The sequence below is a fragment of the Cyrtonyx montezumae genome, unplaced genomic scaffold, assembly GCF_038088225.1.
Source record: "Cyrtonyx montezumae isolate F1298 unplaced genomic scaffold, pur_monq_1.0 scaffold_23, whole genome shotgun sequence".
NCBI lineage: Eukaryota > Metazoa > Chordata > Aves > Galliformes > Odontophoridae > Cyrtonyx > Cyrtonyx montezumae.
This window is the reverse complement of record NW_027071970.1, coordinates 4,660,497-4,787,481: the sequence shown is the minus strand read 5'-3', so window position 1 is coordinate 4,787,481 and position 126,985 is coordinate 4,660,497. Positions and strand designations below refer to the sequence as shown.

The 126,985-nt window shown below is 41.8% G+C and overlaps 3 protein-coding genes across 4 annotated transcripts; all 3 read left to right on the top strand.

Moving 5' to 3' along the window:
- The first annotated feature begins 9,477 nt into the window (after positions 1 to 9,477).
- LOC136050215 (glutathione S-transferase theta-1) lies at positions 9,478 to 19,108 on the top strand. 2 transcript variants are annotated; one of them, XM_065738938.1, is made up of 6 exons: positions 9,478 to 9,660; positions 9,730 to 9,798; positions 14,014 to 14,101; positions 14,962 to 15,112; positions 17,241 to 17,417; positions 17,830 to 19,108. In XM_065738938.1, the coding sequence occupies exons 1-6, from the start codon at positions 9,549 to 9,551 to the stop codon at positions 18,028 to 18,030; spliced, it is 798 nt and encodes a 265-aa protein (XP_065595010.1). In that variant the 5' UTR covers positions 9,478 to 9,548; the 3' UTR covers positions 18,031 to 19,108. The 2 variants fall into 2 exon arrangements, with proteins under 2 accessions (XP_065595010.1, XP_065595011.1); XM_065738939.1 differs by lacking the exon at positions 9,730 to 9,798 and having other exon boundaries at positions 9,482 to 9,660.
- A 2,078-nt stretch (positions 19,109 to 21,186) lies between these two features.
- DDT (D-dopachrome tautomerase) lies at positions 21,187 to 22,584 on the top strand. The gene is made up of 3 exons (XM_065738937.1): positions 21,187 to 21,479; positions 21,554 to 21,729; positions 22,208 to 22,584. Exons 1-3 carry the CDS (start codon positions 21,372 to 21,374, stop codon positions 22,278 to 22,280), a joined length of 357 nt encoding a protein of 118 aa, XP_065595009.1. The 5' UTR covers positions 21,187 to 21,371; the 3' UTR covers positions 22,281 to 22,584.
- A 4,420-nt stretch (positions 22,585 to 27,004) lies between these two features.
- CABIN1 (calcineurin binding protein 1) lies at positions 27,005 to 117,132 on the top strand. The gene is made up of 36 exons (XM_065738956.1): positions 27,005 to 27,028; positions 27,462 to 27,554; positions 27,705 to 27,818; positions 28,003 to 28,137; positions 28,393 to 28,573; positions 29,090 to 29,219; positions 29,545 to 29,694; positions 30,141 to 30,433; positions 30,721 to 30,889; positions 31,255 to 31,391; positions 31,774 to 31,991; positions 32,662 to 32,740; positions 32,988 to 33,175; positions 33,642 to 33,791; positions 34,517 to 34,705; positions 35,531 to 35,767; positions 36,545 to 36,698; positions 36,927 to 37,042; positions 40,402 to 40,563; positions 41,571 to 41,777; positions 42,132 to 42,277; positions 43,378 to 43,639; positions 45,131 to 45,391; positions 45,835 to 45,986; positions 46,490 to 46,668; positions 54,471 to 54,653; positions 56,465 to 56,790; positions 61,569 to 61,682; positions 87,230 to 87,393; positions 89,012 to 89,108; positions 90,295 to 90,930; positions 91,392 to 91,466; positions 102,010 to 102,304; positions 112,808 to 112,972; positions 114,891 to 115,117; positions 115,752 to 117,132. The coding sequence occupies exons 1-36, from the start codon at positions 27,014 to 27,016 to the stop codon at positions 115,893 to 115,895; spliced, it is 6,543 nt and encodes a 2,180-aa protein (XP_065595028.1). The 5' UTR covers positions 27,005 to 27,013; the 3' UTR covers positions 115,896 to 117,132.
- The last annotated feature ends 9,853 nt before the right edge of the window (positions 117,133 to 126,985 follow it).

Here is a 126,985-nt window from a genome sequence, read left to right as displayed (position 1 = left end):
ACAGTGCAGGTCCATCTTATGTGTCATCAGTCCTGGTTAGACCATCACCAGATGCTGCATATGGTCTTATAACAACTCTGGAACACTGCAGCATTGTTTGGTTCCTTCTGGCGACTCATAGACTTATGGAGAGTAATATAAGTGTTTTAGAGGTACCAAGAGGGGAAGATCCGCTCTCCAGGGTAAGATACAGGCCATATTCCTGTCTTGGGTTAACACTTCAGCTTGTACAGGGGCATGCCCTGGCCGCCTGTACCAAACCCTTTGACCCGATGTCTGTGGCTGTACGACTATATCAGGCACCAAAGGGGGTGTCCTGATCTGCCACAGAGACATGATAGGGGTCCCCTTAGCAATGAAGACTGGAGTGTTAACCATTATTTCAGTAGGCCATGTACCCATTACCGGAGGGGCTACCGAACCCCCCACCTCCAATAATCTCCCCCAAGGTGCAAGTAGGCTGCACCATCGTGGTCCTACCTGCACCTTCTAGGGCCATTTTATTTTATTGGTACCTGGTTTTAGGTCCTCAGGGGCAGGGAGCAGAAGATTGTTCTCACAGCCAATCTGAGGTCTCACTTCATTATTGGTGCCCATAATTTGGATCCTAAGTGGGGAGGCCCATGTTGTCTGTAACATTTTCAAGGCACTGGGTCTGCCATCTCTAGGTCTTTCATTCAGGTCCCGCAGGGTCTCGTGGAGTCTCTTTGTCCACCCCTGCAGGGACTGAAAGTCTGTCTTCAGGGCAGCCTTGAGAATACCATTGTAATGTTCAATAAGGCCTGCCCCCGTTGGATTATATGGCAGGTGGAATCGCCACTCAATATTATTTTCTTCTGCCCAGCGTTGTATCACTGCACCCATGAAATGACTTCCTTGGTCGCTCTCAATGACTTGCGGTGTCCTGTAGGCAGCCATCAGCCTTGTGAGTGCCTTTATAGTGTATGCCTGGTTGGCTTTTGGTACTGGATAGGCCTGCATTAGCCCACTCGCGGTGTTGACACAGGTTAGGGCATATCTTGACCCTCAGACCAAGGAAGGGGCCCAATATAATCAACCTGCCACCTCTGTAGAGGGTTGTGTCCTCTAGCAAGATGGGCTGTGGTTTCAGGCAACGACCTCGGTCTTATCTTAGAGCAGGCGTCACAGTCTCGGCATGCTTGAGTGATGTCCGATAGTTGTACGGGCAGTCCCCACGCTTTAGCAGCTGCCCACATGGTCTTCTGCCCAGCATGCCGCAGCTTTTGATGTAGCCAGTAAGCGATATTCTCAGATGGCGAGTTCTCAACCCATCTAACTCGGGCCAGTGTGTCGGCTTCATCATTTCCTGGTGACTGTAGGGGTTGATGACCAGAAACATGGTAGACACGTACAGTTCTGTGTTTGACTGCATTCCATATGTCTAACCACATATCTTTGCCCCAGATCGGTCGGGAGTGGATAGTACAATTCTTGGGTGGCCCACTGTGCAATCTAAAGAGTGACCCCCGATACACAGCCCAACTATCTGTGCAAATATTCAGGATACCATCACCAGGTTCTTTGGTTATAACCATCCACACCGCCCGCAGCTCTGCCCACTGGCTGCTTTGACCATCCCCCTCTTCGAACCAGATTGTGTCTGTGGCAGGATGGTACGCTACTGCTCTCCACTTACTTGGGTTGCCCTTGCTGGACCCATCCGTGTACCAGGCATCTTCAGGAATAGGATATTTTCCTTCCTGGACGGGACTCTTCTGTGGTGGAGCAACCGAAGTTTGTTTCGGTGCATCACTATGATACGTTACTGGGCCAAGAATCTTCTGAAGCTCTTCTTTCAACGGTGAGGAAGACAGACTACTCCTCTGGCTGAGATAGGCGACCCTTCGTGCCACCGTCTGCGCCTGGGCCACCCCCGTCTTAGGAAGGTGGGTCAGATCTCTTACCCACCCCTGGATTGGCAATGTAGTCTTGACTATAACTTCAGCCGTTTGGGTTATTGGCTCTACCGCTCGTAATGCAGAATAGGCAGCCAATAACTGTTTTTCAATCATACTATATCTTTCCTCTGCTCCATGCCACACCTGAGACCAAAATCCAATGGGGGTCCGAACAGAACTGACGTTGCCACAGGTCCCAGCCAAAGCCATCTTGAGTTACGTGAACATCTAGCTCAGCTGGGAGGGTAGGATCAAATATACCCAGTGCCTGGGCTTGTTTAACCGCCTGTTTCGCCTGTTGGAAAGCATCCTGTTCTGTTCTCCCCCAGTCCCATAATTGGCCCTTTTTGGTAAGTCTATATAAAGGTCTCAGCAGCTGCACCAAATGAGGTATAAAGGAACGCCAATATCCCAATATACCCAGGAATTCCTGCAGCTGCTTTGGTGTTGTAGGGACTGGAAATGCCTGAACTTTATCTATGACGGCATCAGGTAACACTTTGGTCTTTCCTGACCAGACTACCCCTAGAAATTTTACATACAGTCCTGGACCTTGCACTTTTTGAGGATTGATAGCCCATCCTCTTTCACTTAGGTAGGCAGTTAATGAATCTGCTGCCTCCTCTACTGCTTCCAGTGAGTCGGATGTTAACAGGAGGTCATCAATATAGTGGTATAGGTTCACATTGTTTGGTTTTCTCCAATCAACCAGGTCACGTGCCACCAAATTATGACAGTATGTTGGTGAGTGCACGTACCCCTGTGGCAAGACCTGAAAGGTCCACTGCCTGCCTCCCCACGTAAATGCAAATTGATCTTGTGATTCTTTAGCAATAGGTATGCTAAAAAACGCATTTGCTAAATCCAGGACACAATGGTAGGTTTTAATTTCCCTACTAAGAGTGCCCATTAAGGAGGCAATATTGGGTACGGCCGCATGGATGGGCGGCGTGACCTTATTCAGTTCCCTATAATCCACCATCATTCTCCATGTTCCATCCGACTTCCGTACTGGCCATATGGGGGAATTATATGGGCTGTGTGCAGGCCTTATAATACCTACATTCTCTAATTCCTGCACTGTCTTTGATATTTATTCTTGTCCCCCCGGGAGTCTGTACTGTCTTACATTCCAGCGTGGTTTCGGCAAACAAATGGGCTCATGTTTCGCATGGCCCCTCAATATTGTCCATATTGCCCGGATACTAATGTACCTCTGCCGTAGTCTGAACTCTCCCACAGTTGTCTGGAGAGCCAGACCCCATAGAATGTCTATGCCCAGGATATATTCTGGAATTGGGGCAATCAACACCTTACACTCCCGGGGCGGGAGACGCCCAACCCCCAATTTCAACCACGTCTGGGTGACTGGAATAGTCTGTCCCCCAAACCCACCAATCATCACTCTATTACCCTTAAGTTTTGTTGGGTCTCCATATATAATTGATGTTTCTGCGCCGGTATCCACTAGAGCCATCACCTTCTGCACATTTGTCCTAGACCAGAATATTGTTAGTCCTACATAGGGCCTCCGGTCACATCTGGAGGCCCTATGGGGACCAGAGTTTTCCGTTAATCCATGAACTTTGCCAGATCCAAATCTTTTGCCACAGGTGGCTCAGGCACTGTAGCCCATGACACCTGCAGATGTTGTTTCCTTCTGTTTGGTATTATAAAGTCAGCCAGATACAAGAAACACCGACAACAACCTGGAATAATTCGTACTCCCAGTTTTCTGGGAGCACTCTGAAATTTTTGATCATTCCTAAGCTATTTCCACAGCTGTAACAAAACATGGTTGGGTTGCCCATCAATTTTGGTAGACGCAACCCCAGCCCGTATGAGGTCATTGAACATAGTCTTCTGGGATACCCGTATGGGGCCTGATTGGGGTATCCGTGGAGCAGGCTTTTTAGTTTTAATAGAGAAGGCCTCAGCATCTTCCACTACACGAACATTGCGCCTGGTTCTTACGCGCTCCGTCTCCCCTAAGTCTGCCACCAACTGGGCTGCCTGCTGTATGATGGCCTCTGATGCCACCAACAGATTTAGTATGGAAACTAACATCCCGTATAGGTGGGAGGGGGCCTGCTGCAGTATCAGATCTCTCATGCCCGCTGTAAATTTCTCTGTATCGGGGCTTTCAAAAGCATCTGCGTACACAGCCTCCCTCATACCTAGTTCTCTGATGCATGTCTAGAGGACCACAAACCAGTATTGAGAGGAATATCGGCTTTGTTGGGCCATGTTAAGCGGCATGCAGCCATCAGCCAACCTATAATAGAATGGTTTTCATCATTGTAGTGGACGGCTGCATATAACCTTTGTCTCAAGGCCGGGTTTATTGTTATGGACGCTAATTTTGACATTTCTGTCCCATTCACTAAAACACTTTCAGCTCCTGCATCCCATAACCTTAGGAGCCATGATGGGATGCTTTCCCTTGGTTTTTGATGGAACCGTTGTACTAGGTCCATCAACTCATCAGCTGTATATGGACGAGCGGACACATGGAGGCAGGTTTCAGCAGGGGGCCATCGGTCAGGAGGCACCCCTGCTGGTCTATCCTGTACCTTTTTTGTTTTTTGAGTTATAATAGGTCGAATCTCAAATGGGTCCATCATAGGTGGAGTTTCAAGATCTGCCTTAGAGATCTTTTTTCCTGTCATATCTGAGTCATCCTCCTCTGATTTTTGGGTGTCTTCTACCAATATACTCCGTATTTGTCTTGGGGGGACATTTAGGCCAGGCTTTTTGGTTGTTAATGTACCCAGCTGTTGCTCAAGTTTCTCAATACGCTCTCTTAATAACTGATTTTCAGTCTCCACATTAATGTTTGCAGTATCTAATTTAAGTATGGCCATTACTAAAGGCCAAGCTACTGCAGAGGCGGCTAACCGCCACCCCTTGGAAATGAGTATGTCCTTATCTAATCCAAGAAAGTAGTCAGTCAAATAAGATGGGGAGGGAGAGGCAGTCCCTGGAACCTGCATGGGTCCTCATTTCTCAATAATGGATGCCAACCCATAGTAGAGTGACCCCATGAACCCTGGAATTAGACCAGGGATTGTCTGTTCTAGGGGGGTAATGTTCTTCCCCCTGGCCCATTTAAGCATACTCCAAATAAAGGACATGCTGAGTAAGTATGGATTATTATTACTAGAGCTGCCTGGCTCACCAAATGTGGGGTAAATAACTCCCAAGGATGGTACTCCACAAAGAGATAGTATAAGTGATAGCATATTTTAAGTAGTTTATATAAACAGTATACAAATAATACAAAAGAGAAGATGGCTCACCTTTAGGATGACAAGGCTCACAGGGGACTCCACGTGAGAGGGATCTCCAAGAAGAGATCCTTCTCTGGTGGTGGTCAGCCCTTAAATGGGGTTTGGGAGAGGTGCAGCCAGGCTCCACCCCTTCCACTCACACAGGTATATCACCTTCACCTGTGCCCCCATGGCTGACTCGGTGCTCACCTCAGGTGATCAATCAGTGGTTCAGGCTGTGATTCAGCAGTTCCCATACAAATGGGGGCGCACACACTGCATCCCCTTATATTCCTCTTGCCTTCCTGTCCTCTCCCTGTTTCTACCCACCAGGTAAGACCTATGATTAGTCCCAGTTTGCAGAACTGTTTTTTCCTCCTTGTTTTAGTTGGAAGTCTGTCTGTGCTGTGGTCTGTGTTGGTGGTTACAGTGCCTGCTGCGATGGCTGTGGTACAATGGGTGAGGTGTCTACCACATGAGCATTAGTTAAGTGGCAGTGGTGCTCAGAAAAGAACAGCTGCTCAGACCAGGCTCACGTACCTTTTCAGCTGGACCTGTAGTTTTGGGGAGGAAGCCATCTGCCTATTCTGTATTTGAGTTCCCTGAGTAAACCTGCCCTCTAGTTCAAAAGGGCAGTATGAACCAGAGCTTGCAATGCACGTCCCTCAGGAATGAGCTAAGCCAGCCAGATCAATCCTCTTTCTGGTCTTCCAGCTTGCAGGCTATCCTGAATGTCAGTAGTGAAAGAAGCAGGTTTGCCCCAAAATTCTTGAAGCTTCTGTGCTGATACCAGCAGAGAAGAACTTGTTTTCTCTAATTTGTATTGGCTTATTTGTTGAGGACAGCCTGTCACACTCTGTCCAGGAAACTCAGTAACTTGCCCTGAGTGTCTGCGTTGCTGCCACCTGACCTGTAACGGCGCTCAGTGCTGTTCTGCTGTAGCAGCTTGCCTGCAGTGCTAGGCCTGAAGAAAATAGACTGTTTATGCCATGCTGCCAACCACTTCCTCTCTTCTGCAACCTGCAGCTTACCACATCCAGCTGGCCGGGCTCCACTCTGAATAAAATAGGTCCCTCCTTGCTGCTACTTTTAGCACTGTTGGCGTAACTATAGACTCCTCCAACTTCTCCCTTATTTGTAGACAACAAACTTTATATTACGAGCATAATAAATTCCTCAGCTTCTATTCAAGTAGAAACAGAGCAGGGACAATCAAAACCAAGAGCCAAATCAGACAGACCTCAAATGGAGCTTGTTAGCAGAGCCTTTCTTGGTATGCTTTTCCCTGCAGAATCTCAAGATAAAACAGTGTATGTAAAAGCATTGTGCGAGCCAAAGCAAATGCAGGATCAGCACTTGGTGCTGTTGAAGCTCATCCCCCAGCCTTAGCACACCAACCCAGCCTGTAAGGCCACCCTACCACCAGGCAGATCAATTCCCAGTTTGGCATTACCTGCAAACTTACTGTGGGTTCACTGAATCCGCTCATCTGGGTCATCAATCAAAACACTAAAACAGGACAGGCCCCAGTACTGAGCCCAGGGAATACCACTCATGGCTGCTCACCAGCTGGATTTAACTCCATTCACCATCCCTCCAGCTGGCAGCCTGGGGCTAGGACAGGTATGCTCTTCGCTGGGTAAAGGGAGGCTGACAGCTTCTCCAGGATAACAGCCCCTTTCATGATCCCATGCTGTCTGGGCCTGATTCCCAAGTTGTCCCACGCATACCATGTGATCTCACTCAAGACAATCTCTTCCATATCCTCCCCTGGCACAGAGGGGATGTTGACAGGTCTGTCGTTCCCTGGACCCTCCTTATGACTCTTCTTGTAGATGGGAGGCCCATTGGCAAGTCTCCAGTTCTCCGGGACCTCTCCAGTTGATCAGGAACACCGAAGGATGGTGGAAAGCTGCTTGGCAATCACCTCCGCCAGCTCCCTCAGCATCCTTGGGTGGACCCCACCCAGCCCCATGGACTCCCGACAGTCCAGATGGAATGAAAACGTCTCTAAACACTTCCATCTGAATCATGAGGGGTTTATTCTGCTCCCCATCCCAGACTTCCAATCAGGAGGAAGAGTACACTGAGGATAATTGGTCTGACTTTTAAAGACAGATGTAAAAGAGGCACTGAGAACCTCAGTCTTTTCCTTATCCTCAGTGGGTCATGTTCCCTGCCATATCCAGTAAAGGATGGAGATTCTCCATGGCCCTTCTTTTACTGTTAGCATATTTGTAAAAAAGTTGTTATTCTCTATTACTACAGCCTCGCCTTGCTGTTGGTTTTTATCATGGAGATAAAGCATCTCGTCCTTGTACTTTGCCTCCTGCTGTCCCTCCACTTCCCCCACCTGGTTAATTTGTGTCATTTGATCTTAGCTGGTTCCAGGTCCCAGGCTGAGAGCCCCGAGAGCAGCCCTCTCTGTCTGCCAAACCCAACAGGTTGTGCAAGAGTTTTGCCTGTCTCAGTGCAATGTTCATTGTCTGCTCCCCTTTGAGCTGAATATGGAGAGAGGCTACACGTCCTGTGACAGCTTAACGTGCCATTCTGATTCACTTTCCTCAATCCTTGCCAGGAGCTATTTGGAAATAAGTGAGAGCCTGTGATTTCTAGAGTAAAATCATGCTGGGATACACAGCATCAGAGGAATCTACAAAAAACAGATGCGCATCCCAAGACATTTTCAAAATTGTTAAGAAATACAATGCAAAATCTACTGCTTTTATTGACAGCCTGCAAGTACAGGGGGGAAAAACTTCCTTTGAGGTGATGGAACTAAATGAAAATAATGTGCTATAAACCCAGTGAAGAATAATGCAATAAAATGCCATGTAACATGATTAGATTAAAAGTCTCTCTTTGATTGTGTGGGCAATGCAGTGCAGTCAGCAACAGCAGAAAGACACATGAACAGAATGTTTCCAGGAGGCATGGGAAAAGCCCTTGGGAGCACAGAGGCTCCTCTGAAGCATGAGTTAAAAAAGGGGGGAAACTGATCCTACATTGCTCCTCTTGCTACCCACCACTGGGATCAGTGAGCACTTCTCAGTTGTATTTAAGATGAGGGGTTTGCAATCATTTTAAACGCACAACTCTTTCACCTGTGCAGAGCCACATTCATTTTTCCTTTCCTACTCCTGTAGCATTTGATATTTTCTCACTCTGAAGGAGCTTGGCAGAACTCAAGCACCTGCCACCAGCCTTCATCTTGTGTTTCTGCTGCATGCAGACACCCCATAGGGTAACGTATCCTGAATGAGAACCAAAGCATATAGAGAGCCCTTCTCAAAGTAGTCAGGCCAAGAAACAAAAAAATAATCTTACAGTGTGGTCCTAAGTCTGAAGAATTCCTCTGAAAAATCCATGTGTGGTACTGTGGACTCAGTGTCAGGACACAGCTTATTCAAAAGGCACTCAGAGATGTTCCCATTCATAAGGAATTGTCAGAGCAGCAGTTCTGGAAAACGCTACGAAATAAAGTACCCGAGAGTATTCCAGTTTTTGATTTACTCGAGCAGAGAGCTCACTGCTCCGCGCAAGTGAAACAACACCGTCCCCCAGCTCCCTCTATTCGAGGTCCTAAAGGTTTGAGTGGGACAAAAGGACTGCGTGGGACAAAAGGACTGCGTGGGACAAAAGGACTGCGTGGGACAAAAGGACTGCGTGGGACAAAAGGACTGCGTGGGACAAAAGGACTGCGTGGGACACGTGAGCACAGCGCTGATAAGGAGGTGTCAGAGCGCTGAGCTGGGTCTGACCGCGGGTGACTTTGCTGTGCTCGGTTCGGCCACTGTGTCAGTGTCACAGACTGTACCGCACCCACAGCACATCGCCGTCCCCGAGTCGCTCAGCTGCGAAGCGCGGCGGGGCAGGGCTCGAGGTCAGCCTGACCTTAATCCTGCATGAGAAACAAGGAGAAAGCAGTGTCACCGGTGTGCGCGGTGGCCGAGCGGCCAGCTGCGGGGCCGAGACCCGGTGGGGGAGGGAGGACCCGGTGGGGAAGGGCCCTCCCCGGAGCTGAGCCGCCGTCACTGCCCCGCACCGCTCCTTTCCCAAAGCGGGCCAGGCGCGCGGTGCCAGCAGCATTTCCTTTCCCGGCCTCGGCGCAACCCGTGATGTCCCGGCACGGGAGCACCTCCTCCCCGTGCTCCGGGACGGCTCCGCGGCGGGGGCCCCTCCGGCAAATCGCAGCCTGCGGCTCTCGGGAGCCGCTCCCCGCGGTCAGGGCTCGGCGCCCCGGGGCTGCCCGCCGCGTCCCCGCCCGGGGGAGGGCACGGCCGGCACAGCTCAGCCCCCGCCCGTCCGCTCGGGGCGGCTCCGTCCGCAGAGCGTCCCCGCGGAGCCGGGCGGCGGCAGCATGGGGCTGGAGCTGTACCTGGACCTGCTCTCGCAGCCCTGCCGCTCCATCTACATCTTCGCCCGGAGCAACAACATCCCCTTCGAGTTCAAGCACGTGGAGCTCTTCAAAGGTGAGGAGGAGTGCGGGCCGGGCGGGGCCGGGGGTCGGAGCCCCGCGCTCAGCGTTCCTCTCTCGGCAGACTCGGTGCTGGGGAAGAAGCCGGCGGCGGCGGCGGCGGAGGTGGGCGGCGCGGAGCGGCCCCGCACAGGTGAGCGCCCGGGGAGGTGTGAGGGTCGCGGTCCGTGCTGTGCCTGGGACCCCGGGAGGAGGAGCCGGGCGGTGGGACCGGGTGCTTGGCCGCCGTGGGATGGAGGAGCGCTGCCCTGCCTCTCCGCACTGCTCCGTCCAGGGGCTCTGCAGATCGGCCGGTGGTGGAATCGTGGTGAGCCGACCCCGCGGTGTGTTCCGGATGGATGGATGGAGGTGAAAGGGTCCGCTCTCTGTAAGGGGAGGGAGGCAGCGTCGGTGCGTAGGGACACTCAGTATCAACGGGAGGAAGCACGTGAAATCATAGGGTGGTTTGGAGTCGGAAAGGACCCCCGAAGGACATCTGTTCCCACTGCCCGCAGTGCACAGGGACACGCGCAGCTCCAGCAGTGCTCACAGCCCTGACCGTGGGTGTCTGCAGGAACGGGACAGACAGCAGCACCTCTCTGTGCACCCTGTGCCAGTGCCTCACCACGTCCGTGCAACATCTCCCTCATATCCAATCTAAAGCTCCCTTTTTTCAGTTTGAAACAGTTTCCCCTTGTCCTATCACAATGGACCCTGCTAAAGAATCTGTCCCTTCTTTCTTACAGCCCCTTTAGATACTGGAAGGCTGCTTTCTTCTCACCCCAGAGCCTTCTCCTCTCCAGGCTGCACAGCCCCTCGGACGGTTCTCTTAGGGAGGTGTTCCATCCGTCATTTTTGTGTCCCCCTTTGGATGTGCTCTCATAGGTTCATGTTTCTCCTGTACCCCTCACCTGGATGCAGTACTCCAGGCGAGGTCTCACCAGCCCAGAGCCGAGGAAAAGGATTACCTCCCTCGACCTACTGACCATGCATCTTCTGATGCAGCCATCTGGAAACTGGCAAAATGCAGGAGCTAGTGGAGGTGGGAGATCGCATACTTACAGGGGTGTGCAGGGATGCAGAGCTCGGAGGAGACTTTTCTGGGGTTGTACTCGTGTAGTACAGCGTCCCATCCTGCCTGGGCAGCCATAGGACAGGTGGCAAGGCCACACACTGAACCTGCTGCCAGCCTGCAAGCTCTGCTTGGGCTGTGGAGGGGGAAGGACGAGCTCGTCAGGTGCTGTGTGGCTTTAAGCACGCACCCTGCAGCCCTCCTGAGCACAGTGTTTGGGCCACGGAGCTCTGGTTCCCAGAGCTGCCTCATAGCCATGCTGCGGCTATTTTTGTGGATCCCCAAGGAATGTTCCTCCAGCCATTTCTAGCAAATTAGTCACAGTGACAGTGACTGCTCTGGGAACGGTGTACTTAGAAACATTCAGCTGTTCAGACTTGTCCAGCTGTATAAGAAGACTACTGAACGTTTGCATATTGTATTTTCCAAGTAAATAGTTGGTTATTTTTGTAGCCTAAGGTAAAGCACAGTACTTGGAAATCCTTGGCTGAAGAGATTATTAGGCAGGGATGTGATTGGCAAACAAAACATCTTTTTTTCGTATTTCTTTTGTGGAATTTTATCTGCTTCTCTTGACACCATCAGTAAATGTTCCCTACGTCTTTCCTTTTGACAGTGTACATTCTAACTGAAGTTATTCCTCTACAAAGCTCAACAAATGCACAGTGTGTATATATACACACACATACATATACTTATCTATCTTTATATATGCATATATACCCCTGTTTGTATACTAATTACTGTTACTAATTACACCAGATGTTAAACAGAACTGTAAGTCAAAGGAATGTCACAGGATCAGTATAGATAGGCCACATGAACAAAAAGATGAGTTCTGCTTGCTGGGAAAGGCACAGTATTAAAGTCTGCTGAACTAATACAAATACTGGTCTCTGTATTAATAAACCACGGGTCCCACTGGAACAGCCTGGAATCACTGCTGATACCAAAGCTTGTATCAGTTTGTAGCTCAGGGCTTTTTTGCCTGTATGAACCAAAGGAAATGAGATGCTATCTCTGGGCTGCAGGTGCAGTCTCTGTAACAAATGCTGACCTGCTCCCAGAAGAAACATATGTTAATATTCCTGTTAGAACTGCTACACCATGAAAACAGGCTGAAATCTGATTCAGGCTGCCCTGACCCACTGCTTACTTCTCATATCACTGTTTCTCAATTGCTTGCTACCCTGGATAATAAACAAACAGTAGATTGTAACAGCCAGCCAGCTAGGTCCAGGAACTGACTGCTCGTTATTTGTAAAAGCCACTGACTTGTGATTTGATACTGCATTTTTTCTAAAGACCCCCTGATCTCTACAAACCTTGCCCAAGCTGGTGTGCTGACCACCAGCCGTTGGAGCCCCTCTAAATGCACAGGCTCAGGCACCTTCCAGAGCAGCTCCTGGGATAACAAGAGGTGTACACAGTTTTCCACGAAGACTTTTTGTAATATAAATCATAGACAAAAAGTCCCTTGTACTTTGCCAACTGGCTAGGAGTGTTTTTGAATGTTCAGGTTTCTCAGTGGGTCTGTTACCTCACCCTGCCAAGCTCTAATTCTTAAGAAACTCTTTATTCTGGTCTTTTGTACGCTGCTGCCTGCTTCTGCTCTGCTCATGGAACTTCAGCTTGAGGGCATCGTCACTGCAGGAGGCTAGAGACATTGCCCACATGAGAATTGGTTTGAATCCCTTCAGACAGCAGATGGATGTGAACCTCGTTCTCCAGTGAAGCTACCTGTGTTAAGCTCTTCCCTTAGAAGTGAGGTAGGGGCTAGTCAGCTAGCAGTGACAAAAGGGCAGTAATGTTTGCTCTCTTTGGTCTGTCTCACGTGAAGTCAGTGCTGGGAAGGCAGTCAGAGGCTTTGCTGTGTTCTGTAACTTGCAATGCAGGAATCTTTCATTCTCCCCCATCTCCCACAGCCAGCTGTAAATAAACTTAGTAGTTCAAAGACTTTCTACTGCTTGGATTCTCCATTAATGCACATGCTGCCACCACCTTCTGGATGGCAGCAAATAGTTCTTGGGGATATAGAACGTTGTTAGTTAACACCACTTTGATTTTCTTTCTTTTTTTCTTTCTGGGTAAAGGGGTTTTTGTATGAAAACTCCTGCTGGTCATACTGGTTTGATTTGAACAGGATTTGCGCCCTGGCACGTCTCGTTATAGAAAGCATTTAAGACAAACAAAGTAAACAAAGCCCTCCAATCTTTTCTTTTTGTTCCTGGCCTTTTATACAATCCCACGGCATTTAACTGCTGACTTACAAGTTCAGTGCCTTCTGTGAGAAATTGAAATCTTGATTAGATAGCAGCTATTAATACCTTCAAACACCAAGTGACTGGAGTTTGAGCTCTTCTGTGGGATGGCTTCTTCCTCTTCTGCTTTCCTGACAGAGGAGGTTGAAATGCTGGCTTATTGCTGGGAGAAATGCAGAATAGAGGTGTTACAGCTTCTGTGACCCTGCTGAATGTCCATGGTGGCAGAATGAGTTACTTTGCAAGTTCACTGTTATATTGCTGGTAGTCGTGTTTTTCTCATCTCAGCAAGAGCTCCACTGCATGTCTACGGAGGGATCAGCTCTGCTGACAATGTTTGCTTTCTTTGGGAATGATTGATTTCCTCTGCTCTTTGGAGACAAACAAGGGAAAGATTCTGCTCCATGAGTCCTATAAGCCACCCGGGTTGTCTTTGATTAATTAGCCACTGCAGTGATCTCCGAGCACAAAGCTTTTAAATTGCCTTTCATTGTGATGCCATTCCAGCTTGAGTCAGCCATGTTAACAAACTGGAGGAAAATGACTTTCTTTGGTGTTGTATGTTGGAAAAGGAACGGGAGAAGCATCCGTTTGCCCTCATTGGGGTGCTCTGCATGCAAACTCAGCATTTCCAGACCACACTTTGTGCTTATCTTCATCCTAAGTCTTTTTTTCCCCGTATTTCTAAAGTCATGGGACACGGTTTTCAGGTCAAGTTATTGTTTTCAGTACCAATATCTTCACTGTGTTTTCTAAATGCCTCATTGGAAATGATTTTTCAGAAAGTGTTGCAAGTAGTGCTGATACCAAAATCAAACAACTGAATTCCTGTGTAGAAATGAACTGCTCCATGCTGTGTGACGAGCCTGAGCAGGCTGCAGGCTATAGATGGCTTTTACACTGACTCTTCAACTTCAATTTCACAGTATGATATAGGAAAAAAAAACCCAACAGCTGAGTTAACAGATTTTTGAGTTTGTTATGATTCATTGGCTGATACTGTTCTAACTTCTGTCTTGTCTATTTGTGTTCTTAGGGCCATCAAATAGTGAAGAGGATGGCAAAATCAGCCTCTTGAAGAAAGTACCAGCACTGAAGGACGGAGACTTCACCCTAGCAGAATGGTAAGAACTCAATCCTCACAGTTCCTTGGATACCAGTAATATGAATAGTGTTTAGGAGGTGTCATTCCCTCTGAATGACTCAGAACCGTTATGAATAGGAAAGATTAATGATCTCCTTTGACATTTCAGCTCCTTTGTTCCTGAGAATTTAGGTATCAGTATGCACATTTATGATAAGCAGTTAAAGGAGTGTGTAATTTCAGGTGGACGTGACCCATACGTGGAGATAAACAAGTTGAAGTTGTTAAAAAGATGCTCCTTTGACAGGAACTTCTGTAATTATGGATGTTCAGCTGCCCACTAGGTCTATACATCTGTTTACGGAGAAGCAAGCATTTTCTGCCTAAGCTGATGTTGCAAGAGCTTGCTTACTCCACTATCTGCCTTATTTCTCAATCTGAAGAGGTTAACATTGTCAACTCATATATATGTCCTGACTTCATGAAAATATTATTGTGGTGATATTTTTGTATTTCTAATGTTTTGCCCTCCAAAGAGCACTGCACAGACTGAGAAGGTTTCCACAGTTTCATACCTGGTAACCTTATATACCTTGTCTGTCTTGGTTATATGTAATACTATAACCTCATTTACTCTATTTCCATTTTCTGTTTGAATTATCTTTCACCATGTAAACAAATCAGCTGGCTTAACTGATCTTTGTCTGAATGCACTTACCTCAAATTAGGGTTATAAACATATCTGGGAATTGTTTAAAGTGTATAAAACACTTCAAAAATTACAGAACTACTTTTATTTGTTTGACTTAATTGTAAAGGCCATTGTAAAACTCTGGTCTGAGGTAAAAGCATTCTGCAGCACTCCAGGACCACTTTTTTGTCTCGTTTATGTCTGAGCAGCACTGCCATTCTGCTGTATTTGAGTCGAAAGTACAACACTCCTGACCACTGGTACCCATCAGACATTAAAAAGCGGGCCCAGGTAGATGAATACCTCTCATGGCATCACGCTAACATCCGGGCTAATGCTCCTAAGACCATGTGGATCAAGGTAAGGAGACTGGATATTAAGGTGAGAGCAAAATGATGCACCCCTGGCTGAATACTGAACACACTTAGTACAGAAAGAGTTTGTCACAATGAAATAACAAATCTAAGGCATTCCTAGCTGAGAGGAGCTGCCAGAGAGCTATTTGCTCAACATCAGGGTCTGGCAGAAGCAACTTTGGCAATTTTGTGGTGTTTTTTGTTTTGTTTTGTTTTCTTGTTTGTTTGTTTCCTTAAAGTAGGTCTGATACAGAAGGCCTCAAAGCCCCACTGACTTTTATTGCCTGGATCTGTGAACAAATATGTAACAGACTGGGTATTGCCTCCAAGAGCCACCCCCTCCCTGCGCAGCTGTGCAGAGTGTGCACACAGACATTTTGCTTCTTTGGCAAGTGTGCACTTTGTTGCTGGAAACTGAAAGGTTTGTGTTCACACATCAGGTCGCTGTAGTCCCACCAGGGTGGAAATCCAAACGAGATTTCTGCTTCCAGAATGCTTACATACTCCTTTGAAATGAGCTCAGGAATAGGTACAATAGAGATATAGGGAGAATGGCAGTATCTTTTTATTCAATGTGGTCAATTTACATTTAGGTAAAATTAATGGGATCACCCTGAGGCAGAAGATCATTTAGTATCAAATGATTCTGCTGGACAACTCGTCAAGAAAGCTAATACAACTATCCTTAGAGAAGCCCAGCTGCAAATATAGCCCTGCAAGCAGGATTGTAACAGAGAATTTAAGAGGAAATAAGGGTTGCCAGTAAGAAGATAGGAACTTCACTCTTCCAGTGTAAAGTCCACCCTTGTTTATGCCTAACAAAATGTATCAGGGCTTATTTAGATTTTCTGTTTTATTAACATTTGATATTTTGGCAAGAGAGTCTAGAGGAGCAGCACAAATATGAGTCAGATTCCAACAAACATGAGTTTCTTCAAATCTCTGCAGGCTGTTATTGCAGTGCTCCAAGAGAAGGAGATCCATCTTGTTGCTGCTGCTAGTTAGATAACTCAAATATAGGGAAGTCATCAGAAAAAGCTGAAAATTTGGAAACTTAGAAAGCCACTGTGTAACAGAAGGCATGTTTGCTAGTTTTGTGAGAAGACAAACTGCCCCGAGACACAGAAAAGGAGATACCATTTCATAATGGCTATACCCGGAGATCCCATCATTCATAATTGGAAACATTTAGGAAAACTGGCCATGAATTTTCTGATGACACAGACTCTAAATGTACTTGGCAAAAAAAAAGGCTTGGATTAGGCAATCACAACATGAATTTGTTGAGTATACTAGCAGTAAATTGAAAGTCTATCTACTCCCACTGGTGGAAAATTCTATCTTTCTTTTTCCTAAAAATAAATTGTATTTTTTAGCTGTCATAGATAGAGGTAGCATAGTTACGACATACTGGTGGCTCTGATGGCATATACACCTCTGTGAATGGTGACAAATCTCACTGAAAGTCTACTACATCCTGTGCCAGCAAGTCTTTGGAGACAAAGACTGTGCTTATGATTACTCTGTCTGGAAACATTTCTAATGGTATAATCAATGATTCTTGGAAGGCTTCAGAGTGATGTAAAAATGGCACTTATCCACTCTGCCCTCCTGGCAGCTGCTTCTCTGCCAGCTAGACACTCCTTACCACAACCACCACCATGACCTGCTCCCATCACCCAGCAGGATTGCAGGTGCCCACCTCCAGCAGCCAGTTACACCACAGCATGGATGTGTGTTGAACCAGGGAACCGAGTGGCAGTGACTACAACAGAGATCTGTCTTCCCAGGAGCTGTTGCCCACTTTAATTTTGCAGCCCACTGAGACAGCATAGGAAGACATAATGCCAGGCACAAATCCCTGCTGAATCCTTGGTTTCTTTCTGTGCCTTTCTACTTGTTAGCTGGAGGTTACTTTTACTGTGGATCAGCCCCTTTAGACTTCTCACGTGCACTTTGTCCATGAGCTCTTTGAAACTGCAGCAGCCTACGAAGCTGTAACATCATCCTCTCTTTCAGCTTTGCTGCAGGATCGCTGGCAGTCAACAGTACCTCATGAGGTACGACTTAATGAGTACCACTGGATCTATGAGAAGACAGCTGACCATGCTCGATGCCCATTCTCTCCTCAGGTGCTGATTCCCCTCTTCACAGGGCAACCACTGCCATCAGAGAAGCTCCAGGAGGTTATGGAGGGGCTGTCCACTTCCCTGAAGCAATTTGAGGAGAGGTTCCTGCAGGACAAGGCTTTTATCATCGGGAGCGAGATTTCCTTGGCAGATCTTGTGGCCATTGTGGAGCTGATGCAAGTGAGTTCTGGACTATGGTAATGAAGGCTCAGCACAAGGAAAAACACGCTGCTGGGCAGGGAGGGATGCAGCATGTGGTAACACTTCGTTAGGAGTAAGGGCATATCTCAGCACAACTAAGACAATGGATAGAAGGCAGCAGTGGGTTCAGAAAATTGGTGGTTGTTTTTTTTTTAAAGAACAAACTGGCTGCAACAGGTCTCTTTTGGTTTTCTTCCCTAACAGAACGTTTTCCTGTTTCATCCTGATTTTATTTTTGACCTCTAGAGATAGAGATAATGTATAAAACTTTATGGGCTCCTCCCCTGTCTTTCTCCTACCTGTACCTGCACTTACATTCTTGATGCCCATTGTCTGGCAAAGAGAGGGTTGCTCAGTGCCTCACTGTTTGTTGCTCTCTGGTTTTCTGCAGCCTGTTGGAGTTGGTTGTGACATCTTTGAAGACAGACCCAGGCTGATGGAGTGGCGCAGGCGGGTGGAGGAAGCTGTGGGGAAAGAGCTTTTCTTCCAAGCCCACGAGATGATCCTGAATGTCAAAGAACTGAGCAACATTCAGATTGATCCACAGCTGAAAGAGCACCTGGCACCTGTGTTGATGAAGATGTTGAAATGAATTAACCGATGTTATTACTTTTCCTGCCCTTATTTTTTTTTAACTTCTGTGGTCTGCAGCTCTACACCTAACTGGAAAAAACACTGTACCTCTTATGTACTATTGCGAGATGTCCTCCCCAGCTTCACTAAGCCTTCCCTGCATCTTTGGGGGAGTGGAGCTGGGGAAGTTTTAAGACCTGAAACATTAAATTTGTATGAAAGGCTGAGGCCCTATGGGTCCCTTCACACATGCATCTGGGTTATATTTTAGTGTCACTCAGAAATGTTAGAGACATGAATAGTATTTCCTGAAAAATTTGAGCCAGCCTGCAAACTGGAACATGAGAGAACGGCCTAGGATGGGGATCATTGTTTTCATGTGTTTTGTAACATTTGTAGCTCCTTCCTAAGTGGCAAGCACAGCAAGGGTACCTGATCCTCACCTTCCCAGCATGCCTCTAGGCATAAATGAGTATGGAACAAAGCTACAGGTAGTCAAAAAAGTGAAAAAAAGAGACTTCTTATTTTCTTTCATGATTTTTAATCTAATTTTCTCATTGCTGGAGTGCACTGCTTGGCCACCCATCTACATTCCATACTTCTGTTTGCCTTTAAGGTCCTGTGAGAAGTTCTGTCACATTCGTCTACAACTGTGAATCACTGTAATTCTTTAACCACTGCTCCCCTCTTTTCAAAGCTGGGTTTCTTAGCCACTTGGTCTGTGAGTACATGTGTGGAGGGGCAGTTCTTGGGAGGTCTGTGTAGTAAAGACCGAGCAACTTCAGAAAGCTGAGGGTGGCCACAGCCTTCAAATAACTGCCTACTTGAATCCTCTGTTGATATTTTTTAAGGAATACTCTGAACAAATGCATTCACGGTGACTTCTGTAAAGAGATATGTCTGCAGTCAAATTGCTTTTTTTCTGTGGTAATAATGCAATTCACATTCCTCCTAGAAAATGGAGAGGAGGAATAAATCTAGACATGCTCTTCGGAGATTGTTTGGGATGGAAGTTCACCAAGCTGAAGTAATAAGGGAGATTTTGTGGCATTGAGCAACACACGCATCACAATAAAAGGGCAGAGAGTGGTTTTGGAGCTTCAAGGCTCTTTTTCTTGGTTATTTCTGATTTCTGAGTCGTAGCTCAAGTGGGAAACCCTCTGCAGCACAATTTAGAAGCAAAATAGGCATTTCTAGTTTTTTCATCTGAAAACAGCAAATAGCAAAGGATGCAAAAACTGTTGGAATATGTACATCTCATACTTCCATTCACATCTAGCTGTTGCCTTTGAAATCCTTGCCCAGAAAATAATTTGGAAATTATGTCTCTCAGGAACTGCACAGCTTCTTCTCTTTCAGTCCTGACATGTCTTGGCTACTCACAGTTCTGCTGTTAAGTACCATACAACTTGATACGTTTTAGTGTTTTTTCTTTAAAATTTTACTTCTAGGTATACGGATGTATGCAGAGCCTGGGGAGATCTATAAATTCCCCATGTGGAAAGAAAATTTTATTATATATTTGAGCTTTCAGTAATAGTAAATTTCATTTTTTGTTCTCTGTAAGGAACTGAAGGACCTGACTGAAGGCTCCTTCTTTTTATGAACTGAAATCATTAGAAGTAGGCACCTGCTTGTTGCCATCTTTCCTTTCTTCTCTTATCCCCACACATTTTTTGCTGAAGTTTCATTCAGGGATGTTGTCTACACTTGAGATAAATTTTAAATGGGAAGTGGTTGACCATTTGAGAACTTTGAGAGTGGAACTGCTAAGTGGCTGATGACACATACACATGCCTGCAAATGGGAAAAAAAAATACCAGGATCTTCCAAAGGCTCAGCAAAATGGAGACTGCAGTGACATCTCTGTGCTCAGACCCCTCCAAGCATTTTAGTTGCCAGCTCCAAGACAGAAACAATAAAACAAATGCCTTCAGTTCAATAAAAACTCTGGATTCTGGGTTGTGCTGTGAGGCCACGGAGAATTTGCCATTTGGGGTCAACCCTTGGGAGCAAAGGATAAAACCTACCATTAAAATGTTTGTGACAGACCCTCATCCTGTCCTAATGGCTGAGTTTTGATACTTAAATCTCCTTTTGCTCCATTTCTCTTGGGAGGCCTTCTGACATGTTGGTCTCCTGTCATGTATTTTTAGGTGGTGGGATTTTATTTTGGCTTTGGAATTTATGGGGAGAGATTTTGAATATATTAAAAAGGAATGAGAAATAGAAAAACGGATCCCAAAGGGCACCTTATGCTGGTCAGTGGGTCCCTGCAGTCAGGCACTGGATTTGTGGCCAAGGTTGGAAGTGTGGCTGAATACCCTAAGTGCCTTTGTTTCGGTAACAACTCAGTTCTCACTGCTTGCTGATGGAAAGATCTCGGTTCAGTCTCCTGCACTTCTCAGTGGGCAAGTCCCAAAATCTTCCTTGCCATGCAGCAATGCGAGGTTTCCCCACCCCTTACAGAAAACACATTACAGAAAAGTAAATATTGTGCAGAAAAACACCACATGGGCAGTGTAGCACTGTGTGTATTCACGCAACTCAAGATCATCTATTTATAAGATTAAATCTTTGCGTGATTTTGCCTTGGAATCTAACAGCTTTCCTGGGTTATTTCTGCTGTTTTCCTGGGTTTGGAGGCAGCTTCTGCACTGCACAGCAAACAGCCATCCGCTGCCAGATCTGTCTCACTTCACAATCACTCCCCTAGAAATCTGCAGCCTGACGCTGGCTGGCTTACATGTGCCGTTCCTCCTGCCAGTATTGTCCTCACTGGCAGCAGCAAAGGCCAAACAATTCCCCCAGCATAGCCAGCAGCTCCATCCGTTTTCATTAAGTCTGTCGGGAAAACAAAAAAAAAAACAAACTGTGGAAAACAAAAAAAAAAATCACATTATCTAGGGCCAGTCTTCACAACAGTGCTGTACCTTAAGCAAGGTGACTTAATTCATCTACCTGCCTTTCGCTGTAAATCAGCACACCCTGCACTCAGCTTCCGAGAAACCTGATCCACAGAGGAGACCGCAGCTGCGAGCCAGTGCCTGGTGGCACTCCTGCCAGCTTCGGCACCCAAATGTAACTGCAGAAGCTGGGTCCGGAATCATTCATACGGGACAAAACAACAAGCCTCCTTGCTTGCCTTTTAATTTGTTGTGGCGCCAGCTGTTCTATAGCATCGTCTCCCTTTCCTCGGTAGACCCTTCCCGCCCCAAATGCAGCTGATGGAACAGAAGGGGCCGGTGCCCGCCCGCTGCCCGCACTGACCCCGAGCAGCGGGAGGAGAGGAGGGCCGGAGCGGGGCCGGGCGGAGCGGAGCGGGAGGAGGCGCCGGGCAGCGGCGGGCAGGAGGCGGCCATGCCGTTCGTGGAGCTGGAGACCAGCCTGCCGGCCGAGCGGCTGCCGCCGGGGCTGCCCCTGAAGCTGTGCGAAGCCACCGCCACCATCCTGGGCAAACCCGCCGAGGTGAGCGCCGGGTGGGGGGCGGCGGAGCGGGGACGGTGGGAACGCCGTGACGGTGACCGCGCGTGTACCGGCAGCGGGTGAACGTGACGGTGCGCAGCGGGATGCCCATGGTGCTGGCGGGCTCGGCCGAGCCCTGCGCCCAGCTGCAAGTCTCCTCCATCGGCGTGGTGGGCTCGGCGCAGCAGAACCAGGGCCACAGCGCCCGCTTCTTCGACTTCCTGACGGCGGAGCTGGGCCTCGACCCCAAGCGGTGAGTGCGGGCCGGCCCGGCCCGGCTGCGGGCGGCCGCTGAGGGGCGGTGTGGGTCCCGCGTGGCTCCAGCCGGGCTGCCCGCGTGGGGTGATGCCGGAGGCGGAGTACGGGGCGGCTCTGGTTTAAGTCCGGCTGAAAACGTGGCTGGGCCGCTGAGCGAGCAGCGTGGGGACGGCTGCTCTCTGAACGGGAGTGACGCCAGTTGGGATAATCGCTGCAAACGCAGTGCAGACGGGTAAGCCGTGTCCCCTCTGCCCCTCGTCCCGACTCCACTATTAAGAGCGTGCCCTGCCCTGGGCTGCTGTCAGGATGAGTACCCAGCAAGGTGACTGCTTCTGTTTATTTAACGCCACGGTGTGAGCCTGCCAGAGCTTAGGGAAGATTTTCTGATTTGCTGCAAACTGGGAAGGGATTGTAATTAATTGCAAAATAATATTTTTTCTGTCCACCACATTTCTGCTCTTATACCCACTAAGGATTGTCATTCGCTTTTACCCGCTGGAGCCCTGGCAGATTGGCAAGAACGGGACAGTCATGACCTTCCTGTGATCCCTCGAGCGGCCGTTTGGAACAAAGCAGTGATGAAGACAGCCTGGAGATGACCTGCCCCATCTACCGTGCTTCCTCTTAGATCAGCTCTAATAGTTTCACACCTTCACCTCTGTGATTCTCTTCTGCTTTTGGGCCCTGTGCATATAAAGAGTGGAGCAGTCAGCTGTACAGTTATCATCAAAGTAAATCAAAGTCCTCAGTCCTTCCTTGTAGCCCAAAAGCTCTGCAGCTGCCTAAGCTGTTAGCAGTCTGGAGATGGCCATACTTAACAGGCTGAGACAAAGCTCTCTTCCTGAAGTCCAGGACAAGTCCAGCCACAGGAAAACGTGAAGGTTCTGCCTCTGCTGCCTTTAATCCCTGTTGTTTAACCTGGTATTCAAAATTGACAGACATCTTACTGTGTCCTATGGCTGGGGTTTTCAGTTCACTGCCCTCTGCAGACGGGCTGTTGTTGTCCACGAGTGACAGCACACAGGCAGCGTTCTGCCTATTGCACTCAGAACCTTATAACTTCTGTTGCACTTCACTCTGAAGTGTTTTGGATTTTAGGACGTGTATGCTCCATCACTTTATAACTGGAATGTACATGGTATTAAAACAGAAGCACAGTAACGTTATCTCAGTCTTCCATGAAAATGGGAACGTGTGCTGGCTTCCCCTCCACTTTGTGACTTTGTCAGATGCCAGTCACAGGAGCACAGAGGACCTAATTGCATGCCCGTGAGAAGTAGAGGTCCATGAAACACAAGGCTGAAGAGTCTCCATTCCTTGATTATTATTATTAGATTTTTGTTTGTGTCTTGAGCTCCTAAGCTTAAAATACCCCTTCTAATTATCACTTGAAGTTAGTTATTCCTTATGCACCTTAAAACCTTCTGTGTTTGCAAAATCCCCCCACAAGGAGCCATGCTATCTGATTAATAAAATGTATCAAAACCTCTTTGGATGAGTGTCAGTTTATTGGGTTGTAACGCGGCTTTTTTATCTGCCAGTGCCTGGAGACAGAGACAATGGCTGTGCAGGTCTCTGCCTTTTCTCAGATGTCCAACTGGGTGCTTTTGAAACCAGCTAATAAACAGGTGAACTGAGCATGAGATACACATGTAACTCAAGTGTACTTTGTCGCAGGGAAGAAGGTGGTTTTGCCAGGGAGATACCTACTTAAGTGAAAACTCAGACATGCAGAAAATAATGTAGCTTTAATCCTGCTGTGCAAACTGCTTTGTTTTCCTCAGTACCATGGTCCTCCCTACCATGAAGGAGCAGCAGTCTTTATTACCACTCCAGACACCCTGACCTGTGCCCCAGCTCTGATTCAGTGTTGGCCTCTGCTGGGCTGATTTCAGATGAGTGCAATATTTTAGGGCTTCAGGATACCTTGAAGGGTGCTTGTGGTTTCCTTAAACCACCCTAGAGAATCCATGCAGAACCTGACAGAAGCAGGAAACATTTTCTCACTTCTTTGTTGCTTATGTTTGGTGGTTGGAGTCAAACAGATGTACCCCCCTGAACCTAGCTCCCCAGAATAACGATACCAAGTCCCCTCTGCCTGGATTCTGCGTGCAGATGGTTCTGCTCTGATGGGATGAGGTCTGCTCCCTGTTGGTTTGAGGACACTGTGTGGTACTCAAAGGCAACGACCTGAAGGTGAGGCCTGTGTAACCACTGCCTAGCTCTGAAGTGCATATTTACACAAGGCTGAGGACTGTTGAAACCCCGAGCAAGCTAAAGGGCACTGCTGCCAGAAACCTATTACAAAACCACGATCCCTTTGGGAATTACTCCGCAGGCACAATGCTGTGGTGTAGCGGCACACACGGATGGCAGCCCTGTTGTTAGTTCCGAGCGGCCATTTTCTACCACACAGTTCACACATTCAAAACTAGGAGAATGACAGTGTTAGGATCTGCCTGGAATACCAGCAGCCTGCTTGCATTTTGGACTAATTTCCAAGCTCCTGCACCAGCTCTACTACTGCCCTACACACCGCGCACCTCACGACACTGCAGCGCTATCCCGCCCTGAAGCACCTCAGCCCCGCCCCGCCCCGCCCCGCTTTCCTATTGGTTGTCTGAGGAGAACCTGTCCAGCCAATCAGCGGCCGCCTTATTGCCGACGGGCTCCGGGGCCCTGGGGGAGGTTGCCGTGGAGACCGCCGGTGAGGCCGCGTCTCCGGGGAACTGCTTTTCGCCTGAGGGAGCCCGCTTCTCCGGGAGCTCCGTGCTGTGCCCCGCTGTGCCGGCAGCCTGGGGGCGGCTCCGCCAGGTGAGTGTTCTGTCCGCTGAAGCCTCGCGGAGGGGCCGCCGTTTGGCCCTGCCCAGTCCGCCGTGAGGGCGGTGTGAGCCTGGCGCGGCGCGGCCTCTCCCTCCCGCCCTTCTTCGAGGCGGCTGTCAGAAGCAGACGTGGGCTCCCACCCTGCCCCGGCCGCCTCCCGGCAACCTGGAAAGCAGCGAGGGGGTGTCCCCGCTCCTTTCTGCGGAAAGTTACCGCGTTTCTATAAAAAAAAAACAAAACTGTTTCTGTTGAGATACGATGAAAATGACATTTAAAACAATAGCAGCAGCAAGCACCGAGCCCCAAGTGTTTCTTAAAAAAAAAAAAAGAAAACTGAATGTTTGCAGCGTGTGATTCCGAGTATTACAGCAGGGAATAATAAAAAAGCTTCGGGAGCCCGAGCCACTCCCTTTGTTTCTGGTTTTGAAGCACAGAATCACACAATAGCCCCGGAGCTGCCATCTCACACTTTACCTATGTTGTCACCTACTAAGTGAGAAGGGAGATAAGATTTTAAAGTCAAGAGGTTTTAATACGTGTTTTTACCTTTTGATGATATGCTCAGATGTAATAAATACATCTAACTGATATTGCTGTTTTGTGTTGATGTTTTGTACAGTTACAAGCTCAATTCTGAGATGCTACTTAAATTGATCAATCCATATCTGTTCCATGGTTTGTGACCAAGTAAAGAGTCGAACTAAACATTCCCCTGCCTTTTCTATGCTTGCAATCTGGTTGGCACTGCAGTCATGGAAATGGACTGTTGCTAACAGTCTCTCTCCTGTTGGCTTCCTGTACAGCCTTGAAGGAGACCATGTGGATTCAGCAAAAGCCTTGAGCACATTTATGGAGATAGACATATTTGTAAGTGAACATTAAAAACACTTATTTTAAATACCTAATTGAGTCAGGGTCATATAGTTTTGCTTATTTAGATGTCATAAGTGCCTGCACTTTCTGCCAAAACCTCTAACACTTGGTATTTTAGAAAAGAGATGTCATGATATTTCTGTGCATCTGTTGTATCATATGCAGGTCAAGGACTCCCTATCTTGAAAGAGCTCTGATTTTTTTAATAGTGTTCAATGAGTGACTTGAAGAGAAATATGCTTAATTGCTGTGCAGTTATCAGTCTAATTTAGCTAGAAGTAAATAGAGCTTGGGCAGAGTATCACTGCTGAACAGATGAAGTTAGTGTAAAAGTGCTGATTTCTCTACAAGCAGAATTAATAATGGTGATGTATGAATTCATTCATTTTATAGTTCAAAACTCCCACTGTGTCCTACTGTGGTTAATTTTGGGATTATTCTTTTATTAACATGTTCTCCAAAATTGAGGGCTGTTTTTAGCCTGCAATGCATGTGTCATCTTTCCTTTTTCCATTAACGGGAGGGTTTTATCACGTAACACTGAGGTCATGCTGAACTCTTGTATTCTTGATTTTACTAATGTGTTGCAAGCAGTTAATAGAAAATAAATTTGGATTTGTGTTGAAAAAGGACTTACAGGTTACAAATGTAAATATTGCATTTTAAGCTTTTTTATCAGTGGTAGAAAGACTGAAAATATTTGCAACTCTGCTGCAGAATGGAGAAATACTAATGAGCAGAAGTTCAATTTCTTCTGTTTGCCTCTGTCTGCTAGGCCCAAGTACATATGGAGTAGCTGTAACTTGCCTTCCTTCAGAGGTGGCAGATGATCTGTAGGTGATCCATGTGCTCAGAAGACACAACTGTCTTGTTGTGAACACTGTTTCTGTTCTATCAGGTAGCAGTAATAAAAACATTTCAAATAGGAGGAATTTCCAGGAGCAGGTGGTATTTTTGAGTAATGACCAACCAATGTGGTCTGCTGTGAAGTCTGTCTGGTTTGGATGGCTTTTTCCTTTCATATTCCAGAAAGCATGGCACTCACTGATACTCACAGACTTGAGAGAGCACTCTGGATTGTTTTATAGATAAAAGCAGTAAAACCTGGATATATTTTTTAAAAGTAATGGGATATAAACCACTTTTATCCTCATGTAATATAATGTGTTCAGGAAGTGTATTGTTTTTAGCATTTGTCATTACAAGGAATCACATTTTAATATTATTGGAGTAATGTAAAGTGTGTTCATTGAATATTGTACCTTACAGCCATAGCTGCACTGCCTATACTTTCAAGGTCCCCTCACCCCCAGGACCACTGTTTTGAAATCTGTCCTGAAGAAATACAAGTGCTTAACTTAGTGTCGTATGCTTTGTCTGTAGTTACAATGTTCTTCTGTGGTAGGGCAATTTGTCTCTTGGCAGTAATGGTGATGTAAGGCAACTTATTGGTATTTGATTAAAGTATATATTTTTTATTTCTGAATGCTTTCCTTATGGTCAGAGTAAACATTCTAATCCTGTTTGCTTTCCAGACTTGTTTGCATTTAGCCCTCCCTCCTAACCCTGGAGAACGACTGTGAATGTTTATGAACATGGTAAGGACTTACAGTGTTTGAGATGTTTTGGTAGAATAAAACTGAAAATTTCCCCTCTTGCTAGGACTGAGAATAAATTGGCATCATCAGAATGTTGCTCCAGTATGAGCAGCTATTGGTAGATTTACAATTTTGAAAAAAACTCAGTTTATTCTATGTGCACATTCTAGAGAAAGTTGCTTGCAAGGTGCTTTTATTCTGACTGTTGTATTAGCTGACCTTGGGGGGAAAATTTCTTTTGCTATATAATTATTAGCAGTTAATGATGCCTGAAGTCACTGCAGCTCTTCTAAGATTAAGTAGAGACTTCACAATATCGGAATATGCAGTACACATTTGCCAAGTAAAGTTAAAAAAAATAGTCTCCAGTTTGCAAGATAAACTGAAGTGTGTAATCGTAACAACTCTTTTAGCATCTTAACTGTCATTCTAGATTCGAATTGCTGCACTGAACGCAAGCTCCACAATTGAGGATGACTACGAAGGTACCTTCAAAAGTCATAAGACACAGACAAAGGAAGCACAGGTAGATAAACCCAGAATATTCTTAATAGAATTATATTCTTAATAGATTGATGGGAATTTTGTCCTTTCTTGTTACAGAGATTGGTCATGCATAATTTTGTTTTAAAGAAAGTTGTGTTACTGTCTTAACTTTTGAATCTTTAAATTACAGGAAGCAGAAGCTTTTGCTTTGTACCACAAAGCTTTGGACCTTCAGAAGCATGACCGATTTGAAGAGTCTGCCAAAGCTTATCATGAGCTGCTCGAGATTCGTCTTCTGCGAGAGGTCAGTGATCCTTAGAGAATGAAACTCTAGAAACTGTTTTTATTATATTACTTTTAATACTATTACTTTGTGTCTTATTGGCTAATTTTTAATGTCAGTGTTATCAGTTGTCAAGTTGTTTGCTGCTTTTTTCTAACTTGCCTAATTACTAATGCTCATATTGTGCTTATTTTACTATTTCTAGGCAGTTCTTTCTGGTGATGAGAAGGAAGGGCTGAAACATCCAGGCTTGATGTTGAAATATTCCACCTATAAAAATCTAGCACAACTAGCAGCACAACGGGATGACCTAGAGACAGCCATGGAGTTTTATTTGGAGGTACAGCACAGCTGAAAGAAAATCCTGGAGCCTCAATGTTTGCAGCCATTTGTCAAAATACAGATGTACACTTCTCAGGATACCTCATTTGTATGTGTGTCTGAGTGCTGTGTACTTTCTGATATTTTATGGCCACCATTCAGTCCCTAAGTCAGTCATGTCCCTGTTAAAAACTGAAGCAGCAGCAGTAGTCTCTGTAAACAAGCAGATCTGTGTGTCTGAAATGTGAATAATGTGGTCTGTTATGCTTTCTAGGCTGTAATGCTGGACTCTACTGATGTCAACCTGTGGTACAAAATTGGTCGTGTGGCAATAAAACTCATCCGCCTCCCTTTGGCTCGTCATGCTTTGGAAGAAGGTCTCAGGTGTAACCCTGATCACTGGCCTTGCTTAGATAACCTTATCACTATCTTGTACACACTCAGTGACTACCCAAGTAAGTACAGTAGATACAGATATTTAGAGAAAAAAAGAAATGTGTAATTTTGTATTATAAAAAAAATACATGAAATGTAGTAGATAAGGGTGTGGTGGGGATTTTTACTTCATGATGAATTTATGATGATTTCTACCTGTTATAGTTACCCTAAAATACGCCCAGTATGGTGTTTATCAAGAATTATGAACTGATCTGCATTTTGACGTTGGATCTCTGCTTCTGATGTTAAAATATTTAGACATTTTACATTTGAGTAATGTCCAGTGAATTAACTGATTCAAATGGTGTTTAGGAGGAAAGCTGTGAGGTGGCAGAAATGTTACGTCTGGTCCCTTAGGTTTGCCCTACTGTAATGATCCTGATTCTGTTTATGTTATTGCCCATATGAGCAAAAGCCTCTTGGGATTCAATGCGTGTTGCTGCAGTGGAATCTGAAATCAAGACATCTCACCATTTATTATTTTCATATTATTAAAGTAGCAGTTGACCATTCAATTTTTGTTTCTCTGTCAGCGTGTTTGTACTTTATCTGCAAAGCCTTGGAGAAAGATTGTCTGTACAGCAAAGGATTGGTTCTGAAGGAGAAGATCTTTGAGGAGCAGCCTCTCCTTCGGAAAGATTCCTTAAGGATGTTTCTCAAATGGTGAATGTCATCTTACAGTATACACTGTATTTGGAGTGTCAACTGTTTTCTAATCATGGACTTCTGATCTATCACCATTCAAGAAGGAAAACAGCACCTTCTGTTTTCCTTTCTCACTATTTGGAAAACAGAGTAGGACAATCGCCATTTATCTTTTAATTTTTAATAGAGCAGTGATTTCTGATGGTGAAACACTTCTATATGCATGCTGTAAAGTTTGCAAATGCTTGCTTTAACACTACATGTTAAGACTTCCTAACACTACACGTCAAGACTTCCTAAAAAAGCAAACAAACCCTTGTCTTTGTTCCTTAATGCTTTCTAGTGACATGTCTATCCACAATGTAAATGTGAGTACAGCTGAAACAGGAAGAATCATAGATGAAGCACTGGAGCTACGTAAGAAAAGACAGGCTTTGCTGGTGCAGGAGAGGGAGCCGGACCTCCGGCTGATCCAGCCAATTCCCTTTTTCACGTACGTCGTGTTTTCTGTTTGTAACAGGTTTATCTGAAGCTACTTATGCTGGCAGCTATATTGCACAAGTTGTTAAATAAATGTTAAATAATGATACCATCGTATTTTGGAGTCTGTAGGTTGTTTGTATGTTCAATGATTTTATTATAAACCTGACAGTTTTCAGTCTTCGATTTAACATTTCAGAAGGATGTTAAAAAAAATCTTAAAAGATTTGGTAGCCATTCCAGCTGTATTACTGGATTTTTCATTTTAGACTAGTTTTTATCTGAACTTCAAAGTAAGTTTAGGTTTTTTAATGTTTTTACTGCTGGTATAATAGAAACTTTTAAACATAATGCAGTTGTTTATTCACAGCAAGATATAAGGATAATTTAAAGTTGTTAAGTACATCTTTAGTAAGGCATAAAGGGTTGATTTTTATACTGTTGCATTTTCATGTGTAGATGGAAGTGTTTAGGAGAAGCTTTACTTGCCATGTATCACCACCTCACAACGTGTGATCCTCCTCGGCCCAGCCTGGGAAAGAGAATCGATCTCTCAGAGTACCGAGACCCAGTTCAGCATTTGGTTCTTTCTCCGACCTCCACTCCTGTCAGTGTTATTCAGCCAACTCCTGTCAGCACTACTGCGGTGGTGACAGTGCCAGAACCTGTGTTAGCTTATACTCCAGTGACACCCAATTTCCCAAGCCACAGTCAGAATTCATTGGAACCAGGAGCTACTGTAGGTGAGCAAGGTATCTCAGTTTAAGATTTAATATGTTTTTCCAACTTATTTGAGTACTAAGAGCACTATGGGACACACTGGTAAATGTTGTCTTTAAGCTCCTTATTGGTGGCTTCAGAACCTGTTTGGCATATGTATAACATGGCAGAAAAAGTGAAGTTGAGTTTCAGTCACGAATCATCATTTTATTTATCTTTTAAAATATTGTTTTCCTAAAAAGACTCCCCACTTCTTGTTTGATAATTTAACATGTCAGTGTATTTTTTCTTTTTTTCTTTTTTTTAATTCTGTTTTTAGGTGACATAACTGCAGGTGATAAGTCCAAGAAAGGGGTGAAGCGAAGGAGAATCACAGAAGATAGTGGTGAAACAGCAAAAAGGAGATCTGCCAGGGTCCGGAACACGAAGTGTAAAAAAGAAGAGAAGGTTGACTTCCAAGAGCTCTTGGTGAAATTCCTTCCTTCCAGGTATGAGACCTTAAAACCACAAGACCCATTTTATTTTTTGAAGGACGTGTCTCCTTCAATCTTATAAATATGATTTGTTATCATTTATTCCTTTTATTAATGAAAACTACAGAGAGCTAATATAAAAATGAGAAAGGTTCTGGTAATGTGAAATAATTAGAAGACAGTGGAAACATCAAATTGTGCTGGGTCAACAAACAAGGCAGTCCTGGTTTTGACAGTGTTTGAGAACTCTGAATCTGTGGCTGTGTTTCAGTTACTATATTTTCACTGATAGAATATGTACAATGTGCCATGTTTAGATTTGACTTAATAGTGAAGGAAAGTATGAAGATTTTGTTGGTTTGGTCCCCCTTTCCACACAGATTAAGGAAATTAGATCCAGAGGAGGAGGAGGACCCTTTCAATAACTATGAGGTGCGGTCGGAGATCAAAGAAGAGAATTTCCAACATGTTGGACCACATAGAATGTCATTTGATTCTACAACATTCATGGAATCTGGTAAAGATTTCATTATAACTTCTCTTTCCCTGTTGGCTATTCTGTCTTGTATGCTTTTCTGTATTTTCCTGTCTTCTATATAGAAGATACAAATGAATATGTTGTTTTAATTCACATAGTAAATTTATACTTCTTATCTCAGTTGGTGATTTTTGAAGTCTTGGGGACTGGTTAATGACTGTAAGCAATAGCAGTGTATCATGGAGCTGCCCACTTAAACATGTTAGAATCCAATAACTTAATTCTGCCTCTGCAGCACACGAGGACTACTGTAGCCCTTCTATAAGCTTAGTGCATGAAACACTGTCAAAACTAGCTCAGTTCAAGTCACAGCTTACCTTGATCTTAGTTATGCATAGCTTTGTTTTTATCTGCCTTCTAGAGAAGCAGGATGTTCATGAATTCTTGCTGGATAACCTGAACAATGGTGGTATCTTGGAGCTGATGATGAGATATCTGAAGGTCATCAGCCAGAAGTTCTTGGTGAAGTGGCCTCCCGGCTTGTCTGAGGTTGTCCTTAGTATCTATACTAACTGGAGAAAGCACAGTACTAGTCTTCCCAACCCATTACTGAGGGACTCAAGTAATCAGCATATCAAGGTAATGCATTTTTTATATCAGTGGTGTTTCTGCTTAGTTGAAAATGGGAAAAAAAATTCAGAATGCTTTGCTCCATTGATTTAGTTAAAGAAAAGCATGCAAAAATGCAGTATTGTTGTGTCTCAGATGTTACAATTTTTATAAATCTAGTATGTGCTATTGTATTTCTGTGTATTTTCATATATATGCACTTTTTTAAAAAAGATGACTTATGAGTGCATAACTTCTTGTTATGTAAAATGAAATGAGTCAGTACTTCATAGTTAGACCATTAAAATCACTGTCCTCATGCTTGTCTTTTCCCTATAATCCCTGAATTTATTTTAAACCTGAGCTGCAAATTATTCTAAGTGTAATGAATCTGGGGCTGTTGAGACTCCAAAGGGCTACTCTGGTACTGTGCACTATTGGACCTTTAAAAACTTTCCTAAGCTCATGGATTTTACAGACAGATTTGTAGCTCTTCTTCCTATGAACATTACCAGAAAATAGTATATTCTTCACTGCACAAAACTACTTGGCAGATATCCATGGTGCTTTCTAGTGTACTCCTGAACTTTATCCATCAAGTGTTAATGAACTGGTAAGGCTAGAGTGCATATTCAGTGTCATGGAAATGATAGTAAGTATTTTTAATTTTTCTCTTTTTTGTTTTAAACTTTTTCTGCAGGATATGATGTTGATGAGTCTTTCCTGCATGGAACTGCAATTAGATCAGTGGCTACTGGCAAAAGGAAAGAACTCTACAGGTGAGAGTCAAGTGTTTCTTTTTCTATTCTAAAAATACTGTAGGTAAATTAAGAAACTGTTCCAGGAATTCACTGGATTTTTGGAGCTGTCTTTCCTATGTGCGGATATCTTTCTCTCTATGCACATCTGAAAGGTGCTTATTACTGGTGCATCGTTTGTCGAGTAGATCAGTGCTTCGATACCAGTATGTGGGTCTCTCCTCGTGGGATGCTAGTAACTTTATGATAAAACGTAATTGATTTACAGTTTCTCCACGAAATTGCCCTGCTGCCTCTGTGAATGGGAAGTTTGGTTCTGACTTGCCAGGAATTCATTTCTTGGGAGACCTGCTACAGTTATCATTTGCGTCCTCACAGCGAGATTTATTTGAGGAGGGCTGGATGGAGTTTGTCACTCGGGTGTATTGGCTGAAAGCTCGCTTTCTAGCACTTCAGGTTTGTTCTACTTTTGATTTAAGAAATAAAATTTTCCTCAGCAACTAAAAATCATGCTCAACTCATTGTAGGTGTGAGAATTAAATCAGTTTAAAATAGTTAAAAGCATTCGCTTTGCAGAAAGCAAAGTATTTCTTGACTCGGTGTTTTGATCAGTATGAATGGAAGAATTATTTCTACTAATTACTCTTTTGTATTCTTAAAAGAATTGGGTTTTAATTAATCCAAATTAATCCTTCAAGTTGATTTCTACTTCTCTGATTTGTTTTATCTATTACAAAAGTCACTGATAAGATATACTTTATTTGCTTGCTTCCATTTGCTTTTTTGGATTTGTTTGTATGTGCAGTAATCATGTTGGCAGTGCTTACGCTGAATTTAAGCATTTTGTACATGCTTTGGAAAACCATTTTGCAGACAGAACTCTTATCTTGTTACTATTCTTCCCCACACTATACTTCTGTAGGGAGACATGGAACAGGCACTTGAAAACTATGATATTTGCACTGAAATGCTGCAGAGCTCCACTACCATGCAGCCTCAAGCTGGCGATGAAAGCAACATTGTCATTCGCTTACCTAATCTGCATGTTGATTCTGTAGTTTCTCTGGAAGAGGTAAGAATGCATTTGCAGGAGTATCCTCCCTGTTTTACCCCTTCCAGTTTCAAAGGTCACTTATGGATTAGCTCTTTTGTGATGAAAGCTTACCCTGATTTTTTTTTTAACAGTAAAGAAACAGGTTCCTAGTTGAATGATAATGTCATGGCCATCACCTCCTTTTCAAGAAGATGCCTTTTGGATCTCTTGGTTTTGTACAACTTAAGATTGTTTTTATGCAGAATAGGTGGTTTTTTTTTGTTTTTTTTTTTCTATTAGAGGCACTGCATGTACAGTGGTAGAGTGTTTATTTTCTGTTCTATGAACATAACTTCCTCTGATGGTTAAATGAGTTTCTTTCTTCAGCAGTTGCAGTTTTTCACATAGTAATTTACACATTTTAATAAAAGTATGTCACTTTTCCTTTCTATCTTTTACTGTTACGGAGGGTCAATTCCAACACAGGTTCTGCCATCTTCACTTTGAAATCCATCTGATGAATGTATTCTTGTACAGAAACGTGTAATTTGGGATTTGAGGCAGCAGTCACATACTACATGATAATTAAAAGTATCTGGAACAGCTGAAGTGTTCCGTAGTAGGAGTTTTCTTCCTAGTCTATGTTCCTGGATGTAGCTGTAGAGTTAACACAGCTTTGTAGCTAAAATGTTAGATGAAGGGCCACCACCTTTGTACATGAAGACAAAACGAAGGTTGGATTATACCATGTATGATATTTGCAGATTGATAAAAACCTAAAATCTCTGGAGAGATGCCAGTCTTTAGAAGAGATCCAGCGACTGTACGAGGCAGGGGATTATACTGCAGTGGTGCATCTGCTTCGCCCGACATTATGCTTTGGTGGAAGAGTAAAACATCTGGAATTTGTAACATCCATACCAGAGAGACCGGCGCAGCTGCTTCTCCTACAGGTTTGTTTTGTTTCTTAAAAAATGTTCTGTGAGGAAGGGATTAAAAACTTGCAGCTGATTTACTTTTGAGGAACAAGGTGGATGGTCTTCTAGAGTTAATTAATTCTAGAATTAATGGTTAAAGGATCTTCATTACAAAATGTGAAACCAAATTTGTAAATGGGCTCAGCAGCGTGGTTTTGTTAACGTTGTTAGAAGTATGGCAGATTTTGCTGAGGATGTGACTGAAGATGTATTATATGTCTGAGACCTCTGTGAAACGTCCAGAAAAATTACAAATTCAAATAAACTTGAGTCATTTGCAGAGACATCTTGTGGCTGGATCTGTGCTATCTGTGTCTGCTAGGAATACTGTCTGCTTTTGTTGCTGTTGGCTGTTGATGGTTGTTGATGATTTACAGCCATTCTGAACCCAAAACTTTAGAAAAGCTGTGTAGTACATGAATGATTTCATAGTTACTGTACCTGTCCTGCACAAATGACAAACTGTTGCTACATTATGGCTGTTATACTGGATATATCTTGGTCTATGTAATATTGAAAGTAAGGGTACAAATATGTACTCGGCTATGGGAGCAGTTACAGCTATAAGGTTTTCTGACTAGGAAGATACAATCACAAGATGGACTGACACACTTTTAGCTGAGCTGAGCCAAATCTGATGGCCTCCATGCTGTGTCAGTTACCTAAACCTGTCAGAATATAAAGAAGCAGGTGGATGTTGCTGTAGTACTGGCTTTGTAGTTGCCATTTAGGTATTTATGAAGTAATTAAATGGTAGCACAAGAATGCAGATTTATTTTTTTCCATATTTACATTCTCTAGGACTCTTTGCTCAAGCTGAAAGATTACAAGCAATGCTTTGAATGCTCAGAAGTTGCCTTGAACGAAGCAAGTCAGCAGATGATGAATATGACAGCAGCCTCTGCTAAAGAAGAGTGGGTTGCTACGGTAACACAGCTGCTCATAGGAATAGATAGTTCATTATCATCAGACAGCAGCATCCTGAAAGAATCTTCTGTAACATCAAGCCTCGTTCGATTAACAACCAACCTTATTCAGGTAACCTGTTCACTAGTCAGAACAGAGTCATTGTGTGCTATGGACACGAGTACAGCTGATTACTGAACTGCCACCTGTTCACAGTGATATTTTGGATTACAGTTTTGTTGGCGCAGGGGAAAAGAGGAACACTGTCTTTGTAGTCTTAATTTTCAATTCATTGTGCTAGAGAGGCACTGAGTGCACCTGTTCTAGAATCAGTAACAGTCAGTACCTTCAAATACTAAGCTCCCTGAAGTAATTAAAGAATGGTAGTAAAATATCTAAAGGAACCAAACTTTTCTTATGGTCTGTAATGGTGACAGTGTGAAGACTTATTGATCAGCCTGAGTGCATTTTGTAACTTTGTTCAGTTTAATCATTCTTACTCTGTTAAATTATTTGTGTTGTGTCTGTTAATGATTCTGGTTTGTCTTTTCCAGTTGTTGTGCTTTCTAGTTGTTGTGTTTTCATCTGTATGTGTATTCACGTTGAAAAGTCTGAATGTGATAATAACAGAGAGGTAACTGGTTGGAAAATGAGTATGCAAGAGAAGAATGTCATGGTAGGGGAATGATACTCTACCCTTTCCCATGCCAGCTGATCTTACTTGTAGAACTTCTTACCCCTATTCATTGTGAGAATCTGAGGCTTAATTTAGGATTATTCCTATACAGTAGAATGGATTATTAGCTTTGGGCTGTTCGTTAAGGATTCACTACTGACTCTTAATATGTATGCAATATGTTCTGACTCTTAATATGTATTTTGTGTATGTAATGTCTTTTGCTTTATTAGATCATAGACTGCAGCATGGCAGTCCAGGAAGAACCCAAAGAACCATATGTCTCCTCAGTTCTTCCATGGATCATCCTACACAGGATCATTCAGCATGAAGAAGATGCTTTTCAGTCCATTTGCTGCCAGCAGCAGCAGAATCAGGGAGAAGGAGGTATTTTTTTAAATTCACTTTTACATGTGAGCTGACCTTCTCTCCATCTTGCTCTGGAATATAAATAAAAGTTATGTTTGTCATTTCGTCTGCTGACTGAAGGGAGTAGATGGAAATAGAAATATGACATTATTATATTTTATTTTTTTTGCACCAGATGAAGCATTGGATAGTTGAAGTTAACTCAGTTCTGTACTACTAAAATATTTGCCAACTTTTTTCTTCCAGTGAATCCTGATACTCCTATGCTGCCTTCTTCACTCATGCTGCTGAACACTGCCCATGAGTATTTGGGAAGAAGATCCTGGTGCTGCAACTCAGATGGTGCTCTTCTGAAGTTCTATGTAAGTGTTAGCATTGTAGAATATCTCAGGCTAAAAAAAAACCCTCTGAAATCCATATGGCCAGCACCCATTTCAAATCAGTTTATTAGATTATTACCGTGGTAATGTCTTCATGTTGAAGTACACTTCTGAATCTGCTTTTCTTCTGCAGAGCACACCAAACTTTTAGTCAGTTGAGTCTGAACAGTGAGGGTTTCTTTTTCCATTGTTATCCTTTCTAAACAGGATTAATGGTCAGACAGGAGTTTGCTTTGAATGACCACCGTTGTACTATACAGACATCTTAAATGAAAGCTGGTAAATGGTCTACCATGCCTTGAAAGAGTGAAGCACTGGAGAAGGTGATTATGCTGAGCACTTAGTCTTGTAGAATTATATCTCTGTGACATTTTCACAAATAGACAGGTCAAGAGTCAATCTCGTTTGTGTTCAGGCAGTGAAGTCATATTTGAGAGTTTTAATTGGGAGAACTTTTTTGTTAAAAAAAACCAAAGAACAACACAGTTAGGAAGAGTGGCAGCATACCTACATGGGAGGATAAAACGTTACTTACCCATGCAGAAGCCAATTCTCTAAAATCTGGCAAGTAGTAAGAATGTACTCTTGAGTGTTGGTATAAAACTGAAAATAAACTTGAGCAGATTATTTCCTGTTGTAATTCTCATTCTTCTTTGTAATTCTTACTGAGAGGAATAATAATTGTAATCTTCTACTTTTCCTGTTTTGCTTCTTGTACTGCTATTCTATTTTCCTCCTAGGATTTGAGAGAGAAGGAAGAATGACAAGTAATCTGATAGCACTGTACAGCATTCACAAACTGAAAAAAATTGTGGTGCTACATCTGTAAATTTGCTGCTAAAATGATCTAGTGGGATTCTGTATTCATCTTAGTGATTCTAAAAAAAGTCAGTAACTAGATTTATAGTTTCTCAATTCACAGAACAGAATTTGCCAAGTGTTACTTAAAGATTGTGCATTTTCCATTGTAGGTAAATATTATCTAGTGTTTAAAAGAGTCTTCTGAATGAAAATTCAGTTTTGAATTTTGCAGTTAAATTGAGTTATTTCTTCTAAACTATAAGAGTACAGATGTGTGGGATCTGTCCCCAGTTAATCATCTGGAATGTTGCTGATCCCTCATGGACTGTGTGCTGTTACCTGGGTTTGGTCCTGGAGCTGTGATGTTTGTGACTGTTCTGCTGTTGCTAAATGTGGGTATTTTAATTGTACCTGCTTTGGTTTTATAGTGCAGACTGAAGCTAGTAGTATTTCTATTGTTTTTGTGCTATGAGCTAAATATAACTTCAGCTGATACTTATGGAGCTGATCTATTGAACAGAGATGATAAGAATGAGGAACTACTTCAGTCCTTCTCCCTGTGTCTCAAGGCTATTCTTTGCTCAGTTGTTTAGATGAGTGTGTTATAAAATCTAATATATTCCAGCAGTGTGTGTGTCTGGGCAGCAGCATTATTAGATGAAAGGAGTTACCTGCTCTCTATTGACCTTTTCAAGATAATTCCTTGAGAAATTCCCCATGATAGAAGCAGAATATTTCTAAACATATTTCTATTTCCTTTTTCCTTTGGCTTAGAAATTGAATTGCAGTCAGCTTTTTGCTGCCCAGGGTGCTGACAACCTGGGTTACCCCTGCTGTTGGCAGAACCCAAATAATACAGTTCTATGGCATTCAGTGGGCAGTGCTTTACAGGGATATTTCACTGGCACTTTACAGATTAAGCTCGACTTCATCGAGGCTGATTACCTTCAGCCATGAGAAAATAGTAATTAGTTCTGCATAGAGCTACTGGGGAATCTCTTCATTTCCCTTCTCAGCACTCCCTGGAGCTTATTAGCCACAGCTCAGTGCCAGACTCCATCTACCTCTGTGTCTGAGCAGTGGTGTGGCTGGGCCAGTAATTTAGACAGCTGGGAAGGGTGGTGTGGAGAGCCTGAGGGGTTCTGCAGGGTCGGCTCTCCCCAGCAGGACTGGAGCTAATGAACAGCATTGGAGCTGAGGCTGGTCCTTTGTGGAACTACTAGTTTATCTCTGCAGCCTTCTCTGCTCAGCCTTCCTGGTATTAGGAGCATAATAATGTTATACGTGAGCTGCCTGTGCATGGATCTGCCTTTGGGTCCAGCGGGCTTGTTAGCTTGGGCACTGTGCTTCATGAAAATAGATAACCTATTTCCAGACTCAGGCTTGCCCTAAGTGCTGAGCAGCTGTAGCGCTCTGAAGTGCTGAATCTACATTGTCTGTATAGTGTGCCTGTATCCATAGCCTGGTCAGTCTGTTGGCATGCCCTGTGAGCCTGGATTAACTACACATAACTGAGAGCTGCAAATAAATATACCATTGGATCTTTGCTAATGTTATCAAGTACATTGAATGAAATCTTCAGTTTTCAGTCTTATAGCTGCCCACTTTTTAAACTAAAATACAAAACAGCATTATTTAGCACAGTTAGCTGTCAGAAACAAGAGGATTTGGGAAGGATAAAGAAAGGGAAAAATGAAGTGGGATAAATTATTTGAAGAGAATGGCAGCTTCAAGTGTGCTAAACAGAATGTGTTTCATAGACTGGTATTTATCTTCCCTGTGTGCTGAAACATTTTATTACATACAAGTGAAGAAGATACGCAAGAAAATGTATTAATACACAGTTGATTCCTTTGTTACTAAAAATTATTCTGGGGGTAGTGCTAAAAGCCAAATAAGGATGCAGGAGGTTGTTCTGAACACTATTAGTGGTAATTCTCTTATGGGTGTTAGATGCAGTTTTGTTTGCAGCAGTACCAATATCATGGTTTTGTTAGTGTCCTGTGGACTTTGCAAATTCCTTTCGATTTACTTATCTACACTGTCTTAAATATTCAAAGCTGTTCACAAGTCCTTACAGGGAAAGCAGTGGAAATAAGGAGATTGTTGTGGTTGAAGGTTATTGCTGATGCTCAAAATCTCATTGAAGAGCCTTCAAAGAATTGTCCTTACTCTACTGCACTACTCTTATTTCTCAGGGTTTTGGCTCAAAAAGCTATCAAACAAGCAAGAAAATCCTCTTATTGAAGTACTGGAGAACTAGTAAGGTCTTTTCTAGGAATTGCAAACAGCTGGCACATTTTATGTTTTTGGTTTATGACTACAAAATTTGGTGCAGAAGACATTGATGTCTGTGCATTGAAGCCTCCTCCTTGTGGTAGCCTTGCTTATTGACAGCACTGACAAACTGTAGTGTTCGTATTCACTGAAGCAGTAGGTAGGTAGTTTCTTATTCTGTTTTCATCACATAACTGCAATTAGGTAACAATACAGGCTTCAGATCATAGGTGACTTTTTCATTGATGTTTGTGATGTTGTAGGTGCAGGTACTAGAAAAAGAACTTGCAGCATCTACTTCTGAAGATACTCACCCATACAAAGAAGAGCTGGAAACAGCTTTGGAGCAATGTTTTTATTGTTTATATGGTTTTCCTAGCAAAAAAAGCAAAGCGAGGTACCTAGAAGAACATTCAGTGCAGCAGGTATGATTTGTATTGTTTAATAACAGTGAAACTTTCTGTGATGATGGATGATGATGGAAGATGCAGACTTGTTTGGTTATAATGTGTATAATAAAATAAATATTGCATATTTGCAATATGCAAAATACTTAAGTTTTACAAGGGGAAAATAAAAATAAGCTTGAGAACTGTAGAGAGGAAAACGTGAGTTTGTAGGAAAAGAAGCTTTAGCAGCCAGTCTTGCCAAGTGAAAAGTGGTACTGTTTCAGATTTTGCAAGTAAAGGATACTACAGCTTATTTTGTGAAATCTGTTTTGGTTAATATCTGTTAGCTGTTCCTCAGAATGATGAGGGATTCAGTTGAATATGGGAGAAGAACTACTACTGAGTGCCACAGGAAAAGGGCTGTAGTCCTTGAGAAGTGACAGAAAAGTTGAGTCTCCCCCTGGAACTGTGATTTTTTTACTTATAAACCTCCAGATGAATTTACAGTTACCAAATGTAAGTGAGCATAAAATCAGAAATCAAAGTTACGTTTTGACAGTTCATTTGAAAAATTTCTTGTTTAAGTTGTTAAAAAGAAAATGGATTTTTTAGTGGTGCAGCTTCCTGTACAAAAGCAAAATTTACTGTAAGGAATAAGTTGAACAAAAAAAGGAAAAAATCTTGGTCTAACAGGAAAAACTGTATTAATAAAAGTAATAATTTGTCTAAGCAAGGAGAGCGACTTTACTTTTCAGTGACATATATTAACTTACACCTAACTGTTAGTCCTCTAAAGCAGTATGCTGTAGTTGTGAGCACCAGCTTCTAGCAGTGATTTAATTGTTGAGAGGTTTAATCATAGAATGGTTTAGATTGGAGATACCTAGTTCCACCCCCCTGCCATGGGGGATCATAACTGGTGTCCTTGAAGAATAATATTTGCGTTTTGGTAAATGCGAACATCATACAAACTCACTTTTAGTAAATGCTTTGATTTTGGAATTTGAGGTAATTTCTCCTCTCTTGTCTTCCTCCCCCTTCAGGTGGATCTAACATGGGAAGATGCCTTGTTCATGTTTGAATATTTTAAGCCTAAAACTCTTCCAGAATTCGACAGCTACAAAACCAGCACTGTTTCTGCCGACTTGGCCAACCTTCTAAAGAAGACTGCTACAATTGTTCCTCGAACAGACAAACCCATGCTGAGCCTAGATACTGTTTCTGCCTATATTGAAGGAACATGCAGCAAGGTATAATGAGTAGCTATAAAAAAAGAAGGAAAATTACTGTAGTGTTATTTTTGTGTTGATTTTCAGATAGTTAACGGAGCGATTTATTCAGTAACACTGGATTTCCTCAGATAATTGCATTAAATGAAATAAGAATGACACCACCTGGTCTTTAAATTTAATATTGATTAGATGGAGTCAGTGTGAGATGTTTTAAGTGCTCTGTAAATCTGTGGAATATCTTCACTGTTTTCATATTTGATACCTTCATATTCTGTGATGGAAAGACTACTTTCCCTATAAGAAAGAAACAAGAGTTCAGCTCATTTAATATGTACATTTTATTAATCTTTATTATTTATTTATTATCTCCAGGCGCCATCTCTCCCAGATGGTGCAGACTATTCTCCACCAGTCGTGACTGAGCTGTATTACCTTCTGGCAGACTATCACTTCAAAAATAAAGAACAATCCAAGGCCATCAAATTTTACATGCATGACATCTGTATTTGCCCAAACAGGTCGGTATTGTTGAGTCCTACTGCATGGCACTCATTTATTTCAGTATTAGGAAAGCATAGAAAAGAAGTTTTTGTTTTTGTTTCAGGAGTTTAAAAACAAACAACCCTGCGCTCTGATGACCTCCTTTATTTACTTTGCTTAAGTATGGTATTTATGTGATGTTTAAACTAAATCTGTTTCTTAGTAGCATCAAATATACTGAAATACCACCAAGATTAAGCAATTTCATGTTAAAAATTGATTAAATATTAGGGCTTGCCTATTGGTTTACAATGCGAACTGAAACGATAGCTAGCATCCAGTGTGAATTTAAAATACTTGAGAAATAGAGACAAAAGGGAAGGTGATGGCACAGAGCAATTTTACATGAGAAATCCATAGAGGAAATAGATGTAGTTTAATGGTATTGAATGCTTCTGGTCTGGAAACAGGTTAGGAGATTGCTGGAGCTTCAGTTTGAAGCTTGATAAATTGCAAAAAAATATCCAACGTTACTCTGGAGTTTTGTAGACGTCACAAATAAATGGCAGTGCACCCTGACTTTATTCTGTGACTTTTTGTTGTTCAGGAAATGCTTTGTGTGGTAGCATAGTGTTTTTGCCCTGGTCATCTTGAATACTGTTTCTTAAGATGTCTGTATTATGGTTCCCTTTCCATTCCTTTCTGGAATGTCTCTTTTGAGATCTATTGACCCAGAAATCAGCTTTCAAATTAGCAAGAAATGAGCAAGCAAAATTGTGAGGAAGTTGTGATTATTCTTTTGGTGTTAGAATAGTGTGGAAAGAAAATTAGAGTTCCAGAACCATTGACCTCAGATGAGTTAGCTAACAGGGAAACTATTCTGACTGTTGTCAATAACATAATAAATAAAAGACTGGATCCTGAATGTTAAATTCAGAAAGCGATCTTATTGAAATTTCTCTAGATGAATTTGTATTTTGTGATACTTACGTTGGAAAATTACTGTGATGGTAAAACAGTGTTCACAGTTCAGTCTAACAACACAGGATGTCTTAATGGCTGCTGGCCATTGTGTCTTTGCCATTCAGTGTGCTATGTGTGGGGGGATTGTTGATTTGTTATTTTCTTGCTTGCCTAGGTTTGATTCATGGGCAGGCATGGCTTTGGCTCGAGCAAGTCGTATTCAGGATAAGTTGAACTCTAATGAACTGAAAAGTGATGGGCCCATCTGGAAGCACTCTACTCCTGTCCTGAATTGCTTCAAGCGAGCCCTGGAGATCGACAGCTCCAATCTCTCCTTGTGGATAGAATATGGCACCATTTCTTATGCTCTGCATTCTTTTGCATCTCGACAGCTTAAGCAGTGGAAATCAGAACTCCCTCCTGAAGTTGTGCAGCAGGTGAGATTTAACTTAGAGTAGTGGGGACTTCTTCTGAATCTTCTAATTGATCTTTCCTGGCACAGTAACTTAAATTAAATATTTACAGGCTATATGCTACCTCTTATACCATATGTTTGTTGGGAATTCTAATTTTCACTCATAAAAGCAGCTGGCATCAAGCACTGTTTAAAGTTTGGGGTTACTGCTTTGTTATTGTTTTGGTTTTCTTCCGGTGTAAAATTATTTCGAGCCCATCTTCAAATTGTCTTTAAAAGAGAACTCACCTTCCCCAAAGCTTGTGCAATGCTTACCTTACCTTTCTGAAAGTGTTTCCAGGACAAGATGAAACATATACGTGAAAAGTAGTGAAAAGATCAGGAGTTGCTCTATCTGTGTTCATAAGTCATCTCTTGTGTCTAAAGACATCATTTTTTTATGTTTTGGGACTATTTACTTGTACAAAATATCAAAATAAGGAGCTTAAAACATTTTCATAGAAGTAGTTATTAATTCATTAGCATGGAGTTTAATGCTGAGCCAAAATGAGCAATTGTAGATACTCTATCTGACCTTGATGGAATTGTAAGGAGAAATGTTTTGTCTGTCTTTTTGGACCAGTAAACTGAATTTCTGATTTAACTATTCTGACTCACAAATATTACATAGTCCAGAATAAGTGTGAGCAGAGTGGGGAAAAAAAGCACTGCTACTGATTGTTGTGTTTATGAAACTTACTAGTGTTTGAACTGCACAGAATGGCACTGGAGCATACTTTGTTACCAGGACTGTGCATTTACAGCAGAGTGATGGGTCTTGCATCTCAGCTGCATGTGTAACTGTATTGACATTGTACTCCCTGTAGCTGCTTACATGGCATTTGACCCTTTGCACAAAAAGGTGATATAAGCACATACACTAAAGGGGAACAAGTGTTGTGTTGTGGTTGTTTGGTTTCTTTTCCCAATAATTTCATGTGCAATGATATCTAAGAATTCAGGTTTCTTTATAAGGGCTATTTGTTAATAACATCATAAGAGTTTCAAAAGTAACTACTCAGAAAATTAAGTTATTATGCTTTATGCCTTCATTCTATTAAAAATTTGCTCTTACTGTCTCATGGCCTCTTGGTTACAAGGAGCTTGCTAGAGATTTTTAGGAATAATGCTGAAGTTGTTTCACATTGTCAGATAAAAAGTACGAAGGAGACCAGCCATCTGAAGTTGTGGATTAAATCAGAATGCTTATTTAGCACTACTTGAATTAAAAGGTGGATTTTTTTATTTTTTTTTTTACAAAAGCTCTGTTGAATTAAAAGATAAATTTGAACCATATGATCTTCCTTCCAGAAATATGTCTTTTCAGGATTGTGTTTCTCGTATGCAAAAGGTTGAAAATGTTTTAAAGAATGTATATTGCCTCTGCACTTTTATGAGCAGGAGTGTACTTTTAGCATTTTTATCGTAGCCACAGTGAACTCAGTGTATTTCTCAATGCTTCACTCTGTGTCAGATGGAAGAACGCCGGGACAGCATGTTGGAGACAGCCAAGCTGTGCTTTACGTCAGCATCTCGCTGTGAGGGAGATGGGGATGAAGAGGAGTGGCTTATTCACTATATGCTGGGAAAGATTGCAGAGAAACAGAAGCAGCCTCCTGTTGTCTATCTGCTTCATTACAAACAGGCAGGTCATTACCTGCACGAGGAGGCTGCCCGATATCCAAAGAAGATTCACTACCATAATCCACCAGAACTTGCCATGGAAGCACTGGAGGTAAAAGAAGGAAGTAAAATAGCTAGACTTGAAAGCAGTGTTTTCTACAGATAACAAAATACAGTTCTAATTGATTTATATTATGAAACATGTGGAGCACAAATGGTACCCTGCATCTGGCAACATTTACAAGGCTAATTTTGAAGTTGGTTGTTCTGGCTGTTCCTGTTTGACAGTTTACGTGTACAGTCTCAATATCATACCCAGTGGTGACTTTGGCCTTGTCTGCTTAGCTGTTATGTTTTGTATGTTGCATTCATAACATTTTTCAAGTTTTCAGATTCTGTCATTTGCAAACAGGGACGAGTTCTGTTCAGCTAAGTTAACGTACAAGCTGACTGTCATATACCAGCTCCTGCAGCTGCTACAGAGAACAGTCTACTTGCTATTATGTGCAGAAATATGCATTCCCTAATGACTAAACGCACTTGGGTGTTTTCTAGGTGTACTTTCGACTTCATGCTTCTATTTTGAAACTTGTTGGGAAGTCAGATTCTGGAGTAGATGCAGAGATACTAGTTAGCTTCATGAAAGAAGCTTCCGAGGGACCTTTTGCCAGGGGTGAGGAGAAGAACACCCCCAAAGCTGCAGAAAAGTGAGTGCTAATTTCCAGGAGCATCATTGCAAGTCATACTTCTAAGCTGCTGCATAATAAAGTACTAAAATGAAATAAAAACTAAACCAACTGACTCGATTTAATTCTAACATCCAGTTTCAGGCACCATGTATAGTCAAAAGGCCTTCTCAGTAACTGGCACAATGTAGATGGGAAGGGAACAAAAAGTAACAACTTTGATCTTGTGATCCCTTTTGAAACAGCTGTTAATATTTATTTTTTTAAATCAGGAATCAAAATTGCAAAAGCAAACACTTATTTCGAAGGTTGAGAGAGTTTAGTCCTCATAGGTTGTCATCATAACAGCTATAAGATAAATAATGTTTAACTGCTGAACACTGGTGGGGGGGCTTGTGATCAAACTCCCATTATTTAGGATTTTAGTAAGATTTGATAAATGTATTGGAAATGTCATGACATGTAGTCTCTTTTCTTTCTTTGTATGTTACTGATACGGTAATGCAAGTTTTTCTTACTCCCAGGGAAAAACCTTGCATGGTTGATGAAGACTCTCACTCTTCAGCTGGAACAGTGCCGGGCCCTGGGACTTCCCTGCCCTCATCCTCTGGTCCAGGTCTGACATCCCCACCTTACACAGCCACTCCAGTTGACCACGATTACGTCAAATGTAAAAAACCCTGTCAGCAGGCAACGCCGGACGGTACAGTCCCTGTTCTCAATACTGGCAGCACAGGGAGGTGCTTTAATCACGGGGGGGTCTGACCTGAAATGATCAAACTGCTCATTTCAAGGAGGGTGATGGGTCTGTGGTATCACGGGCAATATTGATGCTTTATAAATTCAGTACTTTAAATAGAATCAATGTACAGTCAGAAGCTTTGAACGAAATTCAGAGTTGTCATCTGCCACCGTTGACACCTGTCATTTACTATTGACAGAAGGAGTGTGCAGCTGCTTGAGTTTTCAGTGATTTTTTTTTTTTCTTGTTTCTGCAGAGCTTATTAGGAAAGACTTGGACTCAGTCTTTACAGGACTGGATACTCTTTCGATGCCTGGTTAAACTGAGCAGGCGAAAACTTGAACTTTGGCTGAAACAAACCAAATTGCTAAAAGGCAGAACAAAACAGTATTTTACTTTTTTGAAGGAGGCAGATGGCAGCTCTTTTGAATTTATTGTGTATCAGCATGAAGTGATTTGCATGACAATCCAGTAGACTTCATCTTTTGATTTTTATCATTTGCAATGACTGGCTAGCAGCTAATCTTTATAGGCTATGAAGTTACATAAAAACAACTGTCTAGAACAGCAGAAGGCAGGATGGTATCACAGTGTTACTGAAGATTTTGCAACATGTGGAATACAGTAGAAATTAAATTACTGTTTAAGTAATTCAGTATTATTATTGGGCTAGGAATTTTATTCTATTCTTTTGGTCATTTGTTTATTTATCTGGACATGAAGCACTCAAGGAGTAAAATATCTGCAGTGTACAGCGTAGTGTTGGTAGGATGTGGTAGGGCCCTGTAGAGGCACTCTGCTTGAAATGAGTTTGTCTGTAGAGGGATGCTTCCTGCTGTCACTTTCTGAAGAACACTCATTTGTAAATATCTTACACTGACACAGTTTAGAAACAAATGTTTACGTACCTGGAAACTTTTCAAGGTGAATTAATTCCTTTTCCCCAACAGATAATTCTTGCTGAAACTGACAGAAGTTCCTTCCTTTCTTTCATTGAATTGGATATAGAAATATTAATTTTATCCATGCTTACATTTAAATTGGACTCTTGATATCATATATAATACACTGGTGTGTTGGTCAGGTTCTTATGTCAGCTAGCCTTTTGATGTCTTTCTGAAACAGTAAAAACAGAAGGGAGTAAATATTTCAAGTATTTCCTAAACCATATTCCCTATGAGAAGCAGTTCTGACTAAGAAGACTACTACTACATCTGCTTAGGTGCTGCAGACTTGAAGTGCCCCCAGGAGACAGATAAGTAAGATTAATTTTCCCATTCTTGTCAGTAGTACATTTGCTCAGAGTGAGATACTACGAACTTTGGCAGACTTAACTGCCCAATGGGGGCAAAGCTGGCTGCTTAGCAAAGCCTGAAGGTGCAGGCTGAGGAACATCCACACCTGTCAGCATAGCAGTTCTTGGGGCTGCTAGCTTAGCCTACCTAAGACTTAGCTTTGCTGCTGTCACAGCAATTCAAAATGTCAGCTACTGAAAGAAGCAGTGTTAGGGGGATCTGTAGGAAGGCAGTGTGCACTTATGACAAGTAGAATTAGGAAGTACTGCATCATTCATTGTGTTTTGTAAGTTGCTGGCAAAACTAAACTCTGGATACAGCATACTGAAGGGCTCCAGGAAACTGAAATAATTGCCCTGGGGCTGCTGCAGACAGAGGAGAGCTAGCAGGCTGAGCCGTGCTTGGAAGCCTCCTGCTTTTATATTGTTACATACACTATGTTTCTCTGCATTCATTTGCATTTCACTTACATTAAAATACATACTTTTGAAGTAAAATGCTCCTGACAGCTTACATATAATCACATCACTGAAAAAAACTGGTGTCTGCATTTCCATTATACTGTTCCTTAAAATAGCAAGAAACTATCCATCATTTGACTACTCTTTAGACTCTTTCTTAACCATTCTGACAGTAATTGAAACTGCCTACATTGCTGTTCACGGGCTGGATAATTTGGCCTAAAGTCTGCCTGGATATTTATTATTTCTGAAGCTTCACAACACTCTTATTTACTTCTGCAAAAGTAAATATCTCTTCTTTCAATATTGTTGATCATATATGACAAACAGAATGAAGGAGTTTTACAGATTCTTACCTACAAAGGAGCCAGTAAGTACAATTTGTGAGGTAACTGCACTTTGTTTTCCTTATGGCAGCTCCTAGTAGGGATCCTCCTCAAAGAGACAAGTACTGTTCAGTTGCAGTTTGTATTTGGTAGCTGACCAGCTGCTGTTAGGTGTGCAAAGTAGGCAGCCTCCTTTCTCTTTTCCTGTCTTTCTATTCAGGAGCTTCCTTTCCTTCCTTCTGTTAATCATGTTTTTTCTGTTGTCACCCTTGCCTGTTGCTGTTTAATAACTCTCCAAAATTGCATTTGATAGCAGAAGCTTAGACTTTTTTTTTTTTTTTTTTTAATTTTCCAAGAGCAAACTGAGGAATAAGAAGAATCAGCAACTCAGTGAGGGCCAGGCCCTCATTGCCTGGGATATCCCCATGTTTACACAGCTGCATGGCCAGTGTTATACTCCAGAACAGACAATTATTGTTGTTATTTATACCAACTGGAGTTGTGCAGTCATTAAAAAGCAATCACAATACAGACTTCAATCAGTTTGTTTTGCTAAATTTTGAGCTAAACATAAATATTGTCTAGGAAGGCAGTAGAACTAGTAAAAAATTATAATAATCAGGGAAATGAGGTTTCCAGATGTGGGCGAGAGATTGTTGTGTGGTCTCTTTTGATGTAATATGGTGTTGTGGTGTTGATATTCAAGTACAAATTATTGTGGTATGCAGATGATGTATTCAGTACTCATTGCTACTGCAGTGTTAAAATGTCTTTTGTTTAAGTCTTCATCCATGTCATGTAGTGTGTTGTGTGCAGTTAGATGTAATCATCCTTTTTGTGTTTGTCTTTGCCTGATTGCTTTTGCAACCAATATTGCCCGTGCTGCCTCTAACCTTTTTACAAATCTCTGTTCCCCAGGCATTCTCTTCCTGCTTTTACCTGTCACGGCTTGCTTTAAGTAATTGGCAAATCCTGCATGATAACCTCACTGGGAAAGGCTACTTGCTTCATGCTGTGGGAGAACTCTCCCTTCATAGTATGTTGGTCCTGTAATTCTGCACATGTTATGAAGATGCAGTTTCTTGTAAGCGGGGCTTCTCAGCATCGTGGTGAGACAAAGGTGATCTCTGAGAACCTTTCTGCACATAGGCTGTCACTCAGGTTAAAGTGGATAAGCTTCAAAGATGAGTTGAATATTCCTGTGCATAAAAAGAAGGTCTGCATTGCATTTTGGAAAATGAAAACCTTAACTCTTCAAAATTCCGTCTCTCCCACAGTTTGAAATGAAAGCTTCAGGTCTGTAATGCATATCCTATTCTGGCACTTGGTACTAGATGTTCATGGGGACTGCACTCTGGACTCCATGAATAATGAATCAGATCCAGTTTATTGCAGTATGCTCCAGTTTTACCTTTTCCCCCGTTTAACCTCATGCTGATTAGTGCAGCACTGACAAAGAATTTAACCAAATGAACAGAACATTGGTGAGGTTTTGATGCATTGCATTTGAAGAAAAAACAGCAATATAGGACTGCAAGTTACTAAAACACATTCAGTGATCAGTAGAGCTGTACAAAACATTGACTTTCATCTGATTCATTTTATGAGTACTCCCTTTATATGTCCAGAGGATTTGCTGCCCTCAAGAAATTAACCTGCTCCCATGCAAATCTTTGCAATTCTTTTGCTTTCAGTAATGTGCAGATGCCTTTGCAGAGTTGGATGTTGTCTTCTGTTGTTATGGTAGCAGCTGTTTCAGGAATGACAGTGGTCTGATGCATCATGTTTCTGATGCACCACCGAGCAATAAAGAAAAATGTTCTTACATAGAAATAAGGAAGGGGGGGTGGGGTGGGCTATGGTGTCAGATGGGCAAGGTAAAGACAGAGAATGTGTAGATCTACAGCCTTTGAAGAATCCACTTTATTTTTGCATGGGAGTATTTATATATTTTTATTAGATAGTCATTTGTCCGTGCAGTGTGTGGCAGAAATTTTATTTACTTTAAACTGAGCTTATATAGATAGGTCACTCCAAAAGTAATGCCTCCTATTGATTTTCATGGAAATTATGAGAGAGACAAAGAGTGCAATAATAATAGCTACAAAACATTTTTTCAACGTAGTTACCACTGTTAACTCTGCATTTTTGCCAGTGACGAATAAGCCTTGTGCTGTGCTTGTAAAAGTCTGCACCAGCAGAAATGGTCACTGTTGCCACAGCTGAGATGCACCACGTGCCCTCACTGTGCTCCACTCTTGGGTCTCCATAAGTGTTCACAAGCATCAGTGTGTCTCAATGGGGGCCATGTTTTCCTCATGGAGGAATTTAATTTCACACGTTTGCCTCACTTGCGCTTCTGTGTCAGGTGCCATTCTGTCAGAGTGCCCCTCTGCTGCCATCTGTCACACGGCGACAGAATGGAATGGGATGTTGGTGGGGAGGTTCATCTACCAGCATCTGCCTCTGACGGCATGTGCCAGCCCATAAAGCAGGAGGCATTACTTTTGGAACAGCCCTGCTACATAGCTTTTCAGAAAACCTTTCTCTGCCACTTGTTTCTGATTTCTTTTTTTTTATGAGTAGCTGAATGTTTATGACATTTCCAGATACCTTCTTGTTATAACTGAGTCTGCGTAAGACGTTATTCAGAAGTCAGTTAGACCCTATTGGCTTTCTAAGCCCGTTGCCATCCCCCACATGCAGTGCTTCAGAGGTCCTCTCCCTCCCTCTCTTCGTTTCAAAGAAGTTTCAAGGAATGGAGGACAGGCAACACAATTACAGAGCTGCATAGTAATTAACTGGCAAAGATGGAGTACCTAATTTATATTGGCATGGTGGAGCTGTACTTCAGCTCCCCTGAGAATAAATTACGGCAGTTTGTACCATGAGCTGATTTTATCTAGCTGGCATACTTAGCAGTAAGAGCTTTGACATTAGAAGTGCATGTGTGCCTGTTCAGGTGGCTTACTTGAGCAGTTGCATAAAATTTTCTTGAATAATAGCAGCAATTATTATAAAGTTATGATGATCTTCTTGGATGAATATCTTTCCAAACAGCTGGGAATTAGCAATTACTTCTCGTGTCTCATGGATTGATGTTAGACTTGATAATCCTAAGGGTCTTATCCTACCTTGGTGATTCTGCAGTTCCTTCATTGCAGTGGTCTTTGGCATGTAGGTTGAATGACACTAGTAAATATCTCTTAGCTACAGACAGCTTTTAGCAATGGGTGTACAAAATACACATACCTGAGAGACATGCAGCATCTGTATTTCTGAGCTCAGTATAAGAGTTCTGATATATGAAAAGTACTTCTTTTTTATCTATTATTCCTGTGCTACTCTGTGCCATTGCTGTGAGTTCTGCATTACGAACTGGGGCACTGAGGTTATTGTAAAAGCTTTTGTTTGTTTGTTTTCTAAACAATATAGAAGTCCATCTAGGATAACCTGACTCATTCTAACTGTGGCTCTTTGTCCACCCATGCTTGAAAACCTTTAGCAATTCTTTTCCTTCTTTATGCTATTTTTAACTGCAAGTAACTGTTAGAGATTTGGACAAAGCATGTAACTTGTTGCAATTAAGAGCTACTGCCTCTTCCGCTGTATGCAGTGGATGTGAAGGGCAGTCCTGTGTGTGTGACAGTCCTTCCCTAGTTGCTCCCTCTAGAGAAAAACGTCCCTGTCATACATGTATTTGCAGTGTAACATGCTGAATCATAGTCCATCTTCTAGTGCTGAGAGGTTAGTATAATCTCCTAGTGATCTGTTATTGGTCTGGCAGTTCTTGATTTACATTCTAATGCTCCTTCTGTCATAACCCACATGTCAGTACTGATCTCCACGCTTGCGTCAAAACTTGGAAATCTGCAATTTTCTTTTTTCTTCCCTAAAGAGTAATTCAGTCTCTTTACAGTAGATGCAGAAACTTCATTTAAAAATATCAAGGGAGCTACTGTAAATGTTTTGCTGATGCCAGCTGGGAGTTCATTGGTACCATGGAATGTTATTAAGGCTCTGTAAGTGAGTCACTGAAAGCTTGGCTGACTTCTCAGAATCATTCTTTCTCAGTTCATCCTGATTATATCTCTTCTGTATAAAACTTGCATCGTTATCCAACCATAAAGCTTCAAATTAAGAAACAATTACTGTTTCACCATTCTTTTTCAAGATATGGATTTATTAATATCAGTTAATTGAAAGAGAAGGTTTTCTTTGTGTTTTAGTGAAAATCCAAAGAATTGCATCAAATGTGATTTAATTCTGCTGGAATCCTAATGAGGAGAATCTGATCTGCAAGCTGAAGGTCTGCAGTGGGATTTATATCAACAATGTAAATTCACAGGCAGACCATAGCTCTCTGGAACATACATGATTTGGGTGGAATAGAAGAAATTTAATTAAAAAATCAGCTCATCTCAAGGGCCTTTTTTTTTTCTTGATCGTATCAAGAAACTTCATGAATGAGAATGCAGTGGAAATACCTGGACAGCGAATATAACATGTTTTCTTGGTTAAGATATCCCTCTGACTTAAGCAGAAACTAAAAATTTATGTTTGGGGCTACAGGTGTAATGAGATTTGCCTGTATTGTAACTTGTGTTGGACATGGAATTATGCTGGCACAATATTACAGAAAAATGGCAGTCACCCATCTCAGACATACAGGGTTTACTCTGATAACCCTCAGTGTAGAAGAACTTGGACTCTGTCAGGCTGGTTTTGGACATGCAAGGTTTTCTCTTGCCTGTGTGTTCTGGCTGGGAATTTTGTCCCCCACGGTTGTGATCCTGTACGACTTGTCTTGTGCTCTAACAGCTCTTGTTAGATTAGCAACTTAGTTCTGACCGTAGTCAGCAACCGCAGTGCGCCATTCCACTCAGATATTTCTGTCAAGGAAACTCAGTTTTGTCCTTCTGTCAATTGCTTTAGTCAAAAGAGAAATCTAAGAGCTTTCCTGTCTGTCTTAGACCTGGCTCTTTGATGAGTTGTTTGCCATATCAAATCACCTTTCAGAATGTTTGGTGAACATCATCTAACACCTGCAGGATAGGTGGTATCAGTGATCCTGCAGTCTTATTCCTTAAAGTCCTTAATTCCTTATTCCTGTAAGTCTTTTTTTTCCTCTCTAATGGTACCGAGTTGTGTTCTTTTTTGTCCTTCACAAGTAATTTTTACTATTATTGTTGTTCAGTTTTATTTTATCAGCAGTTTTGAATGTGTCAGACTCTAAATTCTACTGGGTGCTTCTCAAGGTAAATGACACAGTAAAGATGCAAAATATTTTAGGGTGATACAGCAACTGAAGTACTTTGCTCACAGTCTAATTGCTTGTCAGCGTTAAACATTTTTTCTTTTGAGTCAAGTTCCAGGATTGTATTCTAGAAAGAAATTTGATGGGACAAGGAGCTCTCTATTACATTAGTGCTAAATAATACCTAGTGAAAGAACACTGGGGTTTTCATTTCTTAACACAAAGAGGTGAGATGAAAATGATAAGTTAAAGTAGACAAGTTAAAAGAAAATAAATACCTTTTAGACAACAGAATTGGTGGTTGTTAAGGATCCTTATTGCATTGGGAAGATGTTTGCAGAGTGGCTGCGGTTTTGTGTTACTGTTAGCAACGTGCAGCTCCATAAGCATGAAATAGTTCATTCCTTCTTTATCTGTTTTGCAGAGAGGAGTCAGGATAGCACTGCAGCAGTGCTGTCTGACTCCAGTTCCACACAGGACATGTTTAATGAGCCTGCCAGTTCTCAAGACAGCCTAAGGAAGCCTTACTCGGAGAAGAGGATTTCTACTGCCTGTGCTGATGCACTGATACCCAGCAAGGAGATCCTGGGATCTACTGAGGAGAAGAGTAAGCCCATCTGTATGGATAATGTCACCTAGTATTTCCTCATTAAAATGTTTCTTCTGGCATGCAGAAGCACTGAAATATGCTGCACTGTGGCTGAGTTTTAACTATGCATTATTGCTGTATATATTCATGTAGCTTAAAATTATAACTGTGCTTTGCTCATGTGGCTGTCATCCCAATGCTTGTTAAACCTTACAAATCAGAAAATCGTGCTAAGCTGTTGGTGGTGGTGGCCCTGTGACTTGCTTGTCTTCTTTTTAGGGTATTAATTACAATTACTTCGGTGCTTCAAATCTCCAAGTAATTTGAATACTCATTTCAAAATACTCTCAATGAAAACAGTTTTTTCCAATTATAGATGCACTTTTTGTTCTAACCCAGCAACAGCTTGATACTTGGTTCTTAAAAAAAGCAGCAGCAGTGGAATTAGATGTTTTATTCCACTGGATATTTTATGTTGTTGGAGAATGGAATTGCTTCTACCACACTTTTCCATATATAATAAAAGCACTGTATTAAGTCTTCTGAATTCCACTGGAAAAATTGTTTCAGAATTTTTTTAGACTTCATCCAGAAGCTGGAATTTCCCTCTCCTCTTTGTACATGGCACTGGTGAGGATGCACTTCACTAGGGAAAGAGAAACAAAACAGATGTATTAATTTTGCCCATTTTTCTAGGTTGTGGGCTCTTTGTGTGTTAAGGCTCTTTTGCTAGTTCAGACTGTAGTTTATTTTCAGTTGTGTAGAACCACAAAGTGTGATACGTGGACAGATAGCCCTGATTCGCTTCACTGATCTCACTAGGAGCAAGTGCCCACTCCAGTCTTTTTGCGCATGAACTTTGGTAGCTTTGTTTCTTGTTTTTAAGAATACTTCAGCACATACCTAAGCCAGCGAAATCTGTGGTGATGTGTGCATCAAAATGAAGTAGATGCCAGTGAAAAATCTATATTATTGCCACATAAAAGGTACTTAAAAACACTTCTAAGAAAGGCTTAAAAAATTTGTACCATAAAGCTATCTGTAGAGGAAAATGATGATGGATACATGTGTGATCCAAGCAAGTTCAGAAAAAACTTCAGCTCTGGAAAGCATGCTTGACTCGAAGTTCTGCCTTGTGGGGGAAAAAAATTAAGCAGCAATTTCATATTGGAGTATGTCTCTACACTGGGCAGACATAAGATCCTAATGCAAGAGTCTCTTTATTTTTGGAAAGACAAAGTCTTGGTATGCTTTTGTGAGTAAAAATCAAAGCTGAAAATGCTTAAACTGTATGTAGCACATGTGTTTTCAGCGGGCCTGGCTAGAGACGTGAAAGGCTCCCACTGTCACTGATACTTTCTGAAGGTTCACTATCTCCCCAGCAAAGGATGGACAATTGAAATATGAGTTACCGTCTAACTGCAGAAATATTTGGATAGAACTTAAGGTCTTGCATAATCTACAAGGCTAGGTAAGCTGCTACTGATAGTTCTGAGCCTAAACTGTATTCTGAAATTGTGTTCTTCCAGGTATGTTGTTGACAATAATACATTTCACTTGACAGGATGGCTTTAATTTTCTGCTCTTTTCTACTTTATTTGCAGTAGGATTTCATTGAAGTCTTACTTGGTTCTCTGCCATCCCATCCCCCCGGTTATCTTGTTAAACATCAAGAATAGTCATATTTTATTTTTTTTCAGAAAGCATTTGCTGAATATGTCTATGCTGTGATGAAGAAAAGGATTGTCATTTGTTTTAGTTAATGTTAGTCATTTTTTATGTGTCATTTTGTTATTTTCATTGTCATTTTTAGTTCTCTTAATGTTCAGTTCCAGGAAAATCAGAAGAGCTGCTGGAGAGCTCAGAATCCTACCATTCTGTTGAGCCCGCTGGCCAGAAAGTCCTGGTGGACCCTCAGCCTGCTTCCAAAGCTGCAGTCCCCCCACCTTCACAGTGGGATTGGAAGAAGAAAGCTGAAACGTGTGGAGATGGATCTGAATTCCCTCAGGGTCTTCCAGCAGACCTCGAGGAGCAGCGGAAGTTCCTGACAGAGCAGTGTGTTGCCTCCTTCTGCTTGTGTCTCAGCCGCTTTCCTCAGCACTACAAGAGCCTCTACAGACTGGCTTACCTGTACACTTACAGCAAAACACACAAGGTGAGCAGAGCTCTGATAACAGCAGCTGGCGAGCTGTGTTTACTGCCTCAGTAAATAAACCATGTTACCATTTCTACTGTTTCAGAATTTGCAGTGTTGAAGTACAGCAGCTATGTTTGTTTCTCCAGTTTGGAGTGGCACAGTGTGTTGTTGTTTTTTTAATTACTGTTGTTGAATTATGTTGTTTTTTGTCATTCAGCAGAGAATTACCTTTCAGGTACATCACCTAAATGAAGGTGTCCAATAAAAGCGACAGTACTTCTTTCTTTTACTGAGTAACTGGACTGAAAAGTGTCTTGGAAGCAGAAATTCTTCAGTACTTCAGTGTGAACAAACCATGTGGCCCAGATAAGCTTTCTGGCTCTCTTAGGTCTTTGTAGAGTGAATGCTCTTCCAGTGTCAGAGCACGGAGATCACTAGGCAGTTTGGGTCCATGTTCTAAACAGCACATGTATGAAAGTGCCTCCTTAATTTAAATGTATATTAACTATAGGGATGCACATAAGGTGGGAGTGGGTGCCATTAAAGTAAAATTTTGATTCTGCAGATCTGAAACAATTAAAAGTAATATATTTATTGTGCACTACTTAAGTGTGCGGATAGCAGAAATTATCAGAGGTCTTTCACTAATTGTTGTAATTAAGGTTTAAACCCATGAATATCATATTTCAAAGTCTTGTGTTCTGTCATATGCTGCACTGCATTAGTTCCAGGTTTCTCTTTCCCACCACTGAAGCTTTCACAAATTGAATCTCCAATGCGCAGTCAAACAAGGATGGGAAGCTAACAGAAGCAGTAATACCATTTACTCGTAGTAGAAAACATATTTGCAGCAGTGCTGCAGATTGAGCAATCACATGTATTAGCAATCCATTGAAAGGTGATGAATATTTCATTTGGCTGTACAGTGATTATCCAGAAAAATATGACCATTTTTTAGAGATCACTTGTTTTGAAAACATTCTTATGCTATTTGTATGTGACAGTTGTTAATTTTTTCATGAAACTAATCATTAAGAGGAGCTGCAGACTCCTGCAATCTGTCATTTGTTGCTGACAAATGATTTCTATCAACGTTTAATAAGAAAGGCTGTCTATTTTCAGTTCATTGGTTCAAATAGCATGTGTCCTTGCCTGAGGAACTATGTGTAAAATATTTTTTCTTTTTTTTTTCCTCAGTGATGATGCCTCCTCCTTTGCTTCTCCAGATATAAATATCAACATATTGAATTGTGATGTTTTTTTCTATGAAATGCATATCGTTTTCTAGGTTTATCTTGCCTTAGAATGCAGAAAAATTGAATCTTTCTCATGTGAGCGTAGTAGTTATCAGGTTGGTTTCAAGGAGCATTATTGGGTTTTAATATCCATTTTTATTGTTTATCTAACAAACAACTACTCAATACTACAAAACAACAACGACAAACCCCAAACTTCTACCTAATATATGCAGAGTACATTTGTTGATTGGGTTAGAATTCTTTTTCTTAGACAACTCATTTAAGTCCTTTTATAGAACAGTGTTGAATATCTATGGTTTAATGGCACATTAATGTGTCTATAGTGGAAGGTTCACTCCCAGACCAATTTAAAACATGGAAAGCATCCATGCATTTGCAGCAGCAATTGGAGTGAGAAGTAAGCTTGGATATCCTGGTGACAAGCCCAAGTGAAAAAAAATAATAAATTAGATCAGATTGAGCTGCTGTGGAGGCAGACTGCGTTACTGGGAAATTTTAGAAAGCTGAGATGATTTTTAAAATGCATATAACCATCTTGGAAAAATCAGCTTTTATGTACCAGTGCCAGGAATATGTATGAAGAATGGAGACTGATGGCCAGAATTCATGGCTCGCCAGGAAAGCTGAGGGCTGGCAGGTCTCCACACTGCACAGGAAAACAACTTTACTGTGTGCAATCTGTTTTCTCCCATTTTGCAGTATTACATCTTTTTCTGTTGCAAGATTAATAAAAACAGCAGAGATCTTTCTTTTTTTAACATCTATTTCAATATTGTTTGACTACACATATTTAGCTTTTTTTACCCCCCATCAAAACACTACTTACTCTTTGGAGGCTATTTACCTTATTTTGTTATCACAGCAAATTTTACATAGCTGGTTTTTATTGGAACGATGATGCAGGAAAGCAAGGCTGAGTTTTCAGAAGTTACTTCATTGCCTGTTTGGGGAGTCGTGTCAGTTTCCCATTCACCTTGTGTCTCTTGAAGTTTTCATCCTTTGTGATGTTTGATCTTTACTTCCCAAATGAGCATTGGCACACTTTGGAAGGGAAGAAGATGGCACTTGGCAAGACATTGTTCATCACTATTGCTGAAAAGCTCTGTGAATAGTGAGTATGTGCCTAATGGTGTCAGGGTTAAGCAGCATTCCCTGGAGTTTCCAAGTTAGGTATTGGTGGCTTTTGTCACAGTTTTTTAATGGGTTTCCATCTCTGAGGTGACTCAGATTTCTGTTTGCTTGACCATAAGAGATTTTTCTTTTCATGTTAACAACACTAGTAAACTTTTTTCAGCAATTTATTTTACCCTGTCAGTCACCTTGCCTTTGAATCTTGGGGTGATGAAGATGTGGGAGGCAACAGCTGAACTAGAAAGAGTGTTTTATAATTGCCCTGAGTCAGACAGCTAAATCCTGCAGTTGAGGCCGACAAGTGGTGTGCCAAGAGGAATAAATCCCTTGTGCTATGTCCAGGATCCCTTCACCCACTGCTAATAACTTCATCAGCAACAAACAAAGCAGAGCAAACTGTGAAATCCAATGAGCTGGGAGACCTGTTCAGGCATACTCAGTTGGAGTAACTGATGGGAGAAGGGGAGTGGAAAGTCTGTAACTACATTTCTTTTTATTCCCATCAGTTTTGATTGTGTGAAGGTCTCAGATAATTGTCCCATTTGTCTGAATGATCTTTTTGCTCTTGCCTGGGTTACTGTCATCGTATTCAATGAAAGCCTACAAATTATATGTACCATATACATCCATGCCTGTATCATGCAGATCACCAGAGCATGATGCTGCCCTTAATGATCTCTTGATATTTTCAGTATAAAACTTAGATTCAGGACTGAATCTGTAGCTAAACACCTACATCCGTTCTCTGAATGAACTGTTTTTGATGTCCATAAATGTCTGGATAAACTTTCCGTTGCTCAGCTCTCTTGCACATGAATCCATGATCAGTATTTTGCTGAAGGGGGTATTCCAGTTCTGTAAGACATTGTCAACTGCTGCATGACTGCTGTCGCCAGGACAAAGCATTTAGGATTAGGCAGAGCTTTTATTGTTTCATCAGTCTTGCAAAGAAAATCATCTGGAAAGCAAGCTAAGGTTTTTGCAAGCAACAACAGAAGCATTAAGGTGCTATTGCAAGTGGAGTATACTTGTCAGATAGACATGATTTTAATCATATTTAGGATTCACAGAAGCATATTTCCAGTCCACAGAAAACAGATATGAATTTAGCAGTTACTTGTGTCTGTAGAACCAAATGGCTTTATCTCTTTTGTCTGCTCCATAAGAAAGTTGTAACAAACCAAATCAAACAAACCAACCTCAGTGTAATGCAACTCCAATGCTAGGTTCTAATGCTGAAAGAAAAAATGAAGCAAAACGGAACCACTGTCTGCAAAACCTTGCAGTTTATCATTGTTCCATCTGTCAGTAATCCGAAGTACTATGTTTTGCCCGGAGCCAACAGCTGTCCCTAGTTCTCAACCCACAGGAGATGTTCATGCATCTCTTGGGTAGTGCTCTTAGAAATTTGTGATTGTTGTCTATCATTTATTCTCCTGCCAATGCTTTCTTTGTGAATCCACAGAGCAGCATTAACTAAATTTGACGACAGGCATGGAATTTTCCAAAGAGATCAAGTAAAATTACATGGAGGGCTGAGTAGAGATAAAAGGCCTGAATGAAGCATCCCAGTGAGAGAGAACTGCAGTTTTAAGCTTATTGGTTACCTCTCCTGTTTGACCTTAACGCTGCTGTGTTTGCTGGTAGTTAGCCCTGGGGTGGGGCAGTGGGAGTCCTGGAGGAAGGCTGTGGGGTACCCCGGGCAGTGAGTCCCAGTGCTTGGTGAGAAACACTATTTCTTGAGGGAGTTATGTTGTACTGAGCTTTGGAATTTATCTTTTAGCAAAATGTTAGTTGTTTTAAATATGTCTATAGTGCAGGATTCTGTAGGTAACGGGTGGAAGGTGGATTTCAATAATTGAAGGTATTTTATTAAAAAAAAAAGTTTTTTGAACAGGCTAGAAAGCAGAACTTGTTGATAGGACAGTGGGGAATGGCTTTAAACTAAAACAGGGAAGATTCAGGTTAGATATTAGGTGGAAGTTTTTTACTCAGAGGGTGGTGACACATGGGAACAGGTTGCCCAGAGAGCTTGGGGATGCCCTATCCCTGGAAGTCTTCAAGGCAAGTCTGGATGTGGCTCTGGGCAGCCTGCTCTAGTGACTGTTGGTGACCCTGCCCACAGCCGGGGAGTTGAAATGAGATGATCTTTGAGGTCCTTTTCAACCCAGGCCATTCTATGATATGAGGTGGCATTCTGTAGCTGCAGGGAACTGACTGATCCTCAGCTGGAGCTGAGCAGTCTGAGTGCTCATTCTGAGAAGCAAGTGGGATTGTCTTCCTCAAATCACACATCCACAAATGCTACTGGAACAGCATCAATCTGGGAAACAGGATATTAAATCAAATCAAGTGAGGGTGTTACCTGCCACTGCCTGCTACTCACCTGCCCCATTTCTTCTGCAGAACCTGCAGTGGGCCCGCGATGTGCTGCTGGGCAGCGGCGTGCCCTGGCAGCAGCTGAAGCACATGCCTGCACAGGGTCTCTTCTGCGAGAGGAACAAGACCAATTTCTTCAATGTAAGTCTATGCTGTTGATAAACATATCCTTACTTTCTCAGCTATTGTTTCCACACCTGTTTCTCATTTAAAATGCTTGTGAAAGGATGGTAATGTAAAATTTGGGAAAGGCATGTTAAATGAGCCACGCTATTAGTATACAGAAGGGCAGAACTGTATTTTGCTGGCGTTTCTCCTTGTGGAGGGAAATGGGAGAATTTCTGATGAGCTTGAACACATGGGGAGGTGTCAGTGCTTCTGTTACATGTTATTTACCATATACTTAGTGATTGAGACCTCTATAATAATTATAATTCTATTAATTATCCTCTTGTTTATTCTTTCTCAAATGGATTTTCAGTTCTCTTAGAGAACAAGCAGTGCCGATTGCTCTCAGAAGGAGCTGAAAGGATCTCTTTTATTGTGCTTCTGTAGTATGGCTCAGAAAGAGTATTTCCATGCCACACAGCACAGTAGTAGTGCTGTCTTATAGACCGTCCCTGTGTATGTGATATATTTTAGTCCACACAGTGGTCTGTGTTCTCTGAGTAGCATAGGAAATCATACTTGTGAGACTTTGTGCGCTTGTCTATCGAATTTCCTGCTGCACCCAAGGCCCAGTGCAGAGCTGTTGGCTTTAGTATCTGTGGCTTCTCTGTGCCATGTTCTAGTTTTTTGGGCTTTTTTGTGATAGAGTTCTGTAACTGTTCTGTGGTGTGTGGGAAGGACCTAGGAATGTTCTGTTTGTTTCTGGACTATGATGTGGTTTCTTGTGACTGCACTGACAGAATTTCGCCTCTGCATACCCATGCAATACTAGGACTTGACTTTGATTCATCTGAATTTTATTTCCATTTTCTGTTTGTTAGCATCTAACTTCTTTATTGCCTTGTGTTGTGTTAGTTGGTACAGACTTGTTGGTAAGTGCTTTCCTCTGATTACAGTCCCCCAGCTGGGATGAACAATGTAGGGACATTGACAGTGGTTCAAAATGGTATCATGGATCTGTCTGTGAGAAGAACAATGTCATTCCATCTTTCTGAAAAAGAAGTTTCATTAACAACTACTGCCAGCCTGATAGGACCAAACAGTTGTGGCCTGACTGATGACTATGTGGCTTTGTTCTTTAATACCTGCCTGCTTTGTCTAAGAATCCTACACTGTGATAAGCACTCAACATCTGTGAGTATCTTGACTCTGGCCCAGCTAACCAGGTATCCTTGTAGATGTTAATGAAATTATTCATCATTCTTAAAGTCACACGTGAGTTTTGTGTGATCATGGCTGACCTGTTCATCATTGCAGTTTTAAGTGTCAAGAGTGTTTTGTATTTCCACTATGAGGAGTGGGGAATTAAGCAGCGTGTTCAGGGGAATGTTTCTGCTTGCAAATGTGAATTATCACACTGAGAGATCACTGGCTGGATTAATTACTGTCTAGTTTTTGAATGCTACTGCTAGATAATTTAATTTAAAGATAGATTTTATTGCATCCTAGGTGCATGTTTTCCAATGTTATTTTATAGATCAGTCTTTTGTTACTCCTTATATTGGTATTTTTATATTCTGAAAGATGAAAAATGCCAGGATAGATAAATTAAGATAAACTTTGAAATAAAGGATAGCCTTCAATGAAAGACATATGCTAGCCTGGTGCAGTATACTGGTAACACTGTTAGAAAAGTGAGAAAATAAGTGACAGTGATGACCTCAGCTTGGACATAGGTCTGCTGGCACACGAAGATAGTGTCTTCCACCCCAAGTCTTGCATGTAGAACGCTGCCTCCAGGTGTGAGACATTTCACCTCGGGGACTTGAGATCTACACTGTGGCTCTGCTGTGGTGACAGCATAACCAGGGATGGCCAGCATAATGTGTTGGGGTCCTGGCAAATAAGTGCTAGCATCTAGATGGCTCCTCGTGTAGCTCACTCTTGCTGTTAACAGGTACAATAGATATATAATGAGCTTAGCATGATTAAATATTTTGGTGATGTCATTTTCTGCCAGCTATATTTTCAGAATTCTCTTCAGGCAGTGCTCTGTGTAGAACATGTGGCAGTAATCCAATATAGATGACACAAACACAGCTCAGTGAGAAAATCCAGATCCGAGAGAGAAATGGCAACAAGCACGCGTGAAAAAAAACCTGTTAATGTCATCTGACATTCCAGAGTGGGACAAACCTAAATCTGTGAACAACTTGGAAAGAAGAACCTATTTGGTACTGCAATGAACTTGTCTGGGTTAAGCCTCAACTAGCTGGTTCCCATGCTGAGCTCCTAGGCTGGCAGTGGTAAGCACATGTGCTGCACCATCTGGGTCAGTGCTCAGAACATAGACTTGTGTGTCATACACCGCAGCCAGATGGTGGTGCAGCCCACTGGCCCTGCTGGTGTCTTCACTCACAGACTCAGGTGATAAAACAAGAACTCCAAAGACTGCTATGCAAGTAAGCAGTCACATAAGCTTAGAAATGAAATGGCTAACCTGAGCTTATGAATGCCTGCCCCGGGGGAATTTTCAACAGAAACACTTAGTGTAGGATGTCTGTTTGCTTTCTTATAACGAGTTTGGTTTGGTTTTTCAGAACTCTGTAGCTTTCATGCTGCAGAAGAATTAAGTGAATGTCTGTGTGGCTTTCTGAATACAGTACCACAGCAATACCTTATTCTATACCTTAATGGAACTAGTAGCAGTAGTGTTTTTGGTCTCTTGACGAGATGGATTCAGGGCTGTTGAAATTACAGCTGACTTGTTTTTATGAGTACAAACAACAACATGCAAGAGAAAGCTAAGCAGCTCAGAGACGAGCAGGGACTGTGCCAGCCTGCTCCTCCCAGCTGTTTAATAAATCATGCATACTCCTAGTAGAATTATTTATGAAATGTTTATGAGAGCACTGTATGAAAAGAAATAAACACGGGGCAAACTGTCTCCCGTTCACTTTTACTGCAGGACTGCATGTCTGACTCTGTGTGTCAGTCTGTTGTCTAATTTGTTAGCTGTCACTCAGCTGAGACTGAAATCTCTTTGAATTTATTTTTACTGTCTTTAGAATGAGCAAAAAAGACATGTTTGCTTAGCCTGATTTCCTCTCATTTGACACATTGGGAGATGCCAGGATGCGCAGAAATTGCCTTTTTATATTTCAAGTAAAGTGTGTTCATTGCATTACTGTGCCCTGTTGCTTCCCATGTGGAAGGGGACAGCCCCATACTCTAGGACTGGTGCAGTGATTATTGCAGGAGTTTTTAGCAGAGTTTCAATAAAGGTCTTTTTCATTTGACCACTGCACTTTTCTCCATAACCTCTGTGTCAGGTTCACTCCAGCCTTCCTCTTCTTTCTCTCCCTATGTGTAAATATACAGGAAAACTTAAGAGGGCTCCAGAACAGTTTCTATAGTAACTAAATTAGAAATTAATTCATCAGGGAAAAACAAAAACTAAAAAAACACCATAACATTGCTTTATATAGAAGGGCACGTTTTTATTTATTCAGATTTCGTGCCACCATTAATAAAACAAAGTGAAACTTCATGCACAGATGATGAGTATTCATCAGTCTATGTGGGTGGTGATTATGGAAAAGCATTTTGATGGCTGAGCTCAGTGTCTCAGTAACTTCTCCATATGGCTTAATATACAGGAGTTGTATTTTCCTGGCACATTTTCCTGTAATAAAAATCTTGATTTCCAATTTTGGTAGCTGTTCCCCACTGAAGTAAATATATGAAAACTCTGCATGCACACATTCTATACAGTGCAGATATTCATGTGCATGAAGTCTTGCAAGGCTGAAGACTGTTAAGGGTAATTGTTCTATTTTTAATTTCCAAAGAGATGTGGTATGTTTATTCTCTGCTGCATCCCAAAAGCTCTTCATTCTGCAGTCTGAATAAGCAGGGTCAGACAAAGGTAGCATCATCCACTGGGAGCCCAAAGCTGAGAGATAGCAGTGATTTCCCTTCAGTTCCCTTCAGTGTTCATAGTGGGTGCGAGCAGGCACTGGCAGTACACCTGGTGTGTGCAGACCTGCAAGTTCTGGGCACCAAGCAGCTATGGGATGAGTGCTGTAGGTTTCTGGTGGCAGTTCTCATCACAAGAGGGTGATAACCAGCGTGTCCTTGGTTACTCTCCTTGAATAGCAGGTTCTTCCCCTGTCTGTGTTTCAGATTCTGGAAGATACATCTGAGACTTTCCAGGAGAGAATGATTCTGAGAGCAGGCTGCAGGGACTGACTCTGTGTTGGGATTCTGTGCAACTGGAGCTAGACAGGTGAATTTGGGACATAGGAAATGCAGGTGATGATGAAGTGTCTAGTGTAAAATGGTAGGGGAAAAGTTTGTCAGCATTATTTGAGGGGGAAGCTGGGAATTTATATAAAGGACGTTTCATAGTATGCCTCAGTTTGGTGGGGGGGAGGGGGTTGTTTGTTTTTGTTTTTTTTAATCTTCCCTTAGACACATTACTGATCACTGTCAGGAACATGGCACCCAGTGTATGGAATTTTCTTGTGATCTGGTAAAGATCTTCTATTTTTCTCTCAGCTCCTGTAGTATGACCTCAGCATTAATGACTTCCATAACTTGAATTAAAATGCAACATTTGCTACAGCATTTTAATGTCCATTGGCTGTGTAATGTAGAGAACACTGAATGTATATCACTGAAGGGGAGAATTAAATCTGTTAGGGTGGTCTCCGTTATGAAACAAAGTCTGTTAGGTACTCAGGCTTTTGTTCTATCCAGCCTGTTTGCTACTGGTGTTAACCCAAACAAATCCCACGTGCCCCTTGGGGCCAAGGGCAGCTTGTTTGTTTGTTTCTTATTGTGCACTGGAAAAGCCTGAAACGAGAGGCAAACAGCAGCCTAGCATCACTCTCCTATAAGTTCAGCTGCTCTGCTTTTCTTTCTGTCCCAGGCTGCTGATAGATCTGGGTTACTTTTCTGCTCATCAGTTGTGTGTCTCCTTTCCGTTGGCAGATGTGCTCCCCAGCTCTGAGACACCTGCCGTGTGGAAAATGAGTCTCCTAAGAGAAATAGTTCCATTTGAATTAGGGGAAAAAGGGAAGGAACCCAAAGAAGTTTACTGTGAGAGCTGAGATTCTGCCTCAGCAAGGTTGGAGATGGCGTTCAGTGTTCAGCTGTGCGTGGGGGCTCCAGGAGAACTAAGGGCTGTATTTGAGCTTGTTCATCAGTTTGAATTAAAAAACAAAACAAAAGGTTGGTCTTCTTAGCATTTGTGACCATTCGTGTGAAAATGAGAATGAGAGGATGCCAAATCAAGTTAAAAAAAAAAAAAAGAAAACATCCCAGAAATCACAAGGGCTTGGTTATTCAGTTATGCTCTTCTCGCTTTTGTGAGTTTTGGGTGTCATTAGTCTCATGTATTGATGCCCTGCAATGTGGTAGGCAGATAGAGCTATCTGGTTAGAGAACGGTTAAGTTCTCACCTACTTTAAAAGACATAATCTTGTCAGGAGACAGCATGTTCCATCTATGAAATATCTGTGTTCTCACTGTGCAGGCCCCAGCAGAGACCCTTATGACGAGCTTACTACTTAATGCAAGTGCCATTCAGCCAATGCAAATTCTTACTGTCAGCTTTCTACTGACTAGGAGGCATTCAGCTGTTAAGTTCAGTACAAGACATGCATGTTTTGTTCATCTGCCAGGAGAGCCAGCTCCTCGCTGAAATGGTTGACAGGGTGGGAAGGAGGACTGTCAGCAGTGCCCTGGCATGCTGCTGGGAGCCCTTGTGCTGCAGGGAAGCTGTGCTGTGTGAGCGGGGGCTGTGCAGGTCACCCAGCACCCCTCCTTAAGGCGAGACAACGGGTGACCTTGCTGTTCTGCACTGGGGATGTGTTGGAGCTAATGTGCTGCCTGCCCAGCTTGCTACCTCTGAAATTTTAACAAGTGCTTCATTGCCTTTCCTACATTCCTGCCTAATGTCATTACAAAGCTATTGTTCTTCAGCTGTGTGAGGAAACCGTTTCTGGTGCGGGTGAAGAGATATTTGTGTGGAAAGCTTCGCAGGAATAAATAACCCCATCAGGGATCCCTTCTGAACCAAATGATTCATAATCCCATGACTTAATTTGTAAATAAAATCAGCTGTATAAGCAGCAGTTATTTTGTGATTGTGGAGTAAGGTGAAGTCCCACTGAAGAGTGAAACCAAATCAGTGTTTTCCCATCCATTGTTCCTTGATGTTCCTGTTTGGGCTTTGCTAATTTTCTCAGTCTTCCTTCCAATGTCAGTGGAGCAATACCATGGCACAGAGGTGGGTGCTTAATTTTGAGCACCAGTACTTGAGCATCCTCAGGACAGAGGAACTCATTCATGCTAACAGATGGGGATCACCTGCATCCTGCAGAGGCAGGAAGGAATGTTTGCACTGGTTAAAAAACATTTCGTATCTGTGAGACTATTTTTGCATTAAGTCACTAAGTCTAGCATTTTTTAAATGAAAATTAGATTTTGTATAATTTGCTTAATTAAGATACATAATGAGGTGACACTAGCTTTCTTTCTGAAGCTGTGACTGAAAGGCAATTTATGAGGTGGGTGTGCGGAAGAGAATGAGTGTTTTCTCTCTCTGTCAAATTTGCTGATCTTATTGTCTGTATCTGAAGCAGACAGAATGTTTGTACGTAGGTAAGGCAGCTTTTAGAGAATTCATTTGTTTTAGTCTAATAAGCCTAGTAATTTCCATTGTTTTTGTCATCCAGCATAGCAGACAGGTTCCACTGGGGGAAGGGAGAATGGGGAAGCGCTGGTGGTGGTTGCCTCTATAATGACAGCTTGATTTCTTTTCTGACAGGTGTTCTTCTGCCAGTAACCAGCCAGTCTCCTTTGTTCTCCCATTTTATATCACTTGTAATGACAATGTAACTGTACTCATATACTTCCTGCCAGATTTTCTAAAAAAAAACAACCAAACCTGGAAGAATGCTTTTAGTTTGGTACAAATGAATTTGATCGTGTTGTCTCTTGCTTGCCCTTGTGTGCTCTTCTCTCAAGCAGTCTTAATGCCAACTCTGAAAACTATGGTAAGGGAGGAGTTAACTGTGCAAGTGAAATGATTGTAGTGACTGGATTAAGACCAGAAACTCGGCAAGCAATGAAGTCTTAAAGATGCCTATAAAAAGCTAGATAACTTTTTAACCTCTGCCCAACATGTTATTTACAGTTCTTCACTCCATCCTCTTGGAAAAACAGAACTCATCAGTGAAAAATGTCCATCGTTCACAAAGTTTTCTGCCTGTGTATACACACTGTTCTTTCTGGCTGGCTTTGCAGGCTTCCAAGGCCCAGCGAGTAAAGATGCCAATAAATCTAAATCCCTGGCGACCCGAGCATGGCGTTTTAAACTGTAGTCTGTGCCAGTGGATATTAAACAGCTTTCCCCCCACACACACCCCATTGCTTCCCTAGGAAAAGTTTCTTCTTCTGTTGTTGTAATATATTTTTAGACAAAGGACAAATAACAATAAAAATGTGAAGATAGATTTTATAGAAGAGAAGTTGTGGAGGTTGTAGCATGTTACAGAGCATGAAGCAGTTTTAAATCTGGATCTGAACGAGTTTAACAGCAACCATTTTACCCTGTCTGATGAGCATTTGGAAGGTGCTGGTTGGCTTGGAGAATTCTGTGTGATGAGTGTCCTTTTAGAAATGTGCAATGAATAAATCCATAATTTGATTTTAGCCATCTGTGCATCATTTTAGCTGTGTATCAGGTATGAATGTGGAGGAGTAACCTTTAGACACTTAACCACTTAACAGGGTTACTTTTAAACTTAAGTTCTTAGAGGGGAAAAAAACAAAACCCACCTGTAGGCTGTGACTGAAAGCTGTCATGTGTCCCTTTAGCTGCAGTGTGCAAAGTTCACACAGGCATGTTGAGAGTAGCGTGTATGTGTCTGTAGTCATGTCTCATTGTCTTAAAAACCCTCTCCTTCTGTTCTAAAGCTGATAGCAGTACTCTGAGCAGAGTACATACTTCTATGTATGGCTACAATCAAAACCTCCGAGTCATTTTCTAAAACACTTCTTTCTTAGCTGTGAGTGATGTAACCAAGATGAACTGTGTTTTTTCACTCTGTTCTTTATTAGATATTTCTGCCAATTGTATCTTGTGAGGACTCTATAGCATTAATCAATGCAATATTCTCTACTAATTCTGTATCTTTCATTTTGGGAATGTTTCTAGGGCTGCTGTTGAGGTAGATGTCCTTTTTGCATCTGATCTCAGTATGGCGTGTGCCTGTTCCATATCCCAGACATGGCAGTGAGATTTTCATTCCTGTATCTTGTCTGTGCAAAGAGACCAACCATTGTCTGAAAGTGAAAGGAGCCAGAGGGCAGTCCGTGAATGCCAGAACACGTGCAGCAGGTGTATGGAGCACACTGCCTTCCCAAAACCCTGCAACAACTGAATTCTGTATTTGTGGTGGTTTCAGCTGACCTGGCATTGAGGTTGATTACAACTTTCCTTGCAATTAATAGTGAAAGTAATTTTATTTCATTAAAGCAGCATATGTTGTGAGAAAAAATCCTGGAATTACAGTTCTCAGCAGAAGGATCTGAGTATTTCTGTGTTTTCCTTGGATAGATGTTGCCTCAGTGCAGAAGTGAAATGTGGGTTGAGAGCGGTGATGAAGTCTGTGCGTACGTCTGTGCGAGCGGAACGTATTTATAGATACATCCTGCTCTATCCATTAATTTAAAAGTATTTAACTGGCAACATTAAAAAAGGTTAAGATGGAGGTGAAGAGATAAGGTGGCAGACGATGACAGAGAAGAATACACGTCGTTTCTGAGATGCCTGCAGTGTCAGTGTGTGGGGCTCAGATGAAGATGCTGACACAGGAGTTATCTTCGTAGTAGAGTTCCACCTTTGGCAAAATGCCCAACGGTAGAAGACTAAAAATGCTGAATGTTGTGTGGGGCATTACTGCTCCAGACTCCTCAGCTCTTGTGGAGGAGGTTGGATTTCCTGGCGTAATATGAGCGCTTGGAGTTTGCGTGATAGCAAATAGGTGAAACCCCAGGCACTGACTGCTTGAACGAGGTGACTTTCTCCTGAAAGGACTTAAAAGAGAACATGATCGAATGGGTGGCTGAAAGGAAGCATGTCCACAGTGACCAGGACTGTGGCCTGCTCTGAGGTCCTGAGCATGTCATCTGGGGGGAGGCTCCTATCACAGCTCAGGTGAAAAGCAGCACGTTTCCAGGAGCCTTCTGAACTTTGCTCATCTCAGCTGCGCACACTTCATTGTTTGATTACTTGCGTCCTGTCAAATTTTTTACTAAGTCACTTGGTTTTTCAGTAGCTCACAGGAAGCAAAGCACAGAAGTAGCACAGACCTTTCACTTGAAGCACTTTCTAGGAGTTATTCAGAATGAATGACTAATTTTGCCTGCTCCTTGGCTTGCTGCCAGAATAAAAATCAGAAATTGAAAATTCCTACCAAGTCGTTTTCAATTTAAAACTTTATCACTTCAGAACTGTTCCCTGTGTGTATACTCAAAGTGTACCAGCACTTAAACTGTGATCTACTGCTTAGCAGACTGGAACTAGTGTGAGTCATTAAATTAATGGTGTTTTCTTAAGCATCCAGAGGATTGAGATAATTAATGAGCTTGTTATAACAGCTGAAATGATTTCTATTTACGCATACCTTCTTTGCTCTCCCTGACAGACTGCACTAAGAGTTTAAGAGCACGTGTTGGTTTCTCTTGCTCGGTGGTTGTTTTTAAAATCAAAGTATAACCATCAAATACAGCATTTCAGGGTCACTGAGCTCCACTTACTCCAGTGCTACTGACTGAAGTATTTCCTGTGGGAAACATTTGGACAAACCTGAAGACAGATGGGTGTGCTTGTCAGGCTTTCGTTTCTGCTCAGCTCATCTGTGGAGAAGTGCATGGCTGTCCCAAACTCTGTGATGCTTTAAGGCCATCTTCTATCATGATTAACCTGCTTAATGCAGAGTACATATTTTATTTATGTCCCATTTGTGTAACACAGCTAACAGCAGAATCACAAATGTAAAGAATGAGCATGGATTACAGGCTATGATGAAGATGGGACTTCACTGTGAATGTACAGCAGTGCATTTTCTTTGTCATGTATGGGAAAATATTCTATGGGAACATAAAGAAAACGTTATAAAAGTATGAGAAAGTGACAAAAGTAGAAATGAAGGATAGGTAGGTGTGGTTTTGTTTTGTTGTATCGGAGTTGATAAGAACAAAAAGCTGAGCAACTCTGGCTCCAGGAAAGAGGAAGGTTTATGGACAATTGCAGTTCTAACATTCTTAGACTTTACTTCTAACTCAAGCAAGGACATGCAGCTTTTAAACCAGGTAGATTAGTTTCCAAACATTGCTTTAAACAACCCTACTTCTAAGTCATGGCTGCAGTTACATGGGTATTTTAGTTTTAAAGGGTAACCAACTAATAGTGTTTAAAACCAAAAGTTTCACAACCTTTTTTGTTAATTTATCTTTTTTGTCGGGCACCTAACCTGAAATACATGTTAGTTATTCCTGTCATCAACTGATTAACTTCTAATTTCAGCCTGGGGTTTCTCCAAGAAGCTCCTGTATTAAAACAGACAAATAAAACCCTCCAAAGCTTTCAGTGATGGGTATTGCTATCCAAAACTGCTTTCAAATTAGGAGTAGTGTTTGATTGGCACCTAAAGCCGGAAAAATGCTTTGTCATCAACACCAAGCAGAGTTTCTGCAGGCAGTAAATTCTTGTCTTACCGGGATTAAATGGGGACCAACAACAAAAGGACTTCTGGAATTTCACTCTGCGTGTGTGCATGCCTGTGTGTGTTCTAGGGGAAGGGACAGTTATGATGTTGGAAAAGAAATAGATTTTTTTAAGAGAGGGAAGAAATTATTTGCAGATTATTAGTTGGTGAATACTGCACTCCTGAAGTGTTGGAAATCATTGTGTTCTGGGCACAGCATTACAGTGGCACTGTAGATATGGAAACCATCCCCATGACTACTCATTTTCTGGGTTGCTCTGTCACTGTCTTTTCAATATGTCACTCTTCTCCCTCCAAAATCTGACAATTCTCTGCTCGCTTTTTTGTGAATAACTGAGCCAGAATAGTGTTTCCTGCCTCTGTATGTGCTCAGATCAATAAGGTAAAGCAAAGCAAAGTGCCTTTTTTTGCCTGAAAACTTCCATCTGAGGGCTATCTCCAGTGGCAGCCTGAAGCTAACAAAAAGAAAGGCCCACCAGGAGACAAGTCTGAATCGGAATTCTTTATGTGGACAGCAAGGTGATGACAGCAAGACGATACACCACAGTTTTCTGTTCTTAATCTCCTTTTGATTTCTCTCGCTGCTGCTGCTACCTTCAGACACATTCTGCTCTTATTTTTCCATGTGTATTTATTCTTTCTTCTTGCCCCTTTAACAAGAGGTTATATGTAGGACAAACAATTAGGTAATTCAATATTATTTTGCTTTTTTTTTTTTTTTTTTTGTCTGGAGACAAAACAACATATGGTCCATATGAAATTTGCAAAAGTTCCTGTTTGTCAGAGGAGTTTCTAATGGTTTTGTAATTTGTCAGATAGAGTTTAAAATGATACTGGACCAGTCGAAGTATTCTTTTACAGTCAAAGTTGTGGTTTTCTAGTAAGAGTAGTAACCGTCACAAAAGATTCTGTTACCCTTACTCACTGAGTATCAAAAAGGCACGACTCCCTGAGAGCCCAGGTTTGGCACTTGCTGGTTTATATTCCCCTTTCAGATTCAAAAGAAAGTAAAATGTCTCTAAAACAAGAATCATAAACCTGTATATAAACAGGAGAACATCATTGGGTAATAAAATTGGTGCATTTTAAAGGAAAAATGCAATGCAGCTTTTTCTCCTCCGTCCTCTTCTCTCTCTGAAACCTCTTTCAGCTACCTGCTGCCCATCCTGTGGGCTTAACTTCAGTGCAGATACATCGCTGTTTTCAGTGGCAGCAGCTAATTCTCTTCCCTGCAGTAGTGATCTCCTTAGAGCAGTCCCAGCACTGCTAGAAAAAGGAAATTGCCCTGTAAAATAATTACATCCTACCAAAACACTCCTTGCTCTGGATTAGAGTGGGTTTTCCAGGCAAATATTTTGGTCTGATAGCTATTGTTATCTGCTTGCAAGAAGATTAAAAAGATCTGAATTAAAGGAAGCAAATAGTGCTGTTGAAGGAAGAATGCTTTGTTTCCTGCAGGACCTTAACTGCCCTGAGAGCTTGAGATTACCTTTCTCTCTGCAAGGAGAGGGGGGGAAGAAGCCATCCCTAAGTGCAAACAATATCCTACTTCCTTTAAAACAAAAGATTTAGAAACAGAGTTCAAGCTTGGATTTACAGTGGATTTACAGTTCCTCTGAGGAACATCACTTAAAATGAAGCAATTTCATATATATGTATACTGACCTTAACACACTCATATGCTGTGTTTGCATGGAAAGCTTGCATGGAAAGCCAGCATCCTTATCTTGACAGTACAGAGAAGTCTGGAATATTCCTGAGCATTTATTTATTATTCATCCCAGAACACTTCATCAAGAAATCCCAGTGTGAGAGAGTTAAAAATGCTTAAAAGTGGAAAATCACTTTCTGGCTTGTCTGGCTCGGGGTGTTGTGGCATTGGAAAGCATGTGCTAGAGTTCACAACCCAGTAGGTGATTCCAGCTGAGACATTCCTCACTCTTGCTTTGGTTGTTATCAATTTAAAGATACAGCTTTTTAAAATGCATTTGATGAACTAAGCCTTTAAGGAAACACTGAAATATAAATGGGCCACTTTTTAATGCTCTGGAATTGTGCTCTGCCATCCTCCTCTCGCCTTAAAAATAACTACAAAGTGCGGTTAAGACACAGTCATTCAGGATTAACAATTGCACCTAGAATGATTGTTCCCTCATGAAGACTATCTGCTGAACTGCAAGTAATCCTTACGAGCATTTATTTGTAAAAGGACAAATGTTAAGTCATCTTGTTGACTCTGGGCATGTTTCAAGTTTCCTGTAATTGCTCTGTCAGTGTTTCCCCATCCATTCTTCCTTGCCAAAATGCATAAAGCCATGCTGCTTCATTCTTGTATCACCCAAATTAAGCATAAAAAGCAGGAGATGTTAGCTGCTCGTGCAGCCCTCATTTGCACAGTGTATCCCAAGTCATTAAGCAATTAAGAAAATATCATCTCATCTTTCACCCCTCATCAACCAGAAGCCTTGAATAGCGTGTCCCAAATTCTGTGCCGTGTAAAAAATAATTAATCAAAAGGCCTTTGATATTACATAGTGCAGTGTGTGAACCAAGGATGTGGGCGTAATGGTGCCAGCCATCTTCTGCAGCAGCCATTTCACCAGTGAGCCTGGAGCAGGCAGCAGGAGTGCAGCCTTGCAAGCAAGAGCTGAAGCTTCAAGTCATGTTAGGGCTGTGCTACAACCACTGGGGCCATCGCTGACACGAGCACCCAGCATTAAATCCCTTCTTTGAACACCAGGTACACAGCTTTATCTGCTCCTTGACACAGTGCTGCTGGATTTATGGGAATTCCTTCCTCTTCTAGGTTTGGAAGGTGGAAGTCCCATTGTATGTTGCCGGCTTTTGTAGGTATGGGGAACTGATGCCTTTATGTTTTGTATTCTCTAAGCCTTTACTTTGTATGGTAACAATTTGAGTGCTCTCCCTTAGTAGCACCATAAGTTACGCACACACACATAAAATAACGCACTGTGGACCCTGCTCAGGTGGCAGTGCAAACCCAGGACGTGTAACAGTGATGGATAAAAACGACTGAAAAAATCATAGAATGGTTTGAGCCCGGAGGGCCCCCCGCGGGCTGCCTGCTCCCACAGGGACACCCACAGCTCCATCAGTGCTCCCAGCCCCGACCCCTGCCCGTGGGGGCACCACCACCTCTCCCTGCACCCTGTGCCTCACTGTGTGAGCAACATCTTCCTTTTAGCCAGTCTTAAACCTCCCCTCTTTTCGTTTGGAACCATTTTCCCTAGAAACTTTTGGAATTGGACAAAGCTGAAGCTATTCCTCAGCTCCTCAGAGACCAGCTTGCTTCCTTGATTAAAGCTGCTAATGGTCCTTTAAAATAGTCTTCCTGTACAGCACCGAATCAGACCTAACCTATATATTCCATTTAGTGATATTTAACAGATTTTGCTCATTTGTGAGGCAGTTTGAAATCTGGAAACTAAGTATTCTAATTCCTGTTTATTGTCATCTAAAGGTGTCTTCTTTCTGCTTTTCATGGTACCAGGATGGATGAGGAGGAGTAATTAAACGGCACAGTTCCTGCACTGCGTGCTTGTGGCTTAAAGGCATTTAGCTGTTAGGAATTTTTATGGATGATTTTCAGCCCGGTTCCTGGGCTATTAACTTTAAACATTTTAAGACGCATTTAATTCCAGGTGCAACCAGCACTTAACGCGCGCCAATACGCAGCACTGTGTGGGGGAAAGCCTGCAGCGCAGGAGGGGATGGGAGCTGTGCTGCTGACATAACCGAGCACTTTAAAACCCGCAGGTCGCAAAGAAAGTCTGTTGGCAGTTGTACTTAGTAAGCGTTCATTTCGGATCTGTAACTTCTGTACGCGAAGCCGAAATCCCGCGTTAGTCGGTGTGAAGACTGAAGGTTAATAGGTGGCAACGGGACGCTGTGCGATCGGGGCGGGGGGCAGCGGTTCGTGCACGGGCGGAGCAGCGCCGAGTTGCAAAGAAAGGAGAAAGAAAGGGGGGAGGGAAAAAAAAAAGAAAAGAAAAAAGAATAAATAAATAAATAACCGCGGCAGCAGGAAATCTGAGGTATGCGGTTTCCAGAGGTTGGCCTCCCTCCGGTGCGAGAGGAAGCGCGAGCCGAGCGCCGAGGCGGGCGCAGCGCGGCGGGGCCGGGCCCGCGGGCAGGTGGGGTGCGGGGGCGGGGCGGGGCGGGGGGGGCCGGGCCGGGGCGGGCGCGGAGCCGCGGGGCCGCCGGGGAAGTTCGGCGGAGCGAGGCCGGGCCGCCGCCGCAGGGCATGGTGAGTGCGGGGGCGGCCCCGCGGCCGTGGGAAGAGGCCGCCCCGCGCGGGGGGGGGGGGAGCGGCGGCAGCGGCCCAGGGAAAGTTCCCCTCCGTCTGCTCCGCGGGGAGCGCGGCTGCGGGCCGTGCCCGGGGGACGGCGCGGCCCTGGGCTGCGCGTCGGGCACGGAGCTGCGGGGAGCGCGGCGCCCGGAGCGCCGGCAGCCGCCCCGAGCCGTGCGGACCGCCGGGGCCGTCACCCGCGGCCGGAGGGAATCCCCACTGCTCGGCTGCGGGAGAACCTGACGGGAATGGAGAGCGGAGCCGCTGTGCGGAGCTCGAACGGGGGGACGCGCGGGTGAGGGACCCTGCGCCGCGGGGTTGCGGCGTCTCGGTCTCCCGGAGCCGGGCTTCCCCCGCAGCCCTACGAGTGCTGACCGCGCCGAGCGCCGCTGCTCCGTCCGCCGGAGCGTGGGGAGGCTAAGAGGATTCCCACGCCATTAGCGGTTCCTTGCGGCCGCTCAGCTTTGTCTCGTCGCACTCTTATCGTTTCGGAACGTGCGTTTTAATTGCAGCGAGCGCCGAGTGTGCTCGCCGCCGTGCCGCACGCTGCTTGCGGCGTTGGCCCCGGCAGCTCTGTGGTTCGGTTGTTTTAATTCGATGCAGCGCGTGTCTGCTTGTGCAGCGCTGGATTTCAGTGCGAGCCGGAGGTGCTGTGCGGGGAGCAGCTCTTGGAATTGCTGCGTGCAGGGAGGCTCTCCTTTCCTGGGAGCAGCGCGTTCAGGCTGACGCTCGAATCCCCAGATGTTCGGGTTGGTTTCGATAACGTGACTTTTGTGTCGTTTTTAGCATCTCTATCAGAGTCTGAAATACTCTGAATGCTGCGGCCTTTCTCCTCCCCTTCAGTAATTACCCTGGTTGCCCTCAAACAAATCGTTCCTGCCTCATGCTATCCCTGAAATCAAACACCGGCAGGCTGTGCTCTCCGCTGCCGAGCTCCCCGAGCGCTGCTCAGCCTCTGGAATATCACTGCCGGCTGAATATGGAAGATCTCCTGTGCGTGCTGCGATTTGCGTTACTGTAAATAGGGTAATTGAGTTACAGCCTCTGAGCCACGTCTTGTTCCCCCGGCGCTATCAGCAGTCAGCCGGTGCTAGCTGGGTGCAGGGCAGGGCCAGCTGAGTGCTTGCTTGGGTCTGACGCTTCCACCAACTCTATCATTGGTTAAGCAAGCTACTTCTTTTAATGTAAATTGCCCACGGAGTCTCTGTAAGCAAGACAGCGTTAGATGCTAACCTAAAAAATAAAGGTAAAATACTGCGTAACTGAGTTAATGAATTTCACTTTTGTTATACAAATTCCTTTATCAGAAGAGAAACTATATTCTGAGGTTAGCTATGGGTGCATAACAGTAAGAGAATTTTTTGCCTTTTATAGCCGTCGGGACTCGCTCAGAGCCTCCGCTTGCTAGACAGAGGAGGGAAGTGTTCTGCGGGCGTTGCTGTAGTGGGGGGAGAAGAGATGATGAAATGAGTTACCTGTCAGCTCCTAATAACTTCATTTGAAGGGCTTAATTGGTGAGGATGAAATTTGCAAACTCACGTAGAGCTTCAAGTAGGTTGAGAGGAGCATGCGTTCCCTGAGACCTGACGCCCTTTTACCACCTCAGATGTCTCTTTCTGATTCCTGATCACTCACGCAGATTTTTTTTCTAACCACCTATTTCAAATAAGCTGCTTCCTGTCTCCATCTTCAGCTTGCAAACACTCTGAAATCCAGGATGTGCACTTCTGTCATTCCTGTGCTGGTATGAAACCTTAGGCAGAGCTGTGAACTAAGTTGAATACTTGCAAACGTGTGTCTCTATAAAAGTGGCATTTCAAGGATGGGAATAGGGAACTCTAGTGAGATCTTAAAGGATTGTGATTAAAGATTAAAAAGCTTTTTTACTTGTTTCTGCTGTTGTTTTACCTCTGTTGGATCATTTGAGGAGTTTAAATGTTTGTTCAGTTCAGCTCTCTGTTCCTTTTATTCTCCTCAATACAACTAAAGGTGCAGGCAGTTTCTCTGTGCTTCTGGGTTGCGTGGCCATGCCGAGACACTGCTCTCAACATTGGAAACATGCTATTCCTGTTGCTTTCCAGCAAGCATTTTAGTGATTGATGGCTAATAAGGAACAACTGGGTACAATTACTAATATGTAAGGCATTGGATATTTTGTTCCCATTGATAGTACTTGTTTATTTTCATGATACTAAAAATACTGACAATTCTTCATTACATTTCACTATACAGTTCTCTTACACTTTTGAAAATCATTTCCAAACCTTTTCAGTGGAATTTATTAGCTTTCTGTAATCTCAGCTTAGCCCTGCATAAGCTACAAAACCCCCACCTGCGCTCAGAAACTGCTAAGTATGAGTTTGTGATCATAACTAAGAAAAATTTGGTATGCCAGTGGTGGTCATTACAGCTGCGTGTCACCTCTTAACAGCAGTGTGGTTTGTTCTTCACCAAGTTGCAGGATGTACCATACATCAAGTCTCCTCAGGTTTGTGTTGCTTCACCTCGGAGTGTTCTTCAGAGGTGGAAATAACGTTTCTTTTCATACTTAGCAGGTCGGTGGTGAGAAGCTGTGCCCAACAGGTTACTGTGCAGAACTGTGCTCCTTTTAGAAGTCCTTATGTGGTCCCCCAAAGTTAGGCGACTTGGGTGCATGATCTGAGATAAAGGAAATCCCATATCTGAACAGTGCAGACCTTTTGACTTGTGTTCCTTCAGGCTCAAAGACAGAAACGTCGGGTACCTGATCAGTATTGTTCCCTGCAGTGCTTGTGTTTTCCTCTGCAGCTATCCCGAGACCCTCCAGCTTCTGATACACTATTGACTCCACCTTGTCCATGTACTTGTAAAGCATGCAGGTGGATGATGGTACTTTTCTAGGCATGATACGAATGTGTTGAAGTATTTTTCAAGTGCTCAGAGTCCGTTGCTTCTTATCTTGCTATTTTAGTGTGTCATTACACAGAAGAGAGTCTAGAAGCTGAGAGACACTTGTTGTCAGTGCAGTTGTGGATGTCAGCAGTGGGGTGGGAGCTAAGCGTTCTGTTTGCTCCCAAGGAAAGGATGCGAGAATAAAGATCTACCAAAACATTCACATTTTTATGCCAACCAAAGTTGAAGAACTTCTTGATGCTCTGACAGTGTAGTTTGAAATGCTCAGAATCCATCGTCTTGTATGTGGGAGCTACCTCACTATTAAAACGGTATGTTTTGGGTGCTGAGTAGCCTGTCACGGTTACGTCTACAACTTGGGTGTGTAGGTGAAGAGGTGTACAAGAAGGAGACCCTCAGTGTGGTGTTTCAGCATGAAGAACCTCTGAACATCTCATAACTCTGCGTTAACAGTGTGCTGGGTCTCAGTAATTAGCATAGCACTTCTTATTGTGAAGCTCCTGTAGTCGTTTTGCTTGCAGCATCTCGTATGATGACCTTAATGTTAGAAGTGCACCAGTCTGAGCAGCTTGAAGAACGGTACCTGTGAAACAAGTGGGTATAGTTTAGCATTCTTTGCTGCACACATCTGCCCGCCTTGACAATTAGCTGATGTTCTTGTGAAAAATCTGTTTTGCTTTTAGCAGCTGCTTTGCTCCTGGTGGATTTGGAGATTCCTCAGATTGTGTCATTGAACATCTGGCCAGTGTTTAACTTGCTCTCCCGTTTGAGCATTGTCCTGTTGTTACTGTCAGAGCAGCACAGAGGCTGCCTTTTGGAGATGCAGACATGTGAGATTTGGCTCCTGAATTTAACTCTTCTGTCTGGATTATATTGCTGGGTGTTTCTAATACTAATTTCTAACATCATCCAACTCTAATCTTTCTTCTTACCTAGATTTTGTTATGCTGTGTTATTCTTGCACTCATTTAAGGCAGGAGCATTGTTAGAATAGTGTTAGTAATATAATGTGCCAGATTCTCAGGATTGTGATCATCTCACAATCCTCACCCATCTCTTGGTTTGGAACTGGGGAATTGCTGAGCTCTCCCAGCCTCACATTTGCCCCAGTTCCCTTAATGTTCTGTAGCACCTCCCTGAGGATAAGAATGAATGGGGGCTTGACCTCAGCATGCCACTAGTGTCAGTCAGAACCCCCTGTAGATGTTCCAGTTGAGGTTTGTCTCCCTAACGTTTCTTATCTTTTATGACTTGCTCATCCAGGCTTTCTTTGCACATAGAGGAGAGTTGTTTCCAGAGTGTAGTTCATCTTGTTCTAAGACAGACCCCATAATAGCTCAGGTGAGCCACCCTCCAAATGCCTTTTTCCCTGTAAAAGTTTTCTAGATAATATCATAAAATGTCTGTATCTATGTCATGGACATCTGAAATTAAATAAATCCCTTCTGCTGTTGAAAAATGAAGGTTTTTATGTCTGCTGGGCAATAAAGCAGGACCTGTACCAATCTTTCTTTCATTGCATACCATTTGCACCTGGTACCAGGCAGATTGTAGGTACCAGGCATTGTAGCAGACATGCAAGAAAGACCCAAGCAGAAAAATGCTCCTAAAAGAGACAGATTGCCTGTTAGGCAAAGCCAGAACCCCTGTCACTGTTGAAACATGCTCTGCTAACCATTTATTCTAGTGCTAAAGGAATCAAAGTCTTCTCATGTCTGGCCCCTGAAAATGCCTAAAGAAATGCAGAATCCCAGTGAAGAGCTTTCTTATCAAGGGTGTTACATCCTTTCATTAGGTTTCTGCATCTTTTTTTCTTCTTTTTTTTGCTAATTAGAAGATCTAGAAACATTCTTTGCATTTCAGTGCTTTATGTTTTCTCCTGGAGAAAGAGTTGCAGGGTGGCCAGACACCTTTCTTGGTGTTTTCTTTCAGATGGACATGCTTCAGTAGGGCTTTGGATGAATTCCGCTCTTCAGCATCATGTTGGCAAACCTCTTATGTCCTCTGAGAACCCCACATATCAGCCTTTCTGCTGATATTTTCAGCCCTTGGCTAGTCTGTCCCTCTGTCATTCCTAAATTACAGCTGGTAGAAGGAAGCAACTTCTAGAGAAAAGCTGAAGAAAGGACAGGAAATACACATCACTAATTTATCCAAAAGTATTTCATTAATATCTGGCGTTCCCGCGTGAGGAACTGTCCTGCTGTCCAAAAAGGAAGCTTTCTTACTGTAGGCAGCAGAAGGAAACAAAGCAGTCACTCCTAGCTTTAAATGCACCTTTGCTTTACTGCCTGAGATGTGTGGAGGAGGGGTGTGCTAACGGGGAGAATCTGAAGGTGTTTCTTGGAGTGCTCTGGGGAAAGGTACTCCACTGGTGCTGGTGGCAGTCACCTGGAGAAGCAGTGCAGGGAGCAGACATCAGTGTTAAATGATGGTGCCTGGTGCACAGCCCCCTTGTGTTTCTGGCCTTTCAGGAGAGTGATGTCTGCCTGAGGCAGTCGCAGAGCTCTGAGCCAATGCAGCTATAGCTCTTCTTGAACTGGATAGCCCCTTCAGAGCAGGTTGTGTTAAGAGAACAACCCGTTGTGCCTTCTTGCTCTCATCTGTGTTTCTTCCCATTGTAGCTGTGCAGCAGAATGGATGCTTTCTTTTTACATCTGTTGTGTGTGTGTGTTTGTCTCAACGTTATTGTGTAATCAAACAGTGCACAGGAAACACTGCAGTGAAATCTCCTCAAGCTTCCTGAACAAGGAAACTAAAACCTCGAGATTCTGCCTGGCAGAGGCCCAGATGCATCTGTACCCCTGCTGCTGTTGGACTGATTCCACCTGAGCCTGTAACTCAGCACCTTAACGAGGCACTTTGGTTTTAGGTGATTGCTTACTCAGCGAGGAAGTGACTCCCTTCCCTTGCCTCTCAGATGGTCACGTCCCTGACTCGTGCTCACACTGAGGAGGTGTGCCTTGGGTGTGCTTTTGTAGTGTTACACCAGTTCACGCTGAAAACTCATTAGGTTTTGTGCAGATAAATGAGAGGTGAAAATGGTTCATTGCATTATTTCTTTTTTTATCAGCATATGGTTATTGGAGCATGTGGAGCGTTTTCATTTGTCACTGTTTTCCATGCTGCCAGATTCATGCTGCAGGATCCCTCAGTTCTTCCAGAAAGCATACGTGTTTATTTGTTTGGGAGTGTGCTGATGTACTATCAGTGAGAGGAATTGCCAGGGCAGAGCAGAATTACTTCTTAAAAGGATGATGCTGTAGTTTTAACTTTCCTCGTACTTTTTCTAGACTGTTAAAATGTAATTTATTTGTTACTGTACAGTGTAAGCAAGACTAAACCAGACAGGAGGAATGCTCCCTGAATGCTCTGAGTAAGTGTGTAAGATCTGAGTTCAGCCCTGCGGGTTGCTCACTGAAGGCAGGAGCTCCTTTTTTCTCCTAGTGGTACAGTTCCCTTCAGCTAATAATAACACTGTGAGTGTAGCTGCTTTGATTTCCTAGTATCTTCTTCTCACCTGCATTCTTATTCACCTGCATTCTTATTCTTATGCACTCCAAATAGCAATGAAGAAGGAGGAAAATAATAAATTGTCTGTACAAAGTAGGAAAAAGCCTAAATCAGGTGTCAGAGCAAAAATAGTAAGCAGGATGGGAGCGTGCTAAGATTGGGTGAGAAAAGTTGGTGCAGTAATTTGCTCAACGAGGTGGGGAGGAGGAGGTTTCAATGGTTCCACGCAGAGCTAGCAGGAAGTTGTGAGTTGCTGAGCAAACACACACATGAAGTTGAGCAGTAAATAAAGCAATGCTTGAAAGGAGGAGCAGGGATATTCTCAGTTGAGGGTCTGTACTGTGCTTTCTTAGCTGAGAAGAGCCGTGAGTTGTGTGTGTTGAAACCATTCATTTTTGAGCCATCTTCCTTTCCTTTGCAGGTCCCCAGTGCAAGGTCTGATGCTGACCTAGATAACTGTAAAGAGATGTCACAGGAAAGCTAGTGGTGCTCCACTATGGTGTGTTAAACCTGGGAGTAAAACAGATTTACAAAAAAATATGTATTTAGGGAAGTATGAGTTTTCCAGGGGTTTTGCAGTTGTGCGTAATTCAGCTTCAGATTTTAAAATACTGTGCAGGTTTTTGCATGAGTTGGTGGCTTCTCTGGATCACTTTGCTGGTTGGTGTGTTAGTTTTGTCATACTTTATAACAATCATCTAAAAATATAAATTTTTTTTTTCTAGTAAAACACCTTTTCTTGATTGGTCGTTACTCAGACTGACAAATCTTGGACAAAAAAGTGTTTGGTTTTGCTTTGGTCACCTGCAGGCAGCAGTGGTGGGGCTGAGATGGCGGTATATGGTGCAGCTTGCACTTCTGGGGGCCCTATAATAAATTGGGAATTAAAGTCCAAGTGATGTGAGATGTTTCTTTGCAGCCATGCTTACCTTACGTGTCTGCTTGTTTTATGTGACTGATCATCTGAAGTATGACAAGTGTTGCTTCATTTCACTAATAGAAATCGTGCAATGCTGAGAGAGTAAAGTCTGACCTTTTCTTAGAAAATGGCTTACTCCAAAACACAGCAGTCCTCAGTGGAGACGTTTGGGGTTTGCTGAGAACTGTCAGTGTGTTTCCTTTGCAGAGAGGCATTCCTAAACCCCAGGGAATCCCCTCCCTTCAAGTTCTGAGGAGAGCAGTGTGGAGGAATAATGAGCACTTCCTTCCTTGCTATTTTCAGTGGCTGAGCTAGAAAGTAGTGCTGTTGCTCCAGCTCCTGCTTGCAGACCTCTGCACAGCGTGCTTCTCTTCTTACCCTCCTCCTCGAGTGTGAAGTTCTTTTACAGGTGGAAGTTGTGCATAAATTTCAAGCTGAAAAAAAATAAGCGTCATGGGTAATGTCGTGTGCTGAGTTCAGCATTCAGCTTCAGGTTTAGTGTAAAGTTCAGTATTGTTTCAGAATTCTCAATTATAAAAAGTCCCAGATTTATTGTTCCTAGCAGGGTGTATTGGGTTTACTGCTCCCATCCCTCGGGAGCTTGTTAAGCCAAGAAGGCATGGAAAGCAGCTTGATGTTTGGGATCTTGAGAGGTGTTCTGGAGTTGCTGGAAGCATCTCTCGCTCCTTCCTCCAGTTTCATGTAAACAGCCTTGCTGGCTGCTGCAGAAGGGAGGGGAACCTTTCAGCTGCAGGAGCTGCACTGCAGAGCGCCGTGCTGCACATGAGGGCTGGCTGGTGGCTTGGGCTGGAGGCATTCTGTCAGGTGCCAGCTGTAAATGCATGCAGAGGAGCTGAAGATGTTTGTCACGAGGGTCTGCACTCCTGTCAGCATGTGCTTTCGAGGCAGATACTCTGCTAGCTAGATACTCTGAATTTTCAAATGGTTGCGTGAAAGCTTCAGTGAAGCTGGATAACTTTTTCCAATCTCCTCCTCTGTTTTTTTGGCACAAATGAAATAATGTGAATGGTGAGAAGTTTGCACAAGGAGGTTAACCTTTTACACGCGGTGTTGGTCCTTGCTGCAATTTTTTGTTGGGCTAAATCTGTTATTTCAGATAATTTTCTCCTGATCCCTCATGCTTTCCATTCAAACTAAAGAAAGGATATAGGAATATTTCTTAAATTGTCTTTGGTACATGGAGATTGTATACATAGAACATATGGGTGAGATCTGCAGATTTATTTTCAACTGATCTTGGATACAGTATTCTGAAACTCACTCCAGGTGACCTGCCTGACTCAAATAAAGGATGAGATGATGCTGAAAAAGACCAGGAACCTTCGTGTTGGCTGTCTTCCATTCCTGCAGTATGCATCTAAGTTGACCATAAATTGTTTTGTATAGTTAAATTGGCTAAGTGGGTTGTTGCAATATGGTGCCATTATGATGCCTTCAGTTGTTTTAGAGTTTGGCAGAAACCCAGCCTACATATGTGCGGACAAGCAAAAATATCTGTGCTAGAATGTGTGTGTTCATCTGTAGCCTGAAAGCGAAATCACTGTGTGGTTCTGGGGAAGAAAAAATCTCCCTGTTTAAAGTTTGTGCTGCTTTATGGAGCTGTTTCCTGTGACATCTCTTCCTAGGAGAGCGTTCCTGAGCTTTCTGAGCAGGTAACGCCCTGGGAGGTGCTGTGGATGTTGGCAGTTTGGGCTGGGAGGTGACAGCTGTGCCTCAGGGGTCCATCATGGTGAGGGTTTGGGTACTTTATGGAGGAAAAAAACAAAACGAAAAAACAGCCAAAAAGCTTTACAGAGAACTTCAGGGAACAAAGAGCAAATCTGGGTGTCTGATCACTAGGGAGCAGGAGCAAGGAAAGTTGGCAGAACAGTCTGTGCATTAGATCTAGCTGAAGTCACTATTTAAAAACACCAATATTTGTGTGTTGTTTTTTTTTTTTTAATGTGGTGTCCCCCATGTTGCCATACGTGGGAACTGCAGATACTCTGGAAGCATGCAGGGGGTCTGCAGGCAGACACACACATATCTGCTGCTTTTGTGTTCAGGTGCTGTTTGTGATTGCAGCACTCGTTGTATTTGCTTTCACATTGTATTAAGGCCTGAAGAGTTTTGCTCAAGCTGAAAATAAACTAAACATATCAAACCAAGACCTTTAAGCTGAGGATAAAAGAGTAAATTGTGTATATCCTGCTCACTGCACGGGCTTGGAAAGCAGAAGTCATTTCCAGTCCAATACTCCTACCAATGAGACTGTTCTTTCCTGCATGGCCACAAAGTGGTAACGAAACCCCAGAGGATTTTCATCGTAAGAAGCCACAGCAGGAGAAGTGAGGGAAGAGTTTGCACTGCTTTAACAGCAGTATTTTTGTGAATGACCCCAATATAAGCTATATGTGTAGTGTTATTTGAATTCCATTCTTCCAGTACGGTTGCCTAGTTGTTGGCAGCATCCCTATTAAATGTTGGGTGAATGAAAAATTGCCTTAGACTTTGAGACATCACAAAATCTGAGCGGACAGATCACATTTTCTGTCCATCTCCAGCCTTGCTCTCCAGACATTCCCCCATCCCCAAAACAGAGTTAGAATTTGAATCTGCCACTGGAAAGTGGATTCTACTGAGGATTTGGTTCTTCTTCTGGGGCTGCTTAGTTCTCCAGTGAGCACTGGAGAGTAACACAGCTCCCAATGCCTTTAGTTGTAGGTTGTTGGAAGATGCAGACTGTCTGTGACTGGGCTCGGGTCTCAGGCCTGGAAAACTTTTTTTTAAGTTTCTTGTTTTTTGTTTTTTTTTGTGGTTGCTGACCTCTGGCTTAGGGTAGGTATGTTTACAAACATTTAATAAAGATGCTGAATATAATTTAGTCTTTGGTTTTTTCCTGGGATCATTCAGAAGCACATTTCAGTGTGTGGTGGCTTCTGCAAGACTCCTTATTGGCTGTGACAGTAATTAATTGGTTGGTTTAAGTCGACATCTCTGTGTTCGAAGGACTGCGGCATTGTCCTTTATTCCCTGACCCTCAGTGAAAATGCATTAAGCCGAGGGACCAGCTGCATTTTCTAAGCTTTCTCTCCTTTTCAGCTGGATTCTCCTTCAGGGTTTCCCTCTTTTCCTCTCTCTGCAGGGAATCTGGCGTATCCCCGTGGATGAAATTGACCGCCCGGGCAGTTTTGCATCTCATATGAACCGCTCTATAGTCCTACTGCTAAATGTGCTGTCACAGCTGAAGGATTACAACACCCTGCTGAAAGTCTCATCTATGCTACAGAGGACCCCTGATCAGGGAAAGTACGATACGTTTATTTTAATCTGCCACTGCTTGTGTTTTGTTCTTTGTGTAACTTTTTTATTTCAAGACGTTCTTTTTTTAGGGAAAAGTCTATAGACAGACTTCCTTGGGAGTATAGCAGAATGGTGGTTAAATTTTCTCAGGATTATGATTCCAGAATAGAGTTTAGAGCTCCTCTGCATCTCCCTTGGAACTCAGAGCAGCCACACAGCTGCCTTACCACATTTCCAGAGGTCTGCTATCTCATGAAGGGGTTCAGTGGTGGAACCGAGCATCGCACCCCTCGGGGCCTCTTGTGTAAGAGCTGTGTCCACTGAGAGAGGTCACAGCACAGGCATCCTGCCTTCCTGTAATCCCTGACTGCCTGAACAATGGTGCTGTGGCTACGTGCAGCTGATGCTATTTAAAAAGCTTATCCTATTCAGGGGTGAGCTAATTTTAATTGTATTAACCTTATTTAAGAAAAAAAAAAAGCCACTTAACGTGAACTACTTACAGATATGTATCAATGGAAAGACCAAAATAAACAGCTAAAGAAAACATTGAAGCAATTGCAGTAGTTCTGAGTTGGTTGCCCATGGGGGGGAATGTTGAAACTGATCTGGCAGATACTGAAGAAATTGTGCTGTGATTGATGGCACTAAGCTGAAAGCAGTAAAGGTTTCTTCACGTGTTTTCAAGTATGAGTGCATATGAATTTGCATAGATCATAGTATGTCTGGGAATATGTCACCACATGTTCAGGGAACTTGAAGCCAAAAATATTTGACTTTTAACATATTGGAAGGACTGGACCATAGAAGGCTGAAATTCTGTTCTGAGCAAGCCTGGAGTTGTACTAAAAATACTATGTTATTTATAAGTCTCAACTGAATTTTAACAAACAAGTGATTTGATGTGTTGGACCAGGCTGTGCCAGCCATGAGGAGCTGCAGTCATTGCAGGAACTTAACAAATACAAATCTGGGTGTGTCTGGTACATGCCTGCAGCATCCCAACTTGAATGAATAAATAAGTAAATTAGAACTAACGCTATGGTTTTCTATATTTTGCCTGAAGGGCAAAGCAAAAATTACTTCTTAAAATGTTCATTGAAAGTGTCAGCTTTCTGACCAAGTAATGCCCTTCACAATTATTTACTTTATTTAAGCCCTTTTATGAAATCTGGCCTGTTCAGAAATTTTTCAAGAAAGAAGTTTTCTGTCAAACACAGAAGAGGGCGCAGTGGTTAGCTGGAAATATTTTCCTTCAGAATGGACTAAAGCAGCATGATACTGTGAAATTGCCATGTTCCTGTAAAATAAATGAAGCCGTAGGGTGGGTATATTCTACAGACAGAACATGAGGTTTGTATAATAGTAAATGGGAAAGAAGTATTGACACACCAGTGTTTTAGCTCTAAAGGCCTACATTCAGAAGTAACCAATATGACGAATGAGGGTTTGCTGATATCCTTAATGTCACCTGCACAGTTTATCCAGAACATGAAAATCACCTGACAGTTCTAGATAGCTTTGTGTGGCAAATACTCTCTTGTTAAAATCCTAGCGTTTGCTTTTAAAGTCCCACAACTTTTTTGTCAGCTAGCTTCAGTTGTGTTATTTTACCATGGCACAGGAAGTACTTGCGTGATGCAGATCGCCAGGTTCTGGCCCAGCAAGCCTTTGTGCTGACAGTGAAAGTGCTGGAGGACACGCTCAGCGATCTGACACAGGTAAGGCAGCAGAGTGTTGCTGCTCTTCGGATCCAGTTGGCTCTTTCCTTACATCTACTGACATTGAAGAGCTACATTACTGTTGCTTCTGATACCTTTTGGTTATGTGCAATTGCATATAAAGCTTTCCTTTAGCATAGTTCTTTTTTTTTTTTTGAAGTTCAGTATTAAATATAGTGGTTGAAAATGGATTCAAGTGAGTTTGATTTGACTCTCCCTTAAATTTAGAGCAGTAGTAATTACACAGAATATAGGAACTGTGGCATTTTCAGGTGGAGTCTGTTGCAACTTTTCTTACAAAATGAAGTGAAATTCCTCTTGCAAAACAAAACCAGGCAACTAGATATTACATGTGTGCCAATTTTTAAATGCTAGTCCTTGGCAGCTCCAGATCTGTTGCTGTGTTTAAAGATTTAATTTCTAAATGTCGTTTAGAGACTAATCGCCTTTCAGGTTAAAATAACTAGAATTTGAAATTTTTTGGTTGTTGTTTTTTTGTATATACAATCAAGGAAGAACTCATTCCTGAGGCTTTTTCAAGTTAGCAGTGTCTGGGCTTAACAAACTAAGCAAAAAAACCCTTAAGTACACTGGATCTCTGTATAAAGTGGTTCATAAATGAATGGCTCATAAGCCGAGAAAGAAGGGATGGTGTGCTGAAGTTTTCTTGCTTTAGACCATTACCAAACTGAAGGTGCAAAATTTCAAATCTTAAAGCTGAGTTCAGCATAATTCTTCATGTAATAACAAGAAGAAGGTTATGCTAGAATGACCAAAGAGAGGCTTCTAAAATTTGAAGTTGATCTCCAACAGCCAGAAGGGACAGGATAATTTTTGATTGTGAAGCAGTAGAATTAAAATGTGTGCTACTAAAACCTTGGATTTCATTTTTCTGGATTCCATATCATGGAATGAAGTAGTGGGGGGAAGGGGGGGGAAGGTTGCCACTTGGGTTCAACTGGTGCTGCTGATTTCTCTGTGGCATTTTCACTGATTAATATACTTTCATTATAAGGCTTGTGGCTCAGACTAATTAATGGACAGGAACAAACAAGAATGAACATGGAATAAGTGTGTTTTCTTCAGCAGATGCACTAGTGTAAAGGTACTCAATGTCATTGCTCAGCTGAGCCCTAATGCTTTCTGAATTCAATAATAACAGAGAAGAATTATTTCTTTTATTAAGGTTTCTGAAGATCAGAGTTCCAAGTCTTCTAACTTTGCTTCAGGAAGGATGACAACAGACGTTTCTAATAAAACTAGTGCTGAAGAGGGCAAAGATGTCCTTCCCAAAAAAACAGCCTTGTCTGATGGAGTAGTACACAGTACTGAAAATGGAGTAAAAGAAGTGACTCAGGGACAAATTCCCAGTGCTATGGACATATTGGAACATGAGGACAAAAATGTCAAGGAAATTAAAGAGCTCCCTAGGCCCGGTTCTGTGGAGCCTATGGATTTTGATGGATATTCCAATGACCCTGAAAAGATTGATTCTTTGTGCAAGCGCAGTGAGCCAGACCGTCTTCAGTCTGGCAGGAACTCTAAAGAGAGAGCTCCAGAGAGCCGGACTGCAGAGCTTTCTTTGGAAGAGCTGAGCATCAGCTCGAAACAGCAACAGCAGGCAACTAAAGTTCAGGCAGTACCTTCAGAAGAACCTGTCCAGAGGTCAAGCAGGAAGAGGAAGTTACTGGAGGATGTAGAGTCTGGGAAAACACTTCTGCTTGATGCTTACCGGGTGTGGCAGCAAGGTCAGAAAGTAATGGCCTATGACCTGGGTAAAATTGAGAAGATCATGTCTGAAACGTACATGCTGATTAAACAGGTAGGGCATTCTGTTAATCTTAATTTTATTTTGTGACTTCATGCATTATTATAGGGTAACAACAATCACCCAGCTAAACAATGTAAAATTGACCCTGTGTCTGTTTAGAGGCTGGGGAGGTGAGCATCTCCCAAAGAACCCACTCTCTTGACAGAAGTGCAGCTAAGGCATGTGTGTGGAAAAGTATGCTGCTCTGTGTTTCATAATTCAAGAGTCCAGTCCTGAATTACTGAAATCCGTTAAGAACTAACACCAACTGTGTGGAGTTTGTTCATCCTAAGCGTTGAAGAGTATGTAACTTTAAATGTACAATCCCAAATAACTTAAGATCACTCTTCTGCTGAAGAAGTGCTGCTTCTCCCACTTAACTTATGCCTCATATCCTCATTTCATTCAAATTTAATTGGATATATGGATGATCTAAGTAATTATGACTTCATTGATTGTGGTTCTCTGTTCAGGTGGATGAAGAAGTAGCACTTGAGCAGGCAGTCAAGTTTTGCCAGGTGCATATGGGAACATCAGCCCAGAAACAGGTAAGCTCTGTGAAGTCCCTCCTTACTTTAAACATGCTTTTATTGAACTGCCTGCAAAGGCACGTGTGTGATGGAGTATTTTCAGAAATTAGAAATATTTAATTTTCTTGTATTCCTGATGTCTAAGGATAATTAGGGCCACGTTAGTGAAGGGAGCTCATCCTTTTTCTTAGGTTCATTGCTGCTGTTTGTCTAGCTTGACACTGAGCCCGTGTGCCTAATAGTTTTTAGGAAAACACCAAATAATCTTCAAATGGAAACATTCGTGGCACACTGCAATTTTCTGAACTTCCACGATTTCTCAGAATTTCAGGATGGTAATTACTTCTCTCTGATCCCTTAATGGCTGACGCCCTCAGTCAGCTCTCCCCTTACTGACACTGCACCCTCCTCCTCAGATACCAAGTATCTTTTCTCTTAACTTACATCATTCAGAACTCTAAGTTACTCAGTTTACGTTGGCTTATAGTTCCTGAATTTTCTCCAGTGGACAACTGTAGAGCTTTAAAGAGATGGTTGTTTTCAGTCTTTAATTCTAAGTAAAGCCAAGAAGAAACGTGGAAGGAATCAGTGATGCGTTTAGTGGCGATTCATTTTTGCTCCTGCCGTAAGGTCTGTTATTGTCTGTTCTGCAACTTCAGGAAAACTGATATTTCCATGTTTTCTGTGAAATGCCTGAAAGCTTTCAGAACTTCTTTTTAATTTCCATTTGATTTCAATACGTGTGTCTTCTCTTGGAGTCTAAATGTTGTGTTTTCGTGCACTTTTCTCTTGAATCTCTAGTTAATTTTTTCTCCTCGCTTTGCTGAATATTTCTACTGATGATTATGGCCTTGTTGAGGTGCCTAGAGGAGCTTCAAACCCTGGGAGCAGACTGCTACACAGTATTTGTTCTGTACAGGATTACCTGCACACTACATTTCTTCCTGAAATGGTGTGAGTTTTATTTGTCAGGAGATGTGGCAGCCCATTTTTTTCCCTATACTGTGGCTGAGTCCTGAGCATCCATAAATGTTCCTAGTTATTGGTACTGAGGTAAGAATTACCTAAAAGCACTCTAGTTAACATGTGCATTTATACAGTGCATCTCCTAGTAGAAAAACAGGAGAGAATGTAGAGTAAGGGGAGCTTTTCTGCATGGAGGTTTTCATGGAAGTAACATTTTTCTCCAGTTTGTGTCCCTGAGGAAGCCAGTAGCGTATTTCCATTGAACTGTAGAAATGAACAAAAATGTCAGTAGAGGTGTTGCAGTGGAAATCTTTCTTCGCTTGCAGTCTGGTATTTAGCAGGCTGTTGTTGTTAATAAATGCATCTTTTCTCAGACTATTAAGGCTCTTCTAGTCTTAATAATATGTCTTGGGGGAAAAATACAAGTCATCCTACTGTGATTTAAGACTTCATAATAAGAGAAATTTCCTAATAAGCTTCTTTAAATGGTAATATAACTGTTTTGCTTTTTGAATGTATTCACCTTTTCAAAAACTACTCGAAGTCTCGTATCAGCCAGATTTCTTGCTGGGCCTTTGTAAAGGTTCTGGGTATGCTATGCAGAAGTCAGCAGCTCCTCAGGAACGCAGCAAAATATAAGAATGGTGAAAAACCTGCTCACAGATAATCTTGAAATAGATATAATAGTGGAGCTAGTATTTAACTGCACTGGAGGCAATGAGATTTCACGTTTAATCACTTGAAATAAAACATACCTGATAACGTGATGCACTATGAAGCTTGTAAACATTCCCTTTTAGGAAGCAGTCCCAACTAATGAGATTATCACGTACTGCAGTCTCATTTTCATCTATTTCTAGCAGATCTTGTTAGCAGTGTGAGGCTGTCCTACTGTTTCTCGTATAACACTGAATTAGTGTGGAGACACAGGAATAGCCGCTCTTGTAGACATCTGTCTTCAACAGACTGGATCCTGTTTTATTTAAAATTGGCAAGTATTTGCCTTCTGTAAACAAATGATGTCATGCATAAAGCTGCCATGAGCTTGGGAAGCGCTTTGTTATTGGAGAGTTTGAATAGGATTAGAGGGCCTGTGGTTCTTCAGTCCCTTATCCCAGACCGAAAGATGAACACAAAACCCACCTTGATATATGTCTTCCTCTGCTGGCTTTTGTGTTTTACAGTTCCAGACAGCGTGTGTTTGTTGTTTTTATGGAAGTTGTCACTTCCTATTAGGTTCCGAGATGCTTGAATTATGACTTCTCAACTCTCTTCCAGACCAGTTGGAGTTTTTAACCTAAATATTTAACAGCTCTGTTGAAATCCTTTTATATGCCTCTTCAGGCATAAGCAGGAAACAATACAGCAATCAGTAAACGGAATTTGACGAAGTGGATTATTATACTTTTGTGGTGAGATCTAATCTTTTTAATAGCTTGGCAATACCGTGACACTTCCACTTCATTTTCAGAAACCCTTTGTGCTCTTTGTGACTGAGGCAGTGTTAAGAGGCTGTAGCATCCTCTTCTACGAAGTCAGCTTAGTGCATGGGGAAGTGGCTTGGAAAGATTGACTCCCTGCTTTGAAGGAGGCAGAACCGTTGTTATGCCACACGTAAGCTCATGTGTTCATTCTCTGTTGTTAAATCAACAAAGAAATTAATGTAGATACTCTGTCATGAAATGTTTCATAGGGTAGCAGCATATTCTTCTCGCATCAGAGACAGAACATTAAATTTGAAATAACTACAAACAGCAGCAACATGCAAGTACTGCTGAACATCTTTACAGGATGCTCGACAGTGTGCTTGTGCTTAGGCCACAATACCTTCAACAGAAAAGTGTACCTGTGCTGACCCAGTGCAGACTAGGATAAAATGCTGTAGCACTGGGCTCTAGTGAGGTAGGGAACCTTTTCAATTGAACATCCATGCAAGCTTACTGATATCCAGCTCTTACTTTTAGAAAAAATAATGTTTTTCCATAGCAAATACAATTTTGCTTTCCCAAGTCCTCCTGGTGGGCACTTTTTTCTGCACAGCGGAATTCAGTGACGCACTTCTACTTCATGTGCCCTTCCATGTCAGACAGCATTCTGTCACACTGCCCCACCACTGCCATCTGTGCTGGCACGGGCGTTTGTGTGGCCACGCAGCACTGGGATGGAGAATAAGTATGCCTGACAGACATGCTTCTTTTTGTACTTTTCCATTTAAGTTCTTACTGTGAGTGAGATTTTTGATAGACACATACCAACTGTTTTGAAATTGCAATCCAGCAGTAGTCCCTGTGTCATTAGCGTTTAATTTACTGAGATTACATGATAAATTAATTTAGTTAACGGTCAAACAGCATTTTGAAGGATCCTTGTTCTTTCTCATTTAACTTCCTCAATCTGAGAAAGTTATTAAAAAGATTTGCAGAGATCCTGAAAGCAGTTGGCTATTGCTCTGAGTTATGAGATATATTTTTAGTCTTGCTAAGTATGATTTTTGTATGAAATTAATGGTCCCTGAAAGCTGAATACCTAGGAGGCCTTTTTGAGGAAGAATGAAAGGTTGAGGCAGTCTGGGTTGACCTTGACATGGCATTACACTTAAATGTGTGGTCCTGAGGACCAAGAGGGGACACACTAGCAGAAAGCACTTAGGAAGCTTCTGGATAATTAGAGAATTTCTAATATGCCTTTCCACTGACTGCCTAAAGTTGATGAAACTAAATTCTTCTTTTTATGTATCATCCTGATGTCTGTGGTGCTGTTCAGGACATGCCTGCCTGGAAAAGGTACTGCAGCAGAAGCTTCATAGTACACTGCGTATTTTATTAATGCAAATGGAGGTATTTCAGTCTAAGAACACACCTGTCTTTTTCTCTGGACCTGAAATTTGAAAAGGTATTTTTATCACTGCAAACTAAACGTTGAGTGCTGTAATACTAAAGTTGGAGCTTTCATCCATGTTAAAACTGTCCTGACCAGCAGCTTGAAGGGGACAGGTGAAACTTCCATGGCCACGTGTTAGCACATGCTATATATCACCAGTCCTGAGAACTGAACTTGTAGAGAACACTACAGACGTGGACTTTGCACATAGGTCTAGACTCAACATCTAAAAATATGATAGTGTTCAAAGGCAAACTTCCAAAATGCCAGTAAGTTTCTAGTCCTGTGCTGTGACCCTTGAGAATTGGGAACTGTATGTAGAAATTCCTACTGATGGATAGCACTGAAGCAGCTGAAAATTTCTGTTGGCTCCTCACAAGTGTTGTATATCATCTAAATGTCATGAGAAGAGACTGTTTCAACATTGCTGAGTTATTTACGAGTCAGTGCTGCCAAAGCATCCCGCTCTGGGACCAACTCTATCCCTGAGGAGTGAGAGAGAGAAAACCAGTTTTCATCGCCCCCTCCTTACTCCAGTTGCCAAACTCAAGCTCTTCCTGTGCTGTTCTGATGGATGAGATCTTCCCTTTGGCCCACAGCTTTGCTCACCTCTGCAGCAGTACCACATCTGTGCCTACTTTCTCCCACCTACTGGTGCTGGGCTGAGTTTTCCCCTTGTTTTCCTTTCTAAACCTGCTGTCAAAACTCCTCACCACTTTTTCATGTCAGATCTAATTAAACATGATGCTTAATAAAGAAGCTGCAACTAGAATCAAAGCAAGTAAATTTTCTCATAACCCGAAGGCACAATCAGGTTATGCAAATGAAATGTGTCTTCAGGCTCCTGGCAGGCTGCCAGCACAGTCTTTACTTCTATAAAGTTGTGCTGCTTCTGTAATAGGAAAAGCAGTATTTAGTGGGGAAGGGCTGTGATAAACCATATCTAGTTCTGGAACAGATAATCTGAGGTGGTGGATTCCTCCTTCTCCGCTTGGCAGTGGATCATCTTCAGTTGCAGCCTAGCAGTGGAAGACTGTAGGGAGATGTAGGAAATGGGCTTTTGGAGCTGGAACCACCCGTGGCCTGAAAGCCATGTACTCAGATTGACTCCTGAGCATCAGCGTGCCGATGTTACAGTCTCTGTGCTGGACCTTACAGTGAGTGTGACATCTCACTTGGAACAGAAGAAAATCGTCGACTGTGAGTGAAGCTGGAGGGCACTTCCGTGGGCTTCTCCCCTTCTGCTGTGGAATGCTGTCAGCATTGCAGTTACAGAGTCTCCTAGACAGCTTTCTTCAGGGGGAAAACTTGAGAGTGACTTGTGTGAACTACCTCAAACATCTAAAGCGCTTTCTTCTTGAATTCTCGCTTCAGGGAAAAAAAAGAAAAAAACAGAAAAAACAACCCACAGCAAGCTGTTCTCTTCAAGAAACAGCTAAAAGCTTTCTGTAAAATGGTTTTGCTGTAAATGGAAGCAGATAAGTAAAATATTAAATAATTAGAAAATAATAATCTCTGGTTCTACCTCATGTGTTTCCCCCTCTTTGTTCCACCCACATGCTGCTAATTTTCATCTTCCTGCACATGAAGACGTCAGAGGCTGCTTAGAGAGAAAGTTGTTTTTCTTGAGTTGTTTGCACGCTTTATTGATGCCTCAAAGATGATAAAGGAGGGGAAGTAGGAGGTGGGGGTCGAGGGGACAGAAGGATAATTTTTCTTATGGTCTCACTCTTACCAAAGGGTGACCATTTGTTCGCGGTTGCATTTGCCAGTTGCCATGGCATCCCCCTCTCACTCTATCCTGGAGGTGTAGTCTTGATATAATTAACAGCTCTTCTCCGTCTGTCTGCTGCAGAAAGCAATCATTAAGTGAACACGAAGGGAAAAGTCACTTTTTTATCTTTTGGTTTGTCTATCCATGTTTTTCATTATTTTCTTTCTTGGTCCATTTTGCTGGAATGTTGTTGCCTGTGTAGGACATTAAATATCAGTGGATTTTGTTAGGCTGGAGTGCAGTTAAATTAGAGGTATATAAAGTTCACTGTGTTCTGTATATAAAACTGTAATACCAGGAAATAGAATGTTCCTCGGAATCTGGATTATGGATAATGGATATTGCTGCTCTAATGTACTTTGGAGGAAACTTCAGCAGGAGATTAGCTTCAAATATTGCTATATAGAGATAGAGAGAAAAAATTATGAGAAGATATATGATAACTAAAGCACAGCATTGAATATAGCTGGTTTATCATTCAGGCTTCCCAGTGCACCTTTCTGTAAGATGGATGCTGACTTCAGTCCCACCACAGTCCCACACTTCAACATAAGACCAGTTTAAGAAGCCTCCACCACCAAACGTTACGTAACAGTTGCAGTGCCAGCATCTTTCATTAGGAAACTTCTGTTGGGAAGACTGTCGTTTTCCCATTTTATGGAACATTTGACCATTGCTTTTTCCCACAGCCACAGAGCAGTGAGCTGTTCCAGAGGCAGTGTCAGTAAAGGTGCCTGTAGAATTCATTTGTTTTTCAGAGTGTGTTTTGAAAACAACAAGGCAAAAATAAAACCTTGATCAGGTTGTCAGCTCATGACTTTGCAGACAATCTGTAAAGTATAATTTTCACATAACTTACCTTAGTGCCCAGTTGTTGTATTTGTGCTGCTGTTGTCTCATTACTGAAGTACCTCACTGGGAGATTACAGGGAGCTATTTTTTCCACTAATATCTCTCAGAAAAATTGTTTATTTTTACCACTACCTTTCCTGGAGGAAGGCTATCCTAATGCCTGTTTTCCTGAATTTTCTTTATTTACATCACCTTCCAGTGTGAAGCTGATGGTTTCCTTATAGGCTTCCTGAAGCCTCTTTGTGATGAGTATGCAAAAATCAGAAAGGCTTAAGCAAATACAGAGACTGATTTACACTCCTGTATGTGTGTAAATCATAATCCAAGCATGTATGCAAAGTGTTGGTTTTTTACAGATTTTGGTTTTATACAAACTTCACAACTCTTCGTTTTTGCTAGCTATTTGAGAGAATAGGAAATAAGATAGCAGATGTTTCTGGAAGTATTGGGATATTTTTCTCATAACTCATGACAAATTTGGATACTAGTGTCTTAAGCATTTCTTCTATCCACTTTGGTAGTATAGCAGTTGAGACAAAAATAGAACTATTTCTATAATTCAGTTTGTTTTCAAAAACGCCAAGAAGAAAGTTCTGACCAGATGTACCTGTAATTACAACAGCAGTTATGAGGAAAGCAGATAAGTTTTCATCTTATTTCAGCTGTATACGCTTGTTCTTTGAATAGCATCCTTGTGAACATAAGATTCCTCTTGGTAACTAAAGCCAATTTATGATCAAACTACTGTATTTCAGAAGCAGCCATGATAATGGAGAAGCTCAGCATGGTGAACTGGGTTGGAGGGATGAAGGGAGTTTTTGTGCTTGTTGCAGAGTGGAAACTGAAAAAAAAACATATAAAACACTGGTAGAGGGTTGTCACTGCTGCTCAGTTCCTACTGTACTGATCTTTATGGTGCCTTACTGCCAGTGTAGAAGTAAAAGTAGATTAACAGAATTATTATTTTTTTTGTCAAATCCAAGACTTTGTGTTTTTCTGGGTTTGTTTCTCAAATTCAGTGTTACAAGGTCTGGTGTTTTCCTGGATGCAGTCACCTGCATGATGGTCACAGTGTGCCCCCAGGATTCCTGGTTAACATCGTGGTTAGCAATCCTGCCCTAACCTGGGTTTTGTGAGCAGCAGCATCACTTAGTGATCAGAGGTGCTAGAATTCTTACTCGCTGAGTCAAAAGCTCTTTAACAGGTCATGTCAGAAAGTCTCCCTTTGAAACCTTAAATATAAAAATCTATGGCTGCTACTCTTTAATACAAGATGGTACTTTCTGACTGCACATTAGGAATCTTAGTCATGGTTTTATTGAGGCAGAACCATATTAGTTTTGATTTTATGTGCAATTAAAATTTTACTGTCCTTAAGAGGCAGGCTGATATTCTGTGGAAAAAATCTCTGGAAAAAGAAGCCCTGCAATTTCATCTGGATGAGCCAATTAAAAATAGCATTCGGGGTTTTTTTGCCCCTCCTAGAACATCTGTATTATGAGAGAAATAGGAGTATGAATTCATTCAGTGTCTGTGTAAGGGTTATTTCAATCTCAGCCTTTTTTCCTTGTGTGCTTGATCATCTGCAAGTCGCAGGAAGGCCTTCTGGCCAGTGTTGGTTGGTGCCTCTGTCGCCTAGTTCGATGTGATGTGGCAGCTGCCAACCTTCTGCTCAGCTGCCAGTGCCCAATGGTGTTCCTCAGACTTCTTCTGTAGCACCTTCTCCAATCCCTTGATGGAGTATTGAGCCTTTAGTGAGCTCATGAGTTGTTTTTTATCTTGAAGGGCATAGTAAGAATGCTGGAGAACAGGGTTTGCTGTTCACAGGAACTTCAGAGGCTTGTATTGACAGGAATTGCACCTGTGGCAGAATGACCCCTGTGCAGTGTAACTGACTGTGGAGCAGCTCTCCCAAAGAGACTTAGGGTCCTGGGGTACAATAAGTTGAACCTGGGTCTATAGTGTGGCATTATGGCAGTGAAGTTCAAGAGAGCTGGATTGCTTCTTCCTGTAGAGAAGGCTCTTGGCGGGTGGGTGGCCTTGAATTGCCATCTACGATAGAGGAGAAGGAGCCAGATGGGAGGCAGCAGTCACAAGATGCAGCAAGAGAAAGTTGGGTAAGGTGCTAGGAAAAAAACATCCAATGTGAAGGTGTCAGAGCACTGGAACAGGGACCCATGGAGGTTATGGAACCTCCGTCCTTGGAAATGGATGGAGCTGGGCTGGACACGGGCCCTCAGTAACCTGAGCTGACTTTGAAGTCAGTTTTGCTTTGCTGGGAGTTGGAGCAGAGATCCCTTAGAGAACTCTTCCAGCCCGAGTTACTCCATGATGCCGTGTTCTTTCTGTCTATAATAGTTTTCCTTCTGAGCACTGTCCCAGTCTGGCTGAGTTATTTTCCAGATATTCTCTGATAATAGTTCTTCTTTGTTAGAGAAATGCTATTTGAGGTGCTGATATATTTCTAGCAAGCAACTAACTAGTATTAACCTCATATGTTTCTACTGGAAAAAAAAAACAATGAATACAATACAAGCACAGAAATTACAGGTTCTATGAAACATATTATATGAATTAATGAAGTGCATGGGTGTGAGGGGTTTTCCCTCTAAATCACAGCAGAGAAATTTCCTCTAGTGATCTCACTTCTGACATAAAGCTTTCTTCTTCAGTTTCATATCCCTCTGGTTTATGTAATCCCATTTGTGCATCTCGAGACCTTTTAGTGTGATGCTTTATGCATCAGGAACTTGCTGGTTCCGGAGGTAGGATAGACCTTATTGGATCCTATACGGTGATTGATTTGAATATAGCTGCTTGTTGAAGTTTTTTTTTTGTGTGTGCACATAAGCTGTTACAGACTTAATCACTTGCTTTTTAGAGATTAATTAATCAACTTCAGGAATTTTAAAAATACATTCCAGTGTTTATTTAACAAAAACAGAACCAGCGTATGCTTTCCAGCTTTGAACTCAAAGGTGTAATTTTTCCATGTGATGTTTACTTTCTTCTCTTGGTTAAATTCTGCTGATTCTTCTGGTATTGTTGTGAATCTTTAGTCATGTTAGGGCTCAGTGTGATTCTACATCTGACCACAGAATCCTTTATTTCCATTCCAAACACGCTGTTACCACCGTGGTTAAAATCATTCGTGGTAGAGGTACGAGAGATAAAGGCATGAGGCAGAGAATAGGCAGCTGAGATTTCACTCAACCATATCTTTTATGGTACAGTAATGGTACAGTAAGTCTTCATTAAGTGAAGACTGGAAAGAACATGAAATAAATACATCCTGTGGCCTCGCAGGCAAGAACGCTTTATTTTATTACTGATAAAAATTATGGAGAAGATACTCATTCTATGGGTGCTTTTATTTCCTTCTGTGGTGAATTTATGTCACTCTCCAGTCTGCATTATGAACGGCACTGCGCTGAATTCTTGGCTCTGGCTTTAGAGGAAAGTGTTGCTCTTGGTGCCATTGTTAACTTGTATGAAGGCAACCGGTTTCCCATGTGTTGTTCTGAATAGGACACCAACGTTATTCAGTTCTGCAGTTACTGGAAATTTACAGTGTGGGATTACTGATTGTTTATTTTACATGCAGGTACATATTTCTGTTTTCCCCATTTCTTCTCAGATCACCTACTACGAATAATTTCTTTTAGTAATTTGCAAACTCTCTTAAAGCATTGTAGACCTGCTCATTCAGGCCAAAGGTTTGTCAACATACTCTTGAATGAAGTAAATTTATTTTCATTAATAAGAGTTTGTTATTTGTATTTACTGATGGATTTCAGGGAAGTATGTTGTTGGGAGGGATTTGTTAAGTAAAGCACTATAAATTTGGATACAAATTAATGCTCAGTTGTTTGATAAATGGACTTGAGGAACAGAGAATCTGTAAAAGAGAACATTTGGAGGTTTTCCATTTTATTTTTGGTAATAATGATTGATTTTGTATCTGCTTTAGTGTTTTCTGTGTGCAAATAATTATGCTGCCTGCAGATACCACTGAAACAGGTAGCATGTGCAGAATTACTAGCATGTATTTTCTCACTGTCTGTACCTGCCCTTTCTTGTTTTACACAGTCCACAGCAGAAACACCCACAACCCCAAAGCATACGAAGGACAACAGAGAGAGCTTCTTCCCTGTAACACCAGCCACACTGCATCCTGCCCCAGGGAACCCAGACATTGTGACTCCTGAAAATCTCTTGAGACTGAACGATCTGCATTCCAAATCCAAACCAGCCTCTTCATCTTCATCCTCCTCCTCTTCAGCATCTTCTTCAGTGCCTCCATCCCAGGAGTCACACAGGGACACTGAGCATCTCCGGAGTCAGAATGCAGAGACTGCTCCCAGCATGAGTGATCTTGCACGTGGTAAGTCGCAGGGAGACAGAACATCTTGGCCTTCTCTGATTTGTTTGCAAAAGCCACATGGTGAGCCAGTGCCTGAGTTCTGATTCTGTCTCATTTTCTGATCACTAGACCATTCAAAAGGCTGCACAGACAGGTTTTATTTTGTGGCGTATGTATAAAATTAATACGTATTTTATTTACTAGGATAAAGAGCACTGTATGTAACTTGCGTATGAAATCATGGAATAGCAGCCTAAAAATAGAATTGTGTTTTACATACATAATTTAAGTCTCCAGTGGCATAAAAAAGTTTGTTGATTTTCTTCAGAGAGGTAAAGATAAATTTCTACAAAATATCTCAAGTCTTTTAAAAGTGATTGCAATTGAAATAGACTGGTGGATAGCCTACATCTGACTTATAAGTGACTGATTAACATAATTAGATGCATAGATACCTCAGCCACTTATATGTGTGTAGAAATAAATAATACTGTGAAAATTCCAAGCTTCTTCGTGACTCATAAAGTTAGTATATCACCACCATTATGTTTCACATTTGAGAAAAGAAGTATCTGGCAGGACTGGAATGCTGGAAATATATTTATAGTCCTAGTATGGTTATGTGCAAGGTTGGGCTACAGAAAAGGATGAAGAAGCAAAACAAATGTTATTTGTTCTGTAGAAAGATGATGTGATATGCTCAGGATGGTGTTATATATTTGGTTCTATATAGGTTATCTAGGTAAGATGACTTTAATGAGATGGCTTAAATAAATCATGGCAGACATTGTTAGCAGTAATCAAAATCACTGTGTGAGGCAATATTGTTCCACTTTGGGAATGAAGTAAGGTTAGCCCCAGTTAGCCCCAGACTTCTCTTGGGTGCCCAAAGATATGGCTGTGCTTATCTGTGGGATGCTGTGCATATTAAGGTGGTGGAGCACCTGCTATAGCTTGTACTTCTTTGCATCCTTAGCAGGAACACTGTCTGAAAAAGCTGCTGCTACTTTTCGTGCTTACTCCATCTGCTCACAGGCAGATTACCTTATCTGCTGTGAGAACCTTAAAGCTACTTAACATGCATGGGCAGATTAATAGGAGCCTGGATAAAATTTTGAATGAAACATACACATACAGGTGCGAGGGAAAGTGGCATATGTGGAAACAGTGCCTAGATTTGTTGGACTCAATACTGCATAATATCAGTTCATAATTAGTAGACTGATCTACTCTAGTTATTTTGTTAAAGCAATGTCATATTGTGACTTTTACTCATACACTTCTGATTTTTTTTCCTTACATAACCAGTCTTTGTGTCTAAATGCACATAGTCTTCTGAGTTCAGCAAAGAGCAAACTTGGGAGAGATCAGTTTTCCCAACTTGGTAGGCTCTGAGTACTGAATGATATTGAAGTTTAACATCCAATATTAGGAGTTGCATTATAATCATCTGATATTCCCTTTTCACAGATGAAGGGAGAAATCTCTCTTGTGAGAGGAAGAAGGGGGATGATAAGGAAGGGAATGACTGAGTCAGTGCATAAACTGTATTTATTATTGTTCTTAGGAGGCTAAAGAATGGTGTTGCACAGTGCTGTAAGATATCTTGGCAGGCTTGTTCCGGAGGGATTCACTTGGGTTTGTGCCTATACAGCAAGGAAAAAAATCCTCCAGTTATTCTGCATTTACTAAGGAGACTGGTAGGAATGGCAGTGCGAATAAAGAGCTCACACATTCTCTCAGTTTTCAAACAAAACTCACGAGTGTTTCTGACGTGCTTTCCTCTCTGCAATTTCCCAGCCTGCCTTGCAGTGATTAGAACGTTTATTTTAATCTTTTGACTTGCTAGGCTTTGGTAAGGTGGTGAAGGTTCTCATTGTTCTTTCTTCTTTTATGCTTTCTATACATCATCTTGGTTGAGGAAGATGGAAGAGCTATCTGCTGTAATTATAACCCTGAAACTATGTGTCTGAAGATCAAGAGGCTTTCTCTGTAAAGCTCTGATTCCAGTGCGGAGCGTGTGTGTTGTATCTGGCTTTCTGCTCTCAGACTTACCTGACAGGTCATTTCTCTAGCTGAGAAAGATACCAATTACTGCTGTGTCCTTTCCTTTTCTTCTCTCTTTAATTCTCCTACCTTTGCTCCCACCTACCTTAAAAAGGAATATTTCTAATTCAGTTTTACTCCTTTTTCATCTGCCTCTCATTAGCTCTGTTCCTGTTTCAGACTAATCTGTTTTCATCTTTTTTCTCTTCACATTTTTGGAGCCTCCTCCTGTATCTGTTTGTTTGTGTCAAAATATTGCAAGTCAGAGTATTGCTATCATTTTCTGTGCCTTCACCCAGGAAAAGTAATGGCTTTAAAAGCAAAATATACACTCATTTCTTTTGTGAATGTTTTAGTGAGATTTTATGCCTAATATGAGTAGCTAGGGTGGAATACAGCGTGGTGAAATCCAGCATCAAAGTAATAGGAGTGGTAGTTTCAATATGAGAGGTTGCTACAGGTGGCATAAATGCATGTGGGACTCTGGAACTGTAAGTATTTTGACTCAGCCTGTAGTTTTTTCTGGGGGAAGTAAAATAGGGCAATTAGGATGAACCCTCTCTGGTGCATCACATTGCTCCTTTGTCACACAGTTCTAAATTGCTGAAAAATCATGACTTTTTTTGTCAATTTTGTTGTCCTTACCCAAGTAATTATTCTCATAAGGAATGGACAGGTAAATGTTCACATCTGATTTTTGAAGGTTTGTTTACTTGGAATCATTATCTGTTTTGCTTACAGTGATCTATTTATCAAATTGCCATATAAATTAAGGGCAGAGGAGTAGCACTTTTCCTCTCCCTCCATTAAATTCACGTCCAGTAAATTCATGTAGCACTAAGCATTTCAATACAAAACCAAGTTGTTAGTGGTACAGATGTCTGAACTTAGAAATTCAGAGCTAAGGCAGACTGTCAGTTCTTTCAGCAGTGTGCAGGGAAATTGCAGCCCATAAGCCATGTAAGTACCTTGCTGTAATTTCAGATGTTTCTTATGGCGGCACAACAGGGCAGTAGAGGTTTGAATGTAATTCAACCTAAGAACTTCTAGACTTCAAGAAACAAGCTTGTGAAGAAAGTTGCATGAAAGGATGGACAGTGCTGTTGTTGCAGTGAGAAATGAATTTAAACTGCTTTAATTTTGTTTAACCTTATTTTAGCTATGCAATGCAAGTTTCATTTCACGTTGCTCTTGCAGCAGTTACCCGGCGTGAGGATTCTTTCTTGTGTGTACATATCCTTTGACTTGATGTTCTTATGTCACTTTTAGGCAACTTGACTTCCATTATTTCCTCCTTTGTTTCCCATGTTGGCAGCTTTCTTCCTCAGTTCCTAAGCCTGAATACCTCCAAGGCTTTAAAAATCTCATCTTAAGCACTTGTAACCCCACACCTTTTGTAGCATCCTTGAGTGGAAGACACCTGTTAGTGACTGCAAAGTTGCTAATGGAAATCAACCACACGACCTTCAGCCAGCTCTGTATTTTCTCTCCAGTCTCTCTCTGCATCTGCCTCCTGTGTTGGCATTGGCATTCTCACTTCCTCCTGTCTGATCCTTCCTTTTCATGAAGCTTTTTCACAATGGACGTGCTTTGAAAGCAACTTCACCACTGACTGGCAGCAGGGGTTTTCTTGTTTGTGAATGACTCTTTAATTCCCTTTTGCCTACTCCTCAGCCCTTACTATTCAGCTCTGTCTTTTCCTCTTTCCTTTGGAAGTACACTGATTCAGTTTGCTATTGCAACAAATTCATTCCAGAGAAGTTTTTCAGTACACTTATATCTATTTCTGATCTTTACCCTTCTGGTTGTTTATGGGACTTTTTTTTATTTCATTTATTCAATCCAACATTTTGCAAAGTTGAAACTAAAATTGCTATTGGTTGTATATGTTCATGTTAATCAGTAGGAATAAATAGGGCAGGAACAGCAGCTTCCAAACTGACCTATGAGGTGATGGTAAGATGCATGGTGCAGAGTATGGGGCTGGCTTGGGGTCAGAGAGGCTCTCTGGATGTCCAAGGAAATCCTTTGAAAGCTCTGGCACATGGATATTTGCATAGCAGAGAGCATGTTCTGGAGAACAGAAGGATTCTTGTGAAGAGAGCAGGGTGATGATGATCTGTTGTTATGTTTGACTTGCAGTAGTTCTAGATTGCTGCCAGCAGAAGAGATGTTTCATGCACTGCTGCACAAATGAAGACTGAAGAGAAATGCAGTTATGACCCTGCTGCACAGGTTTTGCATTTACTAAGTTCTTAGGAGAATTCTCTCACTATAGTATAATGAAACTCCCATATTATAAGAGCTGCTTTTGCCCATTTGTATTGTGCTTAATTGGCTATCACATCAAAGAAGGATGAAATACTGTCAGAGGAGGAAGGGGCTTATAGCTTTTGTTAGATAACCAGTCTAAACAATTCACAGGGAGCAGTCTGCTCGTGAGTGACTTACTGTCCACAGATATTGCTGTGTGATGCTCTCAAATGATTTACTCTTGCTAAATCCAGTACTAAAACGCACTGACAATTAACTGTTTGTTACATTGCCATTTGTTCATATAGTTGCATATAAAACTGTTATCCCTTTGATCTAGGCCCATTGATTTTTTTTTTATTAAAGGGTGTTGGAGTTTATTGGAATTACGTTGTTCGTTTTGGTTTTGGCTTTTAAGAGAGAAGGAAAGTTAATACTGAACTTGAGAGTGTATCTTTACCAGCTCACTTGTCAACTTCCTGCATTTCCAGGAGGCTTGAGAGCAGCAGGAAGCAGTTCTGGACATGGGAACTGCACTGGCAGTGCTGACAGCCTGCCCCAAAGTGGCTTTTCCATACCAGAGGCCTGGGAGCTTGGAGTTACTGCGGGCTGGGGACTATTCCCAGGAGGCTCTTTCAGAACAGACACCTGTTTTAAGCTTTAGTGGCAGCAGTGCTGTTCTGTGACAGCTGACCTCAGCATTAGGAAAGAGTATGGGGCGTTTCTGCTATCACTGTCTAATAGACAGGACCCTAGTTATAAATATAGCAGTGTGCCATCTCATTACAGTGCCAACTTCTGTTCACCAGACTGTTTGAATTTATTTCATTTCAGGGAGCTGTGGAATTGTGTTGCACAGCTTTCCGCTTCCAAAATTATTCTGATGCTTAATTTTTAACACATGGCTTTGTGTGTCAGCTTTGAATGTAATTTCCTGAATTTGGCATTTCAAGTCAAATTCTTACTTCTGCAGCTATGACTTCATTGTTTGTTGTTGTGGTGTTTTGGTTTTCTTAGAAGTAAACTTCATGGCAGGAAAGTGGGAATTAATGTGGAGAAAAAAATGTGTAAGGAAAAGGGTACCAAGCATACCTACTGTATGCCTTGGTGAACTGAATGTACCCAGGGTCACTGCCTGCTGTGATGTATGGTACAGTGCATCATGACACATGCAGTTCTGTGATGTTGTTCCTGCAGGTCAGCATTCGTAACCAAGCTGTGCTCAGCTGAACCAACCTGTGTTCCAGCACAGTCTTTCCATTAACTTGGTAGCACAGTGTATGAGGAAACTTTGAGCTCCTTCAAATTCAAGCTTTCCATGGCCTTTTGCAACTGCTGTTTGGGAAAAAAGCTGTGTTGAATTCCCAGCACGCCAGAGGGTGAGGCAGATGGAATAGAGAAAATTAATTGTTTACACATTAGCACTATTCTTTGGAAGTGCTGTGAGATGTTTACTCCATCATGTCAGGGAGCAGCAGATTAGATGCATTTCCATCAACATAACCATAATAAAAACATCCACCTCTATGGTATATTAGTAATAACTCTGTGAAAAACTACACGTACCCTGCGTGGCCGTTAAAATACAATTGTCCCTGGGACAAATGAAGTATGTATTCCTTAGTGTCTGCAGGCACGCAGAATGCAGTCATTACTCTTTTGAAGTGGTTGGAGGGTGAGGTGGTACAGATCTAAATCACAGTCCTGTCTTTTCAGGCTTTTTGTCTGACACACAGAAGTGCTGGGGAAGGTGCTTTGCAGAGGGGTGAAGCCAGGAGGCTCAGCCACTTTGTTTAAGCCCTTGGAGCTCTTCTCTGTTCATTTCTCCAAGCTTACATTTCTGAAATCATGTCGGTGTTCTGTTCTGGTGTTCAAAGCTCAGTTCCTTCCTTTTTCCTGTAATGAGCCGATGCTTTGTGCACACACTGTGAGTTGCTTGTAGCCTTTAACATATCTGTGCTTTAATACTTCACACCACCTCCCTCAGCAACTGGAAAACATTTTTCCAGGTGCCACTCACATTTTTGAGCTTGTCTTTAAGCACTCACGTAATAGGTTTAGTGCATGACTAAAGGGTTTTCTTGGAAATCCAACTAAAATGTTTTATAACACTGTGATGTTAACGTCTCCTTATAGCTGACAGCAGAAGGAAATTGAGCAGTGAAGTGCACAGCACAGTGCACAGACAGCAGAGCAGCTGCTTGCTGTTACCATGCGGCTGCTTTTAAACTTTCTCCACATCTGCAAATTGCCAAGTGAATATTTTTGATACAGACAGGTCCAAATAGGACATAAATTGTCACCTTCCTATAATAAAGGGCGCGGGAGTTGTATAATCTGTGTTTATAGTGTGGGGATGTATGTATATACTGTATTATCTGTCTAAAGAGGCAGCGAGAGAATATTAACTGTGATGAAGTCATGAACCCAGCGCCTGCTATAGGCATCTGCAAACACTGGTTGCCCTGGCAACAAGTGGAAAGAGGTTGGAGAGGAAAGCTGGAGTAGGTTGTTGCATTGAATTGTTTTCAGCTTGTTTCTTCCTCGCTAAAGCAGGGAGATGTTGAGAGGTATGATGTCCTTCTTTCTATGTGTATACTATTTTATATGTATTTAGGCAGCTGTCGGGAAAGGGAAGGCTGACAAAAATACTCATAATTCGGCTCGGTTGGAGAGGAACTTTTCCATGTAAATATTCATATGCATTGCAAATTTGTGGGTTTTCTATATGCTTTCTTGTGTGTTGTGTTACGAGGTGAGAGTGCCGAATCGATCTCTATGGTATCTGTCCCACTTCAGCCTGGAGACAGCTGACCAATGCATATTACATCTTCCCTAACTGGCTTTATTTAACCTGGGATTGTAGAGCTCATGTTTGAAAGCCTGCAAGAACAGTGCAGTGCAAGTACTGCTACGTATTGCCAAAAGATTTCTTAACTGAGATTAAATCCGAGCTTCAGAACACCTTCGCATTGTGCTGTAGTTATATTCTTGTGCTTTTGCACTTGTGAAGAATATTGTGGCTCATGAGTTAGTGAAGTCTTCAGCTCCCCGGGGAAAGTTTTTGTTAGGAAAAACAGGGGCATTATGTTTGGGGCTGTAGCTGCATCGTCCACATGGTAAATACCAAGGTACTCTCTTCAGAAATCTGTCCTAGACAAACAGGAGATTCAGCTGTGTGTTGCTTTCTCATTATCCTTCTGCCTTTTGCCCTGTTTGTCTGTGATGAAAAAGGTGTATTTGTACACTATATTAAAGTACTGATAGTGCAAATTATAGACACTTGAAACAGACGGATCTTATTAAAAAAATAAAAAATGTGTATTTTTCTCATTAACTTAATTATAGAAACAATGCCATGTAAGTGCCTATTACCACAAAAACAAATTTGCACAGTCATAAAAGAATAAAGTGCATCATCCAATCAGGGGATAAAATTCAGTCACTGTGTATTTAGCACCTGACAGTGAAGGATTAATTAACAGGCAGTGGCTCTGGATCCTCATGTACTGGGAGGTGCAGCCTGATAGAATATTAACAAGTGCTGTTTCTAGAAGTGTAGTGACAGAAATACATGCTTGGTGTGCCATACTCATGCCCTTTCACTTCCTTTCACTTCTACATGACAAAGGATTGACACACCGTTTTATTCTAATTAAATCTAGTTTTACTGTGCTACAAATCAATACCTTCAGAAGTAAGAAAAACAAATACGATGTAAAGATGGAGATTTGTGTTTCTCAGAAAAGAAAGTAGAGTTGTATCAAGTCTTGCAGCATCTGGTTAGAAATATACTGCTCAAAAGAGCTTTGTCAGGAGGGCAGAATTTAGTTAAGTAAAGCTCAGCAAATCAGCTTAAGCAGTAATATATCTTATAATTAAACAAAGATTATAATCAACATAAGAGGTAGAGTTTAGTCATTAAACAATAATGCAAATCAGAGCTTTTATTCTGAGTGGTGAACTATTAAGTCCCCAGAGTAATTTAGCAGTTGAGTACATACGAAATTGTTCTCAGTTTGCAGTATAGTTGAAGCTGCAGTATTTCCAGCTGATACGGTATTGTATTTGCCAAATGAATTAGGGTTTTGTCTCCTTGTTAACACAAGTGGGTAAGGAAGGTTCTGCTGGTACTTACCCTTGATGCTTAGGACTCTGAGTCAGTAGAGTTGGAGTTAAGTGTATTAAGAGCTGCTGTCTTAGCTGCCTTGCAGGGTAGTCTGAGAACATCAGTTCAATCTTGCTTTTTTCTTCAAACACTGATGTAATGTTCTATCTTTTCATCGAGAATCTCGTAGCCGTTTCAGTATGGCAATGGGTTTAGGCTCCGTTTGTTGTCAGCTGCTTGTGGTGTAGTGGGATGTGTGTTTATTGGCTTTGGGCCACACGAGGGCTGATCCTTCTTCATATGGTCCCTTGTACTTGTCAGCATGTGGTTAAATCATGTGTGTGTCTTATGTAAAGAGCAGCACATGCACAGAACGATCTTCGGCTCTCTTCTATTTCTCAAACTGGGAAACAATGAGTTAGGATTTTCCTGATCTGGATTCCCGTTGTTTTACTGCTTCCTTCTCTGTTCTTTTAAGCTGAGTTGGTCAGATGCAAATAGTTTTTCCTACTTTCAGGACTGTGTTTTGTGCAGGAAAGGGAATGAGAACTGTTCTTCTGCACTACACCGTTCCATTCTGTGCTCGGTAGAGAGCAGAACATCACAGAACAGAGGCTGCCTGTGATTTGTGCTACAGTGTGTGACCTTTCCTTTTTGGGAACTATAGGAGAATCCTCTACAAGCAAACTCATTTATCCTAAGGCTGCCAGCTACCAGTTTAGATAATGGGTTCTTTTATTTTACCAGTGAAAGTTAGTGGATGAAAGAACTTAAAGCCTGCTTTGGTCAGCTTTTTTTGGTGCAAATTATTCAAGAACCCTGGAAATACATTTAAGAAGTTGCATCTTTCACACTGCATTGATCTGACTTTTACCAAACTCTCTCATGAATTCCAGATTTAGCTCTACAACGATGAAGTGTTTGCAATACATAGGGAGGTTGAGGGAGAGAGTAGTTTTCCAACAAGGAAAAGTTGAAAAATATTCCCCTTTAAGACATTTTGCTAACAGAATCCTAAATTAATTTAGAATGTGGACATAGGAAGAATTTGTAGAGAAGTTAGGCCATGAATATATATTGCATCTGCTTGTCTGCAGTAGCTGCATGCATACACCTTACCCTGTATTAATATAATTCATAGTTGTCTGGACTGCCCGCTGTTGTTGAAGGATATCTTTGTTTCTGTGAGAGAATGAGAGCTTGTTTGTGTACCTTTAGCCTTGAAATGCTAGCTGCTGTCTCACTCTGCCCTTCCCAGAAAGGGCTGTGATTAGTAGCTCACAGTAGTTCAGTGAAAATTATTCCTGCTAGGTACAACATGCAGCCCAGCGTGTAAGAAAACTGGTCTAATGCTGCACTCATTTAAAAGCAGATACGACTGATAGATAATTATGGGATTGTACTCATACATGCTAGGATCTGAGCTCTAAAGACCCCAAATTCTGGACTAATTTTTTTATAGAGACTGAGTCAGCCTATCACTGGAAACTGAGCAATTTATACAGCTTCATATCGATTAAATAAAAAAAGAAGAAAAAAAAAACCAAAAACAGATTTGGCCCTGTTGCTGGATGTTCACAGTAATTGTTCTTAGCAGAGAGCTGCACTTCAGTGATTGCAGATCAGAGAGACCCATTGATCACAGACAGCTCATCATTAAGGGTGGTGGATTTTGTTTTGAGTGGATGACAGGTGATTCACCCCTTGTGTCTGCAAAGGTTAATGATCAGTTGCATGCGTTTGTTTCTTGCACAGGTAACAAAATGCTATAGAACAGATTTTTTCTTCACTTTTTTATAGGACTTTTTTTCTTCTTTTTTTAAGAATTTGAATTGATGGCACCAAGTATGAAAAAGTTGTGATTGCCATTTTAGTGCCCCAGTATTCACTTTTACTCAGACATTTAGTTTAGAAAATGAAGAATTAAAAAAAAATATATATATATATATATATATATATATATATATATATATATATATATAGTTTAGAAATGAAGAACTAAAAAAAAAAACCAAAACACAGCAACTTCTACCAGGTGGTTAGACAGCAGAAGGACTGAGGCTTAGGAAAGAGATCAGCATGTCTGTTAATCTGTGAATTATCTTTCGTTAATAAAGAGGAAGAAGAGCTTGAAGTGCCTTTGGAGGGTCTTGGATTTCAGCAACAGGAGTCACGGCTTTGTCAGCAGATGAAAATGGCTACTGTTGCTCCATCACCAGAGCCTGTTTGTTGGCAAGTGGAATCAGTGACCAGCACAAATTCAGGACATGTTTGTACCCAAGGTAGGAGGAGCTTTTTGTGCTTTGGTGCTGAAAATTAGTGCTTCTTTGAGTATTAGTCTGTAGAGATGGATTAGATACTTGTGATGCATGTTCCAGCTGCTTGCCTTCCAGTAAGATATTTCAGAGTATAGAGGCACTGTTGGCTATGTCACAGCTTCCTGGAGAAGTTCCTGGTAGTCCCTTAGTGGTTTTTCTTTTTGGTGCATGACTCACATACCAAATACCATAGCAGCAAAGCCAAATGGAAAACCTCCTTAGTACTAGGCTGTCATGCTGTATGGGTTGTGCTTCTTTGGAAGTAGAATTTTTTTTTTAATTGAAACCTTATACAGGGCAATATGACAACACTTGATTATACTATTGGAATATTTAGCAGAAGGAAAATATTTTCTACAATAATCAGACTGAGTCGAGTTAACATTAAAAAAAAAACAAAACAGCATTACAATAGTTAATGCTTTCTATCCCTCGTCTGCCCCCTTTCCAAGAGAAGTAGGAGTTGGTATTTATACTGGAAAAATGTAAACCTTGTATTTTTCAGACAGGCATAAACATAGATATTCATGTTCAGAGTCTCTCTCTTTTTTTCTTATTTGTGAGAGTCAGATTATCCTCTGTCTGATTACTTCAGTGTTTCTGGTACTCTGCTCTGAGCTGATTGTCTGCAAATGGAGATGGGTCACTGACCTTGTTGGAAAGCTTCATCTTTTGTAGGAGTTCTTACATTCTTGTGTACTGCTGAGAACATATGATTTAATTTCACATCCCTTAGTAGACAATGTGCAGTTGTTTATTTTTCAGGATAGATCCAGGATCTGGCATTTTGTCTTGCCATGTTTAAGTAACCTTGTCAATTCCAGAAATCTAAGAGAAGGATTTAACAAGACTGAACCAAAATATATATATATATAAAAACACCTGTTATTATTATGCATCTGGGGTACTCTGGTGTTTTCATTCATACAACTTAAAAAACAACTTAAAAAAAATCCACCTGAAGCATCATTATTAGTAAAATATCAACAAATTTATGTTAAATTCTCAGTTTTGAATGTGAAAGCATTTTCTCCTACTGATGATTGTTGCATATGTATTGTTTTGTGCTAGTATCTGAGGAAGGGCCAGATCCTTCTTTGCCTGATGAGATGAGCCCTTTCTTAGCAAGTTTGGATGGTAAAGACAGCAAGCATTGTTGAGGAGTATGTAGAAATGACATGATGGTGCTAATCAGTGTGACATACAGTAACATGAGCATACCAAGGATCTTGCTTCTGTGTTATTACACCTAAATATTTACTTACGGTAGAATTTGAAGAGAGTAATCAGGAAATGTTGACAGATATTGCTATGTATTTTTCTTAATTTTTGAGGACAGTAGTGGAAACTACAAAAACCTTGTTTGAAAACATAGCCAACTGATGGTGGATCTTGACAATACAAATTGATAAGAAATAAGAGCTGACATTTCAATTACTAAAGAGACAACTCTGTAGTGGAGGAAATGTATAAAAGACTTAAGTAAAACTAAGTAGCTTAATTTGGTGTATTACAGGATGGAGAACCAGTTAGAGAACACAGAAGTAAGATAATTGTATCTGCAGTGAGTGGGAAAATGGTATTTGGGAAATCCTTTAAGATGGGCCAGTGCAATACTGCCACTTTCATGCTTGGTTTAAAAAGGCTGAGTTTCTGCTGCCCAGAAAGATTTTTTGTAATTACTGTTGATTTCCAGTTGCCATTGTAGTATCTTGAGGCACTTTTTTCTTCTGTTTCTGAATCATAATTAAAGAGAGACTTGAAGAAAGACCTTTTGAGCTAGCCATATGTCTGACAATCAGCTGCTCCTGCTCCCTCTTCTTTGACATCTGAAATCCTATATAGCTTCCTAACATGTTTTTTCTTATTATTTTCTGTTTAGCCTCCAGTTCCAAGCCTGAACTCAGCTCCAGTTCACAGACTTTGGGAAGTCAGCAGAACAAGACAGATGGCACCCGAGTAAAAACTCGCGTTCTGCCCAACATGCCAAAGCTTTTCATACCTTCATCTGTCACCAAATTTCCACCTGAGATCACTGTCACTCCACCCACTCCCACCCTCCTTTCTCCAAAGGGCAGCATTTCAGAAGAGACCAAGCAAAAATTAAAGGTAATAAAAGGGAAACAGTAATTTTTTGGCTTATTGTTTTTATCTTAATTCACCCCTCAATAAAATACTTGTGCAAAAGGAGTAACAGTTCCTGTCCCCAGTTCATAACCAGAAGTAGCATAAATAGTGGAAGACTGATGCCTGTCATTAAGAGGCATTTGGATAATGCCCTTAATATGCTCTAACTTTTGGTCAGCCCTGTTGTAGTCAGATAGTTGGACTTGGTGGTCATTGTGTGCCACTTCCAACAGAACTATTCTATTCTGTTGTAAGATGCTAGCTGTTAGTAACAGGGTTCAGTTTTTAAGAAGTGGTGAAATACTGGCCATGGGTGGCATCACAGCTATGCTTCTCTGTATCCCTTTTTTGGGAATTAAGCCGTATTACCAAAATATGTGAGGGAGTTGGTGCAGCAATTGCAGTTCTTACATTAGTGAAAGCTAGTAATGTTGACTGTGGGTAAGCCTACTGGTTAATGTTATGTTGTTTCATATTAGGTTGCCATATCTTTCATGGAATAAGAGGGCTTTTGAATGTGACGGAGTAGCAACCAGTAGTTGGCTTTTATCCCTGTGATCATGGGTTTATCCTGACTATTTAGCAATATATTCTCTCTCTCTCTTTTTGGGATCAGTCTGCTATTTTGTCTGCTCAGTCCGCAGCGAATGTAAAGAAGGAGAGCCTTTGTCAGCCAGCTTTGGAAATCTTAGAGACCTCAAGCCAGGAGTCCTCACTGGAAAGTGATACTGATGAAGATGATGACTACATGGACATATGAATGAATTCTGGCCATCATCAACACCAACCATATAACCATTCTTATTGCCAACATCTCTGGCAGTCCAAGCATCTTCGTTGGCATTATTCACCATTTAATCTGCATCATTGTGTTCTTCACTTTCATTACCTTTGTTATCACCACTACCACTTGTATTGCCTTCAGAATCTTCGCCATTCTCCCCATCATGGTGCTTAACAGAAGAAAAACAATTGTTTACCAGGTAGTTAATTCATTTGGACCACACCATCACCTTTAACTTCGGTAAACGCAAGGATTTTTTATAGCTGCAACTGACATCCCTCAACTGTTTCTGCTTCTTCAACCAGAGCCTTGGGATTCTACCCAATAGCTCTTTTCTATAGCATTTTCTTCCTTTCAGTTGTCTTGTTACATTTTTGCCATTGGTTAGTTTTTCTCCCAACAGTTCAACAGCGGAATCTCTGTCTGGTCTTGCAGTGATTAGTCTAACTCCTTTTAAGGTGAATGGAGTAGAAAAAGTTTGCTTGAGCTGGTAGAGGATTTAATTTTATTAAGTCTCTTGTGGGGTGAGAAGGGTGAGTGGACAGGCTGTCATCTACTTGGCACAGTTGTGTGCTTTGCTGGAATTCATCTCAGTGTCAGTAGGCAAAGAACCAGCTTATCTAGGCAGACAGAGAGCTTGGCCTCCTGATTGTGCTCATTTCACACCAATGGATGAGATCCAGCAGAAATTACCAACCTGAATGTTGGCTTAACGAACTAATCTTTCCTGAATTGTCTTACAGTCTTTTCTCTTCTCATGCCTTGGACAAGCATTTTGAACTGGGGGCTAGATGATATTTTTATGGTGGTATTGAAAAAGACTTAAGATTTCAATACCGTTTCAGTAATGTCTGTTTTTTACAGAATGACATGAAAAGGTGTTTTTTATCTATCTGCAGAGGGACTGCTCATAGTTATTTATATGAGAAAATAATGGTAACAAAGATCTTTTTTTTTTTTGTTTTTTACTGAATATTACCTTTGTAAAATAATGAATCAAACCACACAAAAAAAGTCACACTATATATACACACACATGTGCACTCACACATATATATATATGTCTGTGTACATATATATATGTATATGAAAAAAGAAAATGCATATGGCTTGCCATGTTGGATTTCTTTGTGTTTGGAGGAGGTGGTTTTCTGTAAAATGCAGAGCTTTGTATAAACTTCAGTTTTTTTCTAATAAAGCTGAAATGTACCTACTGCTGCCTCTGTTCATCTGAGTGGGCAAGGTGCCATGGTTCTGGAAAACGTTCTGCTCTTCCCTCCTTTTGGGGAAGAGGGTAATGGAGGAAATGGGTGGGGAAAGCCTCTTCCTTTTCTGAAGACTTCCAGAAATCTTGGGATGGATTTGATTGTGTGACCCAGAGCCGAGTCAGCCAGTGCTGCCAAGAATGCATGCAGTGGGCTCACTTCCCTGCTGAGACATGGTCTGAATTCTTTTTCATCTGGGTGTCTTTGAATACTGATGAACAACATAAGGAAGAAGACATGGTGAATATGATCACATGAGAAGAATACTTGGATGTACAGTCTGGCATCTAATCTGCTTTTATAGTGGTCATTCATTTGCTGTAAGAATAATGATGGATCCTAGATAAAAAGAAGCAGTGTCTAACAAAGTATAGCAACTTTATTCTCATTCTCAGGGTTGTTTGTTTTGAACAAAATGTATTTTGTAGGGGAGTGAGCATTTCCATTTTGAGTGTATTGGCACTTGTTCATGTAACTTGTTCTCTTGCTGCAAGTGATAGGTGAGCTGGATGCAAATGATGTGGGAAAGCTCACAGTAACTGAATGGTAAAAGCAAATGGATATTTTCAGTAGTATTACGTTTTCAGTGTTTGTTTGCTCATTAATTTGCTGTAAGTTATTGTAAACATAATGTGTAGAATACTTTCTAGTCACTGAACGGTAATTGCCTAAGGTAGCATTAGAAAATCAGGAATAGTATTTGCTGTTGTAGAAAATGGAAGAATAGAAATCAGCTTTTTATGAGAAATGGAAGACTGCATGGAGTACCTCGTTCTAAATAGTACTCCTTCACTCAAATTCAGTACACTTACTGCCTACTGTACCTTCTTCAGTGCATAAGGCTAACACTGTGATGACATTTAAATTCATAGGTCCGTGCTACTGGCATTGGTTTGAGGTATGAAGACTGAACGTTTGATCATCTTAAATGAATCTGCCCATTGAACATGATTGTATTTCTTTGTTCTTCTAAACATTTTGCTTTTTTTCCCCTCACAGTGCTTGTTAATGTGTATGATCTTGATCTTTCTTTGATTTCTAGGCCTCTTTTTTTTGAGAAAAGTTTAATTTGTTGAAGAAAAAAATGAGTGGATTTACCCCTCATAAAATGTCACGCGTGAATAAGAACAAGACACGTGGCAGGCCTGGCTGGAAGACCATCCGAGGGTGTGAGAGCATCTCCATAGGCGTGCCCAGGGTTCACCCCTGCTGTTTGGAAGTTGCACTGGCTGCTGTCTTAGCGCTAGAGGGTGCCCTAGGACAGGGAAAAAGTCAAAAAGGAACGCTGTCTAAATTTCTGGAAGGCTGTATTGCATCGCTGTTTTTGACCTCAGGTACTTCCAGGGGCCTTCCACACTGCTGCAAACCCGTATGTCCTTTTTGTTCCTGTGTAGTCTGATTCCAAGCAATGGGATGAAAAGACACTCCTTGTAATAAGAAGTTCAGAGTATTCTGTCTCTCGTTCACAGTCATAGCAGAAACAAACAACCCACCAACAATAATGCTAATATTAGTTAGCAGAAAAACACCCAGAAAGGTATGTGCTCCTCTGTTACTAATATGACAACTCTAGCATGAAAGCAGACACACTCTGCTTTCTTTTCATATTAAGTCTGTTTGTCTCCTATTTTTTCCTTTTTTTTCCCCATAAAAGAACTACTGGGTTATTTCTCATTATCTCAATATTCAGTGCACTACAACAGGAAGGAAAGAATATCTTAAGCTTGTGCTGAAAGACTCAGGTAGTGCTTTCAGCTTTATCAGTGTCAATACTGATTAATTCCACCTGGCTCATTGCAGTATCATGGGGTTTGTGTCAGTGTAACCTGCACCTGGGGGTAAGTAATAAATGCATAGTTCACAGATCTGTAAACTGTTCTGAGTTAGTTTCATTAAGGAAAATCTTAACTAAGGGAAAAAAGACGTGAGAATGAGGAAAGAATTGTATAGCTGAAGTAGTTAGGAGCTAAGGTCAAGCAGTATAGGCATCTTGCAGAAATGCACATGAAATAGGATGGTGAGATGTAATTGAGGCTGTGAACTGACTGCAGAATCAGAAAAACAATCTTCTACCATGGGGAAAAGGAAAGTCACGCCTCTGCCCGCATTTAGGAGATATCTGTGCAGCTAAGTGATTGTCTATATATCTTAGTACAAAAGCATTCAATTATATAATCCCAGTGGGAGGAATGCTTCACAGTGTCTAAGCACATTGTCATATTAAAGGAAACTGCCTGTCTAGAACTAAGTCAACAAATGTGTTAAAAAGTAGTTTTTGCTGTGAGATCAGTCACTGATACCCCCTTCCACTTTTTTTCTCAGCTTATTTTTCCTCTCCCTTTTTCAAAGTCTAGTGAATTACAGTATAAATGAAATATAGAGCAGTATACATGGTAGAAGCATATGGGAACCAGGTTGGAATGGGATTAATTTTATTTTAGCTAGTAATATTACTCAGGTTACAATGGTAAGGTTGAGAGTCAGTATTTCAGACATAGAGCTTCCTGTGTGAATACTTAATTGTTATTCTTAATTATGTATAACACTACAGTTAGCTAAAGAACTTATGTATTCATTTTCTTTTGTTTTTGCCAGATATGGAGGTCTGTTCACAAGAAACAATTTACAGCTGAGTTTCATTTGCAAATAGGCATTGTATGAGTCATTATCTAACGTTGCACTGAGCACATATTGTTCAACAATAATTAGAAAGGATAATATATAAACAGTAAAGCTTCATTCTTTACAAGAGAATCAGAGAATCCTTCTAATGTAAGTCACACTTGAGATATAATTTCCTTAAGTTATACACCCAAATGCTTGAACAGAGTTATTTTCTCTTCTAAATGTGTACTTCTATATACAGTGTCACTCCTTCAGTACTGTTGCAGTGGTCATTTTAATTTTCCCTTAAGAGCTGAAACTAGATGTATTCTCAGAGAATGGTTAAGTTTGTTAATTGATCCAACACGTAAAAGCACCATGCTATTTGAACGTTGAAAAATGTTAGTTTGAATATGCAAATTTGTCACAAGAAATGTCTAGATTGTGTATCAGATTTCCATCAGAGCAGGTGAGAAAAATATTAAGGTTTAGAAATTCATAGTGGAAGTTATTGGGCTTGCAGCATCAATCAGCAATGCTCAAGTAGTCAGTGCAAGTTCAGACAAGTAAGAGTGCTTCTGTGACTCTCCCAGTGGATAGCACTGCTGGAAACACTTCCTCTGCTCAACAAGTAGATGAGCTTTCCTGGGACCACAACAGAGCATCAGATGCGTTGTCTCACAGCAAGTAGTGATGCTACAAGATGGTATTTCAGTTTGGCTTTCATAAACATAATAGCAGCTCGGAATTACACATTGAAGTATTGTTGCAAAAATAAGTTGAAGAGCTTTTTGTTGGCAATATGGATGCCATTGCCTTTAAATTCAGTAGGAACTCTAGCCATGGGCAGCCTGGTGGTGTCTTAGAGGGTTCTCATTTTAACTGGAAAAAGGAAGAAGCATGGGCCTTGCTGTAGAAGCTAAAAATCCAGGTGCATTTACTGGTATGCTCTTGGGAGTACCGTGATGCTTTTCATTCTCTAAAATCAGACTTCTGAATAAACTGGGCAAAGATTCTCTTACAATGTCAAGTTATACCGGGCCCGTACTTTTCTTAGGAAGTTGTTCATATAGTGAGTTTTCTCAATGCAAGCAAAACAAGAAGGCAGTACAGGGTTGCTTGAAAGATGACAACCTCTGGTCGTTTAAATCCCTCGATGTCTTCCACTGCCTCCCCCATCGCTTCAAGTATGTCCCTATTCAGCTGAGCTGACAGGTGCTTAGCCAGTCTGAGCCCTGCAGCTCTGCCTCTGCAGGACATGGGCCTGAGCTCCGTGGACATGTGTATTGGCAGCTGTTAAGAGGCAGACATAAGGTCCTTTAACAACTGCACATAATTCACATGACTGCTCTTGAAGTGTTACTGTCTAAATTAATGAGTTCACTTTCAGATAACTGAAAATTGAACTAAAATGTGAGATAAATACTGTGTTCTTAGATGAGTTCCTGTAACAGCCTGCATTTACCCCTTTAAACAGAGAGCTTTGCAGAATTTCAGTGAAAATCATAAGTATTTACAACACTATTAAAGCACTCCGTGTGTATGTGTGGTCATGCTTCAGCAATAACAGCTCATACAAAGACAGCACAGTGTCCCGTTATCTGGAATTCTGAAGGCAAAAAAAAAAAGGAGCTGATAAGAAAATATTCTTAATTTTTTTAACAAAAAGAATAATATGGAAAGAAATGTTACTTCCAAATCCAAGAATCTGTTGGGAAAATGAGGAGAGGAGGAAGAGAATATTTCTTCTACAATGCGTGTCTGATTCAACGATGTATTTAAATGTAATCACTGTTGATTTCAATGAAGATAGCAAAGGTCGTCATCAGCTTCTGTTTGTCCACTGGTTTACTTTGTAAACTCAAAAGCTTTCCAGAGGTATTTCTACAAGTAAAATTTCCACTGAAAACGGGCGCTTTAGAATGAGTGGACTTAGCTTCCTTAGTACTTGCAGACTCAGTTTACACTTTCCTGCTGAAAAATGCCAAAACCTAAACAAAAACGGAAACGTGCACAGCGATGAAAAAAACTCAGCTCCAGTGAAATGTGTGGGAAAATGAGTGCCTGTGAAGGAGAGGACAGAGTGTGGTATGGTGTGTAAAGAAAAATGATGATGTAACCGGAGGGGTTGAAAAGAAATCAATCTGAGTCAACAGGAGCAGGCTATGATTTTGAAATTGTTCTGCATTAATGTGGGAGTAGTACCAAATTTCTCCCTGCAGTTTTCATGGCTGTGGCATATGGATGAGCTTTGTAGAGCAAGCAGTGTCATCAACATAAATTCCAGAAATGAACTTGTACAAGGAAGTTCTACTTAGCGATGCCTGTCTTTGTGTGATCCTTGGAACAGTGCTTTTATTGGGAATATCCTTTTCTTGGGCAGCTTTCTCCCCAGGTCTCAGTGGTTGGTGTTACTCCTGCAAGGAAACCCTGTCAGCTTTCCAAACTTCATTGGCAGAACTGGTGATGTTTACTGAATATGACAGACCAGGAGCTGGCTAATTCTTAGCGTGCTCTAAAGCTGAGCTTTGTCAATATTCACTTTTCAGACCAATTTCATCACAGCATCAATTCATTGTTTACATCGTGAGGGTCAAAAGAACTGCATTGTGCATCTGAGCTTTTCCACCAGCTCGTGAATTTTTCAGTAATTCTTTCTCATCCTTTTTCCTCTTCTGTGAATTAAAAAACATTTGTCAAAAAGAAAAAAACAAACCCAAAAACCCACACTACTCAGTATGAGGCTACCACATTTTTGTATATCTTAAATAGTTTATAACTGTACCTTCTAACAACATTTAGTTGTAACGGCGTTTTGGGGTTTTTTTTCATATTGAGTGAATAGAAATTTGACTATGAAACACTCCTATAGTTAAAGCAATAGAGGAAACCACCTGAGTTTTCTCACAGTGGATAATGCAGAACTTTCCATGAGTCAGCTTCTGGAGAAGACCAGCAGTGCCCACTCTTCTTAGGTAAGCGTGCTGAGTTTTTCGGAGAGCCTCTAGCTCTGAGCGCTGGGGTGGGATAGGATCACAATCACAGGTCTCCTTCCCAACCGAGACTTAACTTCAGTTCCTCCGTGTTCTCCTTTCCCTGTTTGTAATTTCCCATGTCTCATAACAATTTAACAGTATGTTACTACCATCCATTACATCCTGCCTTATTCTCCTTTAGATGAAAGAGACCTTTCTGATTTCTGGAATTCCTCAGTCCCTATGAGTGAATTTGAGAGAGAATGCCAATGGGATTAGCACATTGCCATTGCTGAATGGTCTCCTGTGGCTATATAAACATCAAGGTGACACATTTCCAAAGCAGAAGACATGACTGCTGTGGTATCATCATTTCAATAATATTTCTTAATGCCTGAATATCAGTGTAGATGTGATATTTTACATGGTGGAGGATGAATATAGATCCGTATATAGTCACCAAAAAGAGTAGATTTTACTGCTTCTACTTAATTTTTGCTGAGTTTTGGTCTACTTGCTGAAGAAAATGTATTGCATTGGCTTGACATGGAATGGATTTATCCATGAAAATGGAAATGTTCTGAGGTTTATTTAAGCTGACCACTTATTGGCAAACATATTCAAGTGACAGCTCTGTTAAGAGACTAAATCAATTTCTGAAATGAATCACCTGAAAAAGCTGCAACAGAACAGACTCCAGGAAACCTGGGATCCTTCAGCCTGAGGAGGTTTTCTAGGAGGTCATCTCCTGCACCAGCTTCTTCCATTAGTGCAACTTCCATCTCTGTGAACAGAAATAGACTGAGGCTTAGATGCCTTTGGTATGTTGCTGGGTAAAAGCTTGGTAAGATGACACTTTATTTTAACTTTGAGGTTTGCAAACAAATGATGAGACCAAGTTAGTCAGATGACTGTGGTAATCCCACTGTAGGCTCATTGTAACCTCACCTAATGCAAGTGAGAAATAGATAAATATGAAGGCTGCACAGAAAGTGGTTTGGGTTATTCTTTCTGCCACAAAATTACTGATAATGGCTGCTCTGTAGAAGCCATAGTGCAGGTAGCAGTAATGATGTGCTTTATTACCAGTGTCCCGATCCCTGCTTCAAATGGAACAAGGACCTGTATTTCCTCAACTGTTTATTCATTTATCTTCAGGTAGGGAAAGAATTCAGTCAGTACATCTTTAGTCAGACTTGTTCCCTCCCTAACACCCTTTATTATGTGAGTTTTGCTTCTCTGCAGCAACCTTTAATCAGTGAGACAACAGACTTGCTGTGTGTCTGCAAGTCAGAGCCCAGAGCTCAGCTACTGAAACCTGGGAAGTCAGTCTCAAGTTGAGCCCACTTAACAGGCAAAGAGAGACACGTCCCTCTCCTGCGTTTTGAAACAGCCCCTCCTAACAGAGCAAAAATGCTTCTGAAAAAATACTTTGCAAAACTGAATCTGGCACTTTGTGAATATTAGGACAGAAAGAGAAGGAGGCATTATCCAACTGTTGTCTGTCTAGAGAACAGCCCTGAGTTGCATTCCTCAAAGAAGACCACTTTTTGGCACAGGGTATGGTCTGTGTCTGGATAATTCATGAGTAACAAGGGGTAGAAAAGAAAGTTGTGATGGAAGCAGGGAAGAGCTGCCCATAGTAGGAGTTAGTCAATATGTGGAGAATGACTCTGTGAATCATGAATACTGTGCGTGAGTTGGATATACTAAGTGGATATGTTGTTAGTGTAAGCTGAAGTGCTTTTTCTCCCTTGAGGGCTGTTAGCAGCTCTCTAAAAGCAAAGAGGAGAGCAGCTAGTAAAGTTGGTGCTTCAGAATTGCAGGGGAAGTGCTTTCATCCATGGATCAATCTTTTGTCAGCCCTAACGCATCGGCTGATGGCTTTAGTGTATCTCCACTGTCACAAAAAGGTGCTTCTTGGAAAACGAAGCCCTGAGGCTCAATAACATGTCACCTGTCCCATCGCTCTAGCCTTACTCTACAAGTGGGGAAAAGGACCACTCTGCCAGGCTCAGCAACATTTAGATTGCAGGCTTGCCTCTCTTGGGAATATTGTCTGGTTGTTTGTGTGGAAATACGGGCTTTTATTTCTGTAAATACTTGCCTAGGTACAAAAGCTGATGGCAAGACCCCTGAGCCCAGCAGCAGGATACCAATGGTAGAAGTACACACGTGCTTTCTTTTCTCCACTGTCTTACCTTTTATTTTTCCCCTTCTTTCTTTCTACCCTCACTTTCCCATATGTTTCTCCCTCATCTACCCACTTTTTCTCCCTTTGTTTCTCTTTTCTTTTTAAAGAACAGGAGTTATGGAGCCCTTTTCTAGGGGTCCACACATGGCTCACAGCACCAGTGCTGAACGGGCACCAGCCTTATAACAGCTGCAGCTTTGGCCAACAGCAAAGTCCACCAGTTTTAATACCAGGTAGGATAAAGTGATCCATCACCTGAGTCACCTGATATGCTCAAGGTTTTGTCACCACTGATTGCAGCCATCTAGTTTTATATGTACTGTGAGTGAGACCTAAATACATAGCAGAAAACTGTAGGGAAGATTCAGTGTTATTGCCATAGTTTATTTCCAGTTAATTGACATGAGGTCTCTGTCATCGATATTCTGAATTAAAAGCAGGCCTAAGACAAAGACAGCCCTGCTCAGGGTTGTTGAGGTTCAAACTTCATTAAGAAAGGATTTTATTTCTGTGTTTCACTTGATTTGCACTGACTGTCTTCTCAATGGCCAGTGTTTCACCTCTGAGGTCCTTTTAGATAACTTGGGCAGCTTTGAAATAAGTCAATGTATCGTGTGAGCAAATTATGTCAAAGAAGAGACAGAGCTAAGGTCTGTGAGCTACTCTCCTTCCTTGCAGCTGCCAGGCTCAGGCTTGGGCCCTCACTCTGTCTCCTGGCCACTGATGAACATTGTATTTTGGGCAATACCCATCACAAGTGAGAAGCTGTTGGGAAAGCTGATCCCCACTTCCCAGGCTGTCTTTGCAGATTCTCCAGATCTCTCTGGTTACAGTGAACTGGGAAGCAGCCTGATATACTGATATCGTTCTGTGATCGTGCTGCCCTTGCATCTTTCATTTTTATCCCTAATGATGATTGTATCTCCTTGTAGCATATAAATCCCTTTGTCATCTCAATGTTTATACCGTGCAGACATGTTCATCTTCATGAACTTCTTAGTATTACCACATTTTGTTGGTGGAGGTGGCTGATTATAATGGTGTTCCTGAAATGATCTTTGTGGCCATGACAGCACATTTCCAAGGTCACCTATTTCATTTCCTTTTCAGTCCATGTGTCTTTGTGTGAAACAAAGGATCATCTCTCAATGCAGAATGTGCATAAGCAGGAGGAGAGAGAGGCAGACGTTTGGACTCTAGCACTGTTGAGTTTGTCTGTGTTCATTCACATATCATTTTTCCAACTTTAGACATAATAAAAAAAAAAAGATCTAAAATCCTACAGTGGAATTTTCCATGGCTTTGTTCCATGGAAGCCTTTGAAACCTCAGACCATGGCAGTAGCTGACTTTAACAGCAACAGCTGTGTAGGTAGGAGCACTCTAGCATCCAGTCTGGCCTTCTGCTTATCACATACCACTGGGTTGCCGTCTGACATCCAGGGAGCCCTGTAGCTTCAGTTAGAATAAGGAGCTGAAATTGTCAGGAGATTAAACTTACTGACAAAGCTCTGGAAAATATGAGGTGCAATTAATGAGTATCTTTTGTAATGGCGTAGACTGGAATTAGGTGAGGTAGCAGACAATAGGGCAGGCAGAATCCCATTCTATCCACACACTTGGCACTGATTTTTGTCTTCTCTCTCTGCACAGAATATAGGAGCAAGGTGTTGTGTCACCCTGCAGTATCTGCTGGCACACTGGTGACAAAATGCTGAGAACACATGGTAACTTCACAGCTGTTTCTAGCATGTGCTGTCATCCATTCCTTTTTATGCAATATGGAGATTCCTTCTGAAAGGAAGACTAAAATATACACCACACGCTGTAATAATGTCTTTAAAAAGAAGCTCTGCTTTTATTCCATGGTAAAGCATAGTGACGAAAACAAGAAACTGGTGAGGTTCGTAAGGGTAAATTTAATTGTTTATTACCCCAGAAGCCAGTGTATTTGTTTAAGATGCTGGATTGGATATAGAAGTTTCCTTCTGCCTAGGAGAGTCTGGGCATAATGTTCCCTGATTTCAGG

Excerpts from the sequence above, each read along its gene's own strand:
- LOC136050215 (XM_065738938.1), top strand. The coding sequence starts at position 9,549 with ATGGGGCTGGAGCTGTACCTGGACCTGCTCTCGCAGCCCTGCCGCTCC. Across the intron at positions 14,102-14,961 it reads GACTTCACCCTAGCAGAATG|CACTGCCATTCTGCTGTATT; the intron begins GTAAGAACTCAA and ends ATGTCTGAGCAG. Across the intron at positions 15,113-17,240 it reads CTAAGACCATGTGGATCAAG|GTGCTGATTCCCCTCTTCAC; the intron begins GTAAGGAGACTG and ends TTCTCTCCTCAG.
- DDT (XM_065738937.1), top strand. The coding sequence starts at position 21,372 with ATGCCGTTCGTGGAGCTGGAGACCAGCCTGCCGGCCGAGCGGCTGCCG. Across the intron at positions 21,480-21,553 it reads TCCTGGGCAAACCCGCCGAG|CGGGTGAACGTGACGGTGCG; the intron begins GTGAGCGCCGGG and ends GTGTACCGGCAG. Across the intron at positions 21,730-22,207 it reads CTGGGCCTCGACCCCAAGCG|GATTGTCATTCGCTTTTACC; the intron begins GTGAGTGCGGGC and ends ATACCCACTAAG.
- CABIN1 (XM_065738956.1), top strand. Across the intron at positions 45,392-45,834 it reads TTGCCATGGAAGCACTGGAG|GTGTACTTTCGACTTCATGC; the intron begins GTAAAAGAAGGA and ends GGTGTTTTCTAG. Across the intron at positions 56,791-61,568 it reads CTTACAGCAAAACACACAAG|AACCTGCAGTGGGCCCGCGA; the intron begins GTGAGCAGAGCT and ends TTTCTTCTGCAG.